Genomic DNA, 144179 nt, shown 5'->3' with positions numbered 1-144179 from the left:
ACTGTCAAAGGAAGTGGCGGAGGCTGGTACAATTACAACATTTAAACGGCATCTGTATGGGTATAAGAATAACAGGGGTTTAGAATGATATGGGCCAAATGCTAGCAAATAGTATTAGATTAATTTAGGATATCTGACTGGTAGGGACAAGTTGGACCAAAGAGCTGTGCAGCTCTATGAGTCTCTGGTTGCTCTTTTGTCTCTGTGATGTCCTGAAATCCCAGGCTCAGCATGGACTCAGACTCTCGGCCTCAGAGTGCACCCGGCAGGGTGTCCTCTTGGCCTGGTGTTGCAGTGTCCTGGCCCAACATGGTGGCCGTCGTTCAGTGGTCCATAGAGGTCTTTTGGCCTAACATGGCTTCAGCGTGGACTTCCAGCCTTGAGATGATTCAAGAGTGGTCCTCCATCTTCAAGAACTTTGGGGTGAAGCCCAGTGCAGACTGGATTCATGGCCCAGCGCAGACTGGAGGGTAGGTGCCAGTGTGGAATGACTGTTGTTCTCAACTTTTTATTTCCCTATTTTCTAATTTATTCCTACAATCTGTAACGCTGAACATTTTACTTCTTTATTTTTCGGAAGTTTTTTCCTAAGAACTTGCACTGAAGAATCTCTACCTAGGTACCTTGTACCGAAGATGGCCTGTAAGTGGCGAGTTGTAAACTTTTCACTGTACTTAGTTGTGTACGTGTGACAATAAAGCTAATTCATTCATCCATTCATTAATTTATTCATTCAGGTTGGAGAAGCTGAGCTGTTTTCTTCGAGGAGAAAGTTGAAAGGAGATGTGCTGGCCATATTCAAAATTATAAAGGGGATGAATTGAGGAAATGGCTGTAAGTGTTCCCACTTGTGAAAAGATCAAGATGAAGGCGGCACTGATTTAAAATAATTGATAAAAAGAAGTTAAAAATGACATTGGAGGAAACATTTTCCTCAAAGGACTGTTAAAGGCCTGGAATGCACTGCCCAGAAGTGTAATGGAGGCAGGCTAAAATATGGTACTCTCCTGAGAACTAGACTATATTTGAAACACAACAATGTGCAGGGTTACAGGGGAAAGGCAGGAGAATGTCATTAGTTAAGATGCTAACTCAGAGAGCTGGTGCATTCACAATGGACCAAACAATCTCCTTCTGTGCTGTATTAATTGTGATTTTGTGTGCTTGAAAGAGTTAGCGTAATTAGCAGGGATTAAGAGCTCTAACTTGAACTTATGTGTACTACTCTTAAGTGTAATATAATAGGCTGGGGGTTTCCTTTTCTTTTCCTTAATATATCAATTTTGGGAGAATAATGCAAACTAATAATTAACAGCCAGTTTCTCAGAAAAGAACATATTGACATCTCTATATAATAAATCAATTTATGCTTAGGCTTTGAAAAACTGGTAGTCATTATCTTGATGACGAGAATCAATGTCAGTTGATAAAATGATTTGCCGTTAATGAGTGGAACATAGTTCCAGGCTGTTTCACTTGGAAGATGTTGCAAAATATTTTGGTCATGCTGGAACTCGCATTAGTAGTTTTTTCTTTTCACTCACTCTGACATACCCAAACATTCAAGCACTTATCGAGCACCTTTCCCACCTTGCACCCTAGTACCCTGATATATTTCGCTTAAATATTTACCCTTTCAGAGGAGCTGACAAAGTGGCTGTCTGTGCTGCTCAACATTTAAGTTGCAGAATATGAAATGATATGTGGAAAATAGGGCATGATTTGCTTTTTCCCAAAATTCTGTGTTATTCTGTTGGGTTTAGAATATGCACATCTGCAGGAACCATAATTCCCTGCCAGCAAAGTAGACCTCTTCATTGACATGAAAAGTTAGGAGTGGAGTGGCAATCATACATAGATAATCTGGCCCAATGTGATAATGATCAGAGAATCTGTTTTAGTGGAGTTGATATAGATATAAAAAAATGGTTGGGGCATGGGAAGATACCCTGTTCTTCTTTAAAATATTGCCATGTGATCTTTTATATCCATCAAAACAGGGTTAACATCTGAAAGTGCTCCCTCAATATTGCAATGAAGTTTCAGCATGGATTACATGCTCACATGTTGAGGGTTTTCCTTCAACACAAGATTTGGAGTGTTGTGTCTAGTTTTGGTCTGCTTATTTAAGGAGGATTACTTTCAATAGAGAAGGCAACAGAGGTTCTCCAGACTAATCCCTGGATAGCGCAATTGCCTTATGAGGAAAACTTGATGAAATTGAGCCCACATTCTCCAGCATTTTGAAGATTTTTTTAAAAAATGATTTGTTCATGGGATGAGGGCATTGTTGGCCAGAACTTATTGCTCATCCCCAATTGCTGTGAGTTTGGATTCACATTTAGGCCAGACCAGTTAGAGTTAGCAGTTTCCTTCTCTAAAGGACATTAGTGAGCAAGGTGGGTTTTTAACAACAATTGACAATAGATTCACAGTCATCATTAGATTCATGAATTCAATGGCAAGATTTGAACCCAAGCCCCCGGACATTACCTATGTTTCCAGAATTACCAGTCCAGTGATAATGAAACTAGACCATTGCTACCCCTTAAAGACGTGATCTCATTCAAATTTACAAATTTCTTACGGGTCAGTCAGGTTCAAATAATAGTCTAGATCACTTGTGAGCCTGGAACCAGGGAATGTAACCTCACAATAAGCTATTTAAGACTGAGATGAGAAGCAATTTCTTCACTCGGAGGCTGGTCCTTCATTGGAATTTTCCACCCAAGAGGGTTGTGGGAGCTCAATCATTGCATAGTCAAGACCAAAATAATCAGATTTCTGGAGATTAGTGAAATCAGAGTATATGGAGTTAGTGGAAGAAAATGGCATTGAGGTAGATAAGCAGCCAAAAGAAAAATAGAGAATGTAGGAGAAACTCAGCAGCGTTGGCAGCATCTGTGGAAAGAGAAACAGAGTTAATGCTTCTTTCAAAGAATCATATTGGACTCAAAACATTATCTCTGTTTCTTTTTCCATAGATGCTGCCAGGCCTGCTGAGAGTCTTCAGCATTTTAGCTTTATTTCAGACCTCCAGCATCCACAGTATTTTACTTTATTTATATGACCAGCCGTGATCTGTTGGAACCTGGATGGATTGAATGGCCAAGGTAACAAAGTGTCAAGCTGGATGAACACAGCAGGCCACGCAGCATCTCTGGAGCTCAAAAGCTGACGTTTCGGGCCTAGACCCTTCATCGGAGAGTGGGATGGGGAGAAGGTTCTGGAATAAATAGAGAGAGAGGGGGAGGCGAACTGAAGATGGAGAGAAAAGAAGATAGGTGGAGAGAAGAGTATAGGTGAGGAGGTAGGGAGGGGATAGGTCAGTCCACGGAAGAGGGACAGGTCAAGGAGTTGGGATGAGGTTAGTAGGTAGGAAATGGAGGTGCGGCTTGAGGTGGGAGGAAGGGATGGGTGAGAGGAAGAACAGGTTAGGGAGGCAGAGACAGGCTGGGCTGGTTTTGGGATGCAGTGGGGGGAGGGGAAGAGCTGGGCTGGTTTTGTGATGCAGTGCGGGGAGGGGAAGAACTGGGCTGGTTTTGGGATGCGGTGGAGGAAGGGGAGATTTTGAAGTTTGTGAAGTCCACATTGATACCATTGGGCTGCAGGGTTCCCAAGCGGAATATGAGTTGCTATTCCTGCAACCTTCGGGTGGCATCATTGTGGCACTGCAGGAGGCCCATGATGGACATGTCATCTGAGGAATGGGAGGGGGAGTTAAAATGGTTCGTGACTGGGAGGTGCAGTTGTTTATTGTGAACCGAGCAGAGGTGTTCTACAAAGCGGTCCCCAAGCTCCGCTTGGTTTCCCCAATATAGAGGAAGCCACACCGGGTACAATGGATACAGTATACCACATCGGCAGATGTGCAGGTGGATTGAATGGCCATTTCTGTTCCTATATTCTGTCGCAGAGGAGTGCTACTATTCAGTCTGACACTTAACCTGCATCAATATTGTAACCTAAAAGGCACAAAGTTTCAATTATCCTCCTCCCATCTCTACCTCGCAGGACAACAGTGAAGTACAATAAAACAAAACAAAGAGCTGTAGATGTTGGAGATATGAAACAAAAATAAAATCAGTAATCTCTAGAGAAACTCAGCAGGGCTGGAAGCATCTGTGGGGAAAAAAAAGCAGAATTGACATTTTGAGTCCAGCGACCTTTCAACGGAACTGAAAGCAACAGAGAAATGATCATATTTATGGTACGGTGGGGTTGGAGGAGTGGGGGGTGGAATGGGAGAAAGGACCAAGTCGGATAGATGGAAAGGCTGCCCAGAAAAGGAGAGAGAAAGGAAAAGAAAGAGAAGCAGACAAAAAAAGAGAGCTAAATGCTGAATGGATGCAAATGGGAAGTTGAATGGTTGAAAATGCATTGGCTGTGCTGGGAGCAACCCATGTGGAACAGAACCTTGGGGTGTGGGAGTGGCTAACAAACATGGAGGAAGATGGCCATGTTCTGAAGTTGTTAAATTCAATGTTGAGTCCCAAGATCTGTAAGGTACCTAGATGGAAGATGAGGTGTTGTCCCTTCAGCTTGCACTGAGCTTCGCTAGAGTACTGCCACAGAACTAAGAGAGCAATCTTGGCATGGAAACATGACTGTGCGATGAAGTGGAATGCACCTGGAAGCTCAGGTTCCCTTTGACAGAAAGAAGGTAGATATCCCACAAAGCAGTCACATAGTCTGTGTTTCATCGTCCCAGTGTAGAAGCGACACATTGTGAGCAGTGAAAACTGTAAACTAGAATGAATGAAGTACAGGTAAATTGCTACTTCATCTGGAAGGTGTGTTTGGGGCCCTGGATAGTAAGGAGGTATGAGGTAAATAAGCAAGTGTTGCACCTTCTGTGATTGAATGGGAAGGTGCTGTGGTGTGTAGGGAGCTGGTGGGAGTAGATGAGGAATGGACCAGAGTGCCCCAGAGGGAATGGTCCCTACAGAATGCGGACAAGAGGAATGTGTATCTAGTTATGGAATCCCATTGAAATTGTCAGAAGTGGTGTTTTAGGATCGTTTGGATCTGGAAATGGGTGGGGTGGAAAGTGAGGAAAGGGGGAATCCCCTTGCTGTAGTGGGAAGGATGGTAAGGGGATGAGAGCAGAAGTGTGGGAAATGCGTCAAACGTCGCTGAGGGCCGTGTAACCCATGGTGATGGGGATTCCTCAGTTGAGGAACAAAGGTGGACATGTCTGAGTGCCCCCTGTGTAAGGTGGCATCATCAAAACAGATTCAACAGGGACAGAGAAATTGGGAGAATAGAATGGAGTCCTTACAGGAAGCAGCATGTAATGCTATATAGTCAAAATAACTGTGGAATTTTGTGGGTTTGTAATGGATATCGGTGGCCAGTTTATCCTCAGTGATGAAAATAGCAATGTCAAAGACGGGAAGGGAGAAGTTGGAGATGGACCAGGTGAAGGTAGGCAGTGAAATATGCCTGGGCAATGAGTTGTCAATCAGTCCCTACGCCCAGAAAGTCTAATAACACCTGTGCTCCGCTGACGCCTCCCCCATCTCAGTGGTTGAGGTTATTCGAGGTCAGGAAAACACTTCAAGATTATGGCCAAGACAGCAAAGGTTAAGATTTGTAATGGTAGCTGGATCATTTCTTCATGGCCAGGCTAATCCAAGTCATTTAGTGATTAGACATGCTATGTGGCAGCCATAACAATATGGGCTTGAACTGCTCAAACATGAAGTGGCATAGACTGAACAAGCAGGGAATCACAGTGATTGCTTATAATCACCCACCATGACAAAAGACAGATTGATTGCCATTGGCAGTTCTAGCCACACATTAGCAATGGGAATTCTAGGGAAACAATACAAGCCCTGCAGTAAAAAAACAAAACTGACTAATTGCAGCTCAATACGTATAAATATGTATACTTTTCTTATCATGTGTTTTGTGATAGAATGCTTAATCATCACACTGGTGTCTTTATTAGATGATTCATGCCTCCAACATAACTGAATATTTGCTTGGAGTTCAGCAGTTGAAAATGCAGTGATACGTTAGGAGCTGGACTGTCAATCCTGAGAGCCAAGTAACATTCCAGAGTCCTAGGTTCAAATCCCATCACAGCAGATGGTGGAATTAAGAGTCCAATAATGGCTATGAATTCATTGCTGATTGTCACTAAAAACCCATCTCTTTCATTAATGCTCTTTAGGGAGGGCAAACTGCCATCCTTACTTGGTCTGGCCTACGTCTGACTCCAGACACAGAACAATGTGGTTGACTCTCAACTGTCCTCTGGGCAATTAGAGATAGGCAACAAATGCTAGTACCACGTTCCGGGAATGAATTCAAAAAATATATTTGGATCAAGTGAGAAGAGGTTCAATAGTATCCATTTTTTTCACCGCTGCAGCTTTTTTTGAAGCAAAGACCTCAAATTCATAAAGCATGCATTTGCCAATTCAGTGAGGTGTGAACTGTTTATGTGTGAATGACCAGGTAGGATTTCTTGAGTTAAACAGTAAGATTTAGTTTTATCATGCTACATTCCATAGAGGTTAAAAATATGAGAAATATTTTTAAACAGTTCTGACTTCCATAACACACACGAAAGAACACAAAACATGCAAATTATAGAGAAGTGATGGTTAACTGTTCAATAAGGAAAGTGGGTAACAGTTCCTGAGACAAGTCGTTTCCTGACTCAAAATGTTAACTTTGATTTTCTCTGTCCACAGATGCTGCCAGGCTGAGTTTCTCCAACACCCTGGTTTTATTTCAGATTTCTAACATCTGCAATTGTTTGATTTTATATAAGCAAGATTTCACTGAATGTTGTTGATGGTCTGGCGGTGCTGCAACTAGGCTTGGTCCACAGATGACAGTTGTAAAGTTGCATTTTCTCAACTCTGTTACCAACTCTGGCTGGACACATTCCAGGAGACACTGGTGACAGTGCCATCACAGAAAGTAGGCAGTGAGGTACGAGCAGGCTCTAAGTTGAAACGAGGCTTCAGCTCCTTACTCACCGAATCGGAAGTCTACTTAAACACCTAGAAGTGCCTTGTCACCATCTCCTCCCTGCCCACACCCCCTCCCTTCCAGCATCCAGTTCCCACCTCCATACTGTTATGCACCCCGCAAAATCCACTCTTCTAGAATGTGAATCACTAATGTAGCCTATGATAACCACAGGATTCAGCTGGAATGTTTAACTAAGACATTGAAAGGCATGAAGGATAATTCATTTGCTAAGTTTATGCTTCATTTTAAGAAAGCTTTTTTAAAATTGTGATTGACCTCTTGATGGAGGAATTTTGAAAGTTGAGTGCTCGAGACGTAGAATGCATAGAAAATGTGAAAACGTTCAGAAAGAAATTTAAAAGGATTATTGGAAAGCAGCAGTAGGATGTCACCATCAGAGTGATAGAGTACATATGCACTTCCCATGATAAATGAATACTTTAAAGTTTAGAATGGAAACTGTTGACACATGATATGATAAGAAGTCACATGATGCAGACAAAATGTGCACATTGTACTTACGTTTCATTTTACACATTATTTAGATATTGCGTTACGAAAATGAGTAAATTGCATTTCATTTTAATTGCTACAGCTCAGCAATTGCTGGCCAACTCTTGATTGGTGAAGAAATTGATTGTTGTGTTTCTGGCATTACTACAGTGACAACACTTCAAATGAACTTAAATGGCAATAAAGCTTTTTAAGACATCCTGGTTACGTGAAAGATATTACATAAGTACAAACATTTCATTTTTATGATGTTTTATATATTCAAGTTGTCATCTATGTAAATAAATGTAATGGTAACATTATGATCTGTGGTGTTCTGGGTTTCGAAAGTGCCTTTTTCCAACTTCCTAAAATAATGTTGAAGTGTAACTAAAAAGGAGCTTGGAGAAGTGAGCTAAAATATATACTTTTTGTTGGTTTTCATTTGTTGACCAATTTGGAAATAAATATTAAAACCAGAAAGTTTCCTAAATTCAATTCCTGGCCAGTGCTGTGTTTGCAGTTCCTAGTATTTTTTGCCTTTACTGGTAGAGGGGTCAAAACGATTCACCATGGTACTTCAGAATATTGCAAGAAGAAAAACCATCACTTTCCGGTTGTGCAGTGGTAATGTCACTGGATGAGTAACGCAGAGAGCCAGGCTATTACTCTGAGATTCATGGGTTCAAATCTCGCCATGCCAGCTAATGGAATATAAATGCAATTAATGATTTTGGAATTGAAAGCTAATTAGTATCATGAATTATCATAAAATCCCATCAGGTTCACTAATGTCCTCTACAGGATAAAATCTGCTATTGAGTTTTGAGAAGATTTGTAGCTCAGGTTGAGGTTCTGGATGTAAGTTTGCTCACCGAGCTGGAAGGTTTGTTTTCAGACGTTTCGTCACCATTCCAGGTAACATCTCACTGATGATGTTACCTAGAATGGTGACGAAACATCTGAAAACGAACCTTCCAGCTCAGCGAGCAAACTTACATCCAGATCTGCTATCTTTGCAAGTGACTCCAAACTCACCAGTAATATGGTTGACTCTGAACTGACCTAGAAAGCAACACAATTCAAGGGCTATTATGGATGGGCAACAATTGCTGGCCTTGTCAGTGACACCCAGGTCACATGAAAGATTGAATGAAGGAAATTAAACTTCACCCATGCTGGAAATTGTTTATGATTTGATATTGCCTCAGGTTAGGGTTGAATTTTAGTTGCGACTTTCTCAACGGTTACCACTCAAGTTTTAAGTTTATACCTGTTGGACGCTCTTTCATGAAGCACCTTTAAAAATGAGTCCCAATTACTTTTTGATGCCTTGTAAAAATTAAGTCAGATACACAATGAACAACTGTTATGAAAAAACTTCATAACAGTATGTTAACGGATGTATTAAACTACATCCACCATAAAGCAATATTAGAACAGGTTTTTCAAAACCACCTGATCCAGGGAAATGAGCAGCAAATTGCCTTGTTCCTGGCCTTCACATCCCAGGAATGAACGTTGGTGAATGCCAAACTTTCCACTTTGCATCAGAACAAAAGCGGAAATGCCGAATGCACGCTCTAAACTGTTGTGTTTGTTTGAAATTTGGTTTTCTTACAATAGTCCCACTAAGACCAAGATGCAACACTTTTTCTGAAGAAGGGTCTAGGCCTGAAATGTCAGCCTTCCTGCTCCTATGATGCTGCTTAACCTGCTGTGTTCATCCAGCTCTACACCTAGTTATCTCACCGCGTCAATGTGTCTCTCTTTTGAGCAAATTCAAACAAATATAGAAGGAGGGAATATGTCAATATATAAAGAGATAAGTGTAAAATCTTTGCCCTCAGATGACTTTTTGTGTTGGGTGGCAGAACTTTAAATTCTCTCAACTTGCTGTTGGCAATCAGTCACTATTGAGTATGGTTGTCCACCGAGGAAATTCCATGTCACTAGTCATAGTCAACATGTAACTGATGAGCCTAATCCTAGAGCATCATCTCCAATCATACATTTGGAACGTAGGTGGAAGTAGTCCTTACATGTTAGTATTCCTTTCTCCCATTCCTTTCCCGCACTTCCTCTTGGCAACGGGTGTTCTCAAAAATTGTATCCCCTCACACAAGAGATTATTTCACGTCTGTTTCTTCTTAAATCTCTGTTGCATTTCTTCAGAAAGCCTTTGCAATGCTCCCTTTGGCCTCCGCTCATTCAAGCAGTGAGGAGAAGAACAGGAATGCAATAAAGGCACTCTCCTACCTACATGAGAGATAGTAAGAACTGCAGATGCTGGAGTCATAGATAATAGAGTGGAGCTGGAGGAACATAGCAGGCCAGACAGCGTCAGAGGAGCAGAAAAATTGATGTTTCGGGCCAAGATCCTCCTTCAGAGTTGTTGCTGTAGTACTACTGACCACATCTCTGCCCTCCCACTGCTTATGTCTTGGTGTGTCAGGTCTGAAATCACACGACACCAGGTTATAGTCCAACAGGTTTATTTAAAAACATGAGCTTTCGGAGCTTCAGTCCTTCTTCAGGTGTTAGTGAGAGAGGTAATATCAGACGCAGAATGTATAAGTAAGAGATCAAAGGTTCACACCATTCATGAGGATGTACTAAACAAACTTTTGTTAAATGTTTTAAATCTATTAAATTTTAATCAGTTAGAAGGTTTTAACTGATTAAAATGTATATGTAAATTCCCAAATTTCTTTCAAGTCATGGACCTGGAAGAACTGAAGATTTTATCAGTGTGAAGCAGAGGTGACATTTCGAACAGACAATGCATGTTAGGTGTCTGACCTTGATTAAAACTTGATTGTGTTTTTGTTCGGTGTCAGACTGGTTTTATTTCTAAAGTATTAATTTATAAAACGCCATATTGACTGACTGTCCCTAAATGGTGTGTTTTTTGAACAAAATGAAATGTATCTGCAAGTACAAATTCATCCCATTGATTCATGTGTGCGCGGGCACTAAATGGGGAGGGCAAGGGAGAGGGAGGGTGCGCGCGCGTGCGCGTGTACGGTGTGGTGGTAATAAAATGTGAGGCTGGATGAACACAGCAGGCCAAGCAGCATCTCAGGAGCACAAAAGCTGACGTTTCGGGCCTAGACCCTTCATCAGAGAGGGGGATGGGGGGAGGGAACTGGAATAAATAGGGAGAGAGGGGGAGGCGGACCGAAGATGGAGAGTAAAGAAGATAGGTGGAGAGGGTGTAGGTGGGGAGGTAGGGAGGGGATAGGTCAGTCCAGGGAAGACGGACAGGTCAAGGAGGTGGGATGAGGTTAGTAGGTAGCTGGGGGTGCGGCTTGGGGTGGGAGGAAGGGATGGGTGAGAGGAAGAACCGGTTAGGGAGGCAGAGACAGGTTGGACTGGTTTTGGGATGCAGTGGGTGGGGGGGAAGAGCTGGGCTGGTTGTGTGGTGCAGTGGGGGGAGGGGATGAACTGGGCTGGTTGAGGGATGCAGTGGGGGAAGGGGAGATTTTGAAACTGGTGAAGTCCACATTGATACCATATGGCTGCAGGGTTCCCAGGCGGAATATGAGTTGCTGTTCCTGCAACCACACAACCAGCCCAGCTCTTCCCCCCCACCCACTGCATCCCAAAACCAGTCCAACCTGTCTCTGCCTCCCTAACCTGTTCTTCCTCTCACCCATCCCTTCCTCCCACCCCAAGCCGCACCCCCAGCTACCTACTAACCTCATCCCACCTCCTTGACCTGTCTGTCTTCCCTGGACTGACCTATCCCCTCCCTACCTCCCCACCTACACTCTCTCCACCTATCTTCTTTTCTCTCCATCTTCGGTCCGCCTCCCCCTCTCTCCCTATTTATTCCAGTTCCCTCCCCCCATCCCCCTCTCTGATGAAGGGTCTAGGCCCGAAACGTCAGCTTTTGTGCTCCTGAGATGCTGCTTGGCCTGCTGTGTTCATCCAGCCTCACATTTTATTATCTTGGAATCTCCAGCATCTGCAGTTCCCATTATCTCTGATACGGTGTGGTGGGCTCGCCTGAAGTGCGTCGGCAGCTGAACTACAGCTCCCACAGTACCTCGCGCGTCGTGTCGGGGGAAGGGTGTCATTCGCAGTTGTGCTCAGGTGCATCGACGGCCGAACTACACCTCCCGTCGGGCCTTGCGCGTCGACGATTTCCGGTTGGGCGGGTTTCCGTTTTCTCAGTCTAACCGTCGCGGCTCGCTCTGGCCGCCCTCGAGCGATCGCGGGTTTTGAATTGTTAACGGTCCCTGCGGTTAAAACTTTACTTCTTTTAAGTGATCTTCTCCTCTCTCGAAGCGTTTGTACGCGTATTTTTTTTTCGATTGTGCGAACGAATTACCGATGTAAAAGAAGAAAAGAAATACATAAATTCCTTCTGTTTCGTTGCACCGCCTGAGAAGGGAGTTCGTGTTTTTTTTTCTTTTCGCGGCCCCCAACCCTTCCCCCACCCCCCAATCTCTTTTCCCCGGTGTGAGGGGATTTTCCTAAGGCCCCCTTCCTTATTCACCCTTGCTTTCGGCCCCGGAGTCCGGGTCCCCTGTCCGGCTGCCGGGATGGGCTGCACCATGAGCGCAGAGGACAAGGCGGCGATGGCCAGGAGCAAAATGATCGACCGCAACCTGAAGGAAGACGGCGAGAAGTCGTCCAGGGAGGTCAAACTTCTGCTGCTGGGTAATCAGTCGTTATCAAAGAACAATAGTAGCGGCGACAACAGAGCGCTTTGTAACTGCACTCGAGGCCGGAGTTGTAGGTTTCTCTGGGGTCTCCAGGGTCTGACTTTGACTCTTTAAAACCTCAGGCTAACACCCAACCCTGCGTCCTACCCCGGTGTTAGAAAAGATTCGAGTTTCAGATCAAAGGCAGGGTTCGTATGATTTCTCTTTGGGGTTTGAATTGGGTGTGAACCCACTGAGGTGGGAGTTTATTTTTTTGCGGGGCTGAAGATCGGAGAGTTTGCCCGTCTGCCGGAGGTGAAGGTTTGGGGTTGGGGGATTATTTAGCCAACACCCGCCGGAGCTGAGGGTTTTGAGTGGATTTTGCCCACCCGCCGGAGGTGGGGGTTTTGTGGGGGGTGGGGCATTTTGCCCACCCGCTGGAGGTGGAGGTTTTAGGGGGTGGGGGTTCTTGACCACCCGCCGGGGTGGGGGAGGGGGAGTTTGCCCACCCGCCGGAGGTGAGGGTTTTGGTGGGGGGGGCGGGCGATTTTGCCCACCTGCCGGAGGTGAGGGTGTTGGGGCGGGTGGGGGATTTTGCCCACCTGCCGAACGTGGGGGTTTTGGGCGGCATGGTGGTGGGGGATTTTGCCCACCTGCCGGAGGTGAGGGTTTTGGGGGGGAGGTGGGGGAGTTTGCCCACCCGCCGGAGGTGAGGGTTTGGGGGGGGTGGGTGGGGGTTTTGCCCACCTACCGGAGGTGAGGTTGTTGGGGCGGGTGGGGGATTTTGCCCACCTGCCGAAGTTGGGGGGGGAGGGGGTGGGGCATTTTGCCCACCCACTGGATGTGAGGGTTTTGTCGGGGTGGAGGATTTTGCCCACCTGCCAGGGGTTAGGGTTTTGTGGGGGTAGGATTATTTAACCCACACCTACCAGAAGTGCATTTGAGATAATCCCTCCATCCAAATGTACAGTTGAGGATGCGAGATTTTACCCATTTGCTGTGTTTGCAGTTAAGATCATTTATTTACCCATTCTGTGAGGGTGCTGTTTTTGCCCTGGTGTGGGAGATTGACTGGTGAGAAATTTGGATGATTGGGGAAGTGCTGATATGTTGCAGATTTCTGATTTCAAGGATGTGAGTTGGCAAAGACCATAAAGTGAGGTGAGGCAATGCTGTGGCTGCAGTATGTTTCAAGGGCATTTGGGTGGATGTTAGTGTATTTGCTTGGGTATTATAAACGGAATTCTAATACATAATTCATTCCTCATTAGCCCACAAAATACATTGCTTCCATCCCACTGAACTGAGACATAGAATATTGTCATTCATTGCCCTAGGGATGGAGTTTAAAAATATGGAGATAACGCTTCAGCTGGAATACTCTGCACAGTTTTGTTCCCCTTAGTTGAGAGAGGATATACTGACACCGGAGGGGGTGCAGTGGACTTTCACCAGGTTGATTCTTGAATTAGGAGTGTTGGTTTATGTCAGAGTTTGACTAGTCTGGGACTATACTCATTGGAGTTTAGAAAAATGCGTGGGGATCTTATAGAAATGTAATGTTATGAAGGGAATTGATAAGATAGAAGCAAAGAGGTTGTTTCCACTGGCAGTTGAAACTGGAGCTAAGGGCATACTCTCACTATAAGGAAGAGCAGAATCAGGCTGAGTTGAGAAAGAACTTCTTCACCCAAAGGGTTGTGAATCTGTGGAATTCCATGCCCAGTGAAACAGCTGAGGCTATCTTATCTGTTTTTATGATAAAGATTTTTGAACAGTCAAGGAATTAAGGGTTATGGTAGATGGGTAAATGGAGATGAATCCACAAAATGGTCAGCCATGATCTTGCTGAAATGTGGAGCAGGCTCGATGGGCCAGTTGTCCGACTCCTACTCCTATTTATGTTCTAATGAGACAAGGTCCAGCTGCAAATTGTAGCTGTGACTGTGGCCTACCCCAACATGGCAGTCTTTGCCAGCTTACATTAGAAGTTTAGTAATAAGATTACTGGATAAAATTAGTAAGTTTCAGGAACAGGGAAATTCATGAGTCAGGGTATAATAAAGATTGGGTCCCTCTTGTCCACACTTCCCTCCCCTCCAGCTTCCACATCCAACAGATCATCCTCAAATACTTCCAACTCCATGAGACTCCACCACCTGGAACATCTTCCACTCCCCATCCCTTCTGCCTTCTGCAAGGACCATTCCCATCACTATTCCTGAGTTCTTACCACACTCCCCACCAACCACTTCTACCCATTTGGTACCTTCCCCTGTAACTGTAAAATTGCAGCACCTGCCCACACACCACCTTGCTCACCTCCATCCAGGGCCCTAAACAGTCTTTCAAGTTGAGACAGAGCTTCACTGACATCCTCCAACCTCCTTTATTCATTAATGGGATGTGGACACTGCTGGCTGGGCAGCATTCATTGTCCATCCCTAATTGCCCAAAAGGTAGTTGAGTCAACTACGTTGCTGTGGGTCTGGAGTCTCTCGCAGGCCGGGCCACATAAGGATGGCACTTGCCTTCCCTAAGGCATATTAGTGAACCAGATGGGCATTTCCACCAGTCAATGCATGGTCATCATTAGATTCTTAATTCCAGATATGTTATTAAATTCAAATTCCACCGTCTGCACTGGCAGGATTTGAACCCAGGCTCAGAAGTTATCAAACACTCTGGATTACCAGTCTAGCAATAATACGACTAGGCCATTGCCTCCCTACCTAGTCTGTTGCGTCCGATGCTCCCAATGTGGTCTTCTCTGCATCGGTGAGACCAAATGTAAACTAAGTGACCATTTCACTGATCACCTTCACTTGGCCTGTAACAGTCAGCCTAACCTTCTGGTCACAGCCCGTTTCAGCTCCCCACTTATCGTCTGTCATGTCTGTCCTCGGTCGTCACCAGTGTTGCAGCGACTCACCGCAAACATGAGGAACAATACCTTACTGTCCGCCTGGGCACCCTATAGCCGAGGACTCAACATTGAGTTCTCTAATTTCAAATAGTGTTCCCATCCATCTCCAGACCCATTCCACCTACTGACCCTCCCTCCCAGCCACCAACTGGATTTGTCCCTCCGATTGATCAACCAGGTTGTCCCTACTACTACTGTCCATCTATCAACACCATTCTACTATATCCCTGTTCCCCTTCTCTTCTCTCCTCTCCCCCCCCCCCCCCCCCCCCCCAACACGCCCAACTCTTTAGCTGGAGCTCCCCCTAACCCTGTGTCCAGCCCTGAAGAAGGGTAATACCCATAATGTTGACTTCTCATTTCCTGAAGATACTGCTTAATTTGCTGAGTTCTTGCAGCCTCCTGTTTGTTACCTTGGATTCCAGCATCTGCAGGTTTTTTGTCTCTAGCTTAACTAGATGTCTTGCTGAGAACATTTTAAATTAAGAGTTAGTATAAAATAACTGCTTTAAAATCAGAAGCAGTAACTAGCATTAGTATTTTTGTGATATATTTGAACCAATCCTAATGTATGATGCTTGGTGATTAAAATAAAATTTGCCTAACCATTTCTGTTTCTAGAGCAATCTATAGGTAGCTCTTAGCTTTTGATTTTGATGTGCATCATAATTTGAGGGGGAGGGAGGCAAAATAGTTTCAGTTCCATCTGATTATCCAGACTGCAAGCCCAGAAGATTTTACTCCTTGCCCTCAGTTGAATATCACAAAATTGATTCCCACCCAAATTCAGTTGAAATGACTTCACTGCCAGTGGGTGGGAGTGAAACATTGTCGAAGGAGATTTTTTCGCTGCTGAGGACATACAGAAACAAGTCTAACAAAGTAGGTGAAAATAAAAATAATTTGCTGTTGTAGAAGCCAAAGAAATTAAAATCTAACCATCCTTTTAAAGGAGAACTGCCAGCCGCCTTGGCCAATAGGATTCTGCGTAAAAGTTTTACTTTCAGCTTTGCTGTTAGCTTCTGGGCCCCTCAAATGCAGAAGTTAAAATAGCTCTCATTTGGGATCTTGTATGTATCGATGTAGAATTCAATATGCACACGTAATGATATTTGTGGATATAAAAATTGGCCATGTTTGAAAGTGAAGGGAAGCAAACTTATGTACTCCAAGAGAATATCACTTGACTTTGTAGCTCTGGAAGAAAGTGGTAAATATAAACCAATTTGGTCAAATGTGAAATGATGTATTTTTAGAGGTAAACCAGGACAAGGCAATATACGATAAATAAATGGCATGATATAGAGAAATGTAGAAGAGCAGAGGAAGCAGTATATCCACTGATTCATGTCAGCTCAAGTTCAAAAGTAAGAAAGCATAGAGTACACTCTCCTTTATAAGCTGGGGCAAAGAACAGTGGGGAAGTTACAGTAGAATGGTATATAACACAGTTCTGCTCTCAGCATTACTAGAAAGGTATGGGCATTCTGGAGAGGATACAGGATATTTATGAGCATACTTCTAGAAGTGGCTCAGAGAAAAGCTTGGATCTGCTGATATTTTTCTTGGAACAGAAGAGTCAGAGGGGAAAACTTAATTGAGGCGTATGAAACTTTGGACTTGCATGGATTGGAAAGGGGCATATTTTCCTTAGTAACCAGAGGACATTGAATTTAAATTCCTCTGTCAATTAATTTAAATCTCTGTCATAAGAGAGTTAAGTAGCATTTTCACCCAGAAGCTGACAGATGTCTGGAGCTCCCTCCCTGAAAACATGGAGCACAAAAAAATGTTTTGAAGTGCACTTGGCAAATATAATCAACAGGGCTCCGGACCAAGAGCCAGAAAGTGGGGCTTCCACAAACATGAAGACCAAATAGTCACCATCTGTTCTGTCATTACTTGCCATTTTTCAAGGTGTGTTGGAATAAACGTATTTGTTGTTTGCCCCTTTTTTATTCATTTATGGGATGTGGGAGTTGCTGGCTAGCCAGCATTTCTTGCACATCCCCAGTTGCCCTTGAGAAGGTATGGTGAGCTGTTTTCTTGAACTGCTGCAGTCCACCTGCTGTGGTTTGATCCACAATGCCATTAGGAAGGGAATCCAGCATTTTGACCCAGTGACAGTGAAGGAAAAGTGATATATTTCCAAGTTGGGATGTTGAGTGGCATGGAGGGGAACTTGAAGGTGGTGGTGTTCACAAATGTCTGCTGCTCTTGTCCTTCTGGCTAGAAGTGGTTGTGGGTTTTGAAGGTGCTAGCTGAAGACCTTTGGTGAAATTCTCCAGTGAATCTTACTGCACCTGCTACTGAGCGTTGGTGGTGGAGGGAAGTGCTGTAGGAGGCAGACTGGTTTATCACTTCGAATGCTCTGGTTACTTTAAGCAATATTGCTGAAAGAGAGCTATTACTGAAACTTTTCACCTTGCACTCATCAAAAAATGTCAAATTTCAAATGATCACAATACCGGAAGAAAGATTGCTGATTGTTTGAGAAGTTGACTCTGGCTAGGACATTGCTATAGAAAAAGCATCTGGAAATTATATGTGCACCCTGGGAAGGAATGTTGGCAACATCTGTCTCTTTCCAACAATATTTAAATTTTTGATTAAAATATCTAGCTTTGCTTGATTTAATCTTTGTAATATGTTGACCTTTTGAATAAAATTAAAATTTGGTGAAGATGTCATCAATACATGAGAATTTTAATGCTACTACTGTGTTCTGAAGCCTAAATTGTCTTACTGTTTTGAATTGGAAAGGGAAATTAATTATGTAGTGCTGTCGTTCTTTCCAGTTCTTCAGTACTGATTATGACGGTGTAGAATAGAATGTTGAGTGTTGCACCAATAATGTTTTGTTACTAAATTTCATTACTGAAATGACCTTACTGAAAGATTAAACTGCAGAGATTGTTATAAATAGACTCTGCTGTCCAATGTAACATTCTGTCTGCTTAATCATATTCATTTTGGACTCTTTGTTCAGCCTCTCTTGTTATCAGTACGTTGAAAACAGCATTGGCTTACTGATCTTACATGTTAGATCCTAGAAAAAGGCTAATGTTTGAATATGAGAAGTTAAAATCTGTTCCACAGATTTAGGGTTTACAACCATTTTAAGCCACTGTATATACAAGGTGATTGCAATGTGTTTAGATTGCACTATCTGACAGAAAGGAGAACAATGACCAGTCAAACAGTCAAGTTCATATGCTGGGGAATAAATTTCACGATACTAACAAAGTATATATTTCTCTTCTCATGTCTGTTTCTGCCATGCAAACAGGTGGAAATTAATTATTTTTAAGTTGTCTAATTTTTGACACATTGCTGTGTGTCAGCTAGATTTTGTAAACAAAAAAAAACTTAAATATGTGACAGATTGTGGAAGTGTTTACTTCTATGATGCTGCCCCTGTTTTTTGAGGCTAGCACTTTCGGTTCTCCAGTTGCACAACAGTATTCTGGTGAGCTCTAATATAGGCTGGTCTTGAAGCAACAATATCAAAGTTCAATTTGGGCAGCCCTATATGCAAAATTAAATACTTTACGGAAGTATATTTTACCAAATAATAGCCAGGAGAATACATTTTTTACAAAGGTCTATTGAACATGTTTAGTGCAAGTTATACTTATTTTCTACCTAGCTGCTTTTTAATATGGTGTGCTGATTGATGAGGGAATATGTGTCTCAGTTTGAGAGTTGGTTGTTTAGATATTTACTGTAAATGTCTAATATGTTGCATAATATTGTGATTAGTTGTCTGATGATAAGCTCGTAAGGGAAATCTGATTTAATTCAGTTTATCCAGTCAGTGAATGTTATCCCCTGCCTGTGTTAAATTAGCTTGCCTCAGCCAGGATAGTGATCAGAGATAATGGGAACTGCAGATGCTGAAGAATCCGAGATAACAAAGTGTGGAGCAGGATGAACACAACAGGCCAAGCAGCATCTTAGGAGCACAAAAGCTGACGTTTCGGGTCTAGGCCCAAAACATCAGCTTTTGTGCTCCTAAGATGCTGCTTGGCCTGCTGTGTTCATCCAGCTCCACACTTTGTTATTTCAGCCAGTATAGTGTTAGGCAAGTTCTTAGTGAAATGTGTGTTTAACCATGTAACTGCTGATTCTCTGCAATGAAAACTGAAAGCATACAGAAAGCTAGCATTAAGCAAAGAAGTCCAGAGAAATGACCATTAACTATATATGAAGTGAATATACACAAGCAAAATACTACAAATGCTGGAAATCCAAAATAAAAAAGAAAATGCAGGTCTGGTAGCAGTGATGAGGAGAGGAAACTGTTAAATGAACTTGAACTTAAAAAGCCTTCACTTTCTCTGTTTGAATTACTCCAGCAATCATTCTAATCATGCCTTTCACTCCTTAACAAGTAAGTTTGGAGTGCCTGCACACAACCTGCAGTAGTACAAGAATCATACATTTTAAAGTGCAGTTGTGGATGGACTGTGACTCCATGTTCCTTGGGTGAATAAATAAAAATAGGTGCTAACAGGGCTAATTGGATGTGGCTTCATCAGAACAGTCAGTTGGAGAGACCACACTACAGCTGGGAAAATAACGTTTCTCATCTGTACTAAAGCTTCCAGGCTATTGGGAAGCACCTTAGCAAAGGAGTCACAGGTAAATGTTTCTTTGATTGCGATCAGAAGACACCTGAGGAGAGAGGGTGATGACCTCCATGTCACCTGATACTTAGCAAACAAATGGAAGCTTAGCTTATTAGAAGGCAGGATTTTTAAGTTCTGAAGTCATCTCTTGAGCCTTCCCTCAAATTTTTACAAGATTTAAGCTCCGAAAAACATGGACATGAGGCAGCCTCACCCATAATTACTTTCCATATTATTGGTTTAACTTTCCAAATTCTTTGGACATTGAAGTATATTTTTAATTTGTGCTGTCGTTGCTGGTTACTGAAACTCCCTTCAGATGTTTAATAAGTTGGATTTAAAATATAAGTATATCCACATTGAAATGCAAGCTGTAATAGAAAGTTAAACTGGCCCCTCAACAAATGATTAATCTGTATTGCATTACAAGTATTAATGGGGTAGCTCCTGGATCATCAGTGCACAATTATCCATTGTCATTACAGTTGAATGAATTTGTCTGCCTGATGAGGTAACGAGTGAAATGCGGAAAGTCATGAGATTTTATGGGCTCGGTGTACTAATAATCGCATGTAGTAATAAACAGTTATTTTTTCCGAACTTGTAAATTAAACTGGTCGATGGGCAAACAGCTCTAAAGTTCATGAGCCATAGAGTGTCTCAACATGGAAGCGGTCCATTCTGACTAAACAGTCCACACTGACCGTAACCCCAAACTAATCTAGCCTCCCTTGCTTGTGCTTGGTCCATATCCCTCCAAACATTTCTTTTTCATGTAATTATCCAAATTTCTTTTAAACATTGTAACTTACTCGCATCCACCACTCTGTCTGGAAGTTCATTCCCTACAAGAACCACTATGTAAAACAATATTGCCCCCATGTCTCTTTTTTAAAATCTTTATCCTCTCATCTTAAAAATATGCCCCCTAATCTTTAAACTACCTCCCTAGGGAAAAGACACCTGCTATTCAACTTTTCTATACTCTTCATGACCTTATAAACCTTTGTAAGGTCACCCTCCACCTCCTATGCTGGTCACAGCTTACCCAATCTCTCCTTACAACTCAAACCTTCTTGGACTGGAGGCAGTCCAGGGCACACTACTCCAGAAGAGGCCTCACCAACATCCTGTAGAACCTCAACATAACATCCGAACTCCAATACTCAAAGGTCTGAGCAATGAATGCAGGCATGCTAAATGCTGCCATAACCATCCTACCTCTATATAAAATTCCAAGAATTATGTACCTGAACCCCTGGGTAATACTATCCAGGACTCTACTTTTAATTGCATAAGCCCTGCCCTTGTTTGTTTTACCAAAATGTGGTACCTTGCATTTATCTAGATTATACTTCATCTGCCACTCTTCAGCCCATTGATCTTAGATAAACCCCTTCACTGTCCACTATACCACCAGGTTTGGTGTCATTTGCAAACTTACTGACTATGCCTTCTATATTCTTATCTAAATCATTAAGATAAATGACAAACAAAAGTGATGCAGGACTGATCCCTGTGGAACACCACTGGTGACAGGCAACCAATCCGAAAAACAACCCTCCACTGCTACACCTGCCATTAAGTCAACTCTATATCCAATTGACAAGCTCAATTGGCAAGCCCTTTATAGAGCTTGTTATGTCGCCTTTGATAGTAGCATTGGCTGCTGATTTCTGTCATTCAGCCAGCTACAGTCTGAAAATAATTTGGCAAGATCTGCTAATACCCAATTAAAAATTCTTCCTGCTGACATTTCAAGTTTACTTTTGTGTTACAGCTAGCTTTGCAAGACCGGAGTATCGGGAGTCGGCACTACTAATTCAGATCTTACTGCAATGTAAAAGTAGCTTCAAAAAGTTGCAAAATATCTGTCAAAACATTTTTGGTAAATCTTAATACTCTTATTAACAAGGAGTGGTACTTTATTGTTTGTTACTTAAGATTTCAGGTGTGGGAGATATAAAGGTAATTTGGCATGAGTGAAGGTGGTGGCAGTGGTGGCAGTAGCTGTGGCTCAAAAGAAAGAAGTTTGATGTGTTCGCTGCCAGCATTTGTCTGGCAGTGTCTTAAGGTTTACTAAATGTCTTGGGTTCAGTATCACTAACCTGACCAGCTTCGAACTCTTGGAACTAAGTAATTATTTAACTCAGAGTACTACAACCGAGCAAGACGGCCTTCAACCTATCATGTCCATCACAGTCAATAAGCACCTATCAGCACTCATTCCATTTCCCAACCAAAAAAACAAAGAACTACAGCTGCTGGGAGTCTGGAAAAAATATTGGAAATTGACTGCTTTTCCAGCAATATTTCAGGTGCACTGACTGAAGAAGGGTAACTGGCCCTGAAATGTTGATGCTTTTCTCTCCATTTCCCAGCACTCAGCCCATGGCTTGCATGCTTTGGCATTTCAAGTATACATCTAACAACTTCTGACCTGTTGTAATGGTTCTTGCCTCTACCATCCTTTCAGGCAGTGAGTTCCAAATACCCATAATGTCCCATGATAATAAAAAGTTCTCCTTAAATCCTCAAAACCACCTGTACCTTAACTTAAATCTATATCTCCTGCTAATTGACCCCTCTACTAAAAGAGAGAGTTTATTTCTGTAAACCTCATCTATGCCCTTTATAATTTTGTTGACCTCAACCAGGTCCTCTCTCAGCCTTCTCTATTCCAAGGAAAGCATCCCTCGCCTATCTAGTGTCTTCATAGCTGAAATGCTGCAGTCTGGGCAACATCCATATAAATCTCCAGTGCAATAATTTCCTTCCAATAGTGCAACCAGAATTGCACCCAGTACTGCAGGTGTGACCTTTACAGTGCCATTATAACTTTCCAGGTTTTCTATTGCTTAGACTACTAAAAGGCAAGAATCTAGTATGCCACCTTAAGCACCCTATCCACCTGTCCTGCTGCCTTCAAGGATCTACGTATGTGAAAACTGAGGTCTCCCAATCCTCATTGCTTTTGTTGCCTTATTAGTCCTCCGAAATGCATCATTTCACACTTAACAGGATTAAACTTCATCTGTCATTATTCTGTCTATGACCAGACTTTCTGTATCTTACTGTATTTCTACAGCTTTTTTCTTTGCTGTTTACCACGCAACCAGTTTTGTTTTTGTCATCTGTGAACTGCCGATCTGGCCCCCTATATTATTGTTCAAATCATCAATGTGCAACAAACAGCAAGGGACCTAGTACCAAATGCTGTGGTTTACTACAGTACAAAAGTTTCCGGTCTCTCAAACAACCTTCAACCAGCACCCTCAACTTGCTTCCACTAAGCCAATTTTGTGTCCAATTTACAAAATAACCTTGGATCAAAAGGCTTTTTCTTGACCACCTAGTCAAAAATCGTGAAGTCCAAGTCAACTAAGTACCTTCAACTACGTACTTAATCGCCACCTAAAGAAAATTCACGTGTGATCTCCTCCTTCAAAACCATGCTGTGAACGTCTTTGTCTCTCCCTGTTGAAATAGAATTTATCTCAGAAATTTTTCAAGAGAATTCCTTACCACTGATATTAGCTTGCTGACCAGTAGTTCCCTGTTTTTTTTCCCTTTTATCCTTGAATACTATACTACGTTGGCTATCTTCCAATCCTTAACACCCCTTGTGTGTCCAAATTTTAAATTAATGTCAGGCCTGTAATTTCCCCTCTTACCCTCTCATAACAGCCCAGGATACATCCCCATCTGTGACTGAGGATTTATCCAATTTTAAGTTCACTAACAAGTTCTCCCCTTAATGTTAATTTATTCTGATTTGTCACAGTTGCCTTTCCTGATTTTAATACCTGTATAATTCTTGTCAGTAGTGAACACAGACCCATAGCAATCATTTAAAAGCTCACTTATGTTTTCCAGTTCCCCACGCTGAACTAATGGGCTGTACTGTCCCTGGTTATCGCCTTGCCTCTGATGCACTTGTAACAGCCGTTTAGATTATCCTTTATTTTATCCACCAGTGTTCTTTTATTCATAAGAACATAAGAGTAGGAATTGGGCCATTCAGCCCATTGAGTCTGCTCCACCATTCAGTCATGGCTGACAAGTTTCTCAACCCTATTCTCCCACTTTCTCCCCATAACCCTTGATCCTCTTGATAACCAGGAACCTACCTATTCCAATCTTAAATATACACAATGATGTGACCTCCTCAGCCTTCTGTGACCTCACTTCACTCAACTTTTTCTTCAAAGTAACACTGCATTTTTTCCACTATTCCAGGGATGTTGCTGTTTTTAGTCCTTAGTCATCACCCATAAACTTCCTTTCTTTTTCCCTATCCAATCTTGTGCATTCTTCCCCACTGTCCCCTTCACCTATACAGGAGTATATGCTCTCTGCTTCTTTTATTGAATAACTCTCACTGCCCTGTAGATTTTCCTGCAAGTAGCTGCTCCCATGCCACTTTGACCAGATTCTGTTAATGTAGTAAAATTAGTCTTTTGTTTTCGTTTATGCTTGAAACAAGGTATCACATAATGTTGCTTACTGTGGATTTATGGTGTAATTGTAGTTTCATTGACCAGGTAAATAAGATCATGGAAAGAATTTTAAACTGTACCTAGATTCAAGGTTAATAAATAGAACTTTTGAAGAATTGAGGTTTAGGTCTTGTGTGGAAACAATCTAAAATATGATGACATAATCTGTTGGGGGTGAAACAAACAAGATAAAAACCATGAGGGAAATTTGTGTTTTGGGTTTGATTCAGTTTGTATTTTGAAAAGCTGCATTAGAGCATGTTAACAGGCAGCATTTTGAGCTGTGGACATGGTTTGATGATAGTGTTATTTCTTGTATGCGTTAAATCTTAGAATAATTGCCCCTCAGGGCAGTTTCCAATGCTGGAGTATAACTACAAAAATATGTACATGGACTGGTCGGTGAGATCTGAAAACTAATGTTTAAAGCCACAAGTTTTGAAGAAGGTGAAGGAGGTATAGTACAAAGAATTTGGATATAAATTTTATGATTTAACATCTAGTAATAGAGCAGATTAGAGGCTCACTAGAATTGTAACAAGGTTGTAATTGTACTCCAGCTTTTGCCAACTATGTTGGGACTGGTCTGCACTCTTTTAGCCTAGATGTTCTGTATATGTGGCATCATTTTGCAATTAACAAGTGCTGAAATGTGTAACAAACTGGTAGTGTAAACAATACAACATTGACTAGTGACTAGTTGTGGCCTTGCCTCGGCACCAGCAAATTACAGCTGTGTAGTGCTTTTAAAGCAGTAACATGTCCCAATAGCAGAGCATTATCAAACAAAATTTGACAGCAACCTACCTAAGCAGGTTTAAAGTCTTTTAAAACATTTGTAGCTCCAGTTGTGGATGAGGTTGTAGACATACTTGCCAAGCCGGTGGGGTTTGATTGCAAATGTTTCATCAGCCTGCTAGGTAACATAGTCAGTGAGCCTTTGATGAAGCGTCTGTGTTCTGTTCTGCTTGTTGAATGCCAAGTAGCCCCCAAGAGATTCTCACTTGTCCCACCAGACATGGACAACAAGGCGCACGAATTTGACTGGGACAGCACGTTGAAAATGTCTCGAGCTAAACAGAGACATGCTGGGGAAGTCCTGGAGGCCTGGTATTCCAACAAATACTCCAACAAACACATTGATTTGTACACTGGGTCTAATTCACAGAGACACAACCAGAAGGAATACCAATCACCTTGGCAAACTGAAGCATATAAATAACAGCAGAACAAAACACTGACGCTTCACCGGAGGCTGAATGATGTTACCTAGCAGGGTGATGAACGTTTGCAACCAAACCCACTGGCTCGGCGAGCGTGTCTACAACCTTATGTAAGATGATGCTGAAGTAATGGCCAACTGTTTAGTCAATCAGCAGTTCCTAAAACTAAAGCAATACTTCAAAAATTTACCAAATATTGTAAAATTGATGACAGATTTGCATCCAAATCAAGGTCTCTCAAACAGCACAAAAATAACTAGATAATATTTTTAAGGAAATATTTTTAAGTTGAATGAAGGATGTGTTATCCAGATCTTTGGGAAGAATTTTCCTGATCTCACAATGTCTTGAGATCTTTTATGTCCACCTGAGAAAGTAGCGTAGCATAAAAATAAGTAAAATCTGAAAGTCCGCAGATGTGAAACAAAGTAAGCAATTCATTTGTATATGTCCTGAATATTTCCATAATCTCTCTCATTACTTGTTCTGGAAACTTCAAATGCCTCTGCTGAGCGCACCCCCCCCCCCCCCCCCCCCCCCCCCCCCGCCAACCTTTTCCATTATTTTCCATGCGACTGAATTCGTTCTGCCACTATTTAGTTTAAAGTCCTAGCCACAGCCCTAGTTGTGCGGTTTGCCGTGACTCAAATAAAGTCTGTCTGATTAGAACAGCTCCGTCCTTCTGCAGTACTTGTGTCAAGGTCCCATGAATTTGAACCCACCTTACTTGATATTGTATGATTTACTTTAACTGACAGTTCCTGTTTGCTCATGCTGCTTATTAATAATTCTTCGGTCTATTTGAGGATTGCCTGCCTTGTATAAGCATCCCGAATATTCTGTTAGCTGACACACTTCCAGAGCACGAGCCTGTAGAAAATCTACAGGATAAGAAACAACTGGTACTCTTTATTCTGCTTTCTATATTAGTTTCGCATTGCAGACAATGAATGAACATTGTTTCAACAGCAATGAAGGAACGTATAACTTTTGAAACATTGACAGTTTAATGTCTTTACAGATAACCCAAATTCAAATACATATGTATTTAAATAATAGAATATTGTTTCTTGAATTTGAGTTACATGCACTACTGCTGTTTTATTGATACTTGATTGTTTTTAAACTTTTAATTGTTTTCACTATTATTTCTGCTTTTGATATATTCCCAGCATGTTCAGAGATCCAGTAGGAATATTCTGAAACAGATGTCATATTTGTTGGCACTGTTGCACAATAGTGAAGGTTCTGTAAGGTTTTGGAGTAGATCTGTAGCTTGTGTTGTGGGTGTTGAGGTTGGCTGGCCCGCCGAGCTGATTTGTTGTTCTGTAGACGTTTCGTTACCGTGCTTGGCAACATTCACAGTGCAGTCTCTGATGAAACGTCGGTGTGTTTTCCCATCTGGTTTTTAAACTCTGGGATCCGTTGCGATCCTACGGCCTCCCTAAAATGCACCAGCCGGAAATCCCCCTCAGACCCATGGTCTCCCTACCAGGCGCTCCATCGCATAGATTAGTCAGAGAGCTACAAAGAAGACTCAAGCACCTAGTCTACAAATCACCCCACTCCATCCATTCAGCCCAAGAATTCCTCAACTCCATCAAAGACATAAAGATAGAGAACAAAGAGACCATGATATCATTTGATGTCACCGCCCTGTTCACATCAATAGGCATACCACTAGCAAGGGAAACACTGACAACACTACTTGAACAAGAGCATGACCCCAGTGAAACCATCTCCAAAGACAACATGCTTAAACTACTGGACCTATGCCTGACCGTCCACTTCACCTTCAACAGCCAAACATACGAGCAAATCATGAGGTGATCCCATGGGTGTCCCATCTCCGGACTCATAGCAGAAGCAGTGATGCAAAGACTGCCCTTCCACAAATCCAACCTAAACTATGGATTCGCTACATAGAGAACACCTTTGTCGTCATTAAATGGACCAAACTAGAAGAGAGACAAACTCAAAAACAACACATTCACCGGAATAAAATTCACCAGAGAGGAGGAGAACAACAAACTACTCTGATTCCTGTACGTCATTGGTAGAGTGCAAGACAAATGGGAAACTGCAAACGAAAATATACCGAAAAGCCACACACACAGACCAGCTATTGAACTTCATTAACAACCATCCCAGCACATACAAACAAAGCTGCATGTGAACACTATTTAAAAGGACCACAACATACTGCAGCAACATAAAACTACACCAAGAGGAGGAGGAATACCTCTTCCAAGTGTTCAAGTATAATGGATAGCCAATGAACTGGGCCAGGAGATGCCTATGGGAACAGCATCAGAAAGATTCTCCCAGACACACTTTTATCACACTCTACATCAGGGACACATCAGAACTCACCACTATGACCACTGGGCCTCAAAGTGGCACACTAGCTCACACCAACCCTAAGACAAGCGCTCACCTGAACTAAAGACCCACTCCCCGCCATGATCAGGACCAATGTCATCTACAAGATCCCCTGCAGAGACTGCGCGAAACACTGTCAGACAAACGGAAGGAAACTAACAACAAGAGTACATGAACACCAGCTGGCTACAAAAATCCACGACCAATGCTCACTCATCTCAATCCATGTGGATTGAGGAGAACCAACTGAGACAACACCAAGATCCTGGGACAGGCGAGAGAGATGAGCACGAAGCATGGCACTCTGTGAAGCACGCAATTAATAAACACAAATAAACTTGACCCCATATACGCTTCCACTACGGAGGAAACCCAGAAGTGAGGCAATCCATGGCAACGGATCCTAGAGTTTAAAAACCAGTGGGGGGGAACACCGACGCTTCATCAGAGGCTGCATTGAGGATGTTACGAAGCACAGTAATGAAATGTCTGCTGAACAACAAACCAGCTCGGCGAGCCAGCCAAGTAACCTCAACAGTGAAGGCTCTGTGTTTAGTAGTGACTATTTTTAAGTATGTTTGTTGCAATTTAAGGTTATGTGAAGGTGTTGAGATGTGACAGTAGTTATATTTTTCTTTCGCAGGTGCCGGAGAATCTGGGAAAAGTACCATTGTAAAACAAATGAAGTGAGTCTGAAGCAGTTTATACATCTTCAATAATTTATTGAATTTTGTTTAGGTTTTAAAATGAAGTGCATACTTCAGTGTAGATCTTTGAATGTGAGTACCAATGTGAGTAATACTCTACATTTAGATTAAGTAGAACTGTAGTAACGTCTATTAATTGTGTCTGCTTTTCTTCATGTCATATTAGGAAGCTCTGTATTCTCTACATTTTTTTAAACCATATCTCAAACAGTGAGAGTAATGTTCATTATAGTTACACAGTGAATGGGTGCGTTATTCTCTATTTAAGATTAACAGAATACTGTAGAACCTCAGATTAATGTTCATAACTTTTTGTGCTACTTTTCAGTCTTTTATAGATGTAATTCTTTAAAGTTGCTTATTAAAGGGTAAGGAATACTGATTGCAGTGTTAATGCATTGGCCTTTGGTCTCCTAGACGTCATTTAGTACAAGGTGACCCTTACCGCTACTTGAAAGTTAAGCAACATCTTACTTGTCACTGTTGATAAACTAAAATAAATTACTCCTCCATGCTTTAAGAAGACTTTCAGATTTGATGACCATTGTAGTTATTACCAACAAAGATAAATAATGTTCGATAAAATCTTATTTGTTTCTGATCCTTTTAAAGGGTGGTGCCTGCTTTTGTGTGTAACTGGATTTCTGTACAAATATGTTGGCTATTTCCTTGGTTTAAGAGACGAAATATAACTAGGTTTGATCAAGCAAAATACATCTTCCCATTCCAAATGTCCCCTAAAGTTTTGCTACTTGAAAACGTAGCTTGGTACTTGGAAGAAACTTTGTCACCCAATAATAAGACCTAACGTCGAACTCTGAACTTTGATTGAAAAGTGTCCTAAGTGTCCTTGTGCTCCTAAGATGTTGCTTGGCCTGCTGTGTTCATCCAGCTTCACACTTTGTTATCTTTGATTGAAAAGCTGCTGTTTGAGAGAGAGGAGAGACACATTACTTTGGTCTGGATTAGGATATTTTCAGAGACAACGTACCCCTCAACAAATTCCAACTGCAGATGAAGTCCTTTGTGAAATGCAGATATAATTGACTTTGCATGACAGATTCTATAGAATTCCACTAACCCACACCAGTGCAGTGCATGTTTATACCTGTCAGTACCTGCAATGCTATTTTCCAAGATTACACTGAATTATCAAGAAGGTCGATTCAGTGCCATGTCTTGTGGAACTATTTGCCAATATTGTTGGAGTTGACATTGAAGACATTCAAGATTGTGGTTCATTGTGGAAATAGCCTTGTTTTCACATCACTAACTAGAAGTAGTTAATTCTTTTCTTCTGATAAGCCTAAAATAGCCTTCAATTATGATTTGATTTTTTAAAGTGAAGGTTTAACAGTGTATTTTCTTTTGAGTTTCTCTAATTTGACTTTTTATATGGTTTCACATTAATTTAGTTGTCTTCAGTCCTATGCTTGTTTATTTCAAATTTGAATTCTGCAGCTCAATTTTAATTTCTTTTTACCTTTACCCTTGCAGAATCATTCATGAGGATGGGTACTCTGAGGAGGAGTGCAAACAATATAAAGCAGTGGTTTATAGCAATACAATTCAGTCCATCATTGCTATAATCAGGGCCATGGGGCGTTTGAAGGTTGATTTTGGAGACCCAACAAGAGCAGTAAGTATAAATCATTGATATTTAAGTATAATGATGCAATCTTTTTGGTTACTGATGAGCTGAAATATTACAGAAGAGGATTGAGTAGAAGAGACTCAACTTAAGAAACTAGCAAATATTTAATTCTATTCATTAGTATAGCATGAGCTGTTCAGAGTAGGGTTGGAAAATCATTTTTTTATTTTGATTGGTCATCATTTAAAAAACAGTTAATTTGTTCAATTTTAAACTTGCATTATAGTTTGAGATTAAATTGAGACATTTTAAAGAGACGACTTTTAAAGGAAAATTGTTTTAAGTGTACTGGGGAGAATGAGGCACCATTTAATCTGCATTGTTCTTGTATTGGAAATGCTTGCTAATTATTGCTGGAAATGTTCTATTGCCTGACATTAGGTATCACCTGTCTTTTGAGAATAAAATTAAGTTTGTGGTTGTAGTCAATAGCAAAGTTAAAGATAAGGCCATTTAACTTTCCCTTTTTGAAGTTCTGATCAGATCTAAATTTGTAAACTGCAGTATTTTGATATTGGTTATTAAAGATAAAGGAAGGCTGAAAGTACGGGGATTTTGTGATAGTTGCATTTCAGCGTAACATTGTGTTAATAGAAAATGGAGGTATATAAATAATGGGGCCTATGGGAAAAGCAAGGTCGGGGGTGCAAAGGATGCATAATTATATTTTCCAAAGTTCTTCCTCACCTGTGTAGCTTCATGCTTGTAACTGTAGTTATAATAGTTTATCGGATAGGTGATTTTGCAAAGAGGTAATAATTTTATGAATCTGACCTTGTATTTGCAATGAAGTAACAGCTGGGCTTTAAATAGAGTTCTGCCACTGGAAATTCCAGCACTGGGCAGTACTGCGTAATAGTGCGTGCATGATCCAAAAGAGGTGAGCAGTGCAAAATTGTGAGAGCGCTGATGGCCAGCATACTCCTCATACTCTTTAGCAATTTTTAGTGAAATTACCTCCTCCATTTACATGCTGATCTGACCTGATATTCTGTCGGCACAGACGTCTGGATAGATTTAAGTGAAGCAGAGGAATCTGACCTTTCTTTCCAATGTAGCCCACTGGTATTGAAGTTAATTGTAGGATTGAAATGTGTGGTAAACCTGAGTAACATTGTATTCAGAATAGTGCTGGAAATGAGCAATCCATACTCTATGGAACCGCCTAGCAGCCAGCACAAGTTTCCGTTTTACAGATATCGTTCCTCTATTCATCAGTCACGTTATAACCAATTCACATTGCCGGAACACACGTTATAGGAGAACCACCCCATAATGGATTTAACAGGCACAAATTAAAACATTGGAACAGTGGTTCAGTTATTTAACAATGCTGGAATGGATCATGTTTATTGTAGTTTCAGTTGCTATACATTTTTTCATTTTATTTAATTAATTCTTCGTTTGCAACTACTGTTCATTCTTTTTAATTAAGCAATAACATTTTTCTAGGTAGTTCTGATGTATGAAGCATTTGTATTAATTGCGCAAAGTAAAATGTCTAATTTACTGGTTTAAATGTATGGTGCCATACCTTTTTAAGGTAGTTTCCAACTTTTAAAGTACTCTGTTTGTGTGTAGGATGATGCCCGACAGTTGTTTGTCTTAGCGGGAACCACAGAGGAAGGGATCATGACAGCAGAACTTGCAGGAGTTATCAAACGATTGTGGCAAGATGGTGGTGTTCAGGCTTGTTTTGGTAGATCCAGAGAATATCAGCTGAATGACTCTGCGTCATAGTAAGTATCATATTTTTTTTAAGTACCCAAATTATTTTGTTAATGAAGAAAACCTGATAGGGCCAGGAAGTTTTGTGGTCACAATGCATCTGCCTAAGGTCTGTGCAACCAATAGTAGTAAACAATAAAATTGAATTCACTATCTAAATGCAGAAGGGTTCCTCAAAAAAATGAATGAACTGATGTACGCATAGAGTTACATGGTTTAAACCTAATCGCCATGAGAGACATGATTGCAAGGTTATGAAATAAATAGTCTTTGGTTACACAGCATTTTTAAAAAGAAAGGCAAAATGGCAACGAAGGGGTATCGCCCTGATAAAAGATGACATAAGGATGTTTGTAGGGGAGGATCTTGGTTTGGAAAATCAAGACATTAAGAGTATCAAGGGTCTGAAAGTGGGAGTAGTTTCTCGTATCCCCCTAACGTTAGTTATAACATTGAGCAAGCAATTGTTGCAGCTTATAACAAAGGCAGTGTAATAGTTGTGAGAAACTTTAATCTTCATATAGGTAGGACCAACAAAATTGGTGGTGCCCGTGTAGGTAAGTTTTATTTGGGCCAAGTACTTAACCTTTCTTGATCATCTTCCACCCTAAAGGAGTGTAGTCAGCCGGAGAGGTGGGCAAGATTGTAATTTTACTTATAAAAATTCTGATGTTTATTTAATGTAGTTTGTAGGACACACACAGCCAGGGCAGATTTTTGGTCAAAAGTAGCTTTCTATAAAACAATGTCGTCGTGAGTCTTTTGTTTTCATGGATTGATAGTTTGACAGAAATGGAATGGCATCATCCGTTTTGTTTTGTTTTCCTGACTGAAATGGTGATTGTGAACCAGATTATCATTAGCTAATAAAATGTTATCCAGTCTAGATGTTTACCAATACACTTTCTCCTGTTCCTTCCCTATAGCCTTTCTTTTAAAATGCAGCTGCATTGACTGTACCAAACAACGGAGCATTCTGCTTCAAATGGGAAACCAATATCATGCACTCACTTCTGTGTATAAAAACACTGGTTCTCAATTGTTAGAAACTGTCACAGCCACCAAAAAAGATAGCTAGAGTAAAGCTTGCAAGATATTGCGCACAAAAATGTTTTATGACCTAAATGTAACATTACTTTTTAAAGTTAAAGTACATGAATAGTTTAGAGACATGGTGTAGTAGCACAGCATACCAGATGGGTAATTTGTATTTGTGCAGCGCAATGAGTTGTCAAACCCCTTATCAAGGAAATATATACCTTAAGTGATTTTTATAATTTCCGAAAAAACTAACACATTGATTTGGTCTGACAAGTCAGTGTGAAATTGTAGGAAATTGTGTTGTTGAGCTTTATCTTGTCTATTCTCATTAGATAATGTCAGTTACTCTTCAGTCAGCAATAATCAAGTTAAGTACAACAAGTGAATAAAAGTAATGACCATTGGCCCATCTCTTAGAAAATTAATTGGATTAGATTTATTAGTATATTTTCACCAAATTTATCAATTGTCAATCATTTTCTTCAGTTATTTGAATGATTTGGATAGAATTTCCTTACAAGGCTACATTCCAACTCAACAAGATGTTTTGAGAACCAGAGTGAAAACTACAGGCATAGTGGAGACGCACTTCACCTTCAAAGATTTGTATTTTAAGTAAGTAGTCATTTTGTTTCACCCGAGTATGTGCTATTTGTAATTTGTCATTTCACAATATAAATAAACCTAAAATGCCACAACCATAAATTGTGGAAAATTGTGATCACATTTGGATTCAGCATCAGTTTTGAAAAACTTTAATCTGTAGAAGTGAAATTCATCAGTCACTTGTATTTATTGTGTATGTTGCTGAAATGGTTATCTGACTCCGTAGGTGTATTGCGACGTATTACATTTTGGCAGAACAAACAAGGGTAGGGTTTACATAATTAATAGCAGGCCTCGGGTAGCCTAGAACAGAGGGACCTGGGGTGCAGGTACATAATTCTTTAAAGTTTGCATCATATAGACAGGAAGGTTAAAGATGGCTGACACGCTTGCCTCCATTGCTCAGTTCTTTGAGGAGATGACTTGGGACATTATGTTGAGGTCGTACGGAATATTGGTGAGGCCTTTTCTGGAATGTTGTGTCCAGTGCTGGTCACCCAATTATAGAAAAGATATTATCAAGCTGTTGAGGATTCAGAAGAGATTTACCAGGATGTTGCCAGGCATGAAAGGTTTGAATTATAAGGAAAAGCTAGATAGGCTTAGGACCTTTTTCACTGGAGCATAGGAAGTTGAGAGGTGACCTGATAGAAGTTTATAAAATAATGAGAGGTATAGATAGTTGATGTAGTTGCCTTTTCCCTAAGATGGGGAATTTCAAGACTAGAATGCACACTTTTTAAGGTTCAGGATGTCATCCAACATGTGGTGCATTACCATTGGGCTGAGTGGGACACGCTTAGAACAAAGCTAGCAATCCAAAACTGGACATCCATGAGCTGGTGTGGACAGTCAGCAACAACAGAATTGTCTTAACCATAATCAATAATCTAATGGTTCAACATATCCTCCCACTCTACTGTTGCCATCAAGCTTGGGAGCTCAACCCCAGTTCGGTAAAGAGTGCTGGTTAGCATGCCAGGGCAGCACTAAGCCTAACTTAAAAATGAGCTGTCACCTGGAGAAGTGACAACATAAGACTTTTGTGCCAGACAGAAAAAGCAACTTGCCATAGATGAGCTGAACAACCCCACAATCTGATCAATGGATTAGATCTAAGCTGTACATGGGCAATTAAACGATTCATTAGAAGATGAAACTCCATAAGTGTTCCTATCCTTAATGAGGAAAGTCAACAGATCAGATCAGTGTAAAAGACCAGGCTGAAATATTTATTTCCATCTTTAGCCAGAAGTGCCAAGTGAATGATCCATCTCTGTCACCACCTTCATTCGCAGCATTACAGATGCCACCCTTCACCCTTGAAGCCTCTGATGTACATCTTGGCTGCAAAAAAAGACTTATGCTCCAAAACTAGTCACATTTTTTGTCCAAGCTATTTCAGTACAGCTGTGATACTAGAATCTGGATAATATGAGAAGTTGCCCAGCTATGCACACAAATCATGGTAAATCCACCCTGACCAGTTACTACCTTAGCAGCATTGTCTCAACCATTGGAAAAGTCGTGGCAGGAGTTGCTGACCTTAGCTTTGAAGTGGCACTCGCAAAGGAATAACCTGCTCACAGTGTTTAGTTTGGTATCGATCAGAATCAGGTGATTCCTGGCCCCTCTTCAGATCAAAGAAGCCTGTTTTATTGACACCTCATTCACTCCTTTCAACATGTTTCTCTCACCACTGCACAATGACAGCTATACGTTCCATCTACAAAATGCATTATAGTTACTCACCAAGACTCCTCTGAAGGCACCTACCATAACTATGACCTCTGCCCCCTCCTCCTTTTCCAGAAGGATAGGGGCAGCAAATAAATGGGCACACTGCTACCTGCAACAATTTCTCTTGGTCTCTCGCTATCTGTTCTTATGGTAATTGGATAAATATATGGAAGATAGTGGAATAATGTAGGTTAGATGGGCTTCAAATTGGTTTCACAGGTTGGCGCAACATTGAGGGCCGAAGGGCTTGTACTGCGCTGTAATGTTCTGTGTTCTATTCTTGGAAGCATTCTGCCATTTCTTCAATCATTGGGCCAAAAATCTTAAATTTGGTAATACTCCATTCCCAACAGCACTGTGTGTTCCTCCACCTCAGTGTATGGTAGCTTAAGAAGATAGTACTATCTCCACAATACTTAGGTAGTAAATACTGGCCTAGCCTGTGATACCTACACCCTATTACCGAATTTAAGAGGGGTCATTGTAACCATGTTGTCTTGGTCATTGTTCTCCATTCACAATGAGCTAACTGACTGAACAGTAAGGTACATGTGTACCTTTTGCACGTTCTTGTGGAATATTAAAGCAGCTGCCATTCTGAGGAGCAGTAAAACCACTTCTTAGAAGCAAAAGAATTGTAATGCAACACAAAGCCATGACTGAGATAGTAAGAAGTGCCGATGCTGGAGTGACAACTAAGTGTGAAGCTGGAGGAACATACTGAAGAAGGGGCCAACCCGAAACATCAGCTTTCCTGCTGTACTGATGCAGCCTGGCCACCTGTGTTCCTCCAGGTCAGTAATGTGTTAACAAAGCCATGACTGTTTTACCTCCCTGCCATCTTAGTGAAAAATAGTACTGTGACAGCGGTTAGCTATTATTTATAGCAACCTTTCGACTAGCCTACAGCATAAATGATGAGGAAACCCTGGTGCATGGAGTGCTATGGAAACCATAAGTCACTTCTTGAGTATAATTTGATACCTACCGAGTCTAAAATTACTTAGATACTGAATCTCAGAACACAGGTTTAATTCAAATTCGTAATGGGGAGCAATTGTTTACACTTGGATGTTGCTTCATATGTTTACACTGAATTTTAAGGCTTTGTCAACTTTGATAAGTTTTCATATTTAGTAAACTTTTTATGTATAGAAAGTTGAGTTGGCACCTGGCAGGCTGATTCTACTTGTGCATAAATTTTGAGATGAAAATCCTTTTAGTTAAGGACTGGAATCTGCTATGAATTCTATCTGCCAGCACTTTGACTATTAAAGTGTATATTTAATTCTGAACACAGCGAGATGGAGGGCCATCCTTCCCTAATAATATACTTAGCTTTGGATCAATGCGGAAATAAGTGTAATCGTGTTTTTGAACCAAGTAAGTCGGAATCTTTTCATTATTTCCCCAGGGCGTATATCAATGATTTTCTTGTTATAGGTATGCAACTTGAAATAATTACTCTGTCTCTTTCCACATACCCTGGCAGATGTACTGTGTATTTCTAGCATCTTTGTTTGCTTTGAAGTCTTCCCTTTGCGAGTTCTCCTTTTAAAACCTAATTTATTCACTTGTTGGGGAAACAAATTTATGTATACTATATGTTGTGATGAAAGGTGTGAGATTTATGTTAAAAGTTTTAGAATTTAGATTTTAAAATTTTGGCATATGGGTGTTGGCTAGTTCCATGACACACACTTCCAGAACAGTGAACTGATCCAATATGCATCAGATAGCATACATTACGAAAAAGTAACTTGGTAACCATCAGAGATAGTGGGAACTGCTGATGCTGGAGAATCTGAGATAATAAGGTGTAGAGCTGGATGAACACAGCAGGCCAAGCAGCATCAGAGGAGCAGGAAAGCTGACATTTCGGCTCTAGACCCTTCTTGAGTAGTCAGTTTGGAGGATAAAAACCGGGGATGGGTCGCGGGCAGGAGTGGTAATCAATTTAATCAAATTAAGACATTTGATAGAGGTGTAATTTCTCTTTGTCACTAAAGTGGTGGCATTGGAGATAAACTGAAACTTTATTTTGCTGATTGTTTGGAAGTTTTTTTAAAACTGTTCTATTTTTAGCTAGATTGGTTTGCCTTTATATTTGGACTAAACATGTATTCTGTTGTAGAATTTCTGAAGCGTCTTGCGGCTCTGTTTCTATGAATGGCCATCATGTTAACTAATTTTTTTATTAAATGATCGGTCATGCCAAGTTTCACTCGGATTTGATTTGTCTAGTGGTACTACCATTTGGAATCATAAATATGCCAAATACTTTTATCTATTTATATTAAAATGGTATTAATGTGCATTTCCATTATGTAATAAGTTACAATAGAAAGATTTCAGAAGTTGGTACATAAACCCGAACCATAAAACATGCCCTTGGAGTCCTGCCAGAAATTTTAAGGTTGTATTTCTTTGTGGATGTGTTGTGTTCAGTATTACTGTAACTTATAGCTAGTATGTTGAATAGAAGTTTTATTTCTGCAGAAACTTGTGTATAGAATTCTAAAAATTTCAGCACACAGATTCTACGTGATGATACATGCATGTGTATGTATGAAATAATTTATCATAAAATCTATGCGGCATGTTACTATGTCAAACTTAGTCTATGCGTCTAATTACACAGAATACTGGTAATGGTTTGAAGTTTAATTTATTTGGCTTTATGTATTAATGTCTCTCTTTTGTTTTTAGGATGTTTGATGTTGGAGGTCAGAGATCAGAACGGAAGAAGTGGATACATTGCTTTGAAGGCGTAACTGCAATAATATTCTGTGTGGCTTTGAGTGATTACGATCTTGTGCTTGCTGAAGATGAGGAAATGGTTTGTACATTTTGTGATATAGCCCACAAATGAGCCAAGTTGTGTCTTTATAGGATTTCATAAACTGCCTGTTTAAATTATGTACATATTAAAATGTACATTATTGCAGTTTCATAATTTGATATACAAGAGTTGTCATGGTTCAAGGGGAATGAAATTGATTATCGAAGTTAATTGAATTGAGTATTTAAAATAACATTCTGTCAAAAAAAACTTATTTACATTTATTCCTGCTGATGAGCAGCACAACCAAACTGGAACAGTTGCCAACTCAAGTAAAACTGAGTAATTTATATTGGCAGCCAGTGGAACTATATTGAGTTTAAAGATGTAATATAAAGATCAATTGTGTAATGTTGCAAAACTTTAAAAGTATTTTCTTGGAACAGTACATAAAATAACTGGAAAAAATCTAGCTTAAAATGGAATACATTTAATACTACTTTGTAGGTGAGGAAAGAAGGTTTTAATTTCTTCACAAGTGGAGAATGATCCAACCAGCAATAAATTAATGGGTTGAAAGATCCTGCAAGGAGCTACTTCAGTTAAGACTATTTCTGTGTCTCAAGTGAGCCTGTCAGCAATATATATATATATATATATATATATATTTATATAGAGGAGATATTTCCTTTGATTGGAGGAACAGTTCAAATGTGAGTGATATAGCCAGGATTTAGTGGAATTACTTCAGCTTTTACACAGGAGTTTTGTAAGTAAATATCAGGTGTAGTTAATAGAACAGGTATGCTTGAGTTTCACTCAGTGGTCCAAACTGAAAAATATAAGTGAATTTTTCATAAGTTACAACTGATTTAGCGCTTATGTTGTAATTGAAAGGGTTTACATGAGCAGCATGCGAAATAGGAACAAGAATCTACATCTGCAAGAAAAGCATTTTGACCCCACCGCCACTGCCTTCTGTAGCAGAAAAATCCAAAGTAAATATTGTACAGAGAATGTTTATAGGAAACATAATTCTGTACTATATGATTTGTTTCTTAGTGTAAATACTACATGTTAAATTATGGAAAATTTATTAATATGTTCACATTGGTTTGTAAGAGCATTTCGTACTATGTGAAATGTGCAGAATTACATGAAAACAATTTCAGAATTGTATTTAAATTGTCTGATCGCTCAATCAGTGGTAAGAACTGAATGGACAGTAATCGTCATGATTGTGTTTTGAGATATCTATTTGTTATTTTAAAAGAGAAGGAAGTGTTAGCTTTTTATTAGATCACATAGTCTCATTGCAGGCATGGAGATGCATGTCATTAATGGTATTTTGATGCTGAAGAATTTAATCAAACATCTATTGCATCCCTTTAGAAAATGTTTATGGTTTCCTCTCTCTCTGCCCGCTCACCCCTGCCCCTGCCCACTGCTCCCTATGTCCCTCACTGCCTCTTGAGCATGTATTCTGCAATAAGAAAAACTTCGTACAAGGTGAATAAGACTTTGTCAAGCTTTTACAGTGTGACTTTTTCATGTATTAACATTGCCTACTAATTATTTGGTGATATTTTGCTTTGGCATATGTTGGGTGGTTATTGCAGACAAGGATTAAGCTGATAACCTTAGTTAATAAGTACAATCAAATCTTGTCTTCCTAGAACCGAATGCATGAAAGTATGAAACTTTTTGATAGCATTTGCAACAACAAGTGGTTTACAGACACATCGATTATTCTGTTCCTGAATAAAAAAGATCTGTTTGAAGAGAAGATTAAGAGAAGTCCTCTGACAATTTGTTACCCAGAATATACAGGTAACCTGTTGCTACATGTCTTGGAATTTTTGTACTTTTGACTTGAAATAATTTTAATCAAAGTTGGATTTAGTGGTTTGTGTTGTTAATCTTTTTAAAGTATCAAATAGCAGTGAATGTAATATAATTGCAAAAATTTGAAATGCATTGCACCTCAGCTGCATAGGTTGGTAAATGTTGAGAGATGTGCTACAGGCTTGAAGCAGTCATGGCAGTAATGCTATAAAGACAGCTTCATTTAATATGGTAGATCTCCAGCAGTTTTGAAATTTTGAATTCATTGTATCTGTTGCTATTGTTCAATATATTCTATAGAAATGTTTATCACTTTGTCAAATCAGTTTGAGCTAGATTCCATTGTCAGTAGTTGCTAATGCTGTCACCTGTTTAAAAAATACAGGTTTTTATTTGCAGTATTGGTAGTTGTCCCTTGTCTAACGCAAGCTAATATTGCTTTTGATTAGGATCCAACACGTACGAGGAAGCTGCAGCATATATTCAGTGTCACTTTGAAGATCTGAATAGACGAAAAGAAACCAAAGAAATCTACACTCATTTCACGTGTGCCACAGATACCAAGAATGTGCAATTTGTGTTTGATGCAGTGACAGATGTCATCATCAAAAATAATTTGAAGGAATGTGGATTATACTAGGACTTGTTATTGAGAGCACACTCAGGTGAGGGATTGCAAGCTAACTACAGACTTGTTATAGTACCCTATAATACTTACTGTATTTTTGCAATGGCTGGTGCGGGTTTAAAGAATCGTAAGTTACTAGACATAATAAAATGTTCACAAACAAAACACACAGTAATATTAGAATTTTTATTATTATTGTACCTTGCTGAATGGAAAACTGACTTTTTATAAGCTGTATTTTCCTTAATGCAGTTTTTGAAAACATCTAAATTTTCTTTTCTTTTAGGTTTTTTTTGTTAATAAAAGAGCCTGCAAGTGGACCATTTTATTCCCTGGTTATGCTGCCTGGCAGAGGTCAAAAGCGAAATGACTGACGTCACGAGGGAGGCTGCATGCAAGATATTCGATACTAAATACGTATTACGAACACTTTTTAAAAATTGTGTTTTAGTCTGAAATGAGTAACGTACATAATGTACTTTTAACTGATTCAGCAGTGTTGGGGGAAGAAAAATTTTGCTTTTTCATTTCCAGTTCTCTCTGTCTTTGGTTTGTTGATACGCAATTGTATTGAATGATCGATAGGTGACTTAATCTATGATCGTTGTTATTTTTTTGGATGGTATTTCATTAAGTGTTTTTGATCCCTATTTCTTGCAAAATATAGCTAAATTTTATAGCGAGAGTTGTTGAAACTTGTTTTGTTATAACTGATCATCACTGCTTTCACTCATTCTAATTGATGTTTGGACCAATATGAAATTCAAGCATTGTATTAAGTTGTATTTCTTTTTAACATATAAGAAATTATGTTCTATGACATTGATTGTAGAACTGATTGGCCCAACAAAGAGAAACTAAATACTTTTGTAGTCCAAAAACCATTGCAAGTTATTTCAAGTGTATTTATCCAGTTAAAAAGCAATATTAAGATCCACAGACAATAGTAACTCGTGAACTGATGATTTAGCAACTTAGTATTATCCTCTAGCTTTATGTAAAACAATGCACTGCCATTGAAATTTCAAGTGCCATCTATTGTTCAAAGTTTGCCAAATAATAAAACAATGCATGGCTTTAAATCTAGCCAGTTAAAATCAAGCCAAATTACCTGTTATGTTTTACTTACTTTAATTTCAGATTTGAAACCTTGATTTTTTTTTCTTAACTGCAATGATTTTGATCTGGAACTCCATTAAACTGAGTTCATGCTTCCTGTTCATTTCAGAATATGAATAAAATTACCGTGACCGAAAAAGAATTTAGAATATCAGTTATGATCTTGTGAAGTAGAATTGTACTTCTGTCACTAGATTATTTTTGTAATATAGCACTGCCATGTAGACCCCAAGAAAAAAAACATTAAAAATCTAACTTCATGTTTTAAGAGGTGATAGATATTTAGGAACTTCCTTTTATCCTCTGTAAAAAGGCTATGTACCTCAAGCAGACAAAGAGTCTTTGCCATATTTGTTCATAACATTTACCATGGTTGGTTCACTTGCCATAGTATTGTTAAATATTGCCATGTTTATAACAAGGAACCCCTGTGAACTCTGCAGGTTCTACCTTTCCCATGCATCTGCACACTAAAGTAGTAGTAGTCACATCAGTTATGTCGAAGATTACAACTCACTGTTTTAAAGATAGCTCTGAAAGTTCATCAAGCAAGTACATCTTCCATTCCAATCCATTTTTATGATCATTAGTTTATTTGTATTTATTGTCAAGAATTGGTATGTTTGTTAACAGATTATTTTCTACATGAATTTGCCAATGTTATTGCCCTTGGGCCTCAAACCCATGTTATGCAGACAGTTTTAGAGAGGAAATGATGGTTGTGAATGATGGGATAAGTGATTTTGAATGGGCATTTTTAAGTGACTGAATCAAAATGAAGTCAAAACCTTGCTGTTAGTGAAGCTTGGTTTCAAATCCCATAGTAATTACATTTCTAAATAGTCATTGTATATTGTTGTTATAGTAAATATATACTTATAGAAATACATGTTTTCTGTATTTTTGTTGCATTTGTTGCCTCTGCTGAATGAACAGTTTTGTTTGTATTTCTATTACTCCTATATTTGAGGCTGGGCCAGAATTCCTTCTGTGATCTGTCACTGCTGGAATAAGTGCCATATGTTGAATTTCCTGTACATAACTTGTGATATCGTAATCATTAACGTTTACAAGGGACTTTGATACATATTTGGCAACAGAATTTTAAGGGAATGGGAAGTTTGGACCAAAATAGACTGGCTGCTTCTGATGAGTTTTTGTGATCTGTGTGTTTGAACAGCAATCCTTTTCACAAGATTTGATGTGAGCAAGGCTCGTAGAACACGAATATGGGAGAGTGGGAGGAGATAAGATATTTTTAAAAAGTAAAGTTGCCAATTGATGAGTTACATGTAGTACAAGCTAAGCAAGAACTTTGTGACCTTCATTATCCTCACTTATCCATAACTGAAGATTTTATCTTGATCTGAGACACCTTTGGGGAAAAGCTACTCTATGTATTTTGATCATCATGGTTAAATGTAGAATAAAACAATTCAGTGGGAAAAGTAACCAATGCATTCTCTAAGACAGTTTTAATTTCTGTAGATATTGTTGTGCATTTTAAGAATAAAGGAAGTTGCCCATTGTACTTTTAATTCTAGGCTGCTGTTTGATTTTCTTTCACTTCAAAGTGGCTAGCATTTATCTTCAACCTTTTAGGTATGTGATTTTTTCCTCCAATTTGAAACCATTCACAGCCTTTTAATTGATGTAATTGGAAAAGTAAACTGCTAATTTACAGTAGAGAAAATCCTGGTTTTATCTGAACTTTGAATATGTAGGAGTTGGTGATAGACTGCAAGAAAAGTAATTTAAGACACAGCTAATGAAGTTGATTCAGAAGATAAAGCATTAAAGGAGAGCATGGTTTGTCTGTATCAGGCATATATGCATGTTTAAAAGTCACCTTTAAGTGGTTGCACTCAAAACATTAACGCTTTCTCTCTTCACAAATGCTACCAGACATGCTGAGTTTTTCCAGTATTTGTGGCCTCCTATTCATTCCCTTCCACGACTTAAAAGTTCTCCATGACTGCCTTAAAATTCGGCTCGATGGATGCAGTCTGAGATTGTAAAACATTCTGGAGCCTATAAAGCAAGGGACATGCAGGCAAATCCATTTTGTGCTTCTATTGCAGTATGTACATATGATACCCCAAGAGGAAGTTGATATTTACACTAGAAACATGCCGATAACTGGAGGCTTGGTGTGAATAAAATGCTGTGTTGTGGATGGGCCATGTTTTTGTAATAGTGCCATGTAGAGTGCTGCTACTAGATAAGTCCTATGTAACTGTATAGGCCACAGCCCGAAGAGTTTTTTCTAGTATCGTCAGATGTTTTCATGAAGTGAGGAATATTAAAACATCTGTTATAAAATAACTTTGTGTAGAATCCTACTGTGCTGTTACAAATTTCAGAACATGGGTTTATTTTGGGCTAAGTTGCTACATAGTAAGCCCCTGATGCCAAATCAATAGTTAGGAATAGCAAGCAAAACAGATGGAAAAGAAGATGGTTATTTCAAAATTAATGAGATTAGGCACTTCTCACACTACTTCCCACAGCAAGTTACACACATCTATTGGCAAAGGCTTTGATAGGACTAACTGGCTGCTCTTTAATGACTTCTGGAGGGAAGAAGTTTGTTTTTCACCTATTTATTCACATTTGCTATATTTAATATGACGTGCTTCAAGATTGATTTTCAAAGTTATTTGGATAACTTAATCTTTGACAGTGAACTGTGGTATTTTCTAAGAGATCTTCTCGCCACTCAGTGTATCGATTGTCTTTTTTAAAACATGACACCTATTGCTTGGATATTTTGTAAACTTTGTCAAACTGCTACTCCTGATTTTATTTAATTTAGTAATCTGTGGGTTATTTTAACGTGTAAAAACTAAGCTATAAAGCAAGATTCAAAGTCTATGTTACAGCTCTAAATACAATATAAGTGAGTTTGGGATTGACACTGGACTCTGTTCTGGCTTGGACTCAACTGCAATAAATGCTGATTTTTAAGAAAGTGGTCAAGCCTCTTTGTGGCAAAGTAAGAACAGAAATGATTTACTTCAGTTCTAGCCCATGTATCTCAGGTAAAGTACAACATAGTTTTAATTTTAAATTAATATCAGATCATGTGATTTTCAAAACAGTCTTGTCTTTATTTCTTTCAGGGGTCTGCATTGTTTTAGGGGTTCCTTGAGAATTTTCTCAGGTTTTTTTATTTGGTTTTCAGGGCTACTTCCACTAACACTTTAGATGTATTTACATAGCAACATTTCCTTCAGTATTATATTGTGTTTTTTGTCAAGGTCTACTGACATCTGGCATTTTTACAACAGTGTATGCGCACCAAACCTGAAACGTGTTCACAATTTCAGAAACTCAACCTCGTTACATAGGTTTCTGATAAACATCATATGCTAAAATACTGCGCGTGTATAGAAAAGAAGGGTGTCATTGAAATAGAGTTTGAGAAGGGATTACATAAAGCCAATGGGCGATGGTGAGTGAGGGTGGAAGGTTCCCCTCAGTCATCTTTCGGTCCCATCCACCTGCCAACGAACAGCACCCCCTGCCTTCACAGCCCCAGTGTCTCCGCTCCCCTCACAGACTTTGTCTCTTCTCCCTGTAATAGACCTCCCATTTCTTCATCCCATGCCTTTTTTTAGGGCTACTGATCACTTCAAATCCCCATTATCCCCCATGTCTCCCTGCTACCAACAGGGATCTCCATGGATTCCATCTCCTTAACTACCCTATGCTGTTTTTGTCTTTCTTTTTACTCACCCTCTTTACAGCCCCCCATCTGTTCTGTTCCCCCTCCATGCCCTTTACAAACCCTGACTTTCCTTTTCTACCCCCTCTCCATGCCTAACAGCCCACCCCATCCCTCATTCAGTTGCAGCAAGTTTAAATGCATTTCTGTGAACTTAAGCACTTCATGGCACAAGTGACATCTGTAGGCAAGGTTTTTTTAATGGAAATCTCAAAGATTGTATACATATATTGAACTTATTAACTTTGAATCTGTAAATAAGATGTTTTTGTTAATTTATTGTAAATAAATTTTTGTCCTGTTTAAAAAATTAAGATCCTAAATAAATTAGATGATATTCTGGGAATTAAAAATAAAGTTCAGAATTAAGATCAGATTTGAAATTATAATGGAGGGACAACAAGGAAACTGTTGTCAACATAGGACAGGTTGTAGCTTAAAGGCAAATGTCAAGCCATGTTCAGAACATCCAATGCATTGCTGATCCACATTTAATGTGCCAGAAGTAGGAAACAAATCAAATCATTAATTCAGTTAAAATATAAAGTGTTCTGTGTCAAAACAGTGTTAGGTACAATGATGCTAGGGTGCCCATCAGCAGCTAGCCTGTACCTGCTATTGTGTACCTTTGTTAGCTGGAATGAAAATAGTGGTTGCAACGTCAATGAAATTAGCTCATACGCAAAAGCTGAAAAATATAAATATAACAAACTAGTTATACCTGCTCTGAGATTAGATCAGATCAACTAATTTTGTTTTAGAAATGGAAGCTTGTTTCACACTTGCATTGTTGACAAAATGTTTCAACTCTAATTTTTAAACAATAAAGTGATGCGTTTTTGAAGTAAAGCATCACAAGATTGTCCTCAATCACAAATATTGGAAGATTGGTTTAGGTCAACTACCCCTCTTGATTTAGTGCTGCTTTTGTTAATAAGTGTTTGAGACCTGAAAAACAATTCCGTGTGTATGACACACTATACCACACCTATTTTTCTGCACGTCTTGCTGGTGAAAGCTATGAGGTCAAAGATGGAGAAGCTGGTCACATAGATTCACTCTTGGAAATGGAGCACACTTCATGCAAAAGCTGGAAGGCTAGAGCCAGAAGGGCCTGAGGGCAGAAAACAATGTTTCAAGACTGTTAAGAATAAGAAAATGTGCCATCTAACATTGGTACTTTGTTAACAGCATCACAACTCTTGACCAGTTTCTCCTAAAGTAACTTGCCCATTCCAGATATTAGTCCAGTAAACCTCTGAACAGTTTCCATGCATTTACATCCTTCTGTAAATACGAAATCCAACTCCGGTGCTCCAGATGTGGTCTCACCAGTGCCTTGCATATCTGAAGCATTATTTCCTTATTTTATAATTTAGTTCCCTTCAGTAAACAGTATTTTATTCATTCTTGTATGAAACAAAGAACTGCCAAAGTTGAAAATCTGAAATAAAACAATTGCCGGAGAAACTCCAGTTGTTCAGAGCTCAATGGACTGTGTCAGTGTTAATGCTGCTTTCTCTCCACAGATGCTGCAAGATCCACTGAGTTTCTCTAGCAACTTCTGGGTTTTTTTGCTTCGAGTTATTCTTAATGTTTGGTGTACCTGCATCATCTCTTGTGATTCATGTGCTGGGAGTCTCTCTGTGATCTGTCACACTTTAAATAATATGATATCTACATACTTGCTGCCACAATGGATAATTTCACATTTTCTGTCATTATACTGCACTTACCAGATCTTGTCCCACTCACTAACCTGCCTATCCCATTGTACCGTTCTGTCATCTTTACCACATTTGGATCTCTTGCAATTTTTCACTTTATACTATCATAGAAAAGGGCTGCAGCAGCTCAAGGTGATGAGATGAGCCAAGTTTTGACATTTCTTATGTGTCTGAGGATTCTAAAGTACGACTGCTGGTGGAATTTAAATTTGATTTTTAATCTGGAATAAAAAGTGAGTCAGAGTAATGGTTACAGGAAGGACAAGTTACATCTAAATTGGAGGGCCAGACTGGTTTGCCTGAGCCACGCTGGATGGTTTAAACTAGTGTGGCATGGGAGTAGGAAACAGCAGTAGGTCAATATGAGGAGTGTTTGAAGAGAAGTCATTCAGTGAGTCTAGTAGGAAGAACAGGCAGAGTCAGGTTAATGAACATGTTAGTACTGATGGTTTGATGTGTATTTTAATGCAAGGAGTATAACAGGTAAGGCAGATGAATTTAGAGCCAGGATTGATATATGGGACTTTGTAGCTGTTGCGAGAAGGGCAGAACTAGCAACTCAACATTCTACAGTTTTAGATATTTTAGGTGAGAGAGGGAGGAATGTAAAAAGGCTGGGAGAGTTTCGTTACTGATTTAAGAAGGTCGCAGCTGGACGAAGAGTGCACAGCTTGGAGCACTCTTCCAGCAAAGCCATATGGGTAGAACTTCTTGGTTGCAATTTTCCTACTCCAATGCTGAGTATATATAATGGACCTACCAATAGCCAGTGGAAGATACAGGAACAGTTATGACAGCAGATCATGGCTCTAAATTCATCTGCCTTACCTGTTATACTCCTTGCATCTTTGGCAGGAAGCAGTATTTTCAGAGGAGGCGGCTGAGTCATTTGGGTGGCCTGCGAGGCCTAGAGAGGGGCTCATTTTCCACATGGAATTGGACCCCAACAGCAGGTGTGGTATGGAACTGGTGTTGCCCGAAGCAGGATGCTCTCAGCAGCATAGTTTGGGCTGGAAGACCCAAAGTGCATCTCTGGTGGTGGTATAGCAGTGAGAAAAAAAGTTGGACTCAAGTTTTTTTAAAAATTTTATTCTGTGAATGGCACTTATGTATGACTAATGGAGCACACTTTTCACCAGATTTCATTTTGAAAGTAGGTGACAGTGAAAGATGTTTAACTAGGACAGGGGACTGTCTTAGACTTTGTACTGGGGAATGAGCTGGGCTGGGTAATTGAAGTTTCAGTGGAGGACCATTTTGTGAACTGTGATCATAATCTCTTGACTTTATCCATAACGACCCTAAAATTTAAGGATGGTCATTAGGTGAAAGTGCTAAATCAGGGGAAGGATCATTAACAGTATTGGGCAGGAAGCAAAGAAATTAGATACGAGAGGATACCTGTTTGAGGGTAAATGTAGGATATGTAGGAGTCTTTTAAAAGCCAGTTGATGAGACTTCAGGTCCAATGTGATCGTGTGAGGATGAAAGACAAGGATGGTTAGATCTGGGAACCTTGGGTGATGAAATATTGAATGTTTCTTCAAAAGAGAAAGGAACCATATTGTTAAATTATTAACCATGACCATGTTAAACTGTTATTACTGTACTAACAAACTATAGAATTCTACATAAACACTTGTATTCAGATTGTGGCTACAGTAAGTAATTAGGTTTACACTGTTTTATTATTGACAGGACTTTGATTCCAGAGCTTGGATCTCTTCTCCTAACCAGATGCAGTACTCAATGAAAAGATGCAGGGTGGATGTGAGGATGAACTTTTACAATACAATTAATAACAGTGAACTCCAACTAGCTGCCTGTGAGTGTAATGGAAACAGAAGTGATCAATGACTTTTAAGAGGATGTTGGATGGCCTCTTGAAGGGTGACATGGGGGCATAGTGGCCAGCACTGCTGCTTCACAATGCCAAGGACCTGGGTTCAATTGCCACCTTGGGCGACTGTCTGTGTGGAGCTTGTACATTCTCTCCATATCTGCATGGGTTTTCTCTGGGTGCTGTGCTTTCCTGCCATAGTCAAAAGATGTGCAGGTTAGGTGAATTGGCCATGCTAAATTGTTCGTGGATGTGTAGGTTAAGTGGATGAGAGTTACAGGGATTGGTGGGATGCTGTTTGGAGAATTGGTGTAGATTTGTTGGGGTGAATGACCTGTTTCCACACTGTGGGGACCATTCTATCCTCAGTACACCAGGGGTGGAGTGGGAGGTGAGGGTGATAAGGAGGGGCACACTGGTAGATAGAACTGGCTGGACTATTCAACAGGCAATCAATATGGACTTGATGGACGAAATGGTTTCTGAAATGTCATAACTGATTCCACAAACATCAATATTTATCATGAAAGTAATTGCAAACAATACTCTTACAATAGTTTTTTTTTAACATACCTGATATAGACTGAAGCCAAAATGTTCAGAAAAGACCACAGTCTTTGAGATTTTCTTTAATGATAATGTCTTTCACAGCATCAAATACAAACTTGACGTTTTGTGTGTCGGTAGCACATGTCATGTGTGCATAGATCTCCTTGACATCTTTTCGCATGTTAAGATCCAGAAATTGGTTCTTGATGTAATTGCCAGCATCCTCATACGTGTTGGGACCTCAAGATAGAGACCAAAGCAATTAGTGATTCCTGAGTAATCGGACATTCAGCAGCATGCGATTCCAGCAAATGCATATCTGCATGTGTTTTGATTAAGGAAAAAAAACTTTGAACATTCAATATATTTCTTAGTCATTGGAGGATAAACCCAGTCTGAGCTAAAGTTTCTAATCAGTTACTTTCTCAAAATAATGAAAGAGGCAAACGTCATTAAACTCTGAAGGGGATACTTTTGACTTTGTGTTTGAGATGACCATTGCCTGGTCCTTAATAGAAATTTTATTTGCTAAGTCAGCCTGTAAGCATAGTTTTTTAAACACTTCTTGTTAAAAGCCATCTGGACAGCTTCATTATCAAAAGACTTGTGGATGAGGTAATCACCCCACTCCTGATATAAGGGATAAAGGAGTCATTGAACTCAGAAATCAGCTGCCATCAGAAAACTATGGTTATTTTCTTCATTAAACCAACCAAAGCATTCCCATCTATCTATTTATGGAGTTCTAAAGAATTTCATCAGAAAAATCTCTGGGATGACGGATAGCCATATAAGGAGAGATAGAGGAAGCTGGACCTACATTTCCAAAGTTGAAAAGTGATCTCCAAGTTTATAGAATTCTTACAGGGCATGACAAAGTAAAGACAGCATGATGCCTCTGGCTGGTGAGTTTGAACCATGGGAACTTATCTAAGAATAATAGGTAAACCACTTTAGGATTGATCAAATTAAGATCAAGATGAAGAAGAATGTCTTCACTCAGTGGTGAATCTTTAGAATTCTCTGTCTCAGAGGGCTGCGGAAGCTTAATCTGTAAACGTTCAAGACGGAAATCAGTAGAAGACTGAAGACTAATGTCAGCAAAGGATGTGAAAGCAGTGCTTGAGAGTGGTATTGAGATAAATAATCAGCTGTGATCTAATTGAATGACAGAGTGGGTTCAGCGGACAGAATGGCCTACTCCTAAGCTGCTAAAGTATCTCAAACACAGTACTGACAGCTGATTCTACCTAATAAATGATGTCTTGTGAACAGCTGATACAGGATGATTGATAGCAGCACCTGTTATTGCCCATGTATTTGATAGTCCATCTGAATTTGGAGTCTCAGTAACAAATTTAATCAGGTATCAGCCAGTAAAATAGTCAAATGGCCTAACCCCAACAGTTACATTTTAAAAAAATAATGGAGGACATTTGAAGGTCAAATATTGAATATTTTGAACTAAGTAACAAATAGTTTGGCTAAGTTATCTATTTAAACCTACTGAACACACTTTCCTCCAAGAAATCAAGGGGGGGAAAAAAATGAAAGTACCGTCATAATCCGGGAAACAGATGCTCAAATGAACTTTTTTGATTTTTTCCTCAAAAAGATCCTTCTTATTCAGAAACAGCACAATGGAGGTGGCTGCAAAGTATCTGTGATTGCAAATACTGTTGAAGAGATGGAGACTCTCATGCATTCGGTTCTGGTAGGAATAAGTGGACAGACAGAAATCATGTTACCATTTTACTGTGCTAAGGGAAGGAAAACATAAAATGGAAAAATAAGGAATTCAGGAAAAATTCTTGATCCGGAGAATGGTTGCAATGCAATAATATTCTTGGTTTCATGTTGCTAAAGACAGTCTGCAGAGATAAGATAAATTAACTTCATTTTAAAAAAATCTTTATTGTGGCTTTATTCTGCTACAAAACTGCAAAGCAAATTCATTTGTCTTTGTACTCATCACAGGTAGTGATGCAATGTGTCTCTTTTATACCATGTAGAATTAACCCCCTTAATTCTATAAATACCACAAGGAATAGTTGAAGCAAATAGACAAGATGTGTTTAAGGAGCTGCCAAATAAATAGATGTGATGGTGTTGGGGGCTGGGTGGACAAAGTCAGAAGTCACACAACACCAGGTTATAGTCCAACAGGTTTATTTGAAATCACAACTTTCCAGAGTGCTGCTACTTCATCAGATGAAATAGATAGATGAGGGAGAAAGGAATGGAAGAGAATATTGGTAGAGTCGTATGAAGGGAGGGGGTGGGAGACTCACATGAAGCATAAACATGAGGATAGAGTAGTTTTTGACAAATTATCCTGTTTTTGTGTTGTATCTTCTATGTAAAATAAAAGTCTATATTTTGTTCCACAACCTTTGCAACCTGCCATCATTCTAACAACTTATCTCAACATCTTCCACAATTCAGCACTTTCCGATCTGTTTTTTGGAATGTTTTCGTTCAATATTACAGACAGAAATTGGAGCAAGCATTTTGGTCAGCTTTTCTTAAAAGAAATTCTTGAAAAAGTTATTGATTAAACCAACTTCACTGCTTTATCCACATAGTTCCCCTACAAAACTTCTCTTTTAAAGTTCATGTTCAAATCTCTTACAAAGATTCCTATTTAATTTACTTCCTCCTTCACTTTAGACAGCGAATGTATTCCAGGTCTTAATTCACAAGACTTCTTTTAAAAATGACATCACTTGATCGGCACCACATACAGAAACATCCACTTTCTCCACCACTAATACTCAGAAGCAGCAGTGTGCTCTATCTACAGGATGAACTCAGAAATTCACCAAAGATCCTTAGACAGCACCTTCCAAGCTCATGGCCACTTCCATCTAGAAGGACAAGACGAGCAGATCCATGGGGACATTACCATCAGTAAGGTGCATTTCAAGCCACACGCCATCCTGACTTGGAAACACATTGGTGTTCCTTCATTCTTCATCAGATGAAGGATCTAGGCCCGAAACGTCAGCTTTTGTGCTCCTGAGATGCTGCTTGGCCTGCTGTGTTCATCCAGCTTCACACTTTATTCTCTTGGATTCTCCAGCATCTGCAGTTCCCATTATCTCGTGTTCCTTCATTGTTGCAGAATCAGAATCCTGGAATTCCCTCCCTAAGGGCATTGTGAGTCAACCAAAAGTACGTGATTGGCAGCAGCTCAAGAAGGAAGCTCACCACCACCTTCTTTAGGCCCGAAACATCAGCTTTTGTGGTCCTAAGATGCTGCTTGGCCTGCTGTATTCATCCAGCCCCGCACTTTGCTATCTTGGATTCTCCAGCATCTGCAGCTTCCATTATCTCTGATCTCAATTGGAACCCAATTTGCCTCAAATTAGACGAAGTCTCCAAGCGAGAGTGGTGCTGTGACAGAAACTTGCATTTACATTGCATATTTAAAGTTCTTTGGGACAAAATAAGTTAAACAAAATTAAGCATGTGCCATATAGAGAAATACACAACAGGTGATAAAAGTGCCATCAAAGTTTAAAGGAATGTTTTAATGGAGGAGGCAGAGAGGTGGGTGGTTTGGGAATGGGAGATGTTTTGAATTTGAGAGCTTGGGACCCATGCAGCTGAAGATTGTGCTGTCAACGATGGAATGATAAAAGAAAATTGGAGATTGAGAGCTAAGATGGGAGTTTCATTATCAGGAGGGAAGGGAATTCTGAACATATTAAGTGGCAGAGTAATACAGCATGGAAACGGGCCTTTCAGCCCAAATTGGTCTATGCTGACCATGGTGCCTCCTCAGATAGTTCCAATTGCCCTCCTTTTGTTCATATCCCTCTAAGCCTTTCCCACAAATGTATCTATCCAAATGTTTTTTCAAATGTTGCTATTGTACCTGCGTCAACCGCTTTTTTTCTGGCAGCCCAGAGTTGCGTAAACAAGTTACCCCTCAGGTCCTTCTTAAATCTCTTCCCTCTCACTTTAAAGCTATGCCCTCTAGTTTTCAATTCCCCATTCCTGGGAAAAAGACTATATGCATTCTTCCAATCTATGCCCCTCATAATTTAATACAAAACAATAAGATTGTCCTATGTTCTGAGGAATGACGTTCTATCCCGGCCAACCTCTTCCTATAACTCATGCCTACTAGTCCTGGCTACGTCCTCGTAAATCTTCTTTGTACACTTTCCAGTTTAACTATGTTTTTCCTATAACAGAGTGACAAAAACTGTACACAATATCCCAAGTGCAGCCTCACCAACGACTTATACCACTGTCAAATAGCATCCCAACTCCTATACTCAATGCCTCAACCAATGAAGGCCAGCATGCTAAATGCCTTCTTCACCACCCTGTCCACCTGTGATGCCACTGATGACTAAAATGAACTTGTACTTGCACTCATAGGTTCCACTGTTCCACAACACTCCATAGGACCTCAGAGATAGTAAGAACTGCTGATGCTGGAGTCTGAGATAACACAGTGCGGAGCTGGAGGAACACAGCAGGAAAGCTAACGTTTTGCGTTGGGACCCTACATAGAACATAGAACATAGAACATAGAACAATACAGCGCAGAACAGGCCCTTCAGCCCTCGATGTTGCGCCGACCTGCAAACTAATCTAAGCCCCTCCCCCTACACTATCCCACCATTATCCATATGCTTATCCAAGGACTGTTTAAATGCCCCTAATGTGGCTGAGTTAACTACATTGGCAGGCAGGGCATTCCAAGCCCTTACCACTCTCTGAGTAAAGAAGCCGCCTCTGACATCTGTCTTACATCTATCACCCTTCAATTTGTAGCTATGCCCCTTTGTACAAGCTGAAGTCATTATCCTCAGAGAACGACTCTCACTGTCCACCCTATCTAATCCTTTGATCATCTTGTATGTCTCTATTAAATCCCCTCTTAGCCTCCTTCTCTCCAATGAGAACAGACCCAAGTCCCTCAGCCTTTCTTCATAGGGCCTGCGCTTCAGACCAGGCAACATCCTGGTGAATCTCCTCTGTACCTTTTCCAATGCTTCCACATCCTTCCTGTAATGGGGCAACCAGAACTACACGCAGTATTCCAAATTAAGCCACACTAGCATTTTGTACAGTTGCAGCATGATGTCACGTCTCCGGAACTCAATCCCTCTACCAATAAAACCTAACACGCCGTAAGCTTTCTTAACAGCACTATCAACCTGGGTGGCAACTTTCAGGAATCTATGTACGTGGACACCAAGATCCCTCTGCACATCCACTCTACCAAGAATCTTTCCATTGACCCAGTATTCTGCCTTCCTATTATTCCTCCCAAAGTGAATCACCTCACATTTACCCGTATTAAACTCCATTTGCCACCTTTCGGCCCAATTCTGCAGTTTATCCAAGTCTCGCCTCAATCTGCAACATTCTTCCACACTGTCCACCACTCCACTGACTTTAGTGTCATCTGCAAACTTACTAACCCATCCACCTATGCCTGTGTCCAAGTCATTAATAAAAATGACAAACAGCAGTGGTCCCAAAACAGATCCTTGAGGCACACCACTAGTAACTGGACTCCAGGCTGAATATTTTCCATCAGCCACCACTCATTGCCTTCTTACAGAAAGCCAGTTTCTAATCCAAACCACTAAATCTCCCTCAATCCCGTGCCTCTGTATTTTCTCCAATAGCCTATCATGTGGAACCTTATCAAAGGCTTTACTGAAGTCCATGTACACCACGTCAACTGCCCTTCCCTCAGCCACATGCTTGGTCACCTTCTCAAAAAACTCAATGAGGTTTGTGAGACACGACCTGCCCTTGACGAATCCATGCTGACTATCTCCAATCAAATTGTTGTTTGCTAGATGATTATAAATGCTGTCTCTTATAGCCCTTTCCAAAATTTTTCCTACAACAGACATAAGGCTCACTGGTCTATAATTACCTGGGTCAACCCCACTGCCCTTCTTGAACAAGGGCACAACATTTGCATTCCTCCAGTCCTCTGGTACTAAACCTGTAGACAATGAGGACTCAAAGATCAAGGCCAAAGGCTCCGTTACCTCCTCCCTATCTTCCCAGACAATCTTCGGAAAAGTCCCATATGGCCCAGGGGATTTATCTACCTTCACACCTTCTAGAATTGTTAACACCACCTCCTTCCTAACCTTAATCCTTTCAATTCTAGTAGCCTGTAACTCAGTAGCCTCCTCTACAATATTCTCTTGTTCCTCAGTGAAAACAGATGAGAAATAATCATTTAGCACCTCTCCAATCTCCACAGGGTCCACACACAACTTCCCACTTCTGCCTTTGACTGGCCCTATTCCTACCCTAGTCATCCTCTTATTCCTCACATACCTATAGAAAGCTTTGGGGTTCTCCTTTATTCTATCTGCCAATGTCTGCTCATGTCCCCTCCTTGCTCTTCTTAACACTCTCTTTAAATCCTTCCTAGCTAATCTGTAACTCTCCATCACCTCATCTGAACCATCTCGTCGCATCGTCACATAAGCCTCCCTCTTCCCCTTAACAAGAGATACAATTTCTTTAGTAAACCATGGTTCCCTTACCTTATTGCTTCCTCCTTGCCTGACAGGGACATACCTATCAAGGACACGCAATATCTGTTCCTTAAACCAGCTCCACATTTCGATTGTCCCCATCCCCTGCATTTTGCTAACACATTCTATGCCTCCAAAGTCTTGCCTAATCGCATTATAATTGCCCTTCCCCCATCTATAACTGTTGCCCTGTGGCATGTTCCCACCCATTTCCATTGCTAAAGTAAACATAACCAAATTATGGTCAATCTCTCCAAAGTGCTCACCTGCCACTAAATCAAACACCTGGCCTGGTTCATTACCAGATCCAGTGTGGCCTCCCCTCTTGTCGGCCCTTCGACATACTGTGTCAGGAAACCCTCCTGCACACATTGGACAAAAACTAAAGTGCAATACCTCACACTATTGATATGCCAATCTTCCCCATCTGATCAAGATTCCTCTGTATTTTTTGATAACCTTCCTCACTATCAAAAATACCTTCGAATTTTGCATCATCCGCAAACTCACTAATCATGCCTTGTACATTCACATCCAGATCATTTATGTAAATTACAAATAACAAAGGTTCTAGTATTGATCCAGACACCGAATGTCTCAGCCAGCTCTCTTAATACAAGTCAAACAAAAACAGAAAATACTGGAGAAATTCAGAATGTCGGTCAGCATCTGTGAAGAGAGAGTGTTAACATTTCAAGACCAGTGACCCTTTATCAGAACTCAAACAAAAAGGGTGAGTTAACTTGAATAGTTAACTCTTTCTCCCCACAGATACTGCCAGGCCTGCTGTGTTTCTCCAGCAATTTCTGTTTTTGCTTCTTTCAGAGATGAGCATCCGTAATTCTTCATTTTATTTTCCCAATATAAGGTTCATTATTCACCAGGAAATTGCTCAGATTGTTAATTATTCATCATTAGTGTAGGTCACGACCTGAAATGAAGTTTTCCACCGATGTTTAATCATAATTCTAACACAACATGTTGCTTCAGCTTTTTATAAAACATTAATTTGCAATTTAACATGAAACAATTGTTTGGCACAGTTACTGCCAAGGTAAGAAAAGTTACAGATGCTAGATTCCTGAATACACATTGCTGTCACTGACTATTCCCCATGCTTAATTTTATGTGCCTGTCGCATTTATTTTTAGAGATAACACAGTGTGAAGCTGGATGAACACAGCAGGCCAAGCAGCATCAGGGGAGCAGGAAAGTTGATGATTCAGGTCGAGAACTTTCTTCAGAAAAATTTATTTTTGGTAAGTTTCCTTTAAAACTGCTCAGTGATCAGCAAGGTCAATTTTATGAGACATCTGTCCTTGGTACACCAGTTCTTACAGTGGGCTTTCACCTCTACTGAAATTTAACACAGTGACAGAGCTGTTATATTTTTGGTTTAATGTCTGATGCAGTAAAATAAAGCTTTGAATCAACCCTCGCACATTCTGATCACAGTTCACAGTTCCTCCAGATGAACAACTAACACAGCAATGATTGTACCTAAGACGCAGATGCTTCATGATATTGCGCTGAAGGAACCTGACATATAACCATTTACTTGACATTGCATGACATTAAATTCAGCACATTTCAGTCATAGACAGAAAGGCACCCATGGAAATAGCTCAGGACCCTGTTTGAACTGATACCACTCAATTGGTATCCACTTTGGCCTCACTGAACCTCATCTTAAGCAATTATATTCTCCAGAAAATGCATGTCCTTCCAAATATATCCATTCTTGTATTTTGACATGCTGTCATTTGTTTAAAGGGTCAGAATTTTAGAATCTTATAGCACTAAAAGTAGCCATTGTTTTTATTAATTCTTTTGTGAGAATGTGGGTGTTGCTGGCTGGACCAGCATTTATTACTTGTCCCTAGTTGTCTTTGAGAAAGTGGTATTGAGCTGTCTTCTTGAACTGCTGCATGTCCACGATGTACAATGTCCTTAGTGAGGGAATTCCAGGAATTTTACCCAGCGACAAAGAAGGAATGGTGGCATATCTCCAAGTCAGGATGGGGAATGGCTTAGCAGGGAATGTACAGGTGCTGGTGTTCCCATGTATCGACTGCCATTATCCTTCCAGATGGTAGTGGTTGTGGTTGTGGGTTTGGAAGCTCCAGTCAAAGGAGTGTTGGTGGATTTCTGCAGTGCTTCTTGTGGATAGCACACGCTGCTGCTACTGAAAGTTAGTGGTCGAGAGAGCAGATGTTTATGGATGTTGCGTCAATCAAGTGGGCTACTTTGCCCGGGTGTTGTCAAGCCTCTTGAATATTGTTGGAGCTGCACGCACCCCGGCAAGTGGTTTGTATTTCATCTAATTCCTGACTTGTAGATTTTGGATAGTGGACAAGTTTTGGGGAATCAGGAGGTGAGTTATTCACTGCAGTGTTCTTAGCCTCTGGCTGCCTGGCATGTGGCTAGTCCAGTTCAATTTCTGCCCAATCATAACCACAAATGTTCATAGTGGGGGATTCAGTGATGGTAACACCATTGAATGTAAAGGAATAGTGATGAGGTTGTCTCTTATTGGGGACGCCTTGCTTTTGTGTGGCATGAATGTTACTTACTACTTGTCAGTCCAAGTCTGAATATTGCTCAGGCCTTGTGTTTCAACATGGACTGCTTCAGTGTCTGGGGAGTCACAAATGGTACTGAGCATTGTGCAGTCATTAGCAAACATCCCATTTCTAACCTTATGATGGAGAGAAGATACGTTGCAAGTTCTTTTGTCCAATAAGTCCATCTAAAACTTCTTGGCTTTTTTTCCTCCCGTACCCCATGAAGATTTGAAAACGTTAGGACACCACATGACACACATTTTTTGTTTTGAACTATCCCATTGGATTGGTTTTGTGAACACACAATTAAAATTACATACCACTTCATCATCCTCAACCAGCACCATGTCATATGCACTGAGAGCGCCACAGAAAATAATGCAGGTAACTCCTTCAAAACAGTGGATCCACTTCTTCCTCTCTGACCTCTGTCCACCAACATCGAACATTCTGAGGTTACAGCAGAAATTAATACATTAACTGCATCAGTGTTTTAAGAACTTGAGAAGGATTATCCCTTCATAATTATGTTGAACATGTGTAGAATAGAACCTACGGAATTGGAATGTATTCTTTTGAAAATGTACAGCAAAATATTTTGTTTCAGATGAAGTGCTTAAAGTGTGGGAGCAGGCCATTTGGCCCATCAAGTGTACACCAGCCCTCCAAAGAGCATCCCACCTAGATCCACCCCGCTACCCTATCCCTGTAACTCTGCTAATCCATCTAGCCTGCACATCCCTGGGCACTATGGGTAATTTAGCATGGCCAATCCACCTAACCTGTACATCTTTGGACTGTGGAAGGAAGCCAGACCTGGTAGAAACCTCCACAAACATGGGGAGAATGGGAGGTGTTTGCACAGACAGTTGTCTAAGGCTGGAATGAAACGCAGATCGATGGCACTGTGAGGCAGCAGTGCTAACCATTAAGCCACTGCGCTGCCCTTGTAGTTGTTTATTCTTCTTAAACTTTAATTGGATGTTTAAGATAAAAGGACATTTTTGGCCCATTTGATGGGGTCCTTCTCAAAGGCCAAGCTTCAGTGCAATAGTAGATCAGATGTTAACCATTCGCATTTGGGATCATGGCTTCAACCTAGTACAGATTGATGAGACTAATGTCTTTTATGCTAACCATGAGGATCCGAAGCGAAATTGTTTCAGTGATCATAATTTGGTTCCTAAATGAGTTTGAACCTGATTCACTTCATCGTCAATGCTATCTCCATTGACAATCACATTCAGGAGGGGCCTAGGATGGTCAGTATGAAAAGGGCCATGTCATGTGATTTCCTCATTTAAGCGGAGGCATATTGGAAACCAATGTGGAGAGATTTACTCTGTTTCTGGGTGTAGGGCAGCAGGCATGGGACTGCTTACTGCTAGCACTAGTTTCCAGCTGGAGATACAGTTCAATTCCCTGAGGCTAACACCCTACATCTTAACAAAAATAAATTACTCACAAACTGTACATCCTGTGCAGCAGTGCAAATAATGAGTACCATGGGCTTCAAGATTCACCCAAGGAATATTTCATGAGGCATAAATCCAACTTCTTTGTGGCCACAGCTTAAGAGAAATACACAGAGCTGTATTTTACTTAGAGGAGAGTTGTGCAAACAATCTGATTTCTGTTTTATTTTTACAAAACCCTGCATATTTAGGAAACCATAAGACGCAAAATAATGAGCCACAGCACAGCACTCACTGCACAAAGATCTCAGTTGGTTCATTGAGTCTGAGTGTTAATGGGATTCATTCTAAGTTCTGCCTGATGGACCAACGTGTCAGGTGGGCATGGTACTACAACTCATAATTGCATTCACATTAGCTGAGGTGTAGGCTACATTCTAAAGCCATGCAGCTGTTTACCTGAAGTGCAGGTCCTGACAGGAGAATTGTTCTTCAATAATACCCGTGGTCTTAACTCTTGATCTCAAAACATCTTGCTCGTTTGGAACATAGCCAGGGGCAGTGATTCTGTCCAGATTATCCAAGTAGCTGATAGAGAGAACAGAATTGCATTTCTATACAATCTTGATTCATATCTGCTCACTCTAAAGTTGAAGCCATATGTTCTAATAATATACAAATATAGATAAAATACTGCTGGAAATTGGAACAAACAGAGAAAATTCTGGAGAAACACAATAGGTCTGTCAGTATCTATGGAGAGAAAACAGAGCAAACATTTCAATCCGAGATAATAGGAACTGCAAATGCTGGAGAATCCGAGATAACAAGGTGTGAAGCTGGATGAACACAGCAGGCCAAGCAGCATCTTAGGAGCAGGACAACTGACGTTTCAGGCCTGGACCCTTGATCATAGAGAGGGATGGGGGGAGGGTTCTGAAATAAATAGGGAGAGAGGGGGAGGCGGACCAAAGATGGATAGAGGAGAAGATAGGTGGAGAGGAGAGTATAGGTGGGGAGGTAGGGAGGGGATAGGTCAGTCCGGGGAGGACGGAAAGGTCAAGGAGGTGGGATGAGGTTAGTAGGTAGGAAATGGAGGTGCGGCTTGAGGTGGGAGGAAGGGATAGGTGAAAGGAAGAAGAGGTTAGGGAGGCAGGGATGAGCTGGGCCTGTTTTTGGATGCAGTCGGGAGAGGGAATGAGCTGGTCCCCTCCCCCAACTGCATCCCAAAACCAGCCCAGCTCGTCCTGGCCTCCCTAGCCTCTTCTTCCTCTCACCTCAAGCCGCACCTCCATTTCCCACCTACCAACCTCATCCCGCCTCCTTGACCTGTCCGTCCTCCCTGGGCTGACCTATCCCCTCCCTACTTCCCCACCTATACTCTCCTCTCCATCTGTCTTCTCCTCTATCCATCTTCAGTCCGCCTCCCCCTCTCTCCCTATTTATCTCAGAACCCTCTCCCCATCCACCTCTCTGATGAAGGGCCTAGGCTCGAAATGTCAGCTTTTGTGCTCCTAAGATGCTGCTTGGCCTGCTGTGTTCATCCAGCTCCACACTTTGTTATCTAGTATTCTATCACACTCCTGATTTGTGTATTGTAGATGATGGACCGGCTTTGTGTTATGGAAGTTACTATTGAAACTAATGTTCTTTCTTACTGCACAATAACCTATTTTAAATCTCGGAATGAATTCTCCCACAACACTAAAATGTAAAACACCTCCACACTGGGAATTGAAACTAATTAACTTTCAGGTTAACATCGTTCAAAATGATTATAATATTACTTCTGGCACATGAGCGAACTATTGTGAAAAAGAGAAGTTGAAATTTAAAAAGGTGAATAATTAGAAGTAATTTAAAAGAAGTGATTAAAAGTGAGCTCATTAGAGTACACACATTACCAAGCAGTGAAATTTTTAATTGCAAGTAGATTAGTCTGGTTATAAGATATAGGGGAGAGCATGATTAGTTCAGCCATAATCAGGAGGATACTTAAATGTAAAACGCATATATTTTCAAGATTAAGAAAAATATTGATAAAATTAATCTAAATTTTTAACTATTATGAATGTTTCCAAAACTAAGTAAGTTAAAATAAGGAAGTTAGAATTAGATACAGAAGTCAAAGAGGGTGTTTTCAAAGAAGAAAGTAGTTGCAAACTCAGTAACTAGGAAGGCAATTGAAGGAGATTTTTAATTATGTTCATGAATAGCCAGATATATTCAGAGTCACAAGGGATTGAAAGATTGAAGGAGGTGGTTAATAGGACCCTTCAATGAAAATGGGCCAAGTGCCTTTGTGCTGAAAGTCATTTTCCAGTTCATGAAATAAATGTATCCGTCAAACTTCTCAAAAGTAATTAGGCTTTGGCAATAGTCAAGGCTGAACCAGTGATGTCCACATCTCATGAATGAGCAACAAAAATTTATGATGCCATAGTTAAACTTAGTAACAGGCCCTGAAAACAAAGGGAATCATTCGAGTTAAGCAAAGAGTTTACAATATTAAGACATGAATTTTAGAAAAAAGGTTGAATTCACGAGAAAAATATTGCATTGAGTACAATAACACTAACTGGTAGTCTATTTCCTATTCTGGCATGTGAACATCCTCAGCACTGTTACAGTTTATAAAGGAAACCACAAGGGTTCAGCTGTGAAATCATGTTTACACAAACCATGCTCAGCTAAGCCTTATGAATCATCCCTTGGGTGCTATGTATTTGGGTTCACTTGCTTAAGTAAGCAATGCCTAAGTGTACATAACAGCACACTGCTAATCAGCATAAGGAGAGGTGTTACTGCACTTCACACATGTAGCTGCACTACTAACAAAAGTAATTATGATCAGTGACCCTATCCAAGGACTTCCTGCCCCAGTGAAATGAAGAACCTAGTCTGAAAAGAATTTCCAGAACAATACCAGTTATTTATGAAGTGATGAATGAGTAGTTTCCACTGTCTTTCGGACCTCTGCAATGCTTTATATTAATGTTTTGAATGTAAATTTGAAGATGCTAAATGTAACGTGGTTAATCAGAATGATTAGTCAGGTGAGATTCAACATATTCCATACTATCCTGGTAACTCCAACTTCCCTGCTGATGTTGGGATACCTTCTCAGCAATTTAATTAGTTTATAAGACTGAGTTCTACGTCACAGTCATATACAATCAGACAAAGCCTACAGGCTATGAGTACATACAAACAAGGAGTAGGCCATTCAGCCCCTCAAGCCTACATCACCACTCAGTAAGACCATTGTTGATCTGATTCTAACTCAAATCCACATTCCTGGTGTAGTGATTGGAATTAGGTCAGCCAGGTGGGCCTGAGTATGAGTTCCCTGAATGGAGCTGCAAACCTGGGCCAGTCAGGGAGCCCTGGTGGACTGATATAAAGTCTCAAGGGTTCTCCTGAGTATCAGCTCTGAGTTAGCTGTTCACAGTCCACACGTAATTAAAGGGTGACTTGATTATTTCACCTGGCTACCCCAGTCCCACCACCTTGCTTAACAAGAATCTATCCACCTCTAACTTAAAAATATTCAGAGTCTCCTTCCACTCCTTTTGCACAAATAGTTTCAAAATTATGGCCGTCCAAGAGAGAGAAAAATCTGCGTCATATTCTGTTTACAATGGGTGGCACTGATTTTTAAATAGCAACCCTGAGTTCTACATTCTCCCATAAAATGAAACACCCTCTCCATTGCTGCTTCTACCCCTCATGGAAAAGCAAAAGCTAACTTTGGGAGTGTACAGGTGGGATATTATTCCAGTAAAAACAGAATTAGAATTAGAATCCCTACAGTGCGCAAACAGGCCCTTCAGCCCAACAAGTCCACACTGAACACCAATGCATCCCTAAGCCTTTACCAATTGCTTTCTGATGACTTCACAGTTATCCACGCTGAGTGCATTCCTGATACAATGTTGGAAAAAGAAAACATTTTAGAGTAGATTTGTAGCTCGGGTTGTGGATGTTGTGGTTGGTTGGCTTGCCGAGCTGGATCGTCGGAGGTTGCACTGCTGATGTCATCTAGCAGGGTAATGAAATGTGTACGGATAAACAACGAACCGGCTTGGCGAGCCAACCAACCACAAAGAAAACATTTTCCATTCACTTCCTTTGTAGTGAGACGTACTACGAGGCTGAGTCATTGAGCTGATACTCAGCTGCCCTCTCGAAACAGGCCTGAACTCCAGAGTCCGTCCACAGCTTCTTTACGACATCCACCAGTTCCTTGGGCATGGTTCCCTCTTCAACGGAATCCGCAAGATTAAAGAGCTGCCTCCCAGCTTCCTGGCAACACAAACAAGAACAACATCATGAGTTAGAAAATTGGAGAGCGGAAATGGTTATTCCCAGCTCATGAGGCATTGTGGTAATGTCCTTACCTCTGAGTTAGGAGACCCAGTTTCAAGCCCCAACTGCTCGAGAAGTTTGTAATTATAAGTCTGAACAGGTTCATTCGAAAAAAATCCCAATGCTGTTGATATCAGGAAGGGTCATTTATTGTCTGATGGTCCTTTACAACCTAAAGTCATTACCCTGCCTTTTAGTCAAGCAAGCAAAACACAAGCTGCTTCACTGCTTAAACAGGCCCTTGTGACCAGGGAAAGTCACCACTGACCACTTAAGAAAATACAGACAGACCTTTTCCAGTGCTATAGTTGCTAAGAATCTCCAACCTTATTTGATCTTCCAAGTTGAAGACATGCCCTTTGGGGTCTGTGCTCAGCTCAGTTGTATGAATTTCTTTTAAGTCTGTGGAGTTTCTGAAAACTAGGACTAGTCAATTTAAATGTGAAGTAGAATCATAGGATTCTACAGTGCACAAGCAGGCCATTCAGCCCATCGTGTCTGTACCAGCTCCAGAAAGAGCTACAGTGTCAATACGCGTCAACATAGTAAGAAAGTGGTCATTATTGATTTGTTGGGATCACGTCTACTTGGACACTTCAGCATTATATTGTCAAACATTGAGTTTAAGTGCTGTGGTGACATTCCAACAATGCTCCCACCTGCATGAAATTTAAATGTATCACGTCAAGTTCCAAGATTGGGAAGATACAGCCAGAATGCACATCTTCTCCTGCAAAATGCGAAAAGAAGTGATTGAGGAAACCAGAGCTGCGTACTTTCTGACTGTGAGAGTTGAAGCACGAACACACAGAACTGGGATATTTCCCTTCCCAAGAAGCACTGGGAACAAAAGAGGGCAAAGTAAGTGGGTGTGTTGGCACCAGAGAGATACCCACCTTCTTCCCATCACATCAGAATTAACTTCTGGATGGAAAGGCTAATGGTTAGTTATCCCAGCCCGGCACTTGCTAATGACCACTTGGGAGCTTCATCGGAATTGCACTGCATTTACTTCAGATGCAGGCAGGGTGAGAAAGAACAGACTGAGAAACACGTGGGCAGGCTGTCAGTTTATAGTTCGGGAGTGCCTTCATTTGTACTAATTTAAGGGGCGTAATGCCACTGGACCATTAATCAGAACCACAGCCTAATACACTAGCATTGTAGGATCAAATCTCACCCTGCAATATGGTGAAATTTATATCTGGAGATAAAATCTAGCTTAATACTGGAAATTGCCAGTTGTCGTAAAAGCCCAAAGCAAAAACAGAAGTTGCTGGAAAAGCCCAGTAAGTCTGGCAGCATCTATGAAGAGAAATCAGAGTTAACGTTTCAGGTCTGGTGACCCTTCCTCCGAGCCGAAGAACCCACACTGAGAAAGGGTTTCATCGGACCTGAAACATTAACTTTGACTTCTCTTCACAGATGCTGCCAGGCCTGCTGGGCTTTTCCAGCAATTTCTGTTGTCATTTTTGATTAATACAGCATCCGTAGTACTTTCAGTTTTTATTTAGTCATTAAAAAGCCATTTAATTAATGTCCTAAAGGGGTTATCATTAGCTGACCTTACCTGATCTGGCCTACATGGTGAATCCAGAACTACAACAATGTGGTTGAGTCTTAAATGCTCTCTAAAATGGCCCAGCAAGCCACTCACTACCAGGACAATAAATACTGGCTGAATCCCATAAGTGAATTAAAGTAAAAGACTGCAACTCCACCTAGGAGAGAGCCGCCCATGTGCCTTTGCTTTAGACATCTCTGCCAACCTCACTCCATAGCCCAAAACCATCCCCAAACGGTATCAATCTTTCTCACCTCTGATCCTTCATCTGAGGGTCCAGAGGGTCATGTCCCAGCTGCAGACATGGTCTCAATGTGGGACTGCTGTGGTTTGGCTATGTCAAACTCTAATAGGTCAGCAGTTTGAGATAAGGTGGGACTGCTTATTCCAGCTTCATAATTCTGGGAGAAAACCCACCAACAGCCAATCAACTGATAATGTGAACTGCAGATGCTGGAGAATCCAAGATAATAAAGTGTGGAGCTGGATGAACACAGCAGACCAAGCAGCACCTTAGGAGCACAAAAGCTGATGTTTCGGGCCTAGACCCTTCATCAGAGATGGGAATGGGGAGTGGGTTCTGAAATAAATAGGGAGAGAGGGGGAGGCTTTTGTGCTCCTGAGATGCTGCTTGGCCAACAGCCAATCAACTGCCTGGTTTTGTCTAGTGGGTACCTGAGAAAGTTAAGCCGGGCTAGTGGAGGGTGTGATGGTTGTTCTCACCCTCAAATGTTCTTGCTTTCAGGTGTGGTCCAAAAGCAGAAACATTATGATCACAATGTTTAATGTTCTTGTGCATGGTAGAGGCTTATGTTTATATAGCACTACCTCGTATCTTCTGTAGGTTTCGTAAAAATGTTACATTGTTAAATGTATTGGACTGTTCTTGCTCATTTACATCAGAACATTCATTAGAGCAACTCCCAAACACTGTTCCTCTATAAAATATCTGAACCAGAATATGTGCTCACCACATTTACAGGGTCCCCATAATCGATTCCAATGGTTGACATGGCACGAATGATAGCCAGGGTAGATTGCAGAATGTTGCCATTGATAACGGAAATAAAGGCTAAACATTCTTCCTTGGTATAACCATCTTGATGAATGATTCTAAAAGAAAAGTGCTCTGTGAATTTATTGAACAAAAGAATGGTTGTTTCAGCTTCCTGTTTTGCGCTCTCCATGCTAAGCTTGTTTTCTAGTGAGCTCTGGTTGATCAGTGGTTTTGTCTATGTAATCTCACATTGATATTGTCAATGCTGCTCCACACAGTGTGTGTTTGAACCATGATACTTCCTTTGGAGTAGGGACCCTGCATCATAACCCTATGTTGGTTTCTCAATCTGCTGTCTTGTAGGCAGACTGCATTCTTTCTCCCCTCATTTCAGCACATAATAAATAGGCCTTTGACCTGCTCCAGCATTCAATGGCTGATCTCCCACTTCAACCGAGCTCCCTCAATACCCTTGGTTTTCAAAAATCCATCAAACCAGCTTATGAATATAATCATCATGGTTATATTGGATGTGCTACTCGGTACATTAACTCTGTTACTTTCTCCTCAGACGCTGTCAGACCTACTGAGTTTCTCCAGCATTTTCTGTGTTTGTTTCAGGTTTAAAGCCTTGTAGTATTTTTCTTTACTGTTTGAGAAATTTGTTTTATTCTCCATATTGATCTGCGTTGTGCTTTTTCTTATTTTGTCTGTAAAGATAGCCTTGGCTAAAGAAGGCCTGTAATTTGAAAACTTTAATTTTTTAAAATTTACTACTTTACATGTACGCAAATGGACGTGCATGGAATAGTGTAGGTTAGATGGGCTTCAGATCGGTATGACAGGTCGGCACAACATCGCGGGCTGAAGGGCCTGTACTGTGCTGTAATGTTCTATGTATGTGTGTTGACACAAACTGTCACGTTGAATTTTTAACTAATTTCTTTATTTTTCTACTCTTTACCTAAGATTTTGTAACTAGGTACCTTGTACCTAAGATGTTGTCGTGAATGGCAATATTACAAATTTTTTACTGCACCCCTGTTTCCTGTACTTCAGTACCAATGACAATAAAGACTAATTCTAATTCTTAAAAAAAATTCTAATTATATTTTAGTTCACAGATAATTGGTGCATGGGCCCAGAACATAAAGAAGATAGTCAAATTAACATTGTTGTTACTTTGCTGTATTCTTCCAAGTGACCTGAGCATCATTTACAAGGCCAGCATTTGCTGCCCCTTCCAAACTGCCCTGAGCTGAAGGACCTGGCAGAGGGCAGTTAAAAGTAAACTACATTGCTGTAGGTCTGGAGTCACATGTAGGCTAGACCAGGTGGGAATGTCACATTTGCTTGCCCAAAGAGCACACTAGTGGACCAGTTAGGATATTAACAACAGTCGATGGTAGCTTCATGGTATCTTTACTGAGAATAGCTTTATATCCCAGATTTATTTACTGATTAAAACTCCACCAGTTGCCTTGGTGAGATTTGAAACAATGTCCCACGGCCTAAGTGTTTGAATTACTACTCCAATGATTTTATGAGTACATCACCACCTCCCCTGAAATGTTAAAGTCTAAACCTTAACATTTCGCATTAATTTAACAACACAGTTATTTATCTACAAACAAAGTTGCCTCTCTCATGAACTGAAATATTCCCTTAATCATGTTTACTGCAAAGCAATTAGTAAATGCACTTTCATTCCACCGTTGCCAGGTCTTTCCATCCATATCTGCGTTAGGATATATCTTGGTCTGAAATGGTATCTGCTTACAGAGTGCTCATAAATATTCTTATGCATATTCTTTACAGTTTCAAGTGGTGCATTCATTGAAACTTTTAAGAATTCTTAAAAGGTAGATTCAAAATGGATGTTTTGCTTGATGCATTTTGGGGAAGCCACTGGAAACATCTCCAGAGTAAAGGCAAGCCACCAAACTAAGATGGGTTAAATAGCGAATCTTTGGAATTGTCTACCCCATGAGTGACTAAGAACCTTAGTCATTGAGCAAACTCAAGAGAAAGTTTGATAGATTTCTGACTATTAAGGCATCAAAGAATATAGGATAATGTGGTAAAAGGACATTGATGCAGATAAATCAGTAATGATCTAGAACAATGGAGTAAGCTGAAGGAATTGAATGGCCCATTCACATAGCTACGTTTCTATGCTCTATGCTTCAGTAACATTTTTAACTGAGGTAAAACAGTTCCTATCACTGTACTGCTAGTAGTTAAATCTTACCAAGCCTGGAGCTGGATGAGACTCTGTGTAAGTGTGAATTGGTAATGTGAATCCTGTATATGTGGGAGAAAGTGTGCACTTACAGTTCACTGCAAATTAAGTGTGAATGCGTTGGTAGTGGGGATGGGAATGCTGTGACTGCAGCAAGTGGAAATCAATGGTACATATTTATGCCAGGCTGGAATGCCTGTGCGTCACTTTAATGTTGAAGTGCAGTTTTGCAATGAACAGGCTTGCGTAAGTGTAGTGTATCATCTTAAACAAAAAGCGAAAAGCAGAAGTATTCAAAACTTACTTCATTTGTTTGACGATAGTGCTTTTTCCCGATTCTCCAGCACCTGAAACATGGAAAAGCAACAGTTTACCACAAAAACAGGAAACGTGGGCTACTGTGGGAAAGGCATACGGGCTCCACATGGGGTGTAAGAGCTTAAGGATAATTTAAGGTGCTGTAACATTGACAGTGGCCCTTTAGCTCTTGATCCAACCCCAAAGAATGTGATAAGTCTATTCTGTTTACAGACTGTCAAGAGTCCAAATTGAAATTAAGTTTCTTTATTATTAATTCAGATTTTAATGGACCTCCTCCTGCAGCGAAAAACTATTAGGCTTAATTTTCATTCAAAAGGGCAAGCTACCTCAGGCTATAGGCTAAAAGATGTGGGAGAGGAGAGTCGCACTGATGCAGACCAGGATGCTCTTTTGAGACAAATGCAAAATACTGCAGGTGGTGGGAACACCAGGAACAAGACTATTGTTAACATAGAGGAAAAGTATCTGAGGAAAGAGACCTGAGTAGGAGATCCCCTCCAAGCAACAAGGCAGCCTAACCTAGAGCCATTTCACCATTTTTACTGAGTGAAAACTCTGAAAATTTCTTCTTAACTGCATTGTGGGTGTCCCTATGCCCCAGGAACTGCAGTGGTTCAGCAAGGCACCTTTTTTAATTCACTCATGGGACATGGGCATTTGTTGTCCGTCCCTAGGAGCCCTTGAGAAGATGGTGGTGAGCTGCCTTCTTGAGCTGCTACAGTCTACATGCTATAGGTGGACCCACAATGTCATCATGGAGGGGAATTCAAGGATTTTGACTTAGTTCACCCTCCTGACCTTTTCAAGGGCACTTAGTGACGGTCAATAAATGTAGGTCTAACCATCTTTGCTCACATCTGTGAACAGATTTTTTAAAAAGTGGAACAACAACTTCTTCATTCTCTGAGGTTGAGTCTGAGAGGCACTTTATTGGGGTCAGTGGAGGAAGTTTGACTCTACAGATGGCTATGCCGTATCTGAGTTGCTGGATGTTGATACTGAACACTTGGATCAGAGCGAATACCAATGGTTACTACTACTACTGTTCTGTTGCACGAGATTTCTTGGCAGCAAACGGTGGGCATAAGTGTGGTAGCGAGGGTCAAGTGGAAGGGTGGTGATGGTGTTCAGAAACTGTATCATGCCAGAACTGTCAGCTAGTTTCTCTTTGACTGCCGTTCTTTTATTGATGCGCATTAATACTCCAAGTAGAAGCTCCAAGTTCTGAGGATGCGCCCAAAACAGTAACTCTGTTTTTTCCTCCACAGATGCTGCCAGACCTGCTGAGCTTCTCCAACAACTTTGTTTTTGCTCCTGATTTACAACATCTGCAGTTCTTTCAGTTTTTATCAGCTCCAAGTGTCAGTTTCAAAACTTTTCTAATGAAACCTGGATTAGTATGAGGGACACAGCAGGTCTGATCACAAAAGTATTATCTTTTCTCCAAAGGGAGAAGTAGCTGGCGTTTCTTGTAAATCTTTCTGGTACTGCATGGATCACTGGAGTTATTCACAAATTTCAATACCTTGCCTCCCTTTAGCTCATGTAATTTCCTCCATCCTCCGACTCTCCAAGCCTTCAGCTCACCTCCAGGTAAGGTATTCTGCACGCTACTCAAGCATTGGCTGTCTAGGTCCTAAACTCTACTGAACACTCTCCCTAAAATTTCTTCACCTGTCTACATTTCCACCCCTCCTTTAACAATTATCCCAGCTTGTTTCACATTGATTTAATTGGTTGTAATTGTTTGAAATTTGAGTAAACACAGCAGTCAATTTGCAAACAGTAGGGAAGCTTCTTGAAAGAAACCTGATCTCATTTCTACTGATTCAAAGTGAGATGGAAGGCTTTCTTATACTTATATACAGGGCCATTCAATTGCCGTAAAAACAAGAGGATATTGCCCCTCCTTTTGGTCGGTAAAACAGATTGACGCACTTTGTCTTGAAATCATGAGATTACATTTCTTGCAATTGTTGCTCAAGTTATGCAACAGAACCAAAGCATAATGACAACAGAAGATTTTGTCGGAAAAAGCTTGTTAGTGATTAAAGGATTTCTGTGTGTTCATGAAAGGCTGCCATCTACTTGAAAGGTATAAGTTCGGAGACTGATATTATTGCAGAAGCAAGTGCAATATCTCCCAGATGCCAACTCTCCGACACCACCTCCTACCGCCTCCTCGATCATGACCCCACACCCGAGCACCAAACCATCATCTCCAACACCATTCATGACCTCATCACCTCAGGGGACCTCCCACCCACAGCCTCCAACCTCATTGTTCCCCAACCCCGCACGGCCCGTTTCTATCTCCTTCCCAAAATCCACAAACCTGCCTGCCCTGGTCGACCCATCGTCTCAGCCTGCTCCTGCCCCACCGAACTCATCTCCACCTATCTGGACTCCATTTTCTCCCCTTTGGTCCAGGAACTCCCCACCTATGTCCGTGACACCACCCACGCCCTCCACCTCCTCCAGGACTTCCAATTCCCTGGCCCCCAACACCTCACATTCACCATGGACGTCCAGTCCCTGTACACCTGCATTCCGCATGGAGATGGCCTCAAGGCCCTCCGCTTCTTCCTGTCCCGCAGGCCCGACCAGGCCCCCTCCACCGACACTCTCATCCGCCTAGCGGAACTCGTCCTCACACTCAACAACTTCTCTTTTGACTCCTCCCACTTCCTACAGACTAAGGGGGTGGCCATGGGCACCCGCATGGGCCCCAGCTATGCCTGCCTCTTTGTAGGTTACGTGGAACAGTCCATCTTCCGCACCTACACAGGCCCCAAACCCCACCTCTTCCTCCGGTACATTGATGACTGTATCGGCGCCGCCTCTTGCTCCCCAGAGGAGCTCGAACAGTTCATCCACTTCACCAACACCTTCCACCCCAACCTTCAGTTCACCTGGGCCATCTCCAGCACATCCCTCACCTTCCTGGACCTCTCAGTCTCCATCTCAGGCAACCAGCTTGTAACTGATGTCCATTTCAAGCCCACCGACTCCCACAGCTACCCAGAATACACCTCCTCCCACCCACCCTCCTGCAAAAATTCCATCCCCTATTCCCAATTCCTCCGCCTCCGCCGCATCTGCTCCCACGATAAGACATTCCACTCCCGCACATCCCAGATGTCCAAGTTCTTTAAGGACCGCAACTTCCCCCCCACGGTGATTGAGAACGCCCTTGACCGCGTCTCCCGCATTTCCCGCGACACATCCCTCACACCCCGCCCCCGCCACAACCGCCCCAAGAGGATCCCCCTCGTTCTCACACACCACCCTACCAACCTCCGGATACAACGCATTATCCTCCGACACTTCCGCCATTTACAATCCGACCCCACCACCCAAGACATTTTTCCATCCCCACCCCTGTCCGCTTTCCGGAGAGACCACTCTCTCCGTGACTCCCTTGTTCGCTCCACACTGCCCTCCAACCCCACCACACCCGGCACCTTCCCCTGCAACCGCAGGAAATGCTACACTTGTCCCCACACCTCCTCCCTCACCCCCATCCCAGGCCCCAAGATGACATTCCACATTAAGCAGAGGTTCACCTGCACATCTGCCAATGTGGTATACTGCATCCACTGTACCCGGTGCGGCTTTCTCTACATTGGGGAAACCAAGCGGAGGCTTGGGGACCGCTTTGCAGAACACCTCCGCTCAGTTCGCAACAAACAACTGCACCTCCCAGTCGCAAACCATTTCCACTCCCCCTCCCATTCTCTTGATGACATGTCCATCATGGGCCTCCTGCAGTGCCACAATGATGCCACCCGAAGGTTGCAGGAACAGCAACTCATATTCCGCCTGGGAACCCTGCAGCCATATGGTATCAATGTGGACTTCACCAGTTTCAAAATCTCCCCTTCCCCCACTGCATCCCTAAACCAGCCCAGTTCATCCCCTCCCCCCACTGCACCACACAACCAGCCCAGCTCTTCCCCCCCACCCACTGCATCCCAAAACCAGTCCAACCTGTCTCTGCCTCCCTAACCGGTTCTTCCTCTCACCCATCCCTTCCTCCCACCCCAAGCCGCACCCCCAGCTACCTACTAACCTCATCCCACCTCCTTGACCTGTCCGTCTTCCCTGGACTGACCTATCCCCTCCCTACCTCCCCACCCACACCTTCTCCACCTATCTTCTTTACTCTCCATCTTCGGTCCGCCTCCCCCTCTCTCCCTATTTATTCCAGTTCCCTCCCCCCATCCCCCTCTCTGATGAAGGGTCTAGGCCCGAAACGTCAGCTTTTGTGCTCCTGAGATGCTGCTTGGCCTGCTGTGTTCATCCAGCCTCACATTTTATTATCTTGCAATATCTGTTGTGACTGGTGCTAACAATCAGTTCACACTCCTAATAGTTAGAGTAACACTTTGAAATGTAATTTAGTGAATAAAAATATTCATAAAGGATAGAAGTGGGAAGTAAAATATCAAAGAGTTTCTTTGCACATTAGCTGCACATTAATAATTGCGCTAAAGGGTAATTGGTACAAATAATGTGGATTATCATATTTCATGCTCAAGTGCTTTAAGCACCTCACCTGAGACCTTCCACAAACTTGAGCTCTTGTGCCAGCACTGTAAGACTTGGTCATGTAGAGCTGTATATATTGCCCTAATATATAAAAACTCTGCTGCCGATATCATAACTCATTTTAGATTTTGTTCATCCCGTGCTCACTGGCCAACACCAGCTCATTTGCCAGCTCTAACTCGATTTTGAAACTCACATCCTTCTTATCAAATCCTTTCATGGCCTTTTCTCTTCTTTTTCTGTAAACTCCTCCTGTGCCAGAACCCTGTGAGAACTCTGTCCTCCTTTATTTGGAGTAAGTGCATTTAATGTCACTTCATTATCCACATGACAATTTATTTCAGGAACATTGCTCATTCATTTTAAAAATTATAAAGCAACGAAAAATAAAAATAAAATGAAGAAGTCATCCGACAAAGATCTAACGGTAATTACAATGTATTAATAACTGTTCCAATAACTGCACTAGAATAGCCAATCAGTGACTCCCATCATGATGGCATCTCGAGACCTGAAATTCTGCAATTCTCTCCCGAAATTTCTTTGCCTTTTTATGTTGTATGTTATAGTGATGTAGCTTTGACTAACTGAATCATTGCTATGCTCAACAATAACTATGTTATTATATATCAGGGAACTATACACAGCTCTACATAGCCAAGTATCATAGTGCTGACACAAGGGGTCATTCTCCCTCCAGGTCACCCAGTCATGTGCTCTCTTATATCATTATGGGAGGTGCCATTCACACAGTTCCAGACAATACCTTTACAAATGCCAAAACAATTACTCATTTTTCCCCTATTTACCCCATTTTAACATACCACTGCTTGAATCTGAATAACTTGCTCGGTAAACAATAACATTGAGGAATATAGGGGGTTTGATACTTATGATTATCCTGCCTCATTGGGAATGCAGTATTACGTTTGTAAACTGTGCTGCATATTTTCTATTGGATCTTTGATTTAACATAAAATTCCTTCAAGTTAATCAAATCTCTTTGATATTAAAAAGGCATTTGCTTACATCTGAACTGTTGAGTCTGGCGGAAGATTTTTATTGCTCTTCGTATCCAATATCAGCATACGTGTTCTGAATGTACAATGTAATAAATTCTAACTCATATGGATTGTGTATGAGTTTCATTACCACTTAATCTGTTCACCAAAGCACGCAAAATGAGCAAGGCGGCCTCCTCCTGTGCTTTTGTTTCTATTATTTCACAATCTATGCCTATTTTAGACATGACATTATTCCTATATGAATAAATGGCTTGGAGATATGAGTTTTTTTAAATCACAGGATATGAGCATCACTGGCTAGGCTTGTCAGCTCAATGCAGACATGATAGGCCTAGTACCCTCTTCCTGTGCCGTTAGTGTTCCACAATTCTACGAGATTTTTTTATCCATGAAAGCACTTGAAAAGGTGGTGACCTGTCCCCATCGTGAATGTTGCAGGGCGGCTCAAATTTGTCTTATGCTGCTGTACTATTTCCACGGTACTTTTAATCTACTGGCAATAAACTCATTTAGATAAGAGGAATGTCATCTAATCATTCCCTTTGATACCAACAGTAACTTCAAAGCTTTACGTAACTGTGATCCCCGTCAATCAAACTACAGCAACCTGGCTGAGATTTTGGGCAACCTAGATGTAATCCAACACGTTCCCTTTAGAAATTAGACTAAACAGAAACTGTGGATAGATTTTTTAGATTACAAGGAATCAAGAGCAAGCATGAAAAAGGAGTTGGGGCCTACAGCAGATCAGCCATAGCTTTGAGGAATGACAGGACAGGCTTGATGTGCTGAATGGCTTACTTCAACCCCAGTTTCTTACAAGCTGCTAACGTTCTAAGCAGCAGATAAAAATCCCCTGCTGGGCAAGCGAGGAGGAGAGAGACCAATGCGTAGGTGGTCTGTTTGCAGATATTGGTCCGTTGGTGAGCTGTCATGGGAGGAGTTCAATTTCTGACCTTTGGTGGTCACAGACGAGAGGTATCTGCTTCTTTAATGGGGGCGGAGGGGGAGAAGTAAATTTGAGAGAAAGACAAACTTTTAATTATGCAAATATGCAAAAATCCCCTTTCTTGGGCTCATGCAGATTTTTGCTGTAAATACTCATTAAATGTTTACTCTAATTCTCAATTTCCAGGTTAATCTCTTCACTCTGAACAGTAATCTCCTCAGTGGATAAGATGCTAATCTGGCAAAGTCACGATGTCAACAACAGCTCTCTTGGTAGAGCTCTCGTCATTTCTAAATTACCTTAGCCGTTCCTTCATGCCTCTGGAAAACTTACCTTCAGCTGAGATCAACCTTGATAAAATGAGACAATTACACATTAATTAATATGGGTAGCTTGTGAGGCCACTCGAAATGAGCTACTTACACATTAATATTACCATGATCTTATTTGCTTCTCAGGATACTGAAACAACAAGAATGTTTCCTCTGTTGTTACATACGAATCAAATCCCAACCCGAAACATCAACTTTTCTGTTACTCTGATGCTGCCTGGCCTGCTGCGTTCCTTCAGCTCCGCATTGCGTTATCTCTGACTCCAGCATCAGCAGTTTTTCCTGAGTTTAACTCCTAAGTAGGGTAATTTTGTTGTTTTTGTCCTTTGGTGCTGTATCAAGTCTAAATAACAACAACTTATCTTTACGTAGCTAGCAGGCCTAACATATTAAAATAACTGTCACAGCAATGCAAAACAAAATGTGCACTGAGCCACATAAGAATATACCAGGTCAAGTGACCAAACGCTTGATTGAAGAGGTAGGTTTTCACGTGTTCTTAAAAGAAGAAAACAAGGTAGATAGGCTGAGAGATGTAGATCAGATATTTCAGAATAAGGAACCCCAGGCCACTGAATACACGGCCACCGATGGAGGAGTGATTAAAACTGGAGTTACACAAGAGGCAAGAATGAGAGGTGTGCAGAAATCTCTGAGGGTTGTGGGACGGAGGAGGAAGCAGAGATGAGGTTTGTGGTGGTGGGTGTGGGTGTGGGTGTGGGGATTTAGTGGTGCTTGGGAGAGTGTGGAGGAAGACCATGGAGGTATTTGAAAACAGGGATAACACAAGTTTAAATTAAAACATTGTTTGATGAGCTGCCAATGACGGTGCATGAGAACAGAGGTGACAGTGGATCTGATGCATGTTAATATGAGCAACTGAGGCTTGGCTAACATCAAACTCATTCAGGGTAGAATGTTGGAGACTTGTGAGGAGTGGCTGCTGGGAGATTTGTCTCAATGTAACAAAGGCATGCGCGAAAGTGTCAATGACAGATAAACCGAGACAAGACTTTTTTAAAAGAAAGGATTTTTTCCTTCTTTCAGAATATGTGTTGCTGTTATAGCCGTCATCTGTTTCAAATATAAATTTTATTTTGGAAACTGTTGGCAATGCCAAAATCCCTTACAGTGTACATCTCCTTTGTTTATAAAAAAGAAATTGCTGGGAAAAGCAGGTCTGCAGCATCTGTGGAGAGAAAACAGCTTTGATGTTTTGGGTCCAGTGAACCTTCTTCAAAACTGATGGTAGCTAGAGAAAAGGTTGATGTTTTAGAATCCCTATAGGATAGAAGCAGGCTGTTCAGCCATGAAGTCCACACCAACCCACCTACCCAGACCAACATCACTACCCTATCCCTGTAACCCTGCATTTCCCATGGCCAACCCACCTTGACTGCATATCCCTAGACACTACGGGAAATTTAGCATGGCCAATTCAACTAACCTGCACACCATTGGACTGTGGGAGGAAAGCAGAGCACACGGAGAAAACCCACATAGACAGTCACCCAAGGTTAGGATTGAACCTGGGTCACTTGTGCCGCTCCAGAAGGGTGGGGAGAGGGAGGAGGATTAAACGGCAATTAGAGATAGAGTGCAAAGAGAGAGAGAAACAGGAACAAAAATAAAGTTCGGCAAGTCTGGCAGCATCTGAGGAGGAAACAAACAGAGTTAACATTTCGGGTTCTGTGGAAGGGTCTCCGCAACTTGTTTTTGTTTCTGATTTACAGCATCCGCCGTTTTCTCATTGTTTATGAGAGAGGTAAACAGTTGGATAAACAAAGGAGCTAATGAAAGTCAGTCTGAGGGATGAGGACTATCAGTAGCTGACAATAGGTGGGTGTGGTAGCAGCCCATGTAATGAGAAAGCTTTGTGTGTGGGTTTGGGATAGGACATGGGAGACAGTCTCAAACCCTAAAATTATTGAACTCGATATTAAGTTAGAAAGCTGCAGAGTTCCCAAATAGAAAATGAGGCGGTGTTCTTCCAGCTTGTACTAAGCTTCACTGGAGCACTGTAGCAAGCCTGAGTCAGAGATATTGACGAGGGAACACAGAAATGTGGCGGAGTGGTGAGCAACTGGAAGCTCAGGGTCATTTTGTGAGCAGAACATAGGTGTTCCGCAACATCTCCTCTCTTTAGTTCTACTAAAACACATATAGCCAAACAGAATCTGCAGAGCTCATCCTGATCAACCCTAACAGTGGAAGCATCATTTTAGCATACCGATGTCTGCCTGACAAAGGTTTCTTTGGTGGTGGCATGTCTGCCATTATAGACCTGGAGCATGTACCAAGTTATGAATAAATGCTATGAGTCTGAAAAAGAGCCATTGTCACCAAATGTTGGCCTTATTGGTACTAAGCTTGTTAAAAGGACGATGGTTGAAGAAACTGACCATGGCAACATAGGACATGGGAGCAATAGGGCATAGGACAGTCCATGGAACAGGCACAGTCCTCTGCAGATAAGAAGGAAAGCCCAGAAGACTTTGTTGCCTGCCCAGTGCCCTAGTTTGAGACATCTCCTCAGGGCTGGTGAGAAACGAGCAATTGCAGGAACTAAATGTAATTATTATTGTCCAAATAAGGTATAATGATATAGGTAGGCTGAGGAAAGAGATTCTGCGCCGTCAGTAAGAGCAGCGAGGGGCTAAACTGAGGGCCTGTGAGAAAGTTACCGCAGTAATCACGTGTGATTTAATCTACCTATAGATTGGATGAATGAGGCTAACAAAGGTAGCCTGGAGAAAGAGATTATAGATTGCTTTCAAGCCAGTTTCTTAAAGCATTATAGATGTAATCAGACTCTATTTTTTAATAAGCTTGTTCAGAGATGGAGTAGTTGGGATTTGAACCCAGACCACCTGACCCTGAGATACGGGCACTACCACTGCATTATGTGACCATTCAGATAGCACACTTCTTTCTCGATCCAAAAATGTACAACCAGACAGTATTAATTAGTGACCTTTTAGTAAAGGTTCTCAGGGGGTGATCATAACATAATTGAATTTTGTGTTCTGTTTTAGGCAAAGTTTGAATAGGTACAAGACTAATGTTTTAAGCTTGAATAAAGACAATTAAAAAGACACAAGGATGGAGGAAGCTAAAGTGCAATGGAAGAATAAATTATTTAATGGATCAGTAGAAATACTCTTCCCGGCCTGTAAGCGCATAGCAATTGCAAAAATGCAATAAGAGAGGAGAAGATGAAGTATGAGAGTAAGCAAGTTAGCGATATAAAAGACGTTTGCAAGAATCTTTTAGATATCTAAAAGGTAAATGAGAGGCAAGTGTGAGCATTGAATTGCTGGAAAATGAGGCTGAAGGAGTAGTAATAGAGAGCAAAGAAATGGCAGAGGAACTGAATAAGTACTTTGCATCAGTTTTCACAGTAGAAGACACCAACAGTGCACCAGAACTTCAAGCAAGTAATGGGTAAGGGTGAATGTATTGGCTCCAGTATGGAGGAAGTTCCGGGGAAGCTAAGAGATCTGAAAGTGGATAAATCACCCCGACCAGATGGACTACACCCCAGGGATCTGAAGGACATAGCTGAGGAGATTGTGGAAGCATTGGAAGTGATCATTCAGGAATCACAGGAGTCAGGGAGAGTGCCAGAGTACTGTAAAATGGCTAATGTAACACCCATGCTTAAGAAGGGAGTGAAGTTTAAGGAATTATAAGCCAGTTAACTTGATCTCAATTATTGCTAAGATTTTAGAGTCCATTATTAAGGGTGGAATTGCAGAATACTTGGAAGTGCATGGTATATTAGGGCTCAGTTAGCATGGTTTCATCAAGATGGGGTTATGCCTGACAAATCTTAGAGTTCTTTGAGGAGGTAAAGAGCATGTTAGACACATACACTGGATGAGATCTGTTTGGATTTCTAGAAGGCCTTTGACAACGTGCCACACAGGAGGCTGCTAAATAAATTAAGAGCCTGTGGTGACAGGGTCAAGGTTCGAGCATGACTAGAAGATTGGCTGACTGGCAGAATGCAGACAATAGGATGAAGGGGTCTTTTATAGGTTGGCAGTCAGTAATTAGTGGAGATTTGCAGAGATCCATGTTGGGACCACAAGTATTCATGTTATTTATTGGTAATCTGGATGAAGGAACTAAGAGCATTATTGCTACTTTTGCAGATGACACAAAGATAGGTGGAAGGGCAGGTATTATTGAGGATGTGGGGAGGCAGCAAAAGGTTTCAGACAGACTAGGGGAGTGCACAAAGAAGTGCAGGTGGAACACATTGTGGGAAAGCATGAGGTTATCCTTGCTGACCAACACAACAAACCCCAACTCATTTGGCACCATTATATCGCTAGGCCATAATCTTTCAAAGGAAACATTCACACCACTGCTCTTTCTGGTGGGGGCAAAGGACCCCAGAAAACTACTGACGAACAGCATGGGAGTTGTCCTGGCCGATATTCACCCACCAATAAACATCAATAAAACAGAATATGTCGTTGTGTTCCTCCATTGTATTTGTGAGATGTTGTAATGCATAAACTGGCTGCTTCATTTTCCTGAGATAGCCTTGACTCTTGTCTTCACAAAGGGAATGGTTACAAAGCAAAAATACTCAACTGGGTGCGACATGCTTTGGAGCATCAATGGTGTAGTGAGAAATTTATTTGAAAACATGCTTGTGCACTGCTGGGGATGTTTCACTGTTTTAAAGATGTTTTATAAATCTGGAGTGCTGTCTTGTGATAAGTTGGATAGCATCCTTGCCTCTGAGTCAGAGGCACTGGGTTTAAGCCGTGCCTCAGGAATTGATTGCCTAGGAATATACATTCGTAACATGGCCAAACAGATTCAACTTTAATCTGTAACTCCTTTAAAAATGTATTAATGAAAGGCAATAAGAATAGGACAGATTCCTGATCAACCAAGTGATAATTCCAGACTACTGTAAAGAAATGTATAGTTGCCACAGCAAATTGGACTCCTTGCAGGATCAGTCAGCTCAAATTGGCTTCAATAGCTTGGGGTTCCATCTTTTTTCCAACTGGAGTGCATATGTCACCTGCCTCCTTCCCCCAGCTGTAGTGCAGTTCACAGTTCTGTGGGTCAGACCAGCCTTTAGGTACAGAACTAAAGGAGAATATAATTCTGTTAGTATCATGGACTTGGAATTGCTGTTGCATACTTTCTATAATTGGAAGTCTAAAACTGTACACTATACTTCAAATGTAATCTTGTGAAGAGCTCCACAGAGGCCAGTATCCTGTCACCAAGTCACTCTTTATTTAGACATGGAGAGTCCTTGACACTAATCTAACTCTTTCAGAGACAGCTCTCAGACTGAACAGAATGTCTGACATTCCTGTTTTTAACTATCAGCCAGGGCTCCCTGATTGAATCAGATTAATAGCCCTGATCAGGGAACTTGTGTTCTATGATGACCACCTGGCTGACCTTGTTACAATCATTACAATGCATCAATATTATTTCTTCATCTTTGTATCCTAGATAAGTGATAAAACATGTTAATCATTCTTTAAGATAATTGACAAAAGACCAGGGAGGAGATTTTTTTTGTTCTAAAATAAGGGATGATCTGGCTGTTTTGCCTGAAAACATAAAAGAAGTTCATTCAATACTGATCTTCCAAGGAATGTTTAAGAACATAAGACCTAGGAGCGGAAATAGGCCATTCAGTCCATCAAATCTGCTCCACATAAATACTTGAAAATAAAAAAATACAATGTTGCAGAGTAGGTTCAGGGGTGTGTGTCCCAATGTTTTGCTCTTTCTATACATTTGGTGGGCTGAATGGCCATTTTTGCCCAGATTATTACTTTATATAGTAAATAAGTATAACAGCAGGCTTATTGAAAGGTTGTTGTAACTTTAAATTTTGAGAAATTTCTTATTCATGACTCCTCCCCATAAACCTTTTGTCAATCTTTCATGTCATGATATCTACCATATGACTCCTACACAACACCTTATCAGATGCTTCTTGAAAATCCAGATAAAAGACAAGCAGCGTCTTTCTCTATCTCAGGTCATGATAGAATTCTCCAAAGCAATAACCAACTTTGTTCAAGAATAACCTGGCTTTCTGAAATCTGTGCTGACAAGCTCTGATTAATCACGTGTGAAACAAAATTATGCAAACCAAAACGAAACTTAAATACCAGAAACTCTTTGTGGACTCAGCACAGAATTGCCAGATGAATGTTCAAGATATGGACTCTACCTATGTCTCAGACAGGTAGGACTTGAACCCAGGCTTCCTGGCCCAGAGGTAGTGTCAATGCATCGCAAGATTCAAGCACATACTCATGAATGATATGATGTGACTAACAATCTCAGTTAAGTAATCAGTTGGTGTGATAAGGGAGAAAGAGATAAGGGGAGCATAATTGGCAGAGTAGATGGAAAGTTTACTTTCAGATATTTGTTCCCGAGCAACTTTACATGAAAGTGCAAGAGATGGAACATCTGCTCATCACCTTCTCCCAAATGGTTGTCCAGGCCAACATCACAAATGTCTCAGATTTGTTCCCACTTAATTTATAACTTTTGAGGAAATTAGATTCGATTCCTCACAGTGTGGAAACAGGACCTTTGGCCCAACAAGTCCACACCGCCCCTTGAAGCATCCCACCCAGACCCATCCCCCTATAACCCGCACATCCCTGAACACTGTGGACAATTTAGCATGGCCGATCCACCTAGCCTGCACATCCTTGGGCTGTGGGAGGAAACCGGAGCACTGGAGGAATCCCACGCAGACACAGGGAGGATGTGCAAATTCCACACAGGCAGTTGCCTGAGGCTGAAATTGAACCCGGGTCCCTGGCGCTGTGAGGCTGCAGTGCTAACCACTGAGTGACCATGCCGCTCCAAATGTTGACTTCCCTTCGCCTCCGATACTACCCGACTTGCTGTGCTCCTCCAGCTCACACTGTATCTACTCTGACTTCCAGCATCAGCAATTCTTGCTATCTCCCATTGTTTGAAATTTATTGGTTATTTTTTGCTTCTGATCATTTCCTGTCTGGTCAACCATTTAGTCTTTATCCCCCTATAGTATAGAGCATAGTATGATGCCAATAATTGAAATACTGGCCTGTAATTTATTGACATATCACTGTCTCTTACTTTACAAGAGGGAATGGTGTTCTGGAGGATGAAACTGTGTATTAAACCATTCTGAATTTTCTTACAAATATCGTTTCCCACTGTCAACTAAAAGAATCCATGTGTGCTTCTCATTCTTGTCTGTTTCTAATCAATGTGCTTAAAATACTTAAATGTTATTCTTGGCTTTTATAGTTTTCCATCCTTTTTTATGATGTATCCTACTTTAAATAAATTGAATACCATTCCTTTTAAGGATATTGCTATTCAAATATTTAAAATAACCATTCCATTGAACAACATTTTAGTTTCAAGTATAGGATTACCAATATTCAATTGAGACACTCAAGAGGGTATTGCACAGTTATTCGGATTAAATAATGTGCCACAGTATGGGTTAAAAAAACAGAAACTTAGCATTTGGTAATGATGCTCATTTGAAGAGCTGGTGGAAACACATTGGGCCAAATTACCTTTTTCTGTGAAATAATACTTCTGTGATACAAGTACCTCTGGACTGTAATGTGGAGCCTATATAGGAATGTCTTTTAATTGTATCAGTTAACTCATCATTGATGCCTGCTAAAATTCTTCAACTTGAAATCCACATTCTCCACAATGCAGTTTCTGGCAAATCCTGAAATGCACAATTTGCCCAATTTCTGCAAAACAAAGCTTACACATTTATGTTCGATCGACAAAATCCTCAATAATTTATTCTCTTGAATTTTCAGCATTCTCAATCTTGTTGCAGAACAATTGACAAGAATAATTATTTTGGACCAGAAGACATTTTTTAATCTTTCATGGTAAGTGGGGGTCTCTGGCTGGGGCAACATTTATTACATATCCCTAGGTGCCCTTGAGAAGGTGGTGGTTGCTGAGGTTGTGGATAGGGCTTTAACCTAAATAGTGGGCAATTGTGTCCAATCACGAAGCGAATTATGAAATCAATGATAAATGTGAAGGTAGGATCACAGGTTAATGATGAGGTTGATTGTTACCAGAAATTAGAAGGAAGGGAGAGAATAAGTGAATGTCATTGTGTACCAACGAAACTTGAAAGTGTAGGAAATCTCAATAATAGGCTTTTTGTCTTAATGCATGAAGGTTTCAGAGTAACGATGCAAATTGAGGTAAATTAAGGTGCAGTCCATGCGCTGTACATAGGCCAACAATTTTCTTAGGTAGAGTATTCCAGGATTTTGACCCAGTGGCAGTGACTTCCAAATCAGGATGGTGAACGGCTTGGCGAAGATCTTGCTACTGGTGGTACTCCTATGTTTCTACTGCCCTTATCCTGCTAGATGGAAATGAATGTAATTCTGGAAGTTGCTGTCTCAGAACCTTTGGTGAATTTATGCAGTGCACTTTATAGGCGGTACACACTGCTGTTATTATGTGTGAAGAGAGTGGATGTTTGTGGAATGATAACAATCAGGCAGGCTGAATTGTCCTGGATGGTGTCAAGCTTCTTGAGTTGTTGGAGCTGCACCCACCCAGGCAAGTGGGGGAGTATTCTATCACACTCCTACTTGTGCTGAGTTAATGTTGGACAATCTATGGGCGGTCAGGGGGTGAGTTACTCACTGCAGGATTCCTAGCCTCTGACCTACTCTTGCAGTTACGGTATTTACCTAAAGTCATGCAGCACAGAAGAAGTACTTTGGTCTATTGAATCTGCACTGACATACTTACACTAATCTCATGTTCCAGCACTTGGCCCTTGACTTGAATGCTGTGACGTTTCAAGTGCTCATCTGCGTATCTTTTAAAGGTCATGATGGCTACCGACTCTACTACTGTCCAAGGCAATGGGTTCCACATTGTCACCACCCTCTGCGTGAAAAGATTTTTCATCAAATCCTGTTGCCAGCCCAGTTCAGTTTCTGGTTAATGGCAGCCCCAGGATGTTCATAGTGGTGGTGAAGGGAAATGTGATTCAGTGATGGTAACGCCGTTTAATTTCAAGGGTATATGGTTAGATTTTCTTCTTGTTGAAGATGATCATTGCCTGACATTTGTGTGGTTTGACTGTTACTTGCCCCTTGTTAGCTCAAGCCTGGATATAGTCCAGATCTTGTTGCATGGACTGCTCCAGTATCTTAAGAGTTGCAAATGGTTCTAAACATTGGGCAGTCATCTCCACTTCTCACCTTTGAATGAAAGGAAGATAATTGATGAAGCACCTGAAAATTGTTGGGCTGAGAACACGATCCTGAGAATTTCCCTGCAGAGATGTGCTGGATTTGAGATTATTGATGTCCAACAACCACAAACATTTTCTTTTGTGCCAGATATGAAGCCAACCAGCAGAGACCTTTCCCCTGATCTCAATTGACTCCAGCCTCACTAGGGCTCCTTGATACCATATTCGATTAAATGAAGTCTTAATGTATAGTGCAGTCACTCGCAATACACCACTAGAATTCAGCTCTTTAACCCATGTTTGAACTAAGGCTGGATTTGTTTCATATGCTGTCACATTCAGCGCAACATTGTGGGCCAAAGGGGCTGCTCCTGTGTTGTACAGTTCTATGTTCCATGTCCTAAGGCTGTAATGACATTAGGAGCTGAGTGCCCTCGGAGAAACTCTAACTGAGCACCGATGAGAAGGTTATTTCTAAGCAAATGATGCCTGACCTACCACCACTTTACTGATTAGCAAAAGTAGACTGACAGGGCAGTAATTGGTTGCGATGGATTTGTCCTGCTTTTTGTGTGCAGTATAGCAGCATGGCAGGCACAGTCTACTTCAATGTATTTATAATACAATTAATGCACAGAAACAAAACCAGTGACCAATTTGAATCCCATACACTCCTTATCATTTATTTTCTCCTTATAATTCTCTTTTGCTTTGTTCTACCTATTCCATTATTGCAAAAAATAAGTTCTATTTTGCATTAGCCCATTAGCATTCCTTTGTACTTTGCGTTAGTTATTCTCTGTCATTTTCAGTTGTTTGGCAGTACAGGCATTGAATCTTGCTGAAAAGAGAGATATGCAACTGAAGCTTGTTGCTGTGCTTTCATCAGCACAATGTAGGAATACTAAATTTCAAATAATCACAACATATTGTACAATACTTATGTTTCAGCATACTTCCTACAAAGTCCGTCCCTAACTCCATGTGATTTCTGAATGATCAGCATATATTTCTTCCTTCTCTATTTTTGTGAAAGAAATAACTCTTCCTTTGGGTCTTTTACTTCACACACACCTTTCTTAGTTTCTAAAACATGGAAACAATTACAACTTTAACTACCTGACAGCATTGCAGGCGTACCTACACCACATGAACTGCAATATTACAAGAAGGTGGCTCTTCACCAGCTTGAACATACCGTTTCCCTTTTCTTTCCATTTCTATGCGTGCTCTATTATTTAAACATTTATGCCTGCCACACTTAGTTGACTAACAATGAGGCAAAAATAGCACTGTGACACAATAATGTCTTGTGGAAGTACTCGAACCAGGTCCACTTAGTTTTGTTTAATAGATGGCTTCCTCCTTGAATCTCCTCCTTCACCACTTGAGGTTTTTTTCGGTCACACGGGTGAAAAAGCTTCAAGAACTTACTGTTATAGTATCCGGTGCGTGCATTTAATTCATTATAATAGGGTTAGGGTTAGAGTTTGTCCATGTAGCTAGACATAATCCACATAGTCCTGTGTTTCATCTACAATCTAAGAATTGAACAGAAACCTCAAAGGCAATGTAAGTAAACATTCATTAGTGATAATGGGAACTGCAGATGCTGGAGAATCCAAGGTAATGAAATGTGAGGCTGGATGAACACAGCAGGCCCAGCAGCATCTCAGGAGCACAAAAGCTGATGTTTCGGGCCTAGACCTGATGAACGGTCTAGGCCCGAAACATCAGCTTTTGTGCTCCTGAGATGCTGCTGGGCCTGCTGTGTTCATCCAGCCTCACATTTCATTATCTAAACATTCATTAGTCACTATTTCACCCATACATCCTCAGCAGCCTGAATTAGGCATAAATGTACATAATAATTTGAAGACAGTTTATATTGCAGGCCTTCAGGGGAAATAGACATCCATCTCTATATCCCTTATAAGACCACATGATCATAAGAAATAAGAATGTGGGTAGGCCATTTGGCCCATCAAGTCTATTCCACCACTCAATAGGATCATGGATGATTTGACACGCTGCGCATCTAGTTTCCTGCATTTTTCCCAAAGCCCATGATTCCCTTACTGATCAAGAATCAAGAGTGCTAAAGACAGAAAAATCTCATCCAAACTATGGGATAAAATTTCTGTATCTTTGAGACCTTCTAAGGCAAATACTAATGATCAAACAAAGGATCGTCACTGGTGTGTTACCAATATGATTATACTATACTTATTTATTGATCCCTATACCAGAACACATTCCCATGCTTTCTGTCATGCCAAGAGTAGTATGATGATAAATCTTTAAAGGTGTATCCTAAAAGCTGCATTTTAAAAGACTAAAAGTCAAGATGTCTTTTGTGAGTCAACATACATCTTTCTTGGTGTAAGACATTATCTCTTCTCTAGACAGAACAGAAGGGACTTTATTTTTTGATGTGACTCTCTGTAGCTCAGATCTAAAATTACTTCATTATAATGTGCCAGTTTGCCTATCAAACACAAATGCCATTGGATGTTGAAACCACAGGCTAACAGGCCACAATGTAGACTATGTGCTGAATAATCACCAAGTCTTATTTGGGCAATGACTCGACACTTAATGTGAGGTCAAATAATAAGGTGGTTTTGTTCCCTGTTTCAAAGAGGTTCAAGCAGAATGAAAACCAGTTTTCAGGAGAATCCCATCAAAGGGACAATCTGCAAATAAAGCCATTAAACTGGTCAGTCAGAAGAACAGTCAATGTATCTAACTGCACACTGTTGAAAGAGAAATCAGGGCTCACTTCTCTAATTTGTTCCATCTTCAAATTCACTTAAAAAATGTACTCTATTTGAACACCTACAAGAACCTTTGCAATTACTGAAAAATATCAGATTTTCAAGATCTCCATGCCAGCCAAACTATTAGTTCAACTAAGAAATTTCAAACCTGCCAGAAATAGAGACTGAATTAACTTGCATTTTTATATGATGTTCTATTTTGATCCAAATCTAATTTTGAGCAAGTGAGAGATAATGTGAGTGAATCAAATGAATGAGACCTCGCATTTTCACTAACCTCGGGAGCAGTTGAGTGAGAAATAAAATAGCTGTTGTATTTTAAATACACTGAAGCTTCCTGTTATTGAAATGGAACCAATCACTCTGAGGATAAGGGAACACACACATCCACATACAGATTTATTGATGACAGATGATTAAAATGAAATAGAATAGAATAGCCTTTACTGTTATGTTCAGTCAAATGAGTGCTGTGAAAAAGTTTGGCATCCTCTTAGGTACAGGATACATAGGTACAGATACTTAAGCGTTTGTTACAGAATTGAAAGAGTTAAAAAAGAGTCTAGCATAGGAATACAAAGTTTTAAAAAGTATTCAATTTGCTCAAAATCCAGAATAAAAATAGAATTACCTTTAAAAAGTACTCAAATTACAGGCCCTTTCACTGAGACCATGCCTACTGGGCTTCAGAACTGAAGACCTCGCTGCCTCCTTGCACTGGCCTCTGGCCCAGAACCCACCTCCAGGGCTCATCTCTCCGTGTCGGCCTGGACTCAGACTGCCTTCTTCACTGGGCTCCGGCACAAGACTTTACAACCAGGACCAGTCTCCAGGACTCATCTTCCAGATTGGCCTGGATTCAAACTCCCTCCCACACCAGGATCCTGCCCATCACTCTAAATACTTAATGTTTGTTCAGACCATTTCTGTTAGATCAACTGAAGGGGTTGTGTTGGGAATTCATTGTATTCACTGTGAGGGAATGTGGTGTTATGGAGTCTATCTCTTTGTACTGTCTTTTTGTGATTTTAGGACAGAGATAGATGACCATACCATGCCAGAGGTAATCCGTCTATGGTTATTTTACAGGCCTCTTTTGACTGCCGTTCACAGATTGCATTTGAATGGTATGTCTTATCCACTTTCTGTTTATTCCAGGTGACAATTGGACACCATCAGCCCTTAGACAACAGATGCTGAAGAACTCGTCCAGAGAGAGCAACGTTCTTGAATGGGGAGGTGATGTGAAAAGACTTCTCAAGTGACCTGTTGTACAGTGTGGAAATGTGACCATAAATCAGGTGAATGGTTTTGTGCCCAGAGCACAAAGTTTAGCAGAGGAATGTTAGCAACAACATAGCAGGATTATAGTAAAAGGTTCCAGGAGCAGTGTTAGATCAGTGAAGCTGAAGATGTTTCTGCTCTACGATCATCTATTCATTTATGCCAATAGCCTGGAATCTTGCTTATGATTAGATGCTGGCATTAGATGCAGCCTAGTCACTCCAATGGGATACATTCTTGGGAGAAGAGAATGAACTGCTAGGAAGATGACAGTCATTGGGACAGTCAAGATTGAGTGTAATTGTCTGACAATTCACTGCAAGAAGAAGCAGGGAGCTCTCCAGGTTGAGTTTGATGTTGCTAATCAGAGGCTAAATGTCAAAGCTGAAATTTCTCATGAAGAAGTCAGAATTTAAGCGAATCACAGTAATCATCAATGCCTGGGCTAGTTTCTGGAAAAACAAATTAACGTATCTACTTTGGTTGTGACTGCCATTTAATGTGCAATTTATAATGTTTGACCACAGTTTTCTGTTTTATTCATATTTAACTCATGGTAGTTATGGGTAATGAAGCATAGGATAGATAGGATAAATTGTTTGCTTTGTTGATACTTAGTGAAATAAAAGTTCTTCAGTTTGTTTGTTTTTAAACCATGGAACCTTGTGGCATTATCTTCTAAGGAAAGATCCGGGAATTCAATATTAACTATTTTAATGTAAGAGTTACTATTCCCCAACCAAGCCATAACAGTAGATAAACTCCTGCCATGTCCAATTGTAAACTGTAAACAGGATAACATTGTAATAATTGTGCCATACGATGTATGGATGTTATGATATCGACTCAAGTCTTCACCATTTTGTCTTGGCTCTGCAGTGCTGTGGGAGTGTTGCAGTGTTGGAGATCTTTCAGATGAGATGTTAAACCAAAGCCCTGTTACGTCCACTCAGGTAGATAAGATCCCAAGGCACCATTAAAAAAGGGTTCTTCCATTGTTCTGGCTAATATTATCCTTTAACCAAAGTAATCAAAATGGAATGTTCGGCAATTTATTTCAGTTCTTCTTGTGGGGCTATGCTGCATACAAATAGACTACCATATTGTCCTTCATTCCAACACTCCCAAACAAATGTGCTTCTCTAACTGTGAAGTGTTTGGAATGCCCTGTGATCACGGAAGATTTCTTTCTTATAATGGGAGGTATTACATGTGGATGTGACTTTAACTATTGTGAGATACAATATGCACCTGATACTGTACTGATTGAAGGGCACTTTGAGATATTGTAGCCTGATAATCTTAAAATCACTGTGAATATTCTTGTTAGCAAGTGTCAACTGTTATTAGCAGGTAGCATCACACATATGTTTCAATAGCATTCCATTTGATTAATCCTTTTTATGTCAATCTGATTAAGGCCTTAACATCTTAGGTAAAGAGTAGCACTTACTACAATGCAGGACTCGATTGGTATTGTATTTGTCAGCGTATTATGTTCCCAAGTCTGGGCATGGACCATGAACACACAACCTCCTGACTCATCTGAGAGATTGCCAGTATGAAAAAAATACCAGGTCACATTGTACTACTAAGAAACATTCTGTTCTCGATAACACTAACCAAACATCTACAGCTTTTGATAACACAGAATTTACTAGGCTAACACAGATAATGAGCACGTTACATATTTGGAAACACTGTAATCCAAACAATATTTGACATTGTAATGACTAATGATACAGATAAACAGTCATTCCCATTTCAGATTAATACATAGAACATAGAACAGTAAGACAGTACAGGCCCTTCGGCCCATGATGTTGCGCCACCCTGTTATCCTACCAAGATCAAACTACCCTGCATACACTTCATTTTACTATCCTCCGTGGGCCTATCCCAGAGTTGCTTAAAAGTCTCTAAAGTATCTGACTCCACTACCACTGCCGGCAGCGCATTCCACACACCCACCACTCTCTGTGTGAAGAACCTACCTCTGATATCTTCCCTAACCTTCCTCCAATCACCTTAAAATTATCCAGCCTCATAATAGTCATTTCCACCCTGGGAAAAAGACTCTGAGTATCCACTCTATCTATGCCTTTCATCGTCTTGTAAACCTCTATCAAGTCACCCCTCATCCTTATTCGCTCCAATGAGAAAAACCCAGCTCCTCAACCTTTACTCATAAGGCCTACCCTCCAGTCCAGGCAGCATCCTGCTAAATCTCCTCTGCACCCTCTCTAAAGCTCCCACATCCTTCCTATAATGAGGTGACCAGAACTGAACACAATATTCCAAATGTGGTCTAACCAGATGTTTATAAAGCTGCAGCATAACCTAACGGCTCTTAAACTCAATTCCCCTGCCAATGAAAGTCAACACACCATAGACCTTCTTTATAACCCTATCAACTTGGGTCACAACTTTGAGGGATCGATGGACATGGACCCCAAAATCCCTCTGTTCCTCCACATTGCCAAGAATCCTGCCATTAACCCTGTATTCTGCATTCAAATTTGAACTTCGAACTGAATCACCTCACACTTTTCTGGGTTGAATTCCATTTGCCACTTATGTGCCCAGCTCTGCGTCCTGTCAATGTCTCATTGCAACCTACAGCAGCCCTCCATGCTGCCTACAACTCCACCAACCTTCGTGTCACCTGCAAACTTACTAACCCACCCTTCCACTTCCTCATCCACGTTATTTATAAAGATCACAAAGAGCAGAGATCTCAGGACAGATCCCTGCGGAACACCACTGAACCGATTACCAAGTTCCAGGCCGAGTACTTTCCGTCAACTATCTCCCTCTGTCTTCTATTGGACAGTCAGATTTATATCCAGACAGACAAATTTCCTTGAATCCCATGTCTCCTTATTTTCTGAATGAGCCTACCATGTGGAATCTTATCAAATACCTTGCTAAAATCCATATACACTGCATCCACTGCCCTACCTTCATCGATGTGTTTTATCACATCCTCAAAGAATGCAATAAGGCTTGTGAGGTATGACCTTCCCCTCACAAAGCCATGCTGACAATTTCTAATCAGACTGTGCTTTTTCAAATAATCATAAATACTATCTCTCAGGATCCTCTCCAATAATTTGCCCACCACAGAAGTAAGACTGACCAGTCTGTAATTTCCAGGATTATCCCTATTCCTTTTCCTGAATAAGGGAATGACATTTGTCGCTCTCCAGTACTATTCCAGTGGACAGTGAGGATGCAAAGATTTTTGCCAATGGGGCAGCAATCTCTACCCTCACTTCCCATATAACCTTGGGTATATCCCGACTGGCCCGGGGACTTTTAATACATTTTAAGTAGCAGCAAATTCAGAAGATGTGGCACCAGGAACTCTACATTGGACAGTCTTTGGAAGATAATAAAGATAGCCAGCATTGTAGTTTAAAAAAATATTCTTGGGGTATGAGCAAGGCCAGCATTTATGCCTTCCCTAATTACCCTCTATAATTGAATGACTTGCTATTTCATCCACACTTAACTTGGTAAAGGACAGAAGTCATATAATGGTCAGACTTAGTAAGGATAGTTTGTTTCCTTCATTCAAGGGCACAAGTAAACCAAATTTTTTTATGATAACAATATCAGTAATCCATGCTGACCTCTACTGATCCAAACTCCTTCCTGTGAGATTTTGCTTGTGAACTGTATTCACTTTTTCAACAGCTCTCCTGGGATTTGTGTTCATGCCACCTGGTGATGCCACACTTTTAACTGCATGGAAGCAACTGCTTCTTTCTAGTTTAGGAATGTGTTTACTGCTTCTCTCCCATAATGTCTGGGAATAGTTTTAGTATTAACAGCGGATCATATTACTGTGACAGGCCCTGTAGAGTATTTACATATTTTAGTGGAGAACTATTTATCATTCATCACATTATTAAATAGTTTTGGCTTAGGGTCCATGACTTCTTGATGTAAAAATGGCTGTGGATGTGTGAAAGTGTGAGAAAATATGAAGCAACATCAATAATTCAGCCAGAATATCACCATCAAAAATTACCACATTATAATTAGCATGAGCTAATGTTTTAACAGTATTTAGTTGAAATATTTATTTTCCAAAATAACCTTTTCTTCTATTTTTCTGGAATGCTCTTGTTTTGAAATGCTACCAGTTAAGTACATTTCAATCCTTCAAGTATATTTCAAGCTTTGCTCTGAGGGCTGTTCTGAAGACTGGAGCGTTTAGCCATACAGAGGGATTGTGGTCTTGTTAGAGGTGAAGTCTTCAGGTGAAGCATTAAATTCAGGCCCAGCCTTTCTGCTTAAGTGAAAAGTAAAGATCCTAAGGCACTACACAAAAAAGCAAAAGACCTACAGATGCTGCGTAACAAAAACAAAATCAAAAATTTATGAAAATACTCAGTTCTGAAGAAGTGTCACTGGGCCCGAAACTGTCCTTCTCTCCACAGATGCTTCCAGACTTGCTGGGTTTTCCAGCAATTTCTGATTTTGTTCCTAAGGCATTGCTTGATAAAGAGCAGGGAGCATAGTCCAACATTCGGGTATCAGACACCACCAAAAAGAGACTAACTATTGCCATCTTGTTACAGCCTGTGGGATTATTATAACTATAACTACTCTGTTATACCAAGTGGCCAATTTAAGACTGAGATGAGGAGCAATTTCTTCTTTTCGAGAGTTGTGAGAACTCCTTGCCAGAGAGAGTAGTTGGGCCAGAGTTGTATATATTTAAGGCTGAAAGAGATAGATTCTTGAACAATAGCAGAATCTGGAGTTATGAGGAAATGGCAAGAAAGTGGACATGAAGAAAGTTGGGTCAGCCATGATCCTGTTGAATGATGGAATAGGCCTGAAGGTCAAATGGCCTACTCCTGTTCCCATTTCTTACAGTCTGCATTATTATATCATGAACAAAATGACTGCCATGTTCATCAACATTACAACAGTCGTTTCTCTTTCCAAGATTGCTGTAGTTGTACAAGAAATGCTTAGAGATGTTTTTAGAAAAGCACAACTTACACATTGGTCTCATCGAACGGCAAGGCAGGCTCAAGGGACTGAATACCCTGTTAATTATTGTCTGTCCTATAGCAAATATCTATATGTAATTGTTCAAAAGTATGAATTATTTGTAGTTACTAACATATTCAAACCTTCATGAAGTTTATATGCAAATAAATGCAGGATGGTTAGCTGGCTCAAATTTGTTAATGAGATCTAAAATTAGATGACTCCTAAGTGAGAAATTTAATTAAGAAATGGAACATTAATCATGAAATTCTTGCATTTATGCATATTAATTTTATTTACTGCCTCTCAGCCCATTTCACTCACTATTGTTCTGGACCAGACCAAACCCCGTCAAAATGTATGGAGAAAATAGCCTAGACCTGAACTTTTTCTTATTTCATAGGTAAATGTCTGGCTTTGTGTTCAGATGCAATTCAGTTGGTCAAACTACCAGTTTTGAATCCAAACACAATTTATTCATACACTATAGTTAAAAAAACAACAAAAGAACAAATTTGGAATAACAACTCTATTGGAAAACTTAACAGAGTAATACATTATTTAACTGTCAAATAGTAGCTGTTTCCAATATAGTAACATCCCATAAACGCATCTTTTATCAAAGTCACAACAATGCATTGGCAATTATGTCCTCTTATCTGACTATGCGTATAATTATCAAATTAAATAGCTGCATTAATAAACTCCATCTAAATAGCCTGGAATTTTTAATCCTTAAAATTTTCTAAAAGTTTGAATGATCAGTATATACAATTGTTGCGGACACATTATGGGCAATATAAATGTTGAAATGTTGCAACCCCTCTAAGCTCAAGGTGTCCTTCTCAATCATGGAATATTTCTGATGATGAGTGTTCAATTTTCTAGACAAGTATCCAGTAGGTCTTTCGATCTTCTTGTCATCTCCTTGTAAGAGTACAGCACTTGTATTGATAGTCACCTTGAACAGCCTTGCATAATTAGGTGTAACTAATACTGGGGCAGTGGTTAACACAGCTGTCAAGCTGTCTTATGCCTTCTGTTGAAATTCAGCACATTTCTCTGAACCAAAAGTATCCACTATGACCTCCACCTGTTCTTGCTTTTTTTCAACCATCTGATTAAACTTTGTCTCTGATAAATTGAACTTCAACATCTTTGTCTTTATTCTTTGATTTCTCCTCCTGTTTCAGCTGGTGGCTTTGTGACCTTGTTACCACACAGTCAGGAAAAATCCCAGAATATATTTGCTGTATTACCTTAGTTGCCTGATTTTCCACTGGCCTTTCAGCCACAGTAGGCATCACTCCCAACTGTGATCCAGTTATATCATTACCAAACATAAATTGTATTCCTGGAGCTGAGAGTTTCTCCAGGTCTCCCACCACCACTTCTTCACTTTTCACTGGACACTCAACCTCACTTTATATAATGGAACACTGCTCTTCTCACCATGAGACCATTGGAAAGAATTCTGAGGGATCGGATTTATGACTATTTGGAAAAGCATTGCGTGATTAAAGGGAGCCTGCATGGCTGTGTGAGGGGCAGGTCATGCCTTACAAATCTTATTGAGTTCTTTGAGAAAGTCACGAGACAGGTTGTTGAGGGTCAAGCAGTGGATGTGGTGTACATGGACTTCAGCAAGGCATTTGATAAGGTTCCCCATGGCAGCCTCATTCATAAAGTCAGGAGGTATGGGATACAGGGTGATCTGGCTGTCTGGGTTCAGAATTGGTTGGCTGACAGGAGGCAGACAGTGGTTGTAGATGGTAAATATTCTGCCTGGAGGTCAGTGTGAGTGGTGTCCCGCAGGGCTCTGTTCTTGGGCCTCTGCTCTTTGTAGTTTTTATAAATGACTTGAATGAGGAGGTTGCGGGGTGGGTTAGTATGTTTGCTGATGACACAAATGTTGGAGGTGCCATTGATAGTATCGAGGGCTATTGCAGGCTTCAGTGAGACGTTGACAGAATGCAGAGCTGGGCTGAGAAATGGCAGATGGAGTTCAACCTGGATAAATGGGAAGTGACACATTTTGGAAAGTCGAACTTAAATGCTGAGTACACGATTAAAGGCAGGATTCTCAGCAGTGTGGAGGAACAGCAGGATCTTGGTGTTCAAGTGCATAGCTCCCTCAAAGTTGCCACCCAAGTAGATAAGGTTGTTAAGAAAGTATATGGTGTTTTGGCAGGGGGATTGAGTTAAAGAGCCGCGAGGTTATGCTGCAGCTCTACAAAACCCTGGTGAGACCACACTTGGAATATTGTGTCCAGTTCTGGTTGCCCTATTATAGGAAAGATGTGGAGGCTTTGGAGAGGGTGCAAAGGAGGTTCACCAGGATGCTGCCTGGACTGGAGGGCTTGTCTTACAAGGAGAGGTTGACTGAGCTCGGGCTTTTCTCTCTGGAGAGAAGGAGGAAGAGAGGTGACCTGATCGAGGTGTACAAGGTAATGAGAGGCATGGATAGAGTCAATAGCCAGAGACTTTTTCCCAGGGCAGGATTGATTGCCACGAGGGGTCATAGTTTTAAGGTGTTAAGAGGAAGGTACAGAGGAGACATCAGAGGGAGGTTCTTCACCCAGAGAGTTGTGAGCGCATGGAATACTTTGCCAGTGGAAGTTGTGGAAGCAGAGTCATTAGTGACATTTAAGTGACTGCTGGACATGCACATGGACAGCAGTGAATTGAGGGGAAGGTAGGCTAGGTTATTTTATTTTTGGATTAGGATTATTCCACAGCACAACATCATGGGCCGAAGGGCCTGTACTGTGCTGTACTTTTCTATGTTCTATGCTCTATGAATTCCAAATATTAATGCTTCTTTCTGACAATACTCCTTCTGAATTATATGTCTCCTCATCTCTCACCATCAAAGATTGATTTGCTCCAATATCTTTTAAAATCTTAATTTCTTTACCCACTCCTCCTGGCACACAAGAGTAAACATAACCCACGCAAGTAAATTCTTTAACAAGATCTGGCACTTTCTTCTCAACCAATCCTGGACCAGGTTGTACATTCTTTTGCAGCTTTTTAACTCCCACTGTGCTTTCCTTTATCACTTCAACAAAACTCACTGGCTTGTCCTGTTTGTTCACATCTTCCCAATACTTTTTCCAAACCACCAACACTATGACTTCATGTGGCCTACTTTATTACAGTGAAAACCACTGAGCTTAAAACTGCTCTTTCACCCTTAAAGGATTTCCTTTTTAGTTGTGGTAACCTATCTTTACTATCTTCAATGAGAACTCCATTTCCCTTCCTACCTGAGGATTTCTCTTTTCCCCAATTTCTATCCCTCACAGATTGAAATTGGTGTTGGAAGCCAAACTTTGATTTACGAACCAACTCATAAACATCTGCCATTTCTGCTGCTAATCTCACAGTCTTAACTCTCTGTTCTTCCACATGATTTCTTACTATTTCAGGAAATGAATTTTTTAACTCCCCCAAGGTAACTGTCTCTCTAAGAGCGCCATATGTCTTAAATATTTCAAATGCCATTATCAACCTATCAAAATTACTTTGTTTGATTCTTTCAAACTCAACATAAATTTGACCAGTTTCCCTTCTTAGATTCTTAAAACGCTGTCTGTAGGTTCCTGGTGCTAGCTCATATGCACTTGAGATGGCTTTTTACACCTCCTCATGCTTCCTAAATGCATCCTCGGATTGTAATGTAAATACCTCACCAGATGAACCTACCAACTTTGTGTTGATCAACAATATCTATACAGTCACTGGTCATTTCTTCTGTTTAGTCATTTTCTTTAATTAAATGAAAATGTCTGCTGCATCATTCTCATCTGACTTTGGCAATGCTTGGACATATTTAAACAGATCCCCACCAGGCCTTTGGAAACAATGGAATTGCCCTCCATCACAGCCCTCATCACTACTCCTACCTTCCACCTCTACCTCTGCCATTTTAAGTCAAGTTTGAGTTTTCAGTTTCAATCTCTGAAGTTCAAAAACTCTTTCTTTCTCCTTTTCTTCTGCTAAGGCCTTCCTTTGCTTTGCTTTTTGATCTGCTTTAAATCATGACTCAAACTTTCTTTCTTTTTGTCTTCAATTGAATTTTAGCCATTTTCAAAGATGGCATTCCTGAAATTGTAAACACTGTGCAATTGCCACAATTATCTCCCCCTTCCTCATAGACTCAGACAACCCCAACTCCAGCTTGTTCGCCAATTCCAATAGCTTTGTCTTGCTCACTTTCTTTAAAACTCCTGAAGTGACTTCTTCCGCACTCAGGAAACTCTTAGTGGCTGAAAAAGTCATTATTAAAAAAGGCACACTGTATTTAAACCAACGGAATTCTACACCCATAAAGAGAACACCAACACACACTACTCACTGCCCTTGAGTCCAATAATCCTAAACCCCACCAAGAATTAGAGACTTTGATCACAACAAGAGCCCCTACTTTGTTATGGACCAGAACAAATCCCCTGAAAATACATTAAAAACTTAGCCTAGACCCTAACATTTTCTTATTTAAAGACAAGTGCCAGGCATTGTGTTTCAGGCGTAATTTGATTGGTTAAACTTCCAGTGTTGAAGCCAAACACACTTTATTCATACACCATCATTAAAAGACAACAAAAGAAAAAGAATTTGGAATAACAACTCAATTCAAAAATTTAACAAATTATATGCTATTTAATTACTAAACAGTAGTAGTTTCCAATACAGTAAGATCTCATAAACACACCCTTGGCAAAGGCAAATTCAGTAAAATAGATTGTCTCCGTTGTAATTCTAGCAAAAGGAAGAGAATTCCCCAGCTTTTGTTTGTAATAGAGAGAGGAAAAATAGCTTTCACATCCAGCTTCAAGACCCCAGCAGAAACTGCTACTGAAAACTAAAACCGAAAACCCTGGTTCTGTGGGAGTTTAACATTACCTATTCAGGCTGCTTGTATTGTTCCAACATTAAAAAAAAACAAGGCCTCACAAACGGTTTATATTATTGGCTCAATGCATTTCTTACAGCCTTTCTTCAAAAAATGGACAAAATACTCCAAAAGTATCACACGATACATCATGTCTCACACACTATCTCAAAATGTTAGCTTCTGATGGAATTTCTCCAAATTATAATTGAATTAATGAGTTCAGTTAGTCAGAATCTATGCATAAGCATAAGACAACAACATCAAAATGTCACATTCTGCCTTTGTCTCATGGTTATCCTGCCACTTTGGAGTACCTGCAAATCTATAATGAAGAAAATAGGTTCCCCCCCTTGTGAAAGAACCACAAGGCCAAGACAATGGAATTATTGTGCATAGAGACTCCAGAGCAGAAACTGCCTGCAATGAGGTACCTAGAATGTCAGTCTTAGATATAACAGAATGGATGTTATCAATCGTGGGAGAAGAAATATTTGGTTACCAACAGCTGGATAAGTAGAGCTGAGGCTGCTAATAACTGGCAGCCTCACTTACTGATCTGAAGGCTATTGTACTTTTGGATGGATATTGTAAATAAGTTAGTGACAAACAACAGATGGAATTTAGTGCAAACATATTAACTGGTGCGCTAAAAGCAGTGATTGGAAAGAACTTGTATTTATATAGCACCTGATCCTCATGGGGTCTTAAACAACAACATTTTGATACGGGCATCAGCCAGAAATCAGTGATATTTATCTCATTTGAAACAACAAGTTGTGCTGCTTCAGGTCCCACTTCAGCACCTTGAGAACCAAATCTAAGCTAGCACTCCAGCGCAGTCCTGAGGGAGTGTTGTATGTTAAACCATGTCTCAGTCAATCCCCTTGGGTATATCTAAAATACCCTGTGGCCTTCTTCTAAAGATTACTAATATTTATCACGCAACCAGCTGAGTATACTATGCACAGAATATCCGGCTATTATTTCCTGGATGCTTTTGGGATCGTGCTGTGTACAAAAGCACACTCAATGTCCAACAATGACAACACTCCAACTGGCACTTTGTACATGCTGAAGTTACAAAGGATATTCTATTAACACAGGGTTTCCTTAGCCCAGTCTTTACCAAAAATGCATGGTGTTTTCTTTTTTGAGTTTAATTCTTTCCTTCTTTCCAGTATTTGAATGGATCTACAATGTATATTGATGAAACAAGTGCTCTCAAGATTGTGGTATATTTAATTGCAGTGATTGTAAATATTATCGGATGCCCTTTTATAAGACTAAACAGTATAGGCCACTGGTAAAATGTGCAGTTAAAATTGCAAATGGATATTGACACAAATGCCAATATGTATGTAATTTACTTATCACATATTTGTTCAACTTCTTTTAAAAGCTCCATTTAGGTATTTATCTGGCAAATTCTTAATTTCAAACTTGTTGACAGAAAATCTGCAGAACTAATTTACTATTGTATAATTAAAGTGAGCTATTTACAGAAATAGAAAGGTTTAATCTTTATCTTTGTTTCCCCTTTTAAACCTGTGTCCCAGCTGCATTACCGAGAAGCAAAAGCTTTACAGTCCTGGCCTCCTTCTCCGCATCTTCCAGCAGTTTCTTTTCCAGTTGTTTTGACCTTTTGGCTGATTCCTTGTCTTCTGCACTTGCTCCACTCCCCATCTGTGAAACTTCTGCTATTGCTGCAGCAGTTGTAGACGAATAAAAAAAGTTAATTTGCTGTGAATGATTGTGCTGGACTTGGCCTCCAGAGCACGGAGACAATTAGTCACTTAACACAGACACCCATGCACTCTTGGATTTTGTCATCTCTCTTCCATCCTAATCACATTTCTTCTAGCTTAATCTGTCTGTTGGGATTATAGAATTTGATCAACCACATGAATGAAAAAGTCCAATTACAACCAAGGACGCAGAAAGGTCATAAATTGGACATGTGATGTAGTCAAGTTTTCAAATTCACAGTGAATGAAAAGTAGTTGAAAGATAATGACACATAGGGAAAGATTCTTAATCCAACTTTATTCATCATTTTCCCCAGTGCAGGATCAGTGGTTCTAGGATTTAATTGAGAATCTGTTACATATAATTGTTGTTGCTTGTGTGAGGAAGCTTCTATCCATCCTGATATGATCTTGAACTGGTATGTGCCCATGGCCCCAATGAGTTGATTTAAATTAATTATTCAGGATTTGATAAAAACAATCTGTACAGCCATGCTAATAGCTGTGTGAGCAAAATATTTAACATAATTAGTTAAGCTCATTTATTCTGAACGTCAGGGCTGAACATTCATATGAGAGGACCTGTTCTCTGCAAACAAGAGAAACATGTTCAAACCTGCCTTTTTCTGAAATCTACTCCATTGGGTGGCACTGTGATGAGCATCTGATATAGAGTTCATTGTTGGTGAACTGCGCAGCGAGGGACATGGTCAAGTCATGAGGGGTAAGGGTAAGGGTTGAGATAGGCCTGGGTTAAGGGTTAGGGAAGATGGAAGGATTGAGGTGGGTTTAGCAGTAGGTGTAGGGTTAGGGATAGAAGTAAGAGTATGTGTGGGGGTAGGAGTAGGCATGAGTTTTGACGTAGGGTGGGGCGGAAGTAAAGGTGCAGGTAGGTATCAGGTGAGGTTCAATGTAGGGGTTGGATGTGGCCAGCAGTGAGAGGTGGGAGTGAGGAAGGTGAATATAGCCCACAGCGAGGGGTAGAGTTGGGATGCCATCAGGAGAGGTGACGCATTCTGTGGAGTAACCGATGGGGGACGGGGCAGGAAGAAAGCTCTGATGTGAGGGTGTGACATGTGCAGGGAGTGGGTAACCATCTTCACCTTTTCCCATTGCCCTTGAGTTACAGTTCATCCTAAAAAATTCTGCAGGGGTACTAACTACTGACTATTTTTGAACCAGGTCTCGCAGATGTTTTATATGCTACTGAGTGTGAATAGAGAACCCCTACTGAAATCATTGCCCTTGGGGTCTGTCGATGGATTTTATTGATCTGAAGGCTCCTTCTGAGAAGAAGCAGACAGGAGCTTTAAATAATCCCAATGGCCTTCCTTTCCCATCCCACTGTAATTGACATGCTGCTCTCAGAGCAATTGTAAAATGTAGACTAACAATCTTCAACTTTCATCATCTGATGTTAACATCAAGATTTTCATGACTAAAATGGTGACAGGAAGGAAGAAAATTAGACCTAGAATAGCTCCAGTGATCCCCCAAGGCAATTTTGGGAAACCAATGTGGAATAAACAGAACTATTTGAGCTGAAATAACCATTTTTTACCTCTTGATATGAGGAACAGTCAATTGTACCAGGCATTAGGGAACTTGCATCTCTTGTCTCAATTTACACTTCTGTGAGAGATCCACTTGAAAGGGTTGCCTGCAAATTTTTGGCTTGGAAAAATAATGGAGCCAGACTCAGGGATACATGAGTGAACCATAATGGTGGCAGAGCAGCCGGATGAGTGAAGGAAAACTTAAGCAATAACAGCAAGGTCTAAAAGACCCACCTTCTCCTTGCATTTCCTCCTGGCTTCATTAAGAACTCAAAAATATCTACTAATCGGCATTTTGCCTCCAGCAGGGCATCTCTACTTGATCAGAGGTTTGCGGGTTCAAGTCCCACTGCAGGTCTTACATTATGTCAGAAGTCATACAACTCCAACTTTATTTGAAATCACAAGCTTTCAAGCATTGCCCCTTCGTCAGGTGAAATCTCCTGGCCTTGCCCTCCAATTCCAACCCAGACACCTCCACATCATGGCTTACATAATGTCGACTGATATTGTGCCTTTTTTGGAGATACAGTACTGTTTTTGGATGAGACAATTTGTTCAAACGAATTTCAATGCTCTGGGAAAAGGAGCAATGGAGTCCTCCCACCTTTTAGTCAACACCCATCTCACAACCAGAACCCACAAATCAATTCTCCTGAAAACATGTCTCCAGTGAACTTCAATATTTACACAGGAACTGTGGAACCTAGACTCCTCACCAGGTGATTTATTATGGAAATGTTACTGACCAACTGCATCTAACAGAGCCACCAAAAGTAATCGGCCAATTATTTCATTTCAGTTTCTGGACTGTGCACAAATTAATTGGCAACCACTGAAAGAAATTAATTGCCTTTGAGCTGTTCTGAATGGTGTGAAATAAATTCAGGCCTATTCTTCCAAGAAATGGGTGAGAGGAAGTGGCACATCTTATGCTAGTTGTGTCCTTTCTAATTATTTGTGTAAATGGAATGTGCAGCCAGCAGCAAAACTGAACACCTCAGCTGTAACCTGGACCACTGAACAGTGACTGAACATGAACAACAATAGTTAGTAGGCAAAAGTACAGGGGAAGCCTCTAAAGAACCCTTTCAAACAGCTACCAAAATGGATTAAGATTCCCAATTCTGCATTCACTGCCTCCGCTGTCAACCCTCTCATTCCACCCTCCATCTAAATGTTCTTACTTCTTTCTCTAAGTCCTGAGCACAATTACTGCATGGGTGACTACCTTAGGTAAGATCAAAGACCCAGTTTCGTCATTGTAATCTTGTAAAGAGCTCAGTACAGAGCAGATTAATGTGCCAGGAAAAGCAAAGCCAAGTCAATTAAACTTAACGACATTTAACAGTCTAATGGAGGGAACCTGATTACAGAGTTACATTTTTTTGAAAGCTTTAGGGGATTTTGTGCTCTTGACAGCTGTCAAATACAATCACTGGTGCCATCAACATTAGCTGGCAGCAGTCAAAGCTGTCCCCCTTCAGAGTATTTCATTCTTCTCTTCCCCGCAAATCAATTCTCCTGAAAACTCGTCTCCAGTGAACTTCAATATTTAGACAGGAACTATGGAACCTAGACTCCTGACTAGGTGGTTTATTATGGAAATGTTGCTGACCAACTGCATCTGACAATTGCTCAAGAGGAAGGCCGAAACTGTCAAAGGATTTGAAAAGACAGTGAACAACATTCAATCTTGAGGCATTGCTTAATTAGAAGCAATGTCAAGTCTGGGTAGATTGCAGATAATAAAAATTTACAAGCCTCTTTGGCCATGTCTATTGCTTCATTACAGATTTGGAAGTGGGCCTAAAGGAATCTGAAATCCACCTGGCCTTTCCCCGTCCAGCAGGGCATGTGGGAGAATGACAACCAGTGAAGTGTGGGTGGGTCGCTTTGCTCTTGCTCAGTCAACATGAAGACAGGTTTAATGATGGGAATTCCCACCTCTGAATCACAGACTGAAGGGTGGGAATTAATACCCCAGGGACCTCAGCAGTTTAAGAATGAAAGGGAAGGAAATGAACACAATAGGTATCAATAGAGAAATGGTTTTGGATAAACAAATGGGGTTAAAGTTCCTGACTTTAAGGTGTTTCATCCTAGGATTTTAAAGGGAGTGTTCACAGAGATGACGGATGCACGAGTAGAAATGTTCCAAGAATTCTGAGATACTGGAAAAGCCCCAGAGCATTAGAAAGTTGTTGATGTAACACTTTTATCTTTACACAAGGAGACAAAAAGTATTAGAGATAACAAGATGCGGAGCTGGATGAACACAGCAGGCCAAGCAGCATCAGAGGAGCAGGAAAGCTGATGTTTCAGGCCTAGACCCTTATTTGTACTAGTATTAGTTAAGCTAGTTAGCTTAACATCCATTATTGGGAAAATGTTACAGTTTATTTGTTGTCACCATCATCATGGACACTCACTTGTGATTGGGTATGATTGTCCACCCAGGAAATTCCATGTCACAGGTCATGGTTCTGTTCGCTTGTGTGTGGCTGATGAATCTGATTCTACAGCCCCATCTCCAACCATACATTTGACAGATAAGTCCAGTTCCCGGAAATGGTCCTCTGTCTTGAGATTGTTAGCATTCCTTTCTCTGGCTCCCTTTCCATACTTCCTCTTGCTGCCGAGTATTCTAGAGGAATTGTGTCCCCTCACACAGGAGTTTCCTCCAACTCAGTTTCTTCGCCAGAGAAAGGGCAGGGCCTATCAAGTATTTTAAAGGGAATTTGTGCACGGAGCCTAAAGAAATAGGAGAGGTCCTTAATGAATACTTTTCTTCGGTATTCACAATTGAGGGGGATCTAGTTGCAAAGGAGGACAGTTTGAAATGGTCCCAAAGGCTAGAGGATGTCAATGTTAGCAAGGAAGATGTTCTAGGAATTTTGAGGGACTTGAAGATAGAAAAGTCCCCTGGGCCTGATGGGATTTATCCAAGGGTTCTATGGGAAGTGAGGGAAGAGATCGCAGGGCCTTTGGCAATGATCATTTTATCCTCACTGTCCACAGGTATAGTGCTGGAAGACTGGAGAGAGGCAAACATCATTCCCTTGTTCAATAAAGCGAATGGGGATAACCCCAGAAATTACTGGCCAGTTAGTCTTAATTCAGTGGTGAGCAAATTATTGGAAAAGGCTGTGAGAGATAGGATTTGTGATCACTTGGATAGGCACAGTTTGATTTGTGATAGTCAGCATTTTTGCTCTGGGTTTGTGAGGGGTAGATAATGGCTCACAAACCTTAGTGAATTCTTTGAAGAGGTGTCCAAACATATGGATGAAGGTAGAACAGTGGATGTGGTATACATGGATTTAAGTAAGGTGTTTGATAAGGTTCCCCATGATAGGCTCATGCAGAAAGTAAGGAAGCGTGGGACAGGGGAAAATATAGCAGATTGGATTCAGAATTGGCTGACCCTTAGAAGACAAAGGGTGGTAGTTGATGGAAAATATTCAACACGGTGCTCAGTTACGAGTGGTGTACCACAAGGATCTGTCCTGGGTCCTCTTCTATTTGTGATTTTGGTAAATGATTTGGATGTAGGGTTGGAAGGGTGGATTAGTAAGTTCGCGGATGATACAAAGGTGGGTCGAGTTGTGGGTCATGCAGAGGGCTTTCCTAGGTGGCTAAGGGACATTGATAGGATGCAGAGCTGGGCTCAGAAGTGGCAGCTGGACTTTAACCCTGAAAAGTATGAGGTGATTCATTTTGGAAGGACAAATTTGAAAGCAGAATATAAGGTTAACAGAAAGATTCTTGGCAGTGTGGAGAAGCAGTGGGATCTTGGAGTTCATGTTCACAGTTCCCTGAAAGCTGATACCCAGGGGAATAGGGCTGTTAAGACAGCATATGGTTTGTTAGTTTTCATTAGAGAGTTTGAGTTCAAGAGCCGTGAAGTTATGCTCCAGCTATATAAAATCCTGGTTCGGCCACGTCTGGAGTATTGTGTCGAATTCTGGTTGCCTCATCACAGAAAAGAAGTGGAAGCTTTGAAAAAGGTGCAGAGAAGATTTACCAGGATGTTGCCTGGAATGGAGGGAAGGTCTTATGAGGAAAGGTTGAGAGAGCTAGGCTTTTCTCTTTAGAATGATGAAGCATGAGAGGTGACTTAATAGATGTGTACAAAATGATCAGACGTATAGATAGAGTAGGCAGCCAGAGACGTTTTCCTAGGGTTGAGGTAGCTATTACGAGGGGGCATAGTTTTAAAGTGAGTCCAGGTAGATATAGGGGAGACATCAGAGGTAGGTTCTTTACTCAGAGAGGGGTAGGGGCATAGAAATCATTGCTGGAGAGGGTAGAAGCCTCATTAGGGGCATTTGCGTGGCTGTCAGATAGGCATAAGGATGATAGTATAAGGTGGGGTGGAGGTTAGATAGACCTTAGGTTTAGGGTAAAAGTTCAGCACAACATCATGGGCCAAAGGGCCTGTACTGTGCTGTGCTGCTTTATGTTCTATGTTCTGAATGAGACATCTATGTTACATCCTCCTCTCATTTAAGGGCCTTAGGTAAAGAAAATCTGCTTTGGTGTCCTATGTTTGTGGCCAGTGCAGTGGATTTGGCATCAGATGATCATAATTTTCATCCTGGTGCTGTTCGCTGCTTCAAGGGCACTGATGTTAGCACACCTGCCTTTGCACCTGATGTGGAGAATCTATCTCCAAGTTTGTAAATTTCTGCTGGAATCCCATCTACTCCAGCAGATTTTCTATTCTTCATGTGTCTAACGGAGGCTGCAACTGCTGCAACACTCGCTGGCAGCCTTAGATCATCTTTGATGGAGAGTTGGAATTTCCCCAACCATGTCCTCATTGATGATTGTATCGTAGCTTTTTGAAGTGATCTTTCCATTGGAGGCTGATATTTTCTTTATCTCTTAAAAGAGTGCTGTTCTTACTCTGTAATCGTTTGAGGGCCAAGAGTGTTGAGTCTGTACATTATTTTGGTGGCGCTGAAGAAACCCCAGGTGCCATGCACATCAGCAAGGAGTTACAGCTCCTTAGCTTTCTCTGGTGGTTCTTGGTTTCCTTAGTTCTTTGTAACTCTGCTTTTGCTTTTTGACAATTCTTCTCTTTACCACGCTGGTGATGTCATTCTGCCAGGCATGGAGATCTTTGCTCTTCTTGTCATGGAAATCTTGGATCATGTGTTCATTCTCGTCAAACCAGTCTCACTGTTTCCTGGTCTTGTGGCCAATGGTTTCTTGACAGCATGAGATGACTGCTATCTTCAGATCTTTCCAGATCTTACCCCCACTCCATTCACACGAAGCCTTTGGAGATTTTGGTGAGGACATTGTTGGAAGTTCGCTATTCTGTTTGTCTCAACGTTGAGCTTTTCTCTGATCTGTTTCTTTGACTTTGGTGGCATTTAGTGGACATTGAGGAATGGATGAGCAGAAGGTCTGCCCGGTAGTTGTCTGCACTGGCTATTACTTTGGTAATGAGGACTTCCTTTAGGCCTCAGGATTGGATGATGACATAATTGATTAATGCTAGCACCTTGACCTCCAAGAAATCTTTAACTTGTCATTTGTGGTGGAACAGTGTGTTGGTGATGATCAGCTGGTGTTTCATATGTTTGGCGAGCAAGAGAATCCCACTGGGGTTGCAATTCCTGACTGCCTTTTTGATCATTCCTTTCCGGATTTGGGGATTCTTTCCAACGCTGTATTGCAGTCTCCAAGGATAATTATTTTGTTTTTCTTAGGGATATTGGTGATTATTGTGTTCAGGGTGGAGTAGAAGCTTTCTTTGGACACATCTACGGATTGAGGGTTAGTGCACAGGCACTCATTACCATTGCCTGCTGGTTCTTGGCAATTTAGATATGACCAGTCATGAGGCAATCAGTGAGGCCAACAAGGAGATCTGAGAGTTGGTTGATGAGTTTGTCCTTGATAGTGAATCCAATTCCATGCATCCTGGGTTGATCCTCAGGTTTCCATCTCCAGAAGAAGGTGGAACCATCATTTTCTTCACTTAGCTGCCCTTAACCTACTCTTTGAGTCTCCTGCAGGGCTGCAAAATCAATGTTGAAGTGTCTAAGTTCATGGGCAACAGGGGCAGTTCTTCATTCCAGTCTATTATTGTGCTTATTGCCCATGAGGGTTTGGATATTTCAGGTTCTGAGATTGAATTGGTCTTTAGTTTCCAGATCGCAGGTAGATGAGCTCACTGGGTATGATACAGACTATTTTTAAGGCACGTTTTCTGGGTCCTTCCCCCTTTAGGCAAGCAAACTGATCTTGATGAGTGATGCTCAGTCATGAAGATAGCAGCCGAAACATTCTACTGTTACTACTCCAAAAGTGAAGAGACTGAGTCAAACTCCACCAGCTATGTGTAAGTACAAAGCTAGGGACTTCCAGACCTCACAATCCTGTCCCCATCGCCTCTCACCGCATGACTTGTGTTTTTTGTGCGTGTGCGTGAGCGTGTTTGCACACACAATTGGTGATAGGGAGTTGGATTCTTCTAGGTAAGAAACTTTGTGCAGTACATTTCATAGAATCCATACAGTGTAGAAGCAGTCCTTTTAGCCCAACAAGTCCACACTGACCATCCACACCGACCATCCACACCCATCCCCCTATAACCCATCTAGTCTACACATCCCTGAACACTACAGGCAATTCAGCCGGGCTAATCCACCCTTACCTGCACATCTTTTTCTTTTAATGCAGGAATGTCGTTGCACAGCAGCAGACACGTGGTCTGTGACAGAGGTAGATCCAGTTCCAGTCGCAAGGAAACCTCAGTGTCTGGGGTTCTTCTGATTGCTGTGGCCTCGATCCACTGTCAGAGCCATTGATATCACACAAATACCTTCTGCTGTTCAGGACTTGTTTTGGATTGGGCTTTTTCTGGTTCCTTCCCCTCTGACCTTACCATCATAGATGGCCCTGCCAGGAGTTGAGAACTCCTGTGTCATTTCCAGGATCAATGGAACACTCAAGCCTCTCCAGCACAGCAAGGTGGCAATCCAAGGAAAGGCTAGAATCTATTATAAAGGATGTAATAGCAGAGTACTTAATGTACGTAATATGGTCAAGCAGCAGCAGCATAGCTTCATGAGGATAAATTATTCCTGATAAATTTATCACACAGTTCTCTGAAGAAGTACAAGCAGAATAGATAAAGGAGACTAAGTAGATGTAACATATTTGGATGTGGAAATGGCATTCAATAAGTGACCCCCTCTAACGCTGCTTTAAAAGGGGCCATCTCGTTGGTGGCAGCATATTATTATAGGTACAGGATTGTCTAACTGTCTAATAGAAGACAGAGTGTCGACATGAGGAAGGCATTTTCAAGATAGCCACCTGTATCTGGTTGAGTGAGCAAATGTGAGGTTTTGCACTTTGGAAAAAAGAATACAGGCATGGACTATTTTCTAAATGGTGAGAAAATTCGTAAAACAAAAGTACAAAGGGATCTGGGAGTGTTGGTCCAGGATTCTCTAAAAGTTAACTAGCAGATAGAGTCCGTGATTAAGAAAGCCATTTTAATGTTGTGGTTTATCTCAAGAGGGTTGGAATATAAAAGCAGCAATGTGCTTGAGACTTTATAAAGCTCTAGTTAGGCCCCATTTCGAATACTGGGTCCAATTTTGGGCCCCACACCTCAGGAAGGACATACTAGCCCTGCAGCGTGTCCAGCGGAGCTTCACACGGATGATTCCTGGAATGGTAGGTTTAAAGTACGATGAACGGCTAAGGATCCTGGGATTGTATTCATTAGAGTTTAGAAGGTTGAGGGGAGATCGAATAGAAACTTACAAGATAATGTCCGGCTTAGAAGGGGTGGATGCTGGGAAGTTGTTTCCGTTAGGCGGGGAGACTAAGACCCATGGGCACAGCCTTAGAATTAGAGGGGGTAAATTTAAAACGGAAATGAGATGACATTTCTTCAGCCAGAGAGTGGCGGGCTAGTGGAATTCATTGCCACGGAGTGCAGTGGAGGCCGGGACATTACATGCCTTCAAGGCAGAGATCGACAAATTCTTGATCTCACAAGGAATCAAGGTCTACGGGGAGAGTGCAGGGAAGTGGTGTTGAAATGCCCATCAGCCATGATTTAAATGGCAGAGTGGACTTGATGGGCCGAACAGCCTTACTTCCACTCCCATCTCTTATGGTCTTATGGAGTGCACCAGGAATCAGTGTAGGACTGCAAATATTTATAAATTAATACCATGGATCATGGAAGTGAAAATATGAAGTGCTTGAGTAGACTTGTAGCTCGCGGATTGTGGATGTTGTGGTTGGTTTGCTCGCCAAGCAACCCAGCAGGGTAATGAAACGTCTGCAAAGTAACAAACCAGCTCCACAAGCGAAACAACCACAGGAAGTGAATATACTATTACCAAGTTTGCACATGACACAAAAATAGAGAGGAAGGCAAGCAGTGGAGATGACACAAAGAGTCTACAAATAGATACAGAGATAACAAGGTGTAGAGCTGGAGGAACACAGCAGGCCAAGCAGCATCTCAGGAGCACAAAAGCTGACGTTTCGGGCCTAGGCCCTTCATCAGAGAGGGGGATGGGGGGAGGGAACTGGAATAAATAGGGAGAGGGGGGAGGCGGACCGAAGATGGAGAGAAAAGAAGATAGGTGGAGAGGAGAGTATAGGTGGGGAGGTAGGGAGGGGATAGGTCAGTCCAGGGAAGACAGACAGGTCAAGGAGGTGGGATGAGGTTAGTAGGTAGGAAATGGAGGTCCAGCTTGAGGTGGGAGGAAGGGATGGGTGAGAGGAAGAACAGGTTAGGGAGGCAGAGACAGGCTGGGCTGGTTTTGGGATGCAGTGGGTGGAGGGGAAGAGCTGGGCTGGTTGTGTGATGCAGTGGGGAGAGGGGACGAACTGGGCTGGTTTTGGGATGCGGTAGGGGAAGGGGAGATTTTGAAGCTGGTGAAGTCCACATTGATACCATTGGGCTACAGGGTTCCCAAGCGGAATAGGAGTTGCTGTTTCTGCAACCTTCGGGTGGCATCATTGTGGCACTGCAGGAGGCCCATGATGGACATGTCATCTAAAGAATGGGAGGGGGAGTGGAAATGGTTTGCGACTCTGACATACAGGTATAATCAATTTAATCCTATCCAGAAAAATCAAAGGAAATATCTCCAGAACATCACCATCTCAAATAGGAACCATAATAAATAACAATGATTACCCACAAGGGGGAGACAGATCCTTTAAAATAATAATGCGTACAATATCAGACGATGAACAAGAGGATATAGTGAATCAGAACCACAAATATGGGTAGATAAGCAAAGGCTAAAAGTCTAGGCACAATTTCAAAAACTAATATAATAAAATGTGAGGCTGGATGAACACAGCAGGCCCAGCAGCATGCCAGGAGCACAAAAGCTGACGTTTCGGGCCTAGACCCTTCATCACCTCTCTGATGAAGGGTCTAGGCCCGAAACGTCAGCTTTTGTGCTCCTGGGATGCTGCTGGGCCTGCTGTGTTCATCCAGCCTCACATTTTATTATCTTGGATTCTCCAGCATCAGCAGTTCCCATTATCACTGATTCAAAAACTAATATTGTTGTTTTTAAAATGTACACAGCTCGTACAGCTTTGGTATATACCAATAGGCAAATTACACAACCCATGAAATCAGAAGATTGCAGAGAAGCAACAGCATAGCAGCAGACATCCATCCCAAACAGTCCATACAGCCCTATACCTTATTCTCACATTTCTCATTGTACTCAATCAGCATAGCCCTCCATTTCTCTTCTCTCTTACAAGCTCCTTTAGGCAACTCCTTAACTGGTTTGAAATTCTACAACTCAACTGCTTCCTCTGGTAGCGAGTTCTGCTCTCTGGGTAAAGAAGTTCCCTACAACTTTGTAATCTTTCTGCAACATGGGATATTTTGTTAAGCATCGGGGTCCATGCAAGTCTAAGTGTAACTGCTGCTGGTGTGGAATTGAGTTTTTTTTATGGAACTCAGACGTCTTTTGAAGTATCCATATTAGAGGGCTGCGCCTCCACCAATGAGGAGCCCAGGAAGGTCTCTCTCTCTTCTGTGGAATTCCATCACTTAGGAATAATTGACGTGAAGAATCCAAAGCAAGCAGCCTAGGCTATATGTAGCTGTATTATTTGGTCCATCAGAAAGTTCTCCCCAAAACTTCAACAATCAGGACCTATCCTGTCATTGTATCTTTGCCACTATTTCCCCTGTTAGATTTCTTGGAGGTAATTTCACACAAATGGCTTCTAGTTATGCTCTTCTGAATGATCAAAATCCTCCATAATAGTAAAGATTATTGATAGGACATTCCCTAGCCTTCTCTTTTCAAGGGGAGAAAAAAGTGTTATCAATCTGGCATAACAAAGTGTTAAGCTGGATGAACACAGCAGGCCAAGCAGCATCTCAGGAGCACAAAAGCTGACATTTCGGGCCTAGACCCTTCATCAGAGAGGGGGATGGGGAGACGGTTCTGGAATAAATAGGGAGCCAGGGGGAGGCGGACCGAAGATAGAGAGAAAAGAAGATAGGTGGAGAGGATAGTATAGGTGGGGAGGTAGGGAGGGGATAGGTCAGTCCAGGGAAGACAGACAGGTCAAGGAGGTGGGATGAGGTTAGTAGGTAGGAAATGGAGGTCCAGCTTGAGGTGGGAGGAAGGGATGGGTGAGAGGAAGAACAGGTTAGGGAGGTGAAGACAGGCTGGGCTGGTTTTGGGATGCAGTAGGAGGAGGGGATGAGCTGGGCTGGTTTTGGGATGCAGTGGGGGAAGGGGAGATAATGAAGCTTGTGAAGTCCACATTGATACCATTGGGCTTCATGGTTCCCAAGTGGAAAATGAGTTGCTGTTCCTGCAACCTTCGGGTGGCATCATTGTGGCACTGCAGGAGGCCCATGTCGTCTGAGGAATGGGAGGGGGAGTTAAAACGGTTCGCGACTGGGAGGTGCAGTTGTTTATTGCGAACCGAGTGGAGGTGTTCTGCAAAGCAGTCCCCAAGCCTCCGCTTGGTTTTCTGCAAAGCGGTCCAATGTGGCATTCTCCTTTATAAATCTGTTTTACACCCTCTCCAGGGTCTCAATATCTTTCTTTTTAATCATATGGTGTCCAGGACTATATGCAGTGTTCCAGGTACAGGCTAATCAAGGTTCACTTATTTTCAAATCTCTCCCATCAGAAATAAACCCTAATGCTTCATTTATTGTTTCATGGCCTTGTTATTCTGAGCCACTTATCGTTATGTGGAATGTGGTTAGCTGATAGACACTTCAAGACTAAGCACATCATCTTCTCTGATATAAGTCTCTTTCTCTTCACAGAAGCTGCTGAGCTTTTTCCAATGCTTTTTTTTAATTTCATTTTTATTTCAAATCTCTGGCATCTGTGGTATTCTGCTTCCTGTTAAAAGTTCAGTCCTGTATAGAAGCAACATCGAATTGCTGGAAGTGTGACCAGTGAGATGAGGCATTACAAGGCATCAGCGACCTGTTCCAATGGACACATAACATCCATCACTCCTCTTTCTGCAGAGAACTCTCCCAATATCCTGATGAACAACCATCTCACAGCTATGACTAAATTAACTCCGGTCGCCTTCTTTGTGGGATCTTTCTGTGCACGATGTGGCTACCTTATTTGTCCACTCAGAAAACAGGTTTCATTAGCTACGATATCCCAAGTACCGTCAAGTTCTTCCTTTAGATTGACCAGCTTGTCGTTGTGGATCCAGGTACAAATTTATAGAATTTTGTCCCAGAAGTTTGGTCAAAGTCCAAGATAGCACAGTTGGCATATCATCAATTCCTTCAAATGCCTGTATGTGCCAGGCTGTGATCAACCAGCCTTTGGTACAGAAGTATTAATGAACAAGTAAATCTGAGTGATAGATTTTCAAACGGTTTCTTCCTAATAATGTGGCCACATGCCAACTGATTACTCAAGAGGGAAAGATTGAAGATTATTGCTGCAAATGACTAATGCTACTTAATCGCACCTGTCCATTTCCATACACTAACATGATATCACCAGGGAATTCTTCATGATCTGCTCATCTTCTGTTTGACAGGAACCTTTGGTGAGTAACTCACAAGACAGCAATTCTTTATGGAGAACACTCAATATGTCCAAGGAGCTCATCATTCCTGTAAAACAGGCAGAGAAAGTTGTTAATGACAGGCTAAGTTGGATTACTGCTCCCTTTTATAACATCTCACTGGTATGATCCCTTACCATGTCCCACACTGTAACAGGAGTCCAAAGTGTTCATTAAAATCTTTCCCAACGACCGTCTGGAAATATTCTGTGATCAAGAAGAATACAGATTGAGGACGAAATGGAATACAAGCAAAAGGAATTTTTAGAATCTGAAAGACAACAAAGTACATAGCAGTAGGTTCTAAAATAATAAAATGTGAGGCTGGATGAACACAGCAGGCCAAGCAGCATCTCAGGAGCACAAAAGCTGACGTTTCGGGCCTGGACCCTTCATCAGAGAGGGGATTATCACAGCAGGTTCTAAAAGACTGATCCACTTAACCAGTCAGGAATATGTTCGCCACTTAAAACAGATACTGCCCATATCCCGCTGGTCAGTCTGGGCATTTACATGATACCTGGTGCAGGTACCAATAGAACATAGAACAATTACAGCACAGTACAGGCCCTTTGGCAGTCAATGTTGTGCCGACCTGTCATACCGATCTCAAGCCCATCTAACCTACACTATTCCATGTATGTCCATATGCTTATCCAATGATGACTTAAATGTACTTAAAGTTGGCGAATCTACTATCATTGCAGGCAAAGCGTTCCATTCCCTTACTACTCTCTGAGTAAAGAAACTACCTCTGACATCTGTCCGATATCTTTCGCCCCTCAATTTAAAGCTATGCCCCCTCGTGCTCGCCGCCACCATCCTAGGAAAAAGGCTCTCCCTATCCACCCTATCTAACCCTCTGATTATTTTATATGTCTCAATTAAGTCACCTCTCAACCTTCTTCTCTCTAATGAAAACAGCCTCAAGTCCCTCAGCCTTTCTTCGAAAGACGTTCCCTACATACCAGGCAACATCCTAGTAAATCTCCTCTGCACCCTTTCCAAAGCTTCCACATCCTTCTTATAATGCGGTGACCAGAACTGTACACAATACTCCAAGTGCGGCCACACCAGAGTTTTGTACAGCTTCACCATAACCCCTTGGTTCCGGAACTCGATCCCTCTATTAATAAAAGCTAAAACACTGTACGCCTTCTTAACAGCCCTGTCAACCTGGGTGGCAACTTTCAAGGATCTGTGTATGTGGACACCGAGATCTCACTGCTCATCTACACTACCAAGAATCTTACCATTAGCCCTGTACTTTGCCTTCCGGTTACTCCTACCAAAGTGCATCACCTCACACTTGTGAATGGAAAAGACAATGCCATTAACTATTTGTATGGATTTCTGGACCAGTAAAGCTGTAGGCAAATATTGTCAAGATCCTCCTACTGTAAGACCAACTCAAAATTATTGTCAAATGTTCAATCCATCTTTGACAGAGGAAGGCTAACAGGATGAAGGGTCTAGGCCCGAAACGTCAGCTTTTGTGCTCCTAAGATGCTGCTTGGCTTGCTGTGTTCATCTAGCTCCACACTCTTATCTCTTAGGACTGTCAGTAACACTGCCAACATTCTGACTGCACACCAGATTCAACCACTGCTGGTCTCAACGCTGTCCTTTTGACTCAACGTTTGCTTCTTCAGGTTGTCCCAAGACTCTGCTGACATGCAGACCAATAATACTGTCCATACTGGTAGTAAGCTGAATCCCATACCATGACAAGGTGCCACTCACCCACAACAGGCACATGAATGCTGCAGAAACTCAGCAGATCTGGCAGTTTCTGTGCAGAGAGAAACAGTCATTGTTGAGCCACAACACTTCTTTAGAAAGATAAGGGTTTGCTCATTTAAGACAGAGATGAGGAGAATTTCTTTTCACACTAAGGGTTGTGAGTCTTTGAAACTTCCTTCCCCCACAAAAGAATGGTCTTTGAATTTAGCTTTTAAAGGCAGTGGTTGATGGATTCTCGATAAGTAACAGAGTGAAAAGGTTATCAGAGAGAGATGGGAGCGATCAGATCAGCCATGATGTTACTGGCTGGCACAGCAGGTTCAAGGGGCTTAGTGTCCAATTAATTCACACTCTCATACAGTAAAAGGATGAAGACAAAAGGAAATTAGAGTCACTTGAAGGGAAATATTTGCAGGAATATGGAGAAGGAGCGAGCAAATCGGTTTAATTGGAGAGAGAACAAAGGAATGATCATCAAATGACTGCCTCTCTGCTGTATTTTTGGGGTTTCCATTGCATTTCTGTTTTCTTTTTTTGGTTCATTCATGGAATATCAGTGTCTCTAGCAGATCAGAATGCAACTTCTGAACAAATCTCCCCATGGGCTCGAAATGTTAAATCTGTTCCCTTTCTACAGATGTTACCAGATCTACTGAGTTTCTACAGTATTTCCTGTTTATTTCAGATTTCCGACATCTGTGATATTTTGCTTTTATTCATGAATAAAGTAGCTGTGAAGATGGATGTCAATCGGAGACAAAGATCTGCTTTACTGTACAACATCCAATTTGAAATGTATGAAACAGGAGGCAATGACCTACTGATAATATCATTAGGCTATCAAACCAGAAATCCACATAATGAATTGGGTTCAAATCCCACCATGGCAGATGGTAGAATTTGAATTCATTAAAAATTTGGAATTAAATGTCTAATTATGACCATGAAACTGGTGTCGAATTTTGGAAAAACCCATCTGGTGCACTAATGCTTTTGAGGGAAGGAAGCTGCCATCATTACTCGGTCTGGCCTACACTTAGGCAAATAGGGATGGGTAAAGAACACTGGCCTAACCAAAGGCGCCCATATCCATGAATAACAGAAGAAAGTCACAATCTGGGCTGTAGTTTCTCAATATTTCCTGGAAATGACCACCCTCCAGAATAAAACAAACATGCCTCACAAGGGTGGCAGGCTTGTTCAGTAGTTAGCACTGCTACCTCACAGTGCCAGGGACCTGGGTTCGACTCCAGCATCAGGCAACTGTCAGTGTGGTGTTTGCATGCTCTCTCCGTAGCTGCGTGGGTTTCCTCCGGGTGCTCCGGTTGCCTCCCACAGTCCAAAGATGTGGAAATTATGTGGATTGACCTTGCTAAGTTGCCCCATAGTGTTCAGAGATGTGTAGACTAGGTGGATCTTGGGAAATGCAGGCTACAGGGACATGATAAGGGAGGTTGGCCTGGGTGGGATGGTCTTTACAGAGTTGGTGTAGACTTGACGAACCGAATTGCCTGCCTCCACATTGTAGGGATTCTATGATTCTAACTTTCCCACACACCTATTGAAAGAAGGCTACGTGCACACAATCTAAGGAATGGAAGAAACCACTTGTAAATGCCACAGAGGGATTCCAGAAACCTGGAATGTCAAATTAACAAGTTATCCATCAACGCAAAATTCTGTTACCCATAAAATATGTACCCTAAGAGGAGTTACAATTCAAACTGACATGTGAAGTCAAACTGGAGCACCAGTCCAGGCAATGGGCTGAATGGTCTACTTTGACAAACCAACAATTCTGTGGCTCAATGAATACTGACGTATCCACCCAGTTCCTCAATTCACCATTGTCAACATGGTCACTTGAGCCTGGATTAGCAGCCTGAATCGCAGCCAGCCTATTTAACGCCTCTAATTGAGATATCAGTGCAAAAGACTGTGTCTGAACATGAGGCCAACCCTAACATGTTGTTCACCCAGCAGGAAATTGTGCTCAAATGCTGCGAGTAGGATTATTTCCTGTTCTTTAGGAGCACAACCCCTCAGTGTCTGCAATCAGACATAACATAAATTGCTGTGAACTTTGCCAAGCATCTAGTTCAAAGAGTCTCTGACTGCGTTGTGAGCATCATTGATATGGTATGAATATTCAAACAGAATCTCGCAGCTAAGTTATCAATGCTGACCTCCTTTCTGGAACACCCACAGTTCTGAAACTAATCCTCCCCTCTCGCACTCAATGCTATAACAAAGAAGTTTACAATAGGTTCTCTATCCTATAAATCATTGGAGAGGGCTCCGGGTAATTACCAGTGTTCGCAGTTGCTGCAGAAGCTGCAGTACATCGGTCAGTTTCTCCTCAATCAGCGAGAGTCGCACCCGATCAGTTTCAACCATCTGCAGTTCTATCCTCAGCATTTCCACCTCCTCCCCTTTCAGCTGGAGTTCCTTGGTCATTGCACATGACAACTGGAAAACAAGGCAGCATTCGTAAGGAGGTTGCTGTAGCCCAAGAAAGATGTGTTTTTATAGCCCCTCTTATACATCGATAGATACATGGAAGATAGGAGGAGTAGCCTATTCAGCCCTTCAAACCTGCTATGCCATTCAAAATGATCATGCTGATCACTCAATTGTGTACCCTGTTCCATTCTCTCCCATACCCTTTGATCTCTATAGCCTCAAAAATGACATCCAAATCCTTCTTGAAAGCATTCAATATTGGGGTCTTGTGCTCTTTCTGTAGCAGAGAGTTCCATAGACTCACTACTCTCTGGTACAGGAATTTCTGCTCATCTCAGCCCTAAATGGCCTAGTGTATATGCTTAGACTCCTAGTTCTGGACTCCCTGGTCATCAGGAACATCCTTCCTGCATTTGGCCTGTCTTGTCCCGTTTCTATGATATCATCTCCCTCATTCCTCAAAAGTCCAATGACTTTATTGTGCTATCCAATCCAGTCTCTCTTTGTACATCATGATCATCATTGTGACTATGGGAAGTGCCTAATCATTTCACAGCTATGGTTTTTGAAGTGTAGTTCTTGTGTTAATGTAGGAAATGTGGCAATCAAATGACAGACAGCAAGCTACCACGTATAGTTAAGCAATACTAACAAGATCATCAGTTTTTTTAAAGTGAGGTTTGTGGGTTAAATATTGGTTTGAACTCCAAAGAAATCTTCCCTGCTCTTCTTTGAAATAGTCCTTCTCTACTTGAGCAGACAGAAGGTTAATATTTTGTGGGAAAGACAAACATCCATTACAAGAACAAATTGCCCCAAATGTCCTCTACCAATTCTATACTTCCCTGCAGCATGCCTATTCAACTCATTTCTCATTTAATATCTTCAATATTACACAAGCAACCCATTCAAACCTTTGACAACTAAGTACCTTGTCTCAACCCAACCATCTGTAGGCTGTGGGGATAATGATCTTGAAATAAAATTTGTCGCTCTGTGTGACCAGTTCTCTACAATGAGTAGAGCTCAAACCATCCGAGAGGAAATATCAGGGTCAGTGGCAGTCAAATTCATCCTGGTATATCCCCTCAGGGAAGGTTATAGAGTCACAATAACTAAAGTGTAAAATGGGCTTTTCCTCCCACATTACTCAGGAAGCAGATTGAGCTGGCAGACAATTGGAGTGTTGGGAGAGACCAGATAGGAAGCTTTGGCAGGATGGGAAACCCAAGCATTGAGCATGCAGAAAGGGGAAAGCTGAGTTAATGGCCTTTTCCATCAACACAGGTTCCTTTTCCCATAGGAACAGTGTCCCAGTGTGGGCTACATACCATGAAATGTGACTGGATTTGAGTCTGATGTCTATAGTTTCCAGGATGTAAATGAGGCACAGTTTGTTTTCTAGACACAGACAGCAGTTCATGTGTAGAATGCAATTCTAGAGAAAGTCTTTCTAAATTCATTCACAAGATGAGAGCATCGCTGTCTAGGCCATCATTTATTGCCCATCCCCAATTGCCCACAGAATAGTTGAGAGTCCACCACATTGCTAGTGGATCTGGAGTCACATGTAGGCCAGACCAGGTAAGGATGGCAGATTCTTTCCTAAAGGGCAATAGTGAGCCAGATGGGATTTTCCGATAATCAACAATGAAATCATGGTCAGTATTAGACTCTTAAGTCGAGATATTAACTAAAGTAAAATTCCACCATCTGCTGTGGTGGGATTCAAGTCTGGGTCCCCGGAATCTCACCTGGGTTAACCATCAGCAATTATACCATTGTAACTATATCCACATCCACTAAGGGAAGGCAATGTTTACATCAGGACATTTACACAAGTAAGTAATGGATATGGAGGGATATGGGCCGAGCGCAGGTAGGTGGGAGTAGTTTATTTTGGGATTATGGTCGGTGCGGACTGGTTGGGCCGAAGAGTTTGTTTCTGTGCTGTATGACTCTAGATGTAGTTTTTATATCAACCTGATAAGAGATGTTACTACTCACCTCTAGAGCAATAGAATTTGGACCTGGGACACCACCTTTGAATGGAATATATTGAGGACCAGACACAACCTATGGCTGTTGTACTTTGTGGGACTGGCTCATGGATAACTTAAAGGGCAATGTAATGGGCGCCCATTCTGAAACTCATTCTCTTGTGCATTTTGAAGTAAGTCTTAATAGTTAAAGGTGTTCACGTAAGCAAATAAGACAGGGTTTTAGGCGTGTCGAACATGTTCAGTGTCTGCTGAGTCCTGTCTGAATGGGGACTCCCTGAGCAACAATAACAACTTGCATTTAACATAAAAACATCCGAACATTTTTCACTGAGGCATGATGAAACAAGAAACACTGAGGCGAGGAGAAGGGTAACCCATTTTGAGATATATTTTACAACACGACAATGAGGGGATGGTGCTTTAAGAACAGAATTCCCCAGGTGGAGCTGATGATGAAACAAGAAACACTGAGGCGAGGAGAAGGGTAACCCATTTTGAGATATATTTTACAACACGACAATGAGGGGATGGTGCTTTAAGAACAGAATTCCCCAGGTGGAGCTGATGATGAAACAAGAAACACTGAGGCGAGGAGAAGGGTAACCCATTTTGAGATATATTTTACAACACGACAATGAGGGGATGGTGCTTTAAGAACAGAATTCCCCAGGTGGAGCTGATGATGGGGGTAGTGGTAACAAGGGTCCTCTTCTGAACTTTAAAAGGGAGATTCTTGCCCCTCCCTTCAGCGCACTGCTTCTACTTTGGGTGCCCTTGAATTGAGAAGAGGCTTTTGTGAAATTTAAGAGCCTTTGTCCTGTTAAGATTGATGTGTCTGCTCTCACCTTCTGCCTGTCTTCCCCCACTTCAGCAGCAAATGGTTGTCCCTTCTTGTAGCAAGAGACAAAATCAAATACTGAACCCCATCACAGTTTGGGTTATGGCCACAGCATCAGGCAGTAGGCCATGTTCCAACCGCCCTTCAGAAGGGTGAGCATCATTAGAGTAATATTCAGCATTCAGTCCTTTTTCAGCACACAAATCTTTTGAGCCTGGGATCAATCTCATTCTTCTTCGCTCCACTCTCCGCTTTGGAATATTCTTTTTGTGGTGATTAAATTGGACACGCAAATGAAGATAAGAAAATGAGCAAGTCTTTCCTCAGCATCTGGCTGAGATAACACATCAAGTTTTCAAACCCTCGCACTCTGCCCAAGAATATGCTACATTTGCCTTCCAAACCTTTTAATTTACACTCAATTTGGGGGCCTTCCATAGCCTTTCATTTACACTCAATTTGCAAACTAAGAAAGCACTGTTCACAATTCCAGAAACTACAGAACAGACAACTTTTGTTGGGTCAAATTTAATAAAAAAATTACTCTCTAAACCCGTGGAAACAGCCAAGTTTATTTCCCACAGTTCGCCTCAGTTTAAACATTGTTCGAACAATATAGGGGTCTGGAAATGATTTTAACCTTTGACTCTTGTGGAAGAGGAAAACAAAGCACCAAGGTAATAGCATTTAATCAACCAGCAGCACGTTGCACAATTTTGGCTTCACGGCCTTTGGAAGAATTTCTTGACCATAATTCATACCTTCTCAGTCTCAGTCTGGAGCTCTGTCACTTGCTCCTCCTTGTTCTTTAGCTGAGTCGTGAGTTCCTTTTCTCTTTCCATCCATGGCAGAAAGACCATGGAACCATTCTCCCTGTTCTCAAAGCTGCAGTTGTGAGACAGCAATTGTCGTAATGTGCTACTGTGGCACCTATAGGACAGGAGTTTAAAACAGAATCAAATTTTAAGATAAATACCCCAAAATCTGCTCAATCAGTAGCTGCCATGCACAGACGCTGTTTGTCCAAACTAGTGCAGTTATTATTATTTCAGATACTAGAAGCAATGCAAAGAGTTAGGTGCACTCAAGGGATTTAAAGAAAGAACTTGCATCTGTTTAGGTTCTTTCACAACCTCACACAGTCTCTCAACGTGCTTTGGGATTAGTACATTTCAAATTGCTGTTGAAATGTGTGATAATTGGCAGCTAAATTGTTCACAGCGATGTCCCAGAGACACAGTGAGATAAATTGCCTGTTAATTTATTTTTACTGAAACTGTTTGGAACAAACACATAATGAAAAGAACAGTGGGGTGATCATCTCAAGTTTTCTTTGAAACAGTGCCATGGGAACTTTAACAGCTGAAGGAAAATAACTGAGATTTAACTTGTTACTGAACTGTTGGCAGACATTGGTTGGGATTGCAAAATATGAACGGGGAGGAATAAATTAAACCGTTTCATCACCATCAAGGTACAGCAATAATTTTATGTTAAGTCAGAGATATTTACCTTCTATCAACAAATGTTTCAAGACATACTGCACTTGTGGTGTGACAGAGGGTGGTAGAAGAAAGTGTTCAAAGGGTTAAGTACTTTGATGTAACATGATAAACATTTACAAAGCAATTTCATAACCTACAGCTGAAACTGTGAACCCATGTTTACAGCAAAGTGTAGACAACAAGGTGTGGAGCTGGATGAACACAACAGACCAAGCAGCATTTCAGGAGCACAAAAGCTGACGTTTTGGGCCTAGACCTTCATCAGAGAGGGGGATGGGGAGAGGGTTCTGAAATAAATAGACAGAGAGTGCTTGGTACTGCCTGCTGGACAGGATCTCCAATGGGCCTTAGGAAACACTGTGAGGATCTCTCACTCATTTCTCAGCCAAATCCAAACCCCAGACTGCAGTTGTGGAATAGAGATAACAAAGTGTGGAGCTGGATGAACACAGCAGGCCAAGCAGCATCTCAGGAGCACAAAAGCTGACGTTTCGGGCCTAGACCCTCCACACTTTGTTATCTCGGATTCTCCAGCATCTGTAGTTCCCGTTATCACCTTTACAGCAAAGTGTGTTGCTTCTAAAACCCAGCAGGAACAGCGGCAAATAAATCAGGGGATTATGGTATCCTGAGGGGAGACTAAGAATCATTTAACTCCATAGCTGTTGGGTAATGTGCAACGATTTTACTTGGCACTTTTTAGAATGTATTCATTCAAAGGGTATGGACATCTCTGGCTAGGCCAACATTCATTGTCCACCATTAATTGTCCTTTAGAAGCGCAATTAGAGCTGCCTTTTTGACCCATACAACACAGGGATTGACAAGGACAACTGTTAAGGGGAAGCTCAGGGATTTTGATCCTGTGACTGTGAGAGATCAGCAATACATTTTTCATTTTATTTTGACAACAATAAACTGAATTGCATGTTGGCCTGTTATGATTGGAATACAGGAAAGTGGTTTGCAACATGATCAAGTGTTACATATTCTTGAGCCGTGCAATACAACATTGCTTTTCGGAAGCAATAAGATTAGATTCCCTACAGAGTGGAAACAGGCCCTTTGGCCCAACAAGTCCACACTGTCCCGAGAAGCATCCCACCCAGACCCATGCCCCTATAACCCACACACCCTTGAACACGACGGACAATTTAGCCTGGCCAACCCACCTAGCCTGCACATCTTTGGACTGTGGGACGAAGCCCACACAGACACAGGGAGAATGTGCAAACTCCACACAGACAGTCGCCCGAGGCGGGAATCGAAGCCGGGTCCCTGTCACCCAGGATGACTGTCACTGTACAGATGATAGCGTATCATCACTGCAAAAATCAAACTGTCTGTGGGGTTAGTAACTATCCACTCTGCGGGCTGGCCCTTTGATTACTGGAATGGTATTTAGCCTTTCTAAACAGTGTGAGTGAGTGTGTGTGTGTGCGCATGTCTGTGTGTGTTATTCACACTTTTGTCTGTCTTGATCATGATTGAGATTGATGTTTGGGGACCTGAAGGGGTTTTAAGTGCACAGCATGGTGGCTAGCACCACTGCCTTACAACACCAGGGACCTGGGTTCAATTCCACTCTCAGGTCACTGTTTGCAGGGTCTGCATGTTCTTTCTGCATTTGAGTGGGTTTCCTCTCACAGTTCAAAGATGTGTAGGTTAGGTGGATTGGCCCCGCAAAAAAATTGCCCAGTTGTCTCCACAGATATGCAGGTTTGGTGGGTTAGCTGTGGTGAAAATCACATGTGGTGGGCAAGGCTCTTTGGAGAGTTGGTGCAGACTCGATGAGCTGAATGGCCTCTTTCTGCACTGTAGGGATTCCATGAAGTCATATAAATTAGAAATCTTCTCTTTTCACTGCTCTTGTTAAGCTCAGTGCACATCAATAAATAGTTTTCTTTTTTTCAGAAACTGAGGCAAACTTGTCAAAATAGCTTTTGCCCCAAGTAGCAGTAGTCGGTCAGTCAGTCAGGTAAATTTGTCATTTGGATGGTCTCATTAGGATTTTACACATGCACACAATTTGCAAAGGTTTGTGGCACAATTATTGGTGCACTCTTGAGTTAAGTTGTGACAACCGAACAATTCTCAGCGGGGAACCCACTGCTGTAATGTTCTGGGCATACATATACCACCGTGGTTCTTTATATGAATAATGAAATTATGCTCAGCCTCAATGCATTGGAAAATGAAGAGTTCTCTAACAACACAGAAGAATCAATTTTTGGTTGAGATAGTTTTTGAAACCTAGGCTGAAACCAGGCAGAGTGCGGTGAGAACGTCTTCAGAGAAGGGAGCATTATTTTCCTTCACCAGTTTGGGCCTTAAAATCCCATGTAAATTACACACGTTGGTTAATGCAACAAGAGCTGGAAGGGTCTAGGCCCGAAACGTCAGCTTTTGTACTCCTGAGATGCTGCTTGGCCTGCTGTGTTCATCCAGCCCCACACTTTGTTATCTAAGAGCTGGACAGTGTCCAGTCTTGAGCTGAAAAGTGGCAAGTAACATTCGCGCCACACAAATTTTAGGCTATGATCAGCTTCAGTAGGGACATTTGCCTCTTACATTCAGTGGCATTACCATCGTTGAAGCCCCCTACTATCAACATCTTGGGGTTAACTTTGACCAGAAACTGAACTGAATTTGGACATAAACAAGAGCAGGCTACAGGTTACCAATACTGTGATGTCTAACTCATGTTCTGACTCCCTAAAGCATTCCACCAACTAACAAGGCACAAGTCAGGAGTGTGATGGGATACTTCCACTTGCTTGGATGAGTACAGCTCCAGCAACATTCAAACCTTGACACCATCCAGGACAAAACAGCCCACTGGGTTGGCACATCCACACCATCCACCACCGACACTCATTACGTACGGCTGCTACTATCTACGGGATGTAGAAATTCACCAAAGATCCTTAGACAGCACCTTCCAACCCCCTGACCATTTCCATATAGAAGACCAAAGGCATCAGATACATGGGAACACCACCCCCTGCAAGTTCCCATCTCAGCCACTCACTATCCTGACTTGGAAATATATTGCTGTTCCTTCTCTCGTTGTTGGGTCAAAAACATGGAATTCCGTTCCTAAGGGCATTGTGGGTCAATGCACAGCATGTGGACTGCAGCAATTCAAGAAGACAGCTCACTAACACCTTCTCAAGGGCAACTAGGGAGGGGCAATAAATGCTGCCCCAGCCAGTTATGCCCACATCCCGCATGAGAGAATTAAAAAAGATTAAATCTAAGAACTCAAGATTTGTATTAGTCAGTTTGTTCTCCTCTATGGTTCCACTTTCATGCTAATTGATGGAAAAGTCTGAACTAGAGCAAGCAGGAAATGGGAGTCATGACTTGAGTGTATTTCCTTCATGTGTTTGCAAGAACCTTACCCTTCACTACTGCAGCCATCTCTGTTCGGTTCCATCAGCTGACAGTGTTGACCCTCCGTACCTCTCTCTTCCTCATCATCAGAAGCAGCGCATCCCTCGACTGCTCTGAGTAAATGTCCCTCATCTGTGGAAAAGCATGATAGAGTAGGTACCCCCTGAAGACTAATGGGCTTGGACATTGCAAAGCTTCAGAAAGTTCATAATAAATGGCAAAAATCAGCTGGGAGTGACAGCCGCAATATATTTGCCGCGTTAACTGCACAAATAGGCAACTTAACGGTTTTATGCAGTCTGTCTCCGCTTGAAGGGCAGGCTCAGATTTTTGGACTTTGCATTGATATCTTGTAAAGCTTTTTACCTTTGTTACAGGAAGTATCTCCATTCTGCGAGGCGTAACATTCCCTGTTTTCCGAGGTACAATCTGCTTTCCCCGTTGGCGGACTCCGTGCTGGTTGGAATGAGGGACTCCAATTATTTTGATGAGAGCTGTAATATTTGTGCCAGTGTTGGGAGTGGCGCAGAAAACCTGGGTCCTTTCTGCCTTGACCCTCTTGTGACCTTGATTAAGAACAAGTTAGGGCATTATGAGTATCGACAGGTCAGCATCCTCAGTTTGAATAGGTGGGTGGGTGTGCACAGGGAGATGTCCCTTTATATCAAATCCTTTGCTTCAAATGATTGCTCATTAACTTCAAACCTATGCTAATAATGCAGAACCTGCTCTCAAAGTTGTGGCAGTTTTACTTAATTTATTCTGTGATTTTATGAACAATATTAACATGGCTATGTTTTGTGAGTGGCATGGTGGCTCAGTGGTTAACACCGCTGCTTTACAGTGCCAGGGATCCAGGTTTGACTCTCGGGTGACGGTCTGTGAGGAGTTTGCACATTCTCCCCGTGTCTGGGTGGGTTTCCTCCCACAGTCTAAAGATGTGCAAGCTAAGTGGATTAGCCATGAGAAATGCAGGGTTACAGGGAGGGGGTAGGGGCTGGGTGTGGGTGGAATGCTGTTCAGAAGGTCAGTGTTGACTCGATGGGCTGAATGGCCTGCTTCCACATTGCAGGGATTCTATGAATCTACATTTAGGGGCTATTCCTAGTTACCATCAGGTGGTGAGCTGTCTTCTTGAATTGCTGCCCGAGAGAGGAAAAAAAATCAGTAACAACACAATAGCGCTTGGAAGTGAATGTTCTGAGCATACTGGCCATCTGTACACTCCAAACTCTGAAGGTTGATTCTGAACTTTTTAAGTCAGAATGTCTTATACTGCAGTGATAACGCCCTGACTCTAGGATCTGATTCAAGATCTAATTGCTCCAGCGGTGTGTCATTCAGCTTGTTCAGGCACATTACATGATAAAAAAGAGAATGCTGGAGAGAGAAACAGAGTTAACATTTGAAGTCCAGTATGACTCTTCTTCAAAACTGGTCCTGAAGTTCTCTCATGCTGGAGAAGAGTCATATGAACCTAAGAACTAGGAGCAGGAGTAGTTACTTCAGGCCCTCGAATTATTCCACCATTTAATATGATCGTAGCTGATCTCATCTCAGACTCAACTCCACTTTTCTGCCTGATCTCCACAACCCTCCAATCCATTTTTAATCTGTAGACTACATATCAGACTTGAAACATTAACTGTTTTCTCTCTCCACAGATGCTGCCAGACCTGCTGAGTTTCTCTAGAGTTTGTTTCAGGTTTCCAGAATCTGCAGTATTTTGCTTTTGTTTGAGGTTGAATAAAAGTATCTCCAAGACAAAGTGAACTATTGCATGAAATTTGCCGTTTCATTATTGTTTTCCTTCTCAGCAAATTCCTTTAACTACTGAAATTGTAACGACAGATAGGTTTTAAGTCTTAACCCATATCCATCCTAGAGTATGGCTCTCACTTTGTTCTGTACTCACAACTCTATTTACAGTTAGATACACATCTTACTGAATACAACTCTCTTCAGAGCAGTATTTCACTCCTGCTTCATCATGTGCTTCTCTCTAGATTACTCTCTAACGCTCTTCCCCACTACTGTTAGCGTAGCAAAATAATCTCCATAATCCACATTAGCATACTCACATCCCATTTTACATAAGAATCTTGAGGCACATTGGTGCTGCCCTTATCTCTGAGCCAGGTGGTCCAGGTTCAGGTCCCACCTGCCCTGGAGGTGCATCATAGAGTTGTCTGATCAGTTTGACTATAATTACTACACTGTAGTATTCTCTGACTGGCTTCCATCTCTCTCCAGACGCACTACAGTGCTGATCTGAGGGTGGGGACAATTGTATCACTGCCACCTCAGCAATCCCCAAATAGGAATCAAGAGAGAGGCTGATACATCATTTGCCTTCAGACCCAAACATGCATGCACTGTTTCCTTTCCTAGTCCCTTTCCACACTCTCCTTTCAGCCTCAGCGGTTTTAGAGGTCATTTTATCCCTCCCTATTTTAATTGTACGTATCCTTTAATTTTTGCATCTGCCACAACTTTCTGTTACTTGCACAAGTGCAAATCAAGATCTGAGGCTGTGAGGAATTATGCCAATGAACTGATCAAGAAAGCTGAAAAATTTGTTTCCCATTACCTTAATCAAAATCTTCATGAACTGAACTGCACCAGAAAGCACATGTCAAGTCATTTGGAATGTGCGATGTAAACTCAGGGTCAGTGGAGAGAAAAACAGAGTTATCACTGAGTCCAGTATGGCTCTTCTTTGGAACTAAAATAGTTTGAGGTCTGTTTGAAAAAGGTTTGGAAAAGAAGTCACTTTGGATCCAGTAGATTCACCATTCAAATATAAAGTTCTGTCTTTCTACAAATTCATTTTGTTGTTTTTTTTAAAAAATGAGTCCAATATCCTGATCTGAACCATACTTCTAACAACTTACTTCAAGAGTTGACTACCTTCTGCGTCAAATAATCCAACAGTTTGGGGAGTATGTTGTCAGTGCACTTGTGAGAGGTCATACTATAAATGTGAGATCATCCATTTTGGTTGGAATAACAGCAAAATGGACTATGTTTTAAATGGTAAAAATTTGCAGCACGCTGCTGTGCAGAGGGACTTGGGTGTCCTTGTGCACGAATCGCCATAAGTAGGATTGCAGGTGCAGCAGGTAATTAAAAAGGCAAATGAAATTTTGTCTGCCATTGCCAGACAGATGGAGTTTAAAACAGGGAGGCTATGCTGCAGCTGTATAGGGTTCTGGTGAGGCTACACTTGGAGTACTGTGTGCAGTTTTGGTTTCCTTACTTGAGAAGAGATATACTAACGCTGGAGGCGTTGCAGAGGAGTTTCATTTGGTTGATTCTACGGTTGAGAGAGTTGGATTATGAGACGAGACTGAGTATACTGGTATTATACTCTTTGGAATTCAGAAGAATGAGGTGAGATCTTATAGAAATATATCAGATTATGAAAGGAATAGATAAGGTGGAGGCAGGGAGGTTGTTTCCACTAGCAGGTGAAACTAGGACTAGAGGGCATCGCTTCAAAATAAAGAGAAGCAGATGTAGGACTGAGGTCAGGAGGAACTTCTTCACCCTAAGGGTTGTGAATCTGTGGAATTCCCTGCCCAGTGAAGCGGTTGAACCTACCTCGCTGAATGTTTTTAAGGCAAGGCCAGATACATTTTTGAACAGTAAAGGAATTAAGGGTTATGGTGAGTGGGTGGGTAAGTGGAGCTGAGTCTCAAAAAGATCAATCATGATCTTATTAAATGGTGACGCAGGCTTGAGGATCCAGATGGCCTACTCTTGCTCCTAGCTCTTATGACAGGACTGAACAACAATATTCTAAAAGGAGAGAATTTCCTTCTGGAGGAAAGAATGTCACACACAGAAACAAAGATGTCAGTGAAAACTAACAGTGTTTCCACACAAAGACAGATTTCTGCTGCTACACTTTCTCATCTCACGCTCCCTTGTTGGGAGACAGGAGAATATTTCATTTTGCCCTGTAAAGTGAGCAGTACATTTGCTCTGTTCTCTATTGTGTAACCCAGTTGTTGGGTTGTGCTGACATTAGCAGACAATCTGTGCCTTCTAACAGAATGTTGCAAGTTGCTGTGGTTTCATGCCAATAAATAGCAGTTTATAGACAGCTGATGGCAGCAGAAATCTTTTGCAAAACACTCAGCAAGCCCAGACCATTTCACTCATCTTAAAGAGTAGTGTACAATAGTACAGCACAGGCACTGTAATTGTTCATGGGGTTATGAAGATATTGTGACTGTTTTATCAGCTGCCTTTTCCAAAGATGGATCACAATATGGGTTGATTGCCAATTAGCTCCTCTGTCATGAGCAGGTTTCCCACACCAACTTCAGTTCCATTATATCCCATTATGTTGTTCCACTCAATTTGATCCAGGTTGTCATACTTCTCTCCAGTAAATAGTATCCTGCAAACGAATATCAGTGCAATGCATACTTGGCTGTTAAGACATTTGTGAGAAGTTAGCGAGTGCAATTTGGCTGCCACCTATCCAATATTATATCAGTAACATATTTAATTGGGTATAAAATGTTTGGGGCATCGTAAGATGTTATGTTGACTCAATTTTTCCTCATTGTTCATACATTTCACTCTATTCCATGAGACCATAACACAATAGGAGCAGCATTAGGCCCCTCGGTCCATTATTTCAGGTCTGCCATTCAATCATAGGTATGTTTATCAAACCCATTTTCCTGCATTCTCCCCATAATCCTCAATCCCCTCACTAATTAAGAAACTGTTTAGTTCTGTCTCAAATACACTCAATGGCTTGGCCTTCACAGCTTTCTGAGGCGATGAGTTCCACAGACTCACCACTCTCTGGTGAATTAATTCCTCCTCTCAATTCTGATGGGCATAATTTCATTCTGAGGCTGTGCCCTCGGGTCCTAGTCTCTCCTATTGGTGGAAACATCTCCATGCCCACTCTATCCAGACCCCTCTAAGTTTCAAGCAGATGCTCTCTCATCCTTCTAAACACCAACAAGTACAGATCCAGAGAACTTTGCACCCTACCCCTACAACAGCACTGCAGGCCCCCAACAGGAGTGAACTCCTATGGGGTGTGGGGGTGTAGGTCCCTGGTTGTCCTATCAATACTTCAGGAGAGTCTGAAAACATTACACAATCCTTTAGACCTGGGTTCCCAATGATCAGTAGTTTATCTGATGAAGTGGGAGCTAGAGAATCCCAATAACTACAAGACACTCTGAATGGGAGGTTGAGAGGTGACCTTGTAGATTTATAAAATAAACAAAGGGCATCGATAAGGGTAATGGCAGGTCTCTTTTTCCCTAGGGTGGGGGATTTCAAGACTTGTGGGAATATTTTTAAGGTGAGTGGAGAAAGGTTTAAAAAAAGACATTTTTTTTTATTTTGCGTGTGTGGAATGAACTTCCATAGGGAGTTGCAGATGCACCTGCAGTTACAACATTCATTAACAAATTCAGGTAAGTACATGAATAGGAAAGGATTGGAGGGAAATGGGCCAGCTGCAGAAAGTGGGACTAGTCTAGTTCAGGATTATGGTCGGCATGATTTGGTTGGACTGAAGGGCCTGTTTCCGTGCTGTGACTCCATAACAAATCAGGTTTTGCGTCACTTCAATTTTTATCATTTCGAAAGTTGTAATCGGTGTTTGCTAAGTTGACAGAAGCAGTGACCCCTACTTCCTGGTTGCTCTTTATGTGACTTGCTAATGATTCCGCTGACAATATCACTTGTTCCATTGGTGCTGTTCTCTCAAAACACTCAAGTCACACAACAATAGAGTTGATAGCCAGAGACTATTTCCCAGGGCAGAAATGGCTAGCACGAGGGGTCATAGTTTTAAGCTGGTTGGTGGAAAGTATAGAGGGGATGTCAGAGGCGGGTTCTTTACACAGAGGGTTGTGAGAGCATGGAATGCGTTGCCAGCAACAGTTGTGGAAGCAAGGCCATTGGGGTCATTTAAGAGACTGCTGGACATGCATATGGTCACAGAAATTTGAGGGTGCATACATGAGGATCAATGGTTGGCACAACATCATGGGCTGAAGGGCCTGTTCTGTGCTGTACTGTTCTATGTTCTACACCTGTCAATGGTCACATCCTCAAAGGCTGATCACAGCTCTCTTGCTCAATATTGCAATCCCGACCACTAAAAAGGGCAAGGGCTGCATATGCCTGGGATTACCACCACTTGCAAGTTCCCCTCCAAGCCACTCACCATTCTGATTTGGAAATATATCCCTGGCTGTTCACAATTGCCAAGTCAAAATCCTGGAACTTCCTCTCAAATGTCACTGTGGATGTACCTAGCCACCAAGGATTGAAGCCATTCAAGGTGGTCGCTCGATACCACCTTCTGATGGGTAATTAGGAAGGGCATTTATCAGCCTACTCTGCGATGCGTGCGTGTCATGAATGAGCTTTTTAAAAGTCTCTCTCAACCAATAGCTTTTGTTTTTAAAAGTCAATATTTACTTATAATTTAAGACAAACAGTTTAAATTGGAACTCTCTTTCTAATGGCATGAAGGGTGTACCCATAAGCCCAGGACTGCTGCGGTTCAAGAAGGCAGCTTGCCATTATCATGTCAGGAACAATTTGGAAAGGATGATAAGCACTGGCCTGGCCAATGATGCTTATATCCCATGAACAAATGAAACAATATTAGGTGGCTCCTTTTGGAAGGCATTGTTTAGATTTGGAGTCAAATGGAAAAAGGGACATATGAGATTTATTACAAACTGAAACAACTATGGATGCTGTAAATCAGGAACAAAAACAGAAAGCTGGTGGGGCTGGTCTGGAAATGCTTGCTTTGGCGGCCTCAGGGACGACGGCGTTCTGTAGTCCCTCCGTTAACCCAGGAGACATAATTTGTCTCAATTATTTCTTTTTATAATTTCTGTAATTAAAATAGTGCTGAATTGTGGCAATTTGTACACATCACACTGTATTTTCATAAATACAAGTGAGAATAAATTGCTATTCTATTCTCCTATTTTCAACAGAAGACTGCTCTTTAATGGAAAATAAAAATGTGTCATTTTCAACGTGTTTTGTTGGTTCCTTTGGCCCTTTAAGTAAACAAGTGAAGAAGGGAAAATGTGAACTTATGTAGCATCTTCTGTACCCACAGAACATTACAAAGCTAATAAAATACTTCGGAAATAAAAACCAAAAGAACTGCGGACGCTGTAAATCAGGAACAAAAATAAAGTTGCTGGAAAAGCACAACAGATCTGACAGCATCTGTGAAGAAACAAAACCAGAGTTAATGTGTCAGGTTCAGTGACTAGTTCTGAGGAAGGGTTACCAGACCCGGAATGTTAACTCTGAAACTTTTCTTCACAGATGCTGACAGACCTGCTGAGCTTTTCCAGAAACTTTGTTTTTGTTGTCCTCGTTGAAAATGCTTAGGAAATTGCGCAGGTATTTGGATAGGAATGGTTTAGAGAAATACAGACCAAATGGAAGCAAATGAGACTAGTTCAGTTTAGGAAACTGGATTGGCATGGAGAAGTTGGGCAGCAGGGTCTAGCTCTGTGCTGTATGACTCGAAATAAAAAATGTACACAGTAAATGTTTGAAGGCACTATTAAGTTAATAATAAGAAAATATCCTTCAGGCCATAAATGGTTCAAATGTTCCTTGGTCCTGAAAATGACCAGAAGAGCACAGATCTGAGACATTCAAGCACGGTTGGCTTAGTACAGTTTGTAGAAGTTCCAACATCAAGCAGTCCTCAATACCTTACCAAGTACATTGAGCTGTGTTGTTGAAACGCAGAAAGTGATTTCAGAACTTTGTCCAGCTTAAGGTTTAACAGTTGACAATGTCTGGTATTGTTTATATAATTGGATGCAGAAGGATGGCTCCAAACTGCATTTACTCTGACAAGAGAGTGAACAGCTTCTCCAAATTCTCCATGTTTCACTGTGTAGGTTTGATGGTGGTAAAGAAGCTGGGCAGAGAGGATGGGGTTGGAATTCCTTACTGTAGAGATCTGTACTGCATTAGGTATACTCAAAACTGTGATAGATAGATTTGTAATTGTTAAGGGAGTCAAAGGCTATGGAGAGGGTAAGAGAGGAATGTGGAGTTGACAATGATCACATCAGCCAAGAGCTAATTGGTGGAGCAAACTCAATGGGCCAAATGGCCTACTTCAGATCCTAGCGCTAATTATTTTACGAGTGGTACATAATTATCAGTGTTCAGATCAGTGACTGAGAGAGGTTTTGTTTTGTTTTCAAATAAGCTTTTACTTTGAGCTTCATATGTTGACAAAACTAATAAAAGGGAAAATATCTGTCTTGGAGGTCCAAGTTCAGATAAGTTTTACAATGATTAGTTCAGATGGAAGCAATGATATCAATCAATCCTGGCAGAATTTGCCTTGCTGAGGAAGATAATCAGAGTAGATTCATATTAAGTTATTGATTATTTAACTGAAACAGGCAATGAAAATGCCATACAGACTTAAAACATTAAATATTACCTTTACTAGAATAGTGACACTGCTTGTATTGATGGCACAGTTGGCAGTTCCTATGGCACTGAGCTGCATTCCATTGAACGCAAGGATCACATGTGCAATTTCCCACATGGTTTAAGATTTCCTCCCAGTTCACTCACCAAGGGCATGATACATTGCGTCCTATCTAAAAGTGAACTTCAGCAACACAATACAATCCTGCGACATCTGCCACCAAAATGTCAAGAGCAGCAGACACACGTTGATATTGTTACCTCCAACTCTCATAGCATCCTGCTTTTCAAATATATCACCATCCCCTAGTAGTAGTCAAATCAATTTCACACACTTTCAGGCACACACAGGCACACACAGACAATATATTCTCATATATTCATTCCAGTGGATGAGCCCAAGTAAGCTCACACCAGTTAATGCACCACAAGTATGTTTATCATAATTTGTGTACAGTAGATACACCACTGTCCATATGCAACACTACATTCACAACTGCAGGGCAGGTAGAAAGAAATGCTGAAACAGCAGGAGATTGATACTAGACAAAAATGCTCATGTAACTGACTGGTGGAGGCACGATGGGCCTCCACTTGTGCTGTAACCCTTGTGCGATTCTGAGGAGTCTCACAATCACTTTGCTAGTGACACCCACAACCTGACAATGAATTCCAGGAGACATTTTTTCCTGGTAATTTCCTCAATGTGCAATTACAAACTCATTACAAACTCCAAAACACATCCACAATTTCAATGGGGAAAAAAAATAAGAAATTTTCACTCTCACACCTTCTATGTCATGGGGGCAAAGAGGAATTGGAGGCAGTGGCCCCTGGCTTTTTTCTGTCATTAAAGCCAGGAGCAGATGGGCAGTGCAGATTGTTCAAACTGAGAGCATGTTTGGTACATTTACAGTATACATCTATGCAGGCAACAAAAATAACTTTTACCCAATGGTCTGAGCTGGTTTTCAAACCAGCTTCTCCACTACCATTCCCACAGAAAGAATTAAGTTGAAGTCAATTTAATAAAAGCAAAATACCACTGCAAATCTGAAATAAAGAAAACAAGTGCTGGAGAAACTCAGCATGTCTGGTAGCATCTGTGGAACGAGATTCATATTTCAGGTTCAATATGACTGAACATTTGAACTGGTTGAATGGTCAGTTACTTGCTCTGAGGTAACGAAGTGTAGAGCTGGATGCACTTTGTTATCTTGGATTCTCCAGCATCTGCAGTTCCTATTATTTCTGATACTTGCTCCGAGGGGCTGGTTAGCTCACTTGACTGGATGGCTGGATGCAGAGTGGCACCAACAGCATGGGTTCAATTCTGCACCAGCTGAGACAGCATGAAGAACTCTCTTCTAAACCTCTTCCCTCACCTGAGGCATGGTGACCCTCAGGTTCAATGACCAACAGTCATCTCTCTAATATCAGAGCAGCCCCATAGTCAGTTCAGGCTATAGTACTTCTACTTGTTGCTAAATCTTGGTTTTGCTCTTGGTTTTGATACGGAGATATCGCTTTAAACTCAACCTGTTCAGATGTATGGTGACATTAGGATGTGAACCTGGGACTTGTAGCTCAGAGGCAGGGTCATTACCACTGGACACAAGGGCAGTCTGTGGGTTGTGACTTCTTTATGGAAATAACCTGCTGCGATGTATTATGAAATATGGGTATGACTCTTGGTCAATAAAAACCGAAGAACTGTGGACACTGGAAATCAGGAACCAAAACAGAAAGTTGCTGGAAAAGCTCAGCAGGTCTGGCAGCATCTGTGAAGGAGAAAACGTCAGAGTAAACGTCTCAGGTCTGGTGACCCTTTCTCAGGAAGAGTCACCAGGCCCGAAATGACTCTTGGTCATCTAGCTCTGAGGCAAGGACGCTACGCCAGTGCATAGTGGCAGTTTGGGGAACAATGACTAGTTCTTTATAGTGCAACATGTTCAGATGTGGAGATGCCGACGCTGGATGAACACAGCAGGTCAGGCAGCATCAGAGGAGCAGGAAAGCTGATGTTTCAGGTCTGGTCCAAGCCGAAGCTTTAGTCTTCCTGCTCCTCTGATGCTGCCTGGCCTGCTGTCTTCCTCCAGCTCCACACCTTGTTATGTTCAGATGTATTAGAATACTAGGATGGGAAGCTGGACCTTCTGGCTGAGAGGTTGGGAAGCTACCACGGTAGAACAGCACTAAGTGGGAATGACTGACAGTGCACTGACCTGTAGCGCTGCATTTGGTGCTGCAGTTCCTGGACCCGGCTCTCTAAGACGGGGACCTGCCGGGCTCTCCTCTCCAGCTCCTTCACGTTGTCCAGGGCGGCCCGGAGAGCTGCAGTCACGCTCTCGGCTTTGTCGCGGAGCCGGCCGTGCTCGGCTCGGAGGGCGGCCAGTCGGTACTCCCGGTACCCCAGGCGGCAGTGAGCATCCCGGAGCTCCTGCTCCAGCTGGCGGTTTAAGCGCCTGGCCTCGTCAATCTGACCGTCCCGGGACGCGCGGATGAGCTCCAGCTCCCGGAGCAGGTGACGGGAACCGGGGCAGACGCGAGGGACCGGACAGCAGCTCAGGCCGGGCGGACGCGGTTCCTGGGTCTGCCGTCTCGGAGCCCCGGGGAAACCGCTCAAAGCCTTCCGCAGACCGACTTCCAAGGCCAGGCAGCGGGCATCGCTGCTCTGCAAGGCTCCCCGGAGATCCTCCACCAACTCCCGCAGGCTGGCATTCTCCAGCTCCCCCGCACTGGGATCTTGCTGTGCCTCTTCGGCCCCGGGCTCAGGGCTCTCCTCCTCCACGTCCTCTTCACCTCCGACCCGGGGCAGCTGGAAAGACACGCTCTTCTTCTCCTTCTTCCTCCGGCGGCGGCGGGGGCACCGGAGCCGGATCTGCCTCTCGATGTGTTCGGTCTCTTGGCTGACCGGCAGCCGGTTCCCCGGTTCCCCCCGGGCCAGGAGGCCGTGGAAAGGTTCACACAGGAGGGCGTGGAAGTGCCGGAAGGTGACCGCTTCGGGCGGCCCGTCTACACCTTCCTCCAGCCCCAGCACCGAGCACAGAGCCCGAAAGTCCTCTCCCGACAACAGCCCGTCCCCCTCGTAGTCCAAGTGGTGGAAGATCTCCTGCAGGTACTGGTCCAGGCCGGTGGCTAACACCACGATCTCGTTGTCCACTTGTCCGCCCTCGGAGCCGAAGTGATGGGACAGGGCGCTGACCAGCCATGAGGTTCTCCGGACAGGACGAGAATCACAGCAACCCAACATGGTCAAGCAGAGGGAGAGGAAGCTTCAAATTCTCCTTTTTATACCCAACTCAGAAAGACTAACGCACAAGTCTTCTTCTTAACAAAAATGTAACTCCGAAAGACTTACGCAAAAAAGTTTTAAAATATGTAACTCCAAAAGACTAATGTAGAGTCTTTTAAAACAGATGTAACTCCAAAAGACTAACGCAAAAACATCTTTTCGAAATGTAACTCCAAAAGGCTAACGCAAAAAGCTTTGAAAGATATCTCTAAAAATGAATGTCACAAAATCTTTAAAATGTAATTCCAAAAGACTAATATAAAATATCGTAAAAATGTAACTCTGAAAGACAAATATAAAAGCTATCTTTTAAAAATGTAACTTCAAAAGTAAATGTAAAATAAACTTCAAAATGTAATTCCAAAAGACTGATAAAAAAATAACTTTTTAAAAATGTAACTCCAAAAGCAAACGAAAAAAATCTTTAAAATGTATCTCCAAAAGACCGATATGAAAAATGTTGTTTTAAAATGTAACTCCAAAAGACTCATGTAAAAACTATCTTTCAAAAATGTAACTCCAACAGATAAACGTACAAAAAATAAAAATGTAACTTAAAAAGACAAATTTAAAAGAAAATATTTTAAAAACGTAACTCCAAAAAAGACAAAGGCAAACATAAAATTCCCAACAACTTTTAAAAGATTAAAGATGTCGCAGTCCGACGATTGACATCATAAGTTTGTATCTCCCAAAATATTGTCACTCTCCAATCAATGTAATTGGAAATGGAAAGGATGGAAGTTACTCCTCTCAGACTAAATCTTCTAATTTCTTCTTTGTAATAAACGGACTGTATAAAAACACTTTAGAATTGCGCCTACAGTTCAAGCACTATGAGCTGCTCTCCCGTTGATTTTCCCGCTGCTGGTTCGGTAAATAATCGTGGGGAAGTTTTTAATTAAAGTCCAATTTCCTTGCAATTCTCAAAGGACGCGCTCGCCGAGTGATGCTGAGCTGAAGGGTTGTCAGCGAGATGGTGAGAAGCGGTTTCCCCTCGGGTCCTAGCGCTAGAAGTATTCTGTACATAATCTCTCTGTGTGTAAGAGGCGCTGTCTGGCACGGAACCAATATGCGGTGCGGAAGATTTGTAATCAGTGCAGAACAAAACAGATCTCGTCAGTCCCCAGCTTTGCTGAGTTTCCAACCTTATCCCAGCTGCATTAATTACGCGACGAATGAGTTTGGAAGGTAGTGTGTGCATAAGAACAAATAGAGTATAACCACAACCCAGAATAATCCTAATATTTGTATGAAATGTTTGTGAGAAATGGAAGACTTGCATTCATGTAGCACCTTCTATAGCCGACACCTCGAAGCACTGTTCAGTCAATGAAGGGCGGTTATATTTGTATGAAACACAGTAGCCAATTTTTACCACAGCATGCTCCTAACAAGCAGCACTGTGATAGTGACCAGATAGCCCATTGTGGGAAGTATATTAAAGGCAGATAACACTGGATGCTGGAAACCTAAAAACAGACAAAGAGAATGCTGGAAAAAACACTCAGCAAGTCTGGCAGCATCTCTGGGGAGAGAAGCAGAGTTAAGGTTTCAAGTCTGGGATAAATCTTCAGAGCACCTCTCTGTGTTGATTGAGGGATAAATGAGGGCTGGAACACTGGGGAGAACTCCGTCATCTTCGAAATAGCGTCACTTTTTTAATGTTACTCCAGAGCACGGATAGGGTCTCAGTTTAACAACCGTCCAAAAGATATCTCAAGGTAAGAGCCACGGGTTAGGCAGAATGAACCAAATGGTTCAGAACATTGAAGGAATTGCGTTTGAAATGTTTACCCAGATGGGCTTCATGCAGTTTTATGTCTGAATAACAAGCACACTAATAGCTATGATGGAGGAATTATCCCATTTTTTAAAAAAAGATTAAATAGATTGTGCCTTTATTCTCTGGAATGTGGAACAACGAGAAGTGAACTTTTTAAAAATCTACAAAAGCCTTAGAAGGCTGGACAGGCTAGATACAGGAAGGAAGTTTCCCCTGGCTTATCAATCTAGACTCGGAGGTGGGGGCGGGGGGCGGTGGGATGGAGTTGCTGGCAGGGCCTGTCAGAATAAGGAGTTTATTCTTTAGGGCCGAGATTAGGACTTTATTATTTCGCGTCTTTGAATCTTTGACTGAGATACGAAGGAATTTCTTCATTAAGAGGTTGTTGGATCCCTGGAATTCTCAACTCAAGGGAGCTGTGAAGGCTGTCATTGAGTATACGCAGGACAAAGGGTGAAAGATTTCTATGTATAAAAACCATCATGGGATATGGGGATAATGCAGGAAAGTCGTGTTGAGGTGGAATATCAACTGTGATCTCTTTGAATGGTGGAGCAAGGTGAAAGGGCTGAATGGCTTCTTACTGCAGCTGTTTCTCATGTTAATGTCTAAAGATCGATTCCTTACCAGATAGGATGGCTTTGCTTAATCTTAATGTCATCCCTTTGGCCTTGAGGTCACCTGTCATTATGGGTTGACGACATGAACCAATGCTTCAGCTTTCTGTTTAAATTAATTGAGTTTTTGTGAGCTGATCACAGAGTTCCAATGATGATTAGCTAAAATAGAATAGCCTTTGTCATCATATTTACTCGAATGAGTGTAGCGAAAAGCCTGTAATCAAAACTAGTTTTGCCTGAAAAGCACAGCAGGAATGGCAGAGTCTGTGAAGGAAGAATCAGAGCTAACGTTTCGGGCCCTGTGACCCTTCCTCTGAAGCTCAGACCTGAAACATTAACTCTGTTTCTTCCTTTACAGATGCTGCCAGACCTGCTGATCTTTTCCAGCAACCTTGATTTTGTTCCTGATTTACAGCATCCACAGTTCTTTTGGTTTTGAAAAGTCTGTAATGTTGCCTCTCAGTGCCATCTTAGGTGTAGGGTACCTAGATACAGATGTTTCACAGAATTTAAATAGCAATAAAGAAGATTGGCATGGGAATGTGAGTTTAAAAGTCCAGAATGAGAATGAAAAGTGTCTGTAAAGTACTCAAGTTATAGTCCTTATAGTCCTTTTCCAACGTGAGTCTGTGCCCACCAGGCTTCAGAGCACGAGACCACACTGCCTGCAGTTTCTCTGCTGCCGCGATGGGACTCAGCCTGCACTCAGTCCACTGTCACTCTGGGCTACTCTCACTGCTCCCCACCCTGCGACTCAGCCCATATATTATTGAATAACAAAGCAACAGGTTTCCTCTATATTGCTCCTTACCTTTGTAAAGCTTCTTAATGTGTTTTACAGGGGCGTAGTCAAATGACCTTTGATACCAAAGCCTTTGAAAGGCATTAGAACCAACATTGTGGTCAAAGGGTTACATTTTAGGAGACATTTTTAAAAAAGAAGAAAGAGATGGAGTAGTTCAGAACAAAGAAGAAAGAAGATTACAGCACAGGAACAGGCCCTTTGGCCCTCCAAGCCTGCACCGATCGAGATCCTCTGTCTAACCTGTCATCTATTTTCTAACGGGTCTGTAACCCTTTGTTCCCTGCCCATCCACGTACCCGTCCAGATACATTTTAAAAGACACTAACGTGTCTGCATCTACCACCTCCGCTGGCAATGCGTTCCAGGCACCCACCACCCTCTGCATAAAGAGCTTTCCACGCATATCTCCCATAAACTTTCCTCCTCTCACTTCGAACTCATGACCCCTAGTAATTGAGCCCCCCACTCTGGGATAAAGCTTCTTGCTATCCACCCTGTGTATACCCTTCATGATTTTGTAGACTTCAATCAGGTCCCCCCTCAATCTCTGCCTTTCTAATGAAAATAATCCTAATCTACTCAACCGTTCTTCATAGTTAGCACCCTCCATACCAGGCAACATCCTGGTGAATGTCCTCTGCACCCTCTCCAAAGCATCCACATCCTTTTGGTAATGTGGCAACCAGAACTGTACTCAGTACTCCAAATATGGCTGGACCAAAGTCTTATACAACTGTAACATGACCTGCCAACTCTTGTACTCAATAAGCTAGGAATTTCTGAGCTTTGGACCTAGACAACAGAAGACACAGCTAGCAATGGAAGGGCAAAGGAAACCAGAGTTGCAAAAGAGATAGAATTGGAAAAACATAGATTCTGACAAGATTGCCTGGTTTGGAGAGACAAGGGAGGAGGCCATGGAGGGTTTCAAGACAAGGATAAGAATTTCAAATTTAAGTCATTGGATCAAGGTCCCAATGTAGCTCAATCAGCACAGTTGATAAATGATAAGGATTTGATGTAAGGAAGGATATGGGCAATAGAGTTTTAAATGAGCTTTAGTTAATGAAGTGTAGAAAGTAGGAAGGCGGCCAGGAGAGGCTTAGAGTAATTGAGTCTCGAGAAAAAAAATGGGCAGATGAGGGTTAAACAGTAGACAGGTGGAGACAGGTGATCCCACAGTATTAGAAATAGGTTCTCTTGGCGACCAAGCATTTGTGGATATAGGAGTTTGACTAAGGGCCAAATAAGATGTAGCAGTTGAATAACTTAACCTTGTCCACCAAAATGGTAACAACAGGTTGACCAGAGAACTACGAATCCTTGACATCAAAGTTTGTGAAAATTCATATTACTGGTGGCTCAGTGCTCCAGGATACAGAAGCTACAGGTGTGACAGAAGTACAAGTAAGCAAAGGTTGATAAGGGAGGACATAACAATAGTGCTTAGAGAAGATATTCTTAAGGGGTCATCAAATTATACCATTTGGTGAGCACTTAGAAATAAGGGGATGGTCACTCTCTTTTGAGGCTGCACTATAGACCCCCAAATAGCCAGCGGGTACTAGAGGAGCAGTTATGTAGAGAAATAGAGGATACAAAAGAGCAGTATTATATAGAATCCCTACAGTGTGGATACAGGCCCTTTGGCCCAACAAGTCCACACCAACTCTCACAGCATCCCACCCAGACCCATTCCCCATAACCCACACATCATGGACAATTTAGCATGGCCAATCCACCTAGCCTGCACATTTTTGGACTGTGGGACTAAACTGGAGCAGCTGGAGGAAACTCAGTCAGACACAGGGACAACATCAAGGCCCACAGAGACAGTCACCCAAGGGTGGGATCAAACCTGGGTCCCAGGCACTGTGAGGCAGCAGTGCTAACCACTGAGCCACCGTGCCGTCCCATATTGGTTGGAGATTTTAATTTCCCCTGCATTGACTGGGCCACTCAGAGTATAAAAGGCCTGGATGGGGTGGAATTTGGCAAACATGACCAAGGAAATTTCCCAAATCAATATGTAGAGGGAGGGTGCAACACTGGACCTCATGTAACGCAATGAGGTCAAGCAAGTGACAGAAGTGTCAGTCAGAGAGCACTGTGGGTCCAGAGACCATAGCTTTCTTAGTTTTAACATAGTTGTAGAAAAAAGATAGGACAGGTCCACAGGTTAAGGTGCTAAACTGGAGCAGGGCCAATTTTGGGTCCATTAGGCAGGGTCTAGCAGAGGTCGACTGGGTGAACCTGTTTGAAGGAAAA

General features: G+C 41.5%; 3 protein-coding genes across 7 annotated transcripts; 1 reads left to right on the top strand and 2 right to left on the bottom strand.

The window, feature by feature from the left end:
• The first annotated feature begins 11647 nt into the window (after positions 1-11647).
• LOC125462755 (guanine nucleotide-binding protein G(i) subunit alpha-3) lies at positions 11648-43186 on the top strand. Of its 2 annotated transcripts, none has more exons than XM_048553084.2 (9): positions 11648-12153; positions 28442-28484; positions 30003-30144; positions 31741-31898; positions 33415-33543; positions 37984-38113; positions 39733-39886; positions 40351-40566; positions 40816-43186. In XM_048553084.2, the coding sequence occupies exons 1-8, from the start codon at positions 12036-12038 to the stop codon at positions 40539-40541; spliced, it is 1065 nt and encodes a 354-aa protein (XP_048409041.1). In that variant the 5' UTR covers positions 11648-12035; the 3' UTR covers positions 40542-40566; positions 40816-43186. The 2 variants fall into 2 exon arrangements, with proteins under 2 accessions (XP_048409041.1, XP_048409042.1); XM_048553085.2 differs by lacking the exon at positions 11648-12153 and adding an exon at positions 12241-12346.
• A 2371-nt stretch (positions 43187-45557) lies between these two features.
• On the bottom strand, positions 45558-111672 carry LOC125462875 (guanine nucleotide-binding protein G(t) subunit alpha-2). 2 transcript variants are annotated; one of them, XM_048553331.2, is made up of 9 exons: positions 101151-111671; positions 69476-69518; positions 66904-67045; positions 64148-64305; positions 60460-60588; positions 58906-59035; positions 51049-51202; positions 49516-49731; positions 45558-46489 (listed from the first exon to the last, which is right to left on the bottom strand). In XM_048553331.2, exons 1-8 carry the CDS (start codon positions 101266-101268, stop codon positions 49541-49543), a joined length of 1065 nt encoding a protein of 354 aa, XP_048409288.1. In that variant the 5' UTR covers positions 101269-111671; the 3' UTR covers positions 45558-46489; positions 49516-49540. The 2 variants fall into 2 exon arrangements, with proteins under 2 accessions (XP_048409288.1, XP_059509330.1); XM_059653347.1 differs by lacking the exon at positions 45558-46489 and adding an exon at positions 47959-48643 and having other exon boundaries at positions 101151-111672.
• A 722-nt stretch (positions 111673-112394) lies between these two features.
• On the bottom strand, positions 112395-139045 carry LOC125462653 (EF-hand and coiled-coil domain-containing protein 1-like). 3 transcript variants are annotated; one of them, XM_059653344.1, is made up of 7 exons: positions 137631-139045; positions 127291-127490; positions 126933-127056; positions 122785-122953; positions 119030-119188; positions 115114-115183; positions 112395-115025 (listed from the first exon to the last, which is right to left on the bottom strand). In XM_059653344.1, exons 1-7 carry the CDS (start codon positions 138656-138658, stop codon positions 114895-114897), a joined length of 1881 nt encoding a protein of 626 aa, XP_059509327.1. In that variant the 5' UTR covers positions 138659-139045; the 3' UTR covers positions 112395-114894. The 3 variants fall into 3 exon arrangements, with proteins under 3 accessions (XP_059509327.1, XP_059509328.1, XP_059509329.1); XM_059653345.1 differs by lacking the exon at positions 119030-119188; XM_059653346.1 differs by lacking the exons at positions 126933-127056; positions 127291-127490.
• Between the last annotated feature and the right edge of the window lie 5134 nt (positions 139046-144179).

Source organism: Stegostoma tigrinum, chromosome 21 (assembly GCF_030684315.1).
Source record: "Stegostoma tigrinum isolate sSteTig4 chromosome 21, sSteTig4.hap1, whole genome shotgun sequence".
Taxonomy (NCBI): Eukaryota; Metazoa; Chordata; class Chondrichthyes; order Orectolobiformes; family Stegostomatidae; genus Stegostoma; species Stegostoma tigrinum.
This window is presented reverse-complemented; position numbering and strand designations above follow the sequence as displayed.

Bases quoted from the DNA above. Each gene is read 5' to 3' on its own strand.
- LOC125462875 (XM_059653347.1), bottom strand. From the start codon at position 101,268: ATGGGGAGTGGAGCAAGTGCAGAAGACAAGGAATCAGCCAAAAGGTCA. The intron at 60,589-64,147 runs GTACGTCTCACT...TCTCTCTATCAG, and splicing joins CTCAATGACTCAGCCTCGTA to CTACTTGGATAATCTGGACA. The intron at 51,203-58,905 runs GTATGTAATTTT...TATTCCTACCAG, and splicing joins TGGTTGAGGATGATGAAGTG to AACCGAATGCATGAGAGTCT.
- LOC125462755 (XM_048553084.2), top strand. From the start codon at position 12,036: ATGGGCTGCACCATGAGCGCAGAGGACAAGGCGGCGATGGCCAGGAGC. The intron at 30,145-31,740 runs GTAAGTATAAAT...GTTTGTGTGTAG, and splicing joins TTGGAGACCCAACAAGAGCA to GATGATGCCCGACAGTTGTT. The intron at 38,114-39,732 runs GTTTGTACATTT...TTGTCTTCCTAG, and splicing joins TTGCTGAAGATGAGGAAATG to AACCGAATGCATGAAAGTAT.
- LOC125462653 (XM_059653344.1), bottom strand. From the start codon at position 138,658: ATGTTGGGTTGCTGTGATTCTCGTCCTGTCCGGAGAACCTCATGGCTG. The intron at 119,189-122,784 runs GTATGAATTATG...CTTGTTTTCCAG, and splicing joins TCCAGACTGAGACTGAGAAG to TTGTCATGTGCAATGACCAA. The intron at 115,184-119,029 runs GTAATTACCCGG...TCTTGATCACAG, and splicing joins TGCAGCAACTGCGAACACTG to AATATTTCCAGACGGTCGTT.